We start from the raw sequence: 121,896 nt of genomic DNA on the forward strand, positions 1-121,896 counted from the left end.
GGGTCGGAAATGTCTCCTTCACTGCGTTGCAAACTTCTGACTGAAATCATAATACCCTCTGCAAGGGTATAAAAATGCCTGAATCTAATACCTTTTTTATTTATTTTGTGAGTTTTTAGGGAATGTTTACGTGTGAAAACATCAAAAGTAACAAGAAAGGAAGCTACCTTCGGCCAGCCGAAGCTTATATACCCTTGTAGATAAAAGAATGCTCACTCGGTGCAGTTCCAGGGATTCCAGATTCAGCGTTTCTATTTATTTAAATTTTGTTTTTAAGTAGTCAAGAATCAAAGCGCCTACTTCCTACAAAGTTACAATGAATTTTCTTATATTTGTTTGAATATTCCTATGGGAGCCTTAAGATATAGTGGTCCGATCCTGCTGAAACTGGGCAGTGATTAGGTGCAGAAAGTAGGCAGTGATTAGGTGCTGAAAGTAGGCAGTGATTAGGTGCTGAAAGTAGGCAGTGATTAGGTGCTGAAAGTAGGCAGTGATTAGGTGCTGAAAGTAGGCAGTGATTAGGTGCTGAAAGTAGACAGTGATTAGGTGCTGAAAGTAGGCAGTGATTAGGTGCTGAAAGTAGGCAGTAATTAAGTGCTGAAAGTAGGCAGTGATTAGGTGCTGAAAGTAAGCAGTGATTAGGTGCAGAAAGTAGGCAGTGATTAGGTGCTGAGAGTAGGCAGTGATTAGGTGCTGAAAGTAGGCAGTGATTAGGTGCTGAAAGTAGGCAGTGATTAGGTGCTGAAACTAAGCAGTCATTAGGTGCTGAAACTGGGCAGTGATTAGGTGCTGAGAGTAGGCAGTGATTAGGTGCTGAAAGTAAGCAGTGATTAAGTGCTGAAAGTAGGCAGTGATTAGGTGCTGAAAGTAGGCAGTGATTAAGTGCTGAAAGTAGGCAGTGATTAGGTGCTGAAACTAAGCAGTGATTAGGTGCAGAAAGTAGGCAGTGATTAGGTGCTGAGAGTAGGCAGTGATTAGGTGCTGAAAGTAGGCAGTGATTAGGTGCTGAAAGTAGGCAGTGATTAGGTGCTGAAACTAAGCAGTCATTAGGTGCTGAAACTGGGCAGTGATTAGGTGCTGAAAGTAGGCAGTGATTAGGTGCTGAAAGTAGGCAGTGATTAGGTGCTGAAACTAAGCAGTGATTAGGTGCTGAAAGTAGGCAGTGATTAGGTGCTGAAACTAAGCAGTGATTAGGTGCAGAAAGTAATCAGTGATTAGGTGCTGAAAGTAGGCAGTGATTAGGTGCTGAAAGTAGGCAGTGATTAGGTGCTGAAAGTAGGCAGTGATTAGGTGCTGAAACTGGGCAGTGATTAGGTGCTGAATGTAGGCAGTGATTAAGTGCTGAAAGTAGGCAGTGATTAGGTGCTGAAAGTAAGCAGTGATTAGGTGCTGAAAGTAGGCAGTGATTAGGTGCTGAAAGTAGGCAGTGATTAGGTGCTGAAAGTAAGCAGTGATTAGGTGCTGAAAGTAGGCAGTGATTAGGTGCTGAAAGTAGGCAGTGATTAGGTGCTGAAAGTAAGCAGTGATTAAGTGCTGAAAGTAGGCAGTGATTAGGTGCTGAAAGTAGGCAGTGATTAAGTGCTGAAAGTAGGCAGTGATTAGGTGCTGAAACTAAGCAGTGATTAGGTGCAGAAAGTAGGCAGTGATTAGGTGCTGAGAGTAGGCAGTGATTAGGTGCTGAAAGTAGGCAGTGATTAGGTGCTGAAAGTAGGCAGTGATTAGGTGCTGAAACTAAGCAGTCATTAGGTGCTGAAACTGGGCAGTGATTAGGTGCTGAAAGTAGGCAGTGATTAGGTGCTGAAAGTAGGCAGTGATTAGGTGCTGAAACTAAGCAGTGATTAGGTGCTGAAAGTAGGCAGTGATTAGGTGCTGAAACTAAGCAGTGATTAGGTGCAGAAAGTAATCAGTGATTAGGTGCTGAAAGTAGGCAGTGATTAGGTGCTGAAAGTAGGCAGTGATTAGGTGCTGAAAGTAGGCAGTGATTAGGTGCTGAAACTAAGCAGTCATTAGGTGCTGAAACTGGGCAGTGATTAGGTGCTGAAAGTAGGCAGTGATTAGGTGCTGAAAGTAGGCAGTGATTAGGTGCTGAAACTAAGCAGTGATTAGGTGCTGAAAGTAGGCAGTGATTAGGTGCTGAAACTAAGCAGTGATTAGGTGCTGAAACTGGGCAGTGATTAGGTGCTGAAAGTAGGCAGTGATTAGGTGCTGAAACTAAGCAGTGATTAGGTGCAGAAAGTAATCAGTGATTAGGTGCTGAAAGTAGGCAGTGATTAGGTGCTGAAAGTAGGCAGTGATTAGGTGCTGAAAGTAGGCAGTGATTAGGTGCTGAAACTAAGCAGTCATTAGGTGCTGAAACTGGGCAGTGATTAGGTGCTGAAAGTAGGCAGTGATTAGGTGCTGAAAGTAGGCAGTGATAAGGTGCTGAAACTAAGCAGTGATTAGGTGCTGAAAGTAGGCAGTGATTAGGTGCTGAAACTAAGCAGTGATTAGGTGCTGAAACTGGGCAGTGATTAGGTGCTGAAAGTAGGCAGTGATTAGGTGCTGAAACTAAGCAGTGATTAGGTGCAGAAAGTAATCAGTGATTAGGTGCTGAAAGTAGGCAGTGATTAGGTGCTGAAAGTAGGCAGTGATTAGGTGCTGAAACTAAGCAGTGATTAGGTGCTGAAAGTAGGCAGTGATTAGGTGCTGAAAGTAGGCAGTGATAAGGTGCTGAAACTAGCTTTAAAACTGAGAGACTAGTTTGCATAGAAACGGACAGACGGACAGACAGACAGACGGACAGACGGACATGACTAGATAGACTCGGCTATTGGTGCTGATCAAGAATATATATACTTTATGTGGTCGGAAACGTCTCCTTCACTGCGTTGCAAACATCTGAGTGAAATTATAATACCCTCTACAAGGGTATAAAAACTGAAACTGAAATTAAATTCCTTTAGAATTTTTCAGATGTTAATATTTAAATTTAAATTTCTGGCGCTCTGTAGTGGTTCCAATGGTTCGAATGGTTCCATTGGTTCCGCGGAACCAGCAATAACAACGCACCGGAATCGGGCACTTGGCAACACTACCACTAAAACCCTTATCGATATATCGATATCAGAACGAAATGGTCCGATAGATAACAATGTTTAGAGAATTTTGGGTAAATATGTGATGATTTTAAACGACGCACAACAAACGAGCAAGTAAACGAGTCGAGCACCAAGAGGTCAGCGCCAGGAGGCCCCCGGAGAGGTAATGCCGAGCAGTAAAGATCCAAACAAGACCACTTACAAAATATTCTTGGACTGCTGACGTTTTTGGTCTTTGCCCAGGACTTCGGTTGATAGTAATTATAGAACAATTAAAACTAACCTCGACCCCCCTGGGTTTTTCCTGGGACATTTGCAGGCCGCGCGGAAGACCACGTCAACGATCTCGCTAATAGAACCCAGAACACATAGAACACATCAACCCACCCATCTGCACACAGAATGTATTGCCTACAATGCCTGTTACCCGTGTTACTGATACCGAAACCCACGAATCCGGCTCTAATGGAAACCCACGTGATGTTCATAGTGCTCTACCTGGTTGGGTTCTTCCTGGAGCGAAAGCCCTGCACCATCTGTAGCCTGGTATTCCTCACAGCCGTATCGCTAATATGCTACAGTGGCGTCGGCAACTGCATCTTCTGGGGCAACTGCGAGGGTCATCAGTGTGAGAATGGCTAGAAGATCATCTCCCCCCAGAAAAAACCCCCATAGTCATAGTCAACGAAGAGATGAAGTGCTAATAATAATAATAACTACCTTATTGTGGAATTACGTTCGCGTTGTTACAGCTTTATAGGAGAGAAAGAAAGAAAAAAAAACAGGCGGAGAGGATCAAGGATAAGAGGATACAACTTGAGCAAATCGGTGAAATCAGTGATACAAGTGATGAGTGAGTCCGACCAGGAACAAAGATTGTGTGTTTAGATCCATTATATTATTTCCAGCTCCGTGTATATGTTTTCTTCATAATTCTTTTGGTTATGAAATGTAATTGTAATCAAGCGTGTGTTTTGTTTTTAAGGCTTAGACGAATTTAGTTTTAACGAGAGAAAGCGCTACGAAAACGTATTGTACATCACCCACCCAAAAACCCCTAATCCTTAAAGTCAAAAAGAAAACCCCCCCATCTAACCCACTCGTCAATGCAACTTACGATTAGTCATACTATATTATACACGAGGTAATTGTAAAGAAAATTAAGAGAAACCAACAAATTCACTGCGCATCCTTGCTGAGCCAAAGGAAGCCGCTGACATCGGTTGTTATTACCCTGTCTTGTGCACGTGCAAAATCTGTATATACAAGCATATAACTTACACTGATCAAAATATATATATATATTATATACATAAACTGTAAACGAGAGACAAGCACAAAAATGTAAAAACGAGGAAATGCAGAAGATGAAAGTATATACAAATAAAATTGTTCGATTTTTGCGAATTTGTATGATTTGAGCGGTATCTAAAAACGGAAATGCGTGGAGACGTAATAAAATAAAATTTAAACGATGCTAAGATTCGAAGGATGTTTTTTTTATAGGCTGGGAACCGAAGAATTTATATATGGAAAAGGCTGTACAACTTTTGTAAAATCAAGGAAAATTGGTATAGGTATCGTCGATATATATTTCCCAAGTAAAACAATGGATTTTCAGGACTATCTTTAAATTGTTTAGTTAAATATTTAAAACTCCTTTTTCCCGTATGCAAATTAAAATGAACTTTTGTTTGATTTCCAATTATCCACAATTTTATTCGCTTTAAAATGTGTGTGTGTATATAGTATATATATTTATATAAAATGTACAAATTTCTCTTTGCTGTCGTTGGTTTTGGAATTTGATTATATCAAGATCAGATCAGCTTCAGCATCGTTCTTAATTTACTAACAACTACACATGACAATTAATTAATTAAAAATACGATAATAATTTATGTACAAAAATTTCCATCGGATTTATTTGTGTGAATGTGAAAACAAAACTGTAGACAATTCAAAAAAACTGAAAGAAAAAAAACACTTGGAAAACTTTCACAATTTTCTTTTTCACAGGAGAATATTTTATGTTTCCGTGTTGATTGGAATGTTGTAAAAAAAAAGTTTTAGAAGAAAGCCGAAAGGGAATATTTAAAACTTTTTGATTTAGTTTTGGTGTTTATGTCTTTCTTTTTTTAAAGCTGCTTTAATATCAAAACAAATCGAGACGACTCGGTTACAATTCAATAGATTCTTCGGGTTTAGTTGGGGACATGATGACTCCTTCTCCTAGTTCTTCTCGTTCTATCCTCATCCTCTCGTCGAGATTCGATTCGCACAGCAGCAATCACAGGCGTGGTCTTCTTGTTACTTAAACGGAACGAGGCTGAACGACTGTAAAGGGAAAATGGATTTAATTATTCATTAATCTAAAAACATTCATTTTTTATATATTTTTTATTTCTTCCTTAATGTATTTATTGCTCATTTTAGTTTTTTTAATAACCGCAATATCTTGTCCCAAGATTAATTACATTTGTCAGCATCAATTAATGGTATATTAACTTTCAAATCTGGTTTTAAACGTAATTCAAGTTTTTAGAATATTTCTAGTCAAACAAAAAATGTGAAAAGATAAAAAATATAAATTATAATGACTTGATATCAAGACTCTAAATTGCAAAATTGATTGATAAATATTTATAGCTTTTATTAAATTATGTGATGGACATTTATTCATTTATCATTTACTATTCCGGTTCAAAGCGTAATAATATTTTCGTTAATTTCTAATTTACCCCCAAAAAAACATGTACACGTAAAATCGAGATGGCCATGTAAATTTCATATCCATATCGTTTTTACCTTGCCGCATATCAAATTAACATTGATCTTAAATAATGTAAAATTAATCTATGTTTCATATAGATTTTTGTAGAGTGTACTAAAAACATATATATCCAAAGAATAGGTACTCACAGTGAGGTCGCTGGGACTCCTCGGGGACAGCGGCTCCTCCCTCCATGGCCTGCATCATGGGCACGGGAATGCGGACGGGCTGGGCCAGACTGCGGCCATAGACCATGCGGCCGAAGGGCAGCTGCTGGGGCTGATCGGGCATGGGCGGGGTCATGGTATCACGTGGCTGCTCCGGCAGAGGCTGCAGGATCAGTCGCTGGATGCGCATCTGGGGCACCTGCTGTTCCTGCTGCTGCTCCTGTCGCTGCTCCTGGCTGACCTCCTGGTTCTGTTCCTCCTGCTGATGCTGCTCAGGCTGGACGGTCTGCTGTTGCTGCTGTCCGGTGCTTTGTGCCTCGGTGGTGGACTGCTCGCCGGAGGCGGAGACATCCTCCTCGCTGCCCTCGCTGGACTCGGCTCCCTCCTCGGCGGCCAGGCGGCGCAGCTCGTCGGTGATGCGATCCTCGGCCATGCGCTGAATGTTCTTCAGATCCTCGGCGGTGATGCCCACGCGCTGCAGGGCCATTCCGAAGGGCATGGGCTGGATCTGGATCTGGGGGGTATCACGCTGCTCCTGTCGCTGCTGCATCTCCTGTCGCTGTTGCATCTCCTGTCGCTGCTGCATCTCCTGGCGCTGCTGCAACTCACGGAAGGGAATCTGGACGGGCACATCGTCGGCCACATGGATCTCGCGGAAGGGGATCTGCTGCATGTGAATGCGCACGGTCTGGACCTTGGGCATCTGCGACTCCTCGGAGGACTCCATGCGAGGAGCCTGCATCACCTGTGGCGGCATTGGTGGGCGCATGGGCAGCTGTTGGAACGGAGGAGGCAGCTGGCGGATGATGATGGGTCCCTGCTGCTGCTGCTGATGAGGCAACTGCTGGTGCATCTGCATGGCCGGGGGCATCATTCTCTGTGGCATGTGGGTCAATGGCATCTGGTCGGGAATGCGACCGAAAGGAATCGGCACACGCTGGAAGGGAATGAACATCGGTCTCAGGGGCTCGCTATCCTCATCGGAATCCTCCTCCTCCTGCTCCCGCTGGCGCTTGGCCTCCTTCTCCTCCTTATCCTTCTCGTCGCCGCCGTCGCAGAAGATCGAGATCCGCTCGCCGGTGATGCGGGCCTTCTTGGGATCCGTGGTCAGGTTGACTCCGAACGGCAGGGCCACCGTCTTCGAGGGCGAGTCGACAATCTCCTCGGCGTGCTTGCGCTCCACCACACAGTTCATGCGAGATCTATAGGGAATGGGAAGGATTTTATAGATTTAATGTCTAAAATATAATAGGAAAAATTTAAGACCAAATCTTCTCACTCGAGAAAAAATGTTCTTGAAAACAAGGCGAAATCTCTCTCAATTTTTTTTTTTAGGTAAAGCGATCTTGATTTAGAGGTAGAAGTTATCTCGCTCTTGCTTTTCGATACCAAAATATTATATTTATATTTTTAATATATATTATATACTATTTATAATTAAATTAACTATATAACTAATCCTTACTTCTTGTTGTTGCGCAGAATAGCGGCAGCCAGGTCACTCAAGTCCAGCTCGAGTGGCATTTTGCCGGGATACTTCTGCAGCTCATCGGTCTCATCGCTGTCGGAGTAAGAGTTATCCTTGTCGGAGTGCTCCTCGGCATCCTGGGTGGCTTCAGTCTTGCGACTCTCTGGCTCCAGGTTCTGCAGTTCGGAATCATCGGCCGATCCAGCAGTTCCTCCCAGCAGGGGCTCAGCACGGGGAAGTTCCTAGAAATATGAAGAATATAGTAATTAGTATTAAACGTTATTTTGAAAATTAAATAATTTTAAGGCTAATTTTAGAATTTTTCTTGGGCTCCCTTTTCCGCTATTATAAGCTATAAAAAATCTTACATCATTTTTTAAGCAGATTAAAATTGAAGTTACAACTTTCAGTCTTAGATCATGTTATGTGATTTTAAATCCCCCAATTTCCCATCGTTTTGTATCGTTAAATTGACAAAGTTGTTTTAGTCTCTCAACTGAAACTGAGCTTCGGTCTTGAGGTTTGTTTTCGTTATTTTCTTGACTGCTTTTTGCTGGTTTTCTTGCCAGCTCTTCGTGCTGGAAACAATGAGGGGCATAGACACAGACCCCCGACCCGGTGGCAGTCATCGCAGTCAATTGCCCGGCGGAGATGTGACCCCAACCTACATACGACCGAAACACACAAAAAAGTAAAATGCCATCGGAATAAACTTGTTGTTGCTGCGGCTCGAGAAGTCTAAACAAAACAGCAGCGAAACGGCAACGAAATTACATAATCGACGACTCGAACAAATGGTTATATACCGAGTGGATCGTGGCTAAGCAAAAATTCATGCCCAGCCGCAATGGCCGCCGCAGAAATAAACAAACGAAAAATAAATTTAAATTATATGAGACTCATTAATGCCGAGCCGCGAACGAGGGGGAGTTGGGCGGAGCAAAAGCGGGATAGGGGTGATTTCGGATAATGTTTTATATATCCGGTTTGTGGATGGCTTATTTTGCAGGTCACCGTGTACTTGACAAAAGAGGTTGACATTGAAGCAAGACGAGTTCTCTTCGGATTTCCTCTAGATGCTTGAGTTATGTATTTTGTTTTAAAGATTTTTAGAATAGGAAGTTTGGATTGATAGAGCTGAAGGATATGTACTTCCCCTTCACTTTTAAAATAAAGAATTCAACAGAGAAAAAAACTGACAAAACATCAGATTGATATGTGCATATCATTTTGATATGAACATAGATTTAATCTTATCTGATTTTAAAATACTTGTTTAAAAAATTCTGTACTTGCTATTTTAAAAGAATATTTTTATGACTTTTATGAAATGATAACATGTCAAGATGATATGGTTAAATCATAAATTTGAGTTTAATCATATCGGCTTTTTATTGACAGACCCTATTTCATGTCGAAATTTTTTTCTGGATAGAGAATTAATATTTTCTCTTTTCCAACTTCTTAAATTTATATACTGCCATACAAATTTGACTACTTCCAGCTTTAAACGCAAATTAAACAAAAATTTCCACAGCTTCTCAGAAAAACCGCACGTCTTCAACTAAAACCTGTCTATATGCAAAATGGACCGAAAACTGAGTCAATCTTGAGTCATGTGCTCCCCGGCCAGGTGACACACAATCCGTAAATTTCACTTTAAAATCATATGTGTAAGAGGAAAATAGCAGAAAAAAAACTGAAATCGAAACCAAACCCAACCAGTTCAGCAAACAAGTTCGCTCAATTTGATTGTTTATTTTTCGCATTCGTAGTTGATTTTCAAGGCCAGGCGCGTCTGGAGATAAGATCTATTATAATACAATGAGAACATTTGTCTGCCCCTAATTTGTTTATTGCGAGGGACATGTGGGGAATCGACTCGAGTCGCATTAAGATGACAATTAAATGATTACAAATTGAACGCTCTGTGCAATTAAAATGACAGACAAGCGTCCGAAAGGCAGACGGTAGGCATTTAATTTGCAAAACTTTTATTTATAGCCCCCGAGTGACTGACGCACGTCAGTCGTCGTCGTCGGCGGCTGCAATTGTAATTCTAGAGGCGGCTCACGGCAATTTCTTTAGGGAAATCATCCATAAAAAAAATCCATTTGCTTAGCCGGCATAATAAGTTTTTCCTCTCCGTCGTCGTCTGTCTTCTGTCCAAGTGCCAAACGATTTTGCACAACAGCAGATAAATTATATTTACCTATATGCTGGCTGCCAGTATGTCGGTACATTACATAATCGTCAGGCCAAAAAGCATTTGTTTTGTCAAAAAGAAACAAACAAACAGAAAAAAACGAAAGACTCAAGCGCGCAACTTGCCTTAAATGGCAAACAGTCAACGGCAATGGCCAAATCCACAATGGAACTCAGGTCTTCGGTCTTTGGTCTCTCGGCTGCTGATGGCTTTTTGTTGGATGCTTGGGATGTTTGCCTGAAAGGTTGTTCAGTTTGCTTATATTTTTGGTTGGTACCAATCGGCGCCAGCCGGCAAAAGAAACCAACGAAAAAAAGACAAGGAAAAAAACCAAAAAATGACAGCAAAATTGCATTATGGCCCGGCTGTTGCAAGCGATGGCCACGTGAGAAGATCTTCATCAGCAGGAGATATTAACGCAAACGGAGGTGTATGAAATTGCATTTTGGGAGGTGGAGGATTTATTAACTGCATTTGGATTCTGGGAAAAAACCATTAAGGCGGAGAGGTCTTTAAAAGGCAGAGCATTGACTCCATTTGATATTCTTAAGAAAGTAAGAAGGTCTTATAAAAACCATATATTTTAGGAATTGTGATCTCATAATGGTTTAAAATCATATTTCGGGGATATGACAGTTAGATCTATTATATTACTTTAATAATAATTAATTAAAATATTATTAAATTGGAATCTGTTTTTTTATTATATAAATAGTATGTAATTTACTCTTAACTTTGCTGCAACAATGGTTCATTAAGCTGGCTATGCAATTATTTGTAGCTTTCACTCTTATCCATGAAATCGCAGCACAATCAAATTAATTGGGCTCATATATTCCGATAATGAGACTTTATAAAAAGGTGTATTTTTTTAGGAGGGTTTGGCTTTTTAGGTGATCGCTGATCACATAACAATTGCATTCAATTCAACAGGGGGAAGTTGCCTAGGGAAAAAATCACTTTCACGATTTTTTGGAACCATCTCTAGTTGCAGCTGCTCTTTCAGCTGATGATCTCTGGCATTTCGGATGCCCCAGCAGCAACATCAGCAACACAGCAGCAACATCAGCAACAATTGCTGCGCCCACGCCCGCTTGAGTGGATTTCGGTTGTATCTTTGTATGTGGCTTGCAACATGCTGTTTTGTTGCTGTTGTACGTACTACTGAATGCTGCTTTCACTTTGTCTGGCATTTGATTCGCAATTGTTTGCTCTCTGGTTATTATGTCGCAAGCTCCAAAAGCGAACTCCACCATTTTGGTGTCCACTTAAGCGTCAAATTATGGGAATTTCGCTTGATTGAATTTATCGTTGCATTCGCTGAGTTTTGCTCGTTCATTCGGTTTACATAAGCCATCTGCACTTCGGGTTGAATAACCTGATCAGTGATTATAAACTCTATGCATAATTTGTTTCATTTTGCACTTTCCATATCGGCTAATTGAATATTGATGACACGAATGCAAATGATTGGACCGTAAGTCATTAAATTTGAATTATGCTCTTTGCCCAGTCATCCAGTCGTCCAATCATCAATCAGCCTTTTTATATCCATAGTTTTATGGTGTGTCTATAAAGCTGTTTTTTTTTTATTTTTACGTATAATGGCCATTTGGTTACGCTTACATGCGTGAAATTTCTCAAGGAAGCAAACAATTGAACAGTTTTTTTGTTGCTGTTACATGTGAATATGCGAAATTGCTTTAGAGGTGCTTATTCAATCACTTTTGATCGAATTGGCAGTTATGTGGCAAGATTTATATATAAAGAAATGTCTAGGAAACGTTTAAGCGATATTTGCCAATAATTGTTTCAGTGATTTACAGTCACTTAAAAGTTGAGTGAAGTTCAATTAACTTTTCATTTAGAGTTGTCAATTTTTACAATTATAGAAGTATTTTCAATGTGCAATTCATAAATAAATTTAAATTATTTTTAATGTTTATATTTAAAAAGGCAAAAACATTTTTGAAATCGGTACAAAGTCATTAAACTTTCCAGTAAAAGCAGTTCTCTCCAAAGGAAATTTCTACTAATTGAGCTAAAATAAATATATCATATTTCGTGTATAAACAGACACAGTGCCTGTCTCAAGTCTGCGGTTCCATGGAACTAATAGCGCGTGCAGTCAACAACATTTCAGGGAAATTACACCGAGTCCACACGAACGGCGAATATTTTTCGGCTACCACAGATTATACCTACATTTTCCGGTAATTATATTTAATTTGGCTTAATATTCGAACTTTTTTTACTTTATTTTGGGAGTTCACTTCCAACCGTGGCGTGTGCAGCCAAACGATGCGAACCATTATTACCCAACTATATAATTTTAAGGCCCAGAGCCCGAACACGATACCGATCTGCCATAGCAGCGGATCATTGAAGCACAACGGATTGTACAGATTGGTATATCGGTTTCAATATGCGTTTTATTCGACTCACCTTGCCCACCTGCTGCAGGGTTTCGAGCATCAGCTCCTTTTCCAGCACCGAATCGAGGGCCTGAACCTGATCGCAAGAGGCCTTGGCCTGCAGATAGGACGAGGCCAGGATGAAGGATCCCAGAATGAAGGACGACACGATGATGGTGAAGGCGGTGATCTTGGCGATTTTCACCGAATTCGCCTGACGCTTGTAGGCCTAGAAAATACAGAAAATCATATTAGTTATGAGGTTTTGTCAATGCAGTTTTAAGATTTAGTTTTGTGTGTTTGCCATTTAATATTTCTACGTGCTCTTTTGTCTATGACCTCTTTGTGTGTCGGTTTTTTTTTTTTTCAGGGTCAGGTAAAAGCGCCGACCTTACTCTACAAAATACAAAATACTCTTTAACGTGGCCAAGCACGTTTTCCCCTTCAAAATGATTAAGTTGCAGAGAAGTTTGAATAAAAAGTGCTGGGTGCGAAAAGAGTTTTGTGTGTGACTTACAGTTTATTTACAAGAAACAAGAAAGAGGTTCTAAGTAGAGCTTGAAAAAAATCGATATTTTCGATTCAGTATAAATATCAAGAAATAATAAACTGTCGATATTTTTAAGCTCTAGTTCTAGAAAAGGCATGCAATTTCTTTAATACGTTGTTATCAATGGGTTTTTAAAAGTAATGATTTAAAAGTAGTACACATTTCTCTACGCGAAAGAGGTGACTCGAGCGAAGTCGTTAAAAAGCTCAACAGTCAGCTAAAAGATGCGACATGAGGTAATAAACAATAAGTGATTGTTAAAAGTTTTTGGCAAGTGTTCATAAAAATGCTTTAATCAACCAAACTGCGTCTTAGATCATCGCAAATATTTGCCTTGCCAGCAGAGTTAGTCCGTGACTAATGTGTATGTACAGAGCTTTCGGCGTAAGGTGCAAAAATTTACAAGTGGATGCAAAAAGCCGCAAGACTAGGAATAGGTATACTTTAATGTGAATTCCGCATTGGGGATCTTCGATTGCATAACAGGAAACCCACCGCAACATTGAGGAAATGGCAAGCCCAAGAGAAAACTGAAGACGAAGAGTCTCTCAAAAGTGTGGGTGCAGTCAGGTGAGGCCGCTTTTTCTCGGTTATATGTATATCTATACCTTGTTTTTTTTTCTGTTTTTTTTTTTCGAAATGTGCAATGTTTTTTGTTAACACCTTTACGTGCGTGGCTGGCGTGGCCCCAAAATGCAGTTGCGAAAGTGAGTTGTGAGTGAGCTGCGATCGGAGTGAGTGATCATCATCATCAACACCAGGCAAAGTGAAGTGGAAGTGAATGGATAGCCTGGCACTCTATTTTACTCTACTCTACTTGATGAGGTTTTAATTTTTTTTTTTGTGATGATTTTTGTGCAGACAAAAGACTTGAGCGACAAACCTGATGATTAAAGTTAAAAAATCCCATCTGTGGTTGGTTTTGAGTGTTGTTTTTGTGTGGTGGCGAGTGCGGGGGAATAGAAAAAATTTCATATTGTCAATCACGGTTTCGGGTTCGTTTTGGGATTCGGTTTTTTGCATTCACATTTTTTTTTTCAACCAACGAAAGAAAAACGATTTTTGTGGTTTTTGTTTCGAGTGTTGTGCACACACACACACATACTCATTAAGGTAAAAGTACATAAAAACAAGAGAAGACAAAACGTTAATAATACTTGAGGTAAAAAACCTAACACTTACGACTTAAAAGGTAAATACTGCACAAAAGGGAAAGCTTTGGGCCAAGGGTCGATTTGTGAAGGCTAAGACAGTGCTATTGACGTATTGACGTAACATATTGATTGATGGACTGAGTTATTAGAAAGGTCAGACTATCGCCTCTTTATATCATATCGAAGTCATTGGCTTGTATTAAAGTCATTGAAATATTTATTTTTATTCATCAAAAATCCAATGTAAACATATTTTTTATTGAGTAAATAGTAATGATGATAATTACATTTACTGATTTACTGATTTTAAAGCACTGCGTTTTATGCCTAATGGGGCTTCCTAATGGCTTGGTTTACAGTCATTAAGATCCATTAAAAGCGTTTAAAAATTCAACAAAAAACTGGTAATTATACAAATACTTTATTTTCATTTTCCATAAACAGTGAAACAAATAGGTTATTGCCTTTCTGTATATATTTTTAATCTAATCTTCGAACTTCACTTTTAATACCTTGACCAATCAGGTTTTCAATCTTTATTACTTCGCCTTAATAAAAGTGTGCACTTCAATTGAGCCTGTTAGATAACTATTTGCTTTCACTGTGCCGCTGGTAAGGCGATAATAATGGGAGGGGAAAACCCTCGCGTGAATGGTACCGCACAAATCATTTTATGGCTGATGCGGATGCTGACGGTTGAATGCCAAATGCAAAATGTACAGTGCAATTTATGCAAATTTTTTTTTTAATTTAACCCACACACAGACAAGATTACACCCAGATATCTAATAATTTTCCATATATTTATATACTTATATATATATATGGTATGGCAGGGAAAACAAGTTGAACGAGTCAAAGTACCCAGCGGTGGCGCAGTCTATATAGATATGGTGTTTGTTTAGGGTTCGCGTTATTAGCGTGTCGTGACTATAGCGTTAGAGCTCTCCGAGATTCGGATTGAGGCGGATTTCTATTTGTCCAACCATATCGGATACACAGATCCATTCACACCTTGCCGAGAAACGATCATGGGTATGGTTATGGGTATGGGTAAATCTTGTATCTTGCAGATACAAACGACTCTGGACTATCCCAGGGAAATGTCAGGCCGCAGAAAAATTGTCAAAGCCGCTCACGTTGCATGCGATTCCCTCTCGGCTGTCAGACAATAATAATTTTTAAAATTGCACATTAATAGGGGGGTTTTGCAAATTGCTTATGCATGCGATGCAGACTGATTTGGTGAAAATGCAGCTCACGTTTGCAGCTGCGTGCAGAAAAAAGTCCGCATTGCGCATACGCTCTGTGGTCCGTCAGCGGATGCAATAAGTCAAAGGGTGACCCTGGCATTTTCTAACCCACTTGGCTGCTGGCCAATCAGCGTTCAGCGGGTCAGCTAAGCAGAGAAATATAGTTGGGGTTTTTCCCTTAAAAAAAATAGACTAAAAACAAAAGATGAATACTATAAAAAAAATATAATTTTTAAACGGATGTTTTAAGGACTTTTTCTCGTAGTATTAAGTCTAGATAATATTTCATTTTAAAACAAACAAAATTTTACGAATTTTAAGAAAAATTTTAATTGTAATTTCCCTGATCATTAGATTAGTTTCGGTTCAAAACAGTAATTAGAGCTACAATTTTCCGAACAAAATGTGGAATTTGGCTGTAATTAGTTTCGCATTTGTCACACACAAAGAGAGTGGGTCTAGCTAATTCGGGGCTTCACTGTACTCACCGGTGGCGGTTCGCTGGCGGTGCTGTAGACCTCGCTAGCCGCATAGTCGGGCTTCATTTGCACGGTAGCCATCGAGACGGTATCCTTCTCGGTCATCTATAGCACTACAAAATATTGGGGAACAATCGGTTAACTCTCGGGAACTCGAAATCCGTTAAGGTATAGAAATCCAAGCAAGGATAACTGATGGCAAAAACAGTTTGTATTTCAATTTAATGGCACAGTTTTGTACACTTTCTTTCATCACTTTTCACTTGCTTTAGTTTTTTTCCAAGCGTCTTGTTTCTGTTTTTATTTTCCTTCACTTACGTAGAGGATTTTCCAAAAATTCGACCAAAAGTAAAAGGAGTTTTGTTGTACGTATTTTTGGGTTGATTTTTTTCTGCGGGTTTGTCGGTTTGAAAAAGTTGCCTGGCCAACTTTTCAGCAGGGGGGATTTTTGGCCTCTGGAAACTTTGGAATACTACGTCTTTGTTGTACGACTGCCACTCGCCGTCTGAAGCCACAAACGCGTTTCGTTTCAGATTTACCAGATTTAAAACTTTTTTCAAACCAACTGCGACTGCGGCTGCGGCAGAGCGGTCTCGTCTCTCACACACACAGACAAACCAAAACCGACAGAGACAGCTGCACGATCGACACAAAGCGAAAATACGAACGAAAAACAAAAGTTAAACTAAAATAACCCTGTAGTTCTCAAGGGGGCCGGTGGCACTTTCGGGGTAGAAAAGGGATCGACCACCCAGTGGTCCCTTAAGGGTCAATAGGTGGCGTGTGTATTTTTTACAAGAGCAAAAGAGTTATCGGAGAGGGAACACTTCTATGTGAACACTTCTATATGAGTTAAAAAAATTGTAAAATGAAATTTTTGACAACTATATAATGATTTTAATAACGAATACAACTTTATTTTGTTTATATAAAAAACAAATTTAAAAAAAGTTAAAATAATAAAATAAAAACTTAATAATGAGATAAAATAAAATAATAAATGATAGAATTTTATTTCTTTTTATATTATTTATATTTAATAATGAGCAATTTAGCTGCAGCAATATTTTTAACAATAGCGGTGGTTCAGTAGCAAAACGTTTTCTTTCCTTCCATAACAAGCGGATTTTATTGGTGCTTAGATATATAAAATAAATATATAAGTACCTAATTTTATATACATAGAACTAAACAAAAATAATATTAGCGAATGTTTTTATTGCCATCGATTATACGATATCGGTAGTCGCAATATTAATCGTAACGGATTGCCATAACTACCCAACCCCGCTACCATCACTAACCCAACGTTTGCGCCAAATTTTGTAAACATTGTATTTAATTTGTCTTATTGTACATTTAAAGTGTTATATTTTGTTGTGATCTGAAGTGTCGTCAACAGGTGAGTAACACCATGAGTTGTGCAAGTGAAATACCTAATAATGTGTGATATTTAGCCATGAACAGCAACAGGCACATTCGTCGATTTGTTAAAGAGGAGAAGGAGAAATAGTGGTGCAAAGGACTCCTACGTAAGTCTTTTTTCTTTGATATAAATATTTTAGTGAAATTTTCTTCCTTTTTAGATTAAAGCCATGAGATCGTTGTTGCTGCCAGAAGGGGGTTTAAAAAACTTGCGGAGGGTTCTCACAGATGAGTTTGTTGTGGGATTTAATGTTAGGGGCCTGTCTGGAAAAAAAAGCCGTAAACTCCTTTACACATTTCTATGGTGCACTTCACGGTAGGTTATTTTTATAACTGTATTTTTTATAATACACTTAGTTTCTTGATTCAATTTCAATCTATTTACTTAGAATGCCATCTGTCTTTAATCCTATTTCTTTCTGTCTTTTTCTGCTTTTCACTTTTAAAACATGGTTTGATGTAAAGAGGCTTGTATAACAAAATCGAAAAATATATATTTAAACCCATGCAGAGGGAATTATAATTTAGTCCAGAAGTTTGTTACGCAGTAAAGGAGACCTTTTCAAACCTATAAAGTAAATCCATTTAACCATGTCCGTCTGTCTGTCGGTTCAAGTTTCAAAAGCGAGAAATAAATCTACATTGAACTGTTGGTTATTCTTATTTTATATTTATGCTTTTCTAGTCACAATTTTATACCTGAAAGCTGCAAGGGTATTAAAACTTTGGCTTGCCGAAGTTAGTTTCTGTTCTCATTTTATTTTAAAACACTAAAATCTTATTTTTTTTTAGATATTGTTTCAGAATCTGGTAATGCAGAAATATTGATTCCCAAGGCAATTCAATTGCAAAAGAAACGATTTTTTAAAAATAAATTCAAATCAAATAATAACAACAATGAGGAACTCAACAAAAACGTGTCAGCAGAGGAATTTGTTCAATAAATATAAATTAAATAAATAGAAAAATTGTCTACTTATAATACAATAAATTAATTTAACAAAAAGTATTTTTTCTTGGGAAGTTTCATAGCATCCAGCTTTTTTGGTATTGAAAACACCAACCCCATTTCATACCCCTTTTGGCCACAAAAGGGACCGATAGGTGGTCCCATTTAATACCCCTTTTCGCCACAAAAGGGACCGATAGGTGGTCCGATAGGTGGCCCCTTTTGTGGCGAAAAGGGGTATAATATGGGACCACCTATCGGTCCCTTTTGTGGCGAAAGGTAATGCAGAACTTCGCCATATGACCACCGCCTAGGACATGCCGTGGTAAAAGTGGATAGAAATTTACATTGCGGGTGGTATGAACGGGAGTTAGTCCTAAGCCCCCGGTGTATGGCGATTTCGCTAGTTCGGGACCAGTCCCGGCGAACTACAGGGAAAAAACAAAAAAAAAAGTCAACAATAACACACTCAAGCTGGCTGGCTGGCTTACTAATACATTTGCACTTTGTTCCAGAGAGTTCGGGTACAGTAATCACTCACGAATGACGTTTCTTTGGTTGCAGTACATATTTGGCTTATGGCTTAACTTATAAAATATTACAAAATAAATAAAAAAAAAGCAAAAACTGATTTTATTTTTGATGAAATAATCAATGAAATTAGATTTTAAATTAAAAAAAAGAAATTTGTTATCATACAACCTACAAAAAGTGTAAACTTCATTTATTGGTTTCAATAAAATTCCAAATAAAAACGTCTTAATCTTGTTATATTATTATACCCTTGTAGAGGGTATTATAATTTCAGTCAGATGTTTGCAACGCAGTGAAGGAGACGTTTCCGACCACATAAAGTATATATATTCTTGATCAGCACCAATAGCCGAGTCTATCTAGCCATGTCCGTCTGTCCGTCTGTCCGTCTGTCCGTCTGTCCGTTTCTATGCGAACTAGTCTCTCAGTTTTAAAGCTATCGCGATGAAACTTTCCCGAAGGTCTTCTTTCTATTGCAGGTAGTACATATGTTGGAGCCAGCCGGATCGGACCACTATATCTTAAGGCTCCCAAACAAATATAAGAAAATTCATTGTAACTTTGTAGGAAGTAGGCGTTTTGATTCTTGACTACTTAAAAACAAAATTGAAATAAATCGAAACGCTGAATCTGGAATCCCTGGAACTGCAATGAGTGAGTATTCTTTTATCTACAAGGGTATATAAGCTTCGGCTGGCCGAAGGTAGCTTCCTTTCTTGTTTTTAAAATACTTTCCTTGTTATTTTTTAATTTAAGAACTCGTATGATCATATTACATGTTATAAAAAGTAAATAATTAGAAGCTTATTTACTTACTAAGTTTTGTTCTTATTAAAACAAGGTTCCTATATAAAATATAACTTTTTTTAAAAATACAGAGTCCAGTTAATCGTGGGAAGACTGTCTGTATAGAAGCCGAGCTCAGGTAGAGAAAAAGCTTTCGGCTGCTGTGGACTCTATAATTCAGATACACACGTGATTGTGCGTTGACGCTTAGCAATTAGCCGAATGCGAATTAAATTGAATTTAAAAATAAAATTATATTAAATGATTTAATGGCTTGTGTACACACAGAACTATTTTTAGAGCCTTTGTTATTTGACAATTGTGCCATTTTCCCCCCTTCAAACGATTCGCCAGGCATTCCCTTAATTAGACGCGGCTAGCGCATTTTAAAACCAGAACCAAGCAGAAGTTATGCCCCCATGTAGGGTATATTTAAATAGGGTATGGTGAAAAAGCTCTCGCGACACACTAAAAATTAAAGGTACTCGCACAACTCCGCCAACACAAGCACACACATAAATTAACAACCGGAGTAGAGCTCGTATAACTTGCTCCCCGACTTAAAAGTTGTTGGCTGCAGCTCAGTTGTTGTTGCACCACTTTGAGTTGCTTACGAAAAGAAACATTAAGTTTTTTGTAGTATTTCTTAGCTCATTTTTGTTGTAATTTTTCCATTGTGATTGTAGCTGTCCAAAGCATTGCACTTGCCCAAACACAGATGCAGAATACCAGGGTAGCATTCGTTGAATATACTATACCACTATTTATACTGAAAACAAAAATTCGACATGGAATACGGTCAATTTTACCTTATATCATATCAATAAAAAGCCGATATGATTTATGTTAAATTTATGATTCAAACATGTCAATATGATATTTTATCATATCATATAAAATACCAAGTTTAGTATAGATTGAACAAATAATGTAAAATAAGATAAACATAATCTTTATTCATATCAAAATTATATGAATAACTTGATCTTTAAGAAATATCAAATATACCAGCACATATAAATCTGATCATTTGTCAATTTTTTTCTGTGTAGTCATCGTTAATCTTGATTGGTCGAACAGCTGCAGCCGCCTGCTGTTTGCTTAGGATTGTCCATTATTTTAAACAATTCTGGAAATTACTTTAAATGCAAAAAAAATTGGATTGATAAGACTTCCAATGATCTGCATTGAAATAGTTCTGTTAGTCGGAGATTGCTCATACGCCATGTTGGTCGAGAACCGGTTTTTTCCTCTTCCTTCCTGCCTTTTGATTTTGTTTTGGTCTTTAACTTCTCCGCGGCTTTGTATCATGCTAGATGCTCGTTTATTATCTATTTCGGTGACCCAACACTGGACCCGCCTCAGGTATTATGTAAGCCGAAGATCTGTCTTTTCGACTCTCTTCGTTAATTGCATAATTCCTAGGGTTTATGTTTATTATTAAAATGTCACAAGCCAACGAACCAACGGACGACCCACGACATAAAAAACCGCGCTTCAAGTTGGTCAAACTCTGGGCTGAAGTGATTAGTCAATAAAGCGAAGTGGCTTTCTTTGTTTATGTTTATGCAACCCGAAAGTGGAGATGGGGCACAGCATCCCTCTAATTGCGATCATCCCACAGTTAATCCCATGGCATCTATTTACATTTTCTTTCTCTTGTTGCTACCACTTTATTAATTATTGTTTTTTGCTTTTGGGTCCCCTAATTTGCATGGCACAATGAACAACCAAATTAATTTCTCATTGCATCACTGATTGTGCGATCCAATTGCAAATGTGGTTTCGAGAGGTGAAATAAGTGGGTAACGGTTGGTTTCCAATTTTTCAGATTGCTTTCCAGCAGTCGTTCCAGAAGAATTCAGCAAAAAGCAAAACAGCATTCTAATCAGATGGAAATTCCCAGCAGAAACCTACCTTCCATAAACTGATGATCTTCCACTGTTTGCACAATCAAATGACACATACTCACTAACAAATAGAAACAAAGTTTTAGTTTTATTTACGTTCTTACCTTTTTCTAGAATGAACACTTTTTATTTCTTAATGATTATAATTCATATATTCAACAAGAATTCAAAAAATATTTTAGTAATCGTTACCATTCAGATTTTAGTTATCAATTCCTAGAAGAATTAAATGTAGAGAGCGTATAATAAATAATGTCATCTAAAAGAAAAATCTACGATTTGATTGTGCAAAACTGTAAAATATTTTAGAGCGTTTTTAAGACTCGAACGTATTCATTAAAATAAGGTGATAGATAGATTAGAACACGTAGGGCATTATAATTATAGTCCAGCCCACGAAAATTATTATTTTACTCATCAATAAGAAAATACTATTCTATACTATCGCACATAGTCATCAAAGTATAACAATACTGCTTCTAATACTTCTTAGATTATAAAAATGTCAATGAAAATAAATTGTATTAGTTAGTTACTTTTTGTTATTCCCTAATATAATTGATTAAAATAAATATAGTAGTAAACATGATTATATGGTCAGATTTTTAATGTTATGTTCTTAAAAAAACCCCTTAAAGCTATTAAATTCTTTACATATAACTTCTAGAAACATTTTAATAATATTTCACAAGAAATGTGTTTTGATCGGTGCAAAATAAACAAAATCAGATATGCGCATATATGTATACAAACATCTGTATCATTTGCTTAAGGGTTCGGGGCTGACAAGTTTTACGATCGGGGTTTTTTCGCCGACTATAAAACCCCATACTGAAGCTAAGCTAAGTGGAAAAATAAGAGAGAAAGATGCGCTTAGCTTGACTCGCAAATTGGCACCCGGCTTTGGATTTTGGCTCCGTCTCCGGCTGGAACTACTACTACTGCGACTTTATTCGGGGAGTTTAGGGGGTTTACGGGGGATGGGGATGCCGAGTGCTACGAGGTACCAATCGGCGAACTGGCACCGTCTTAGGCCTGGGAATTGTGTAAAATGAATACAGAAAAAAACGGAGAAAAAACACACATAAAACACAAACTAAAAACGAGAAAAATGAATGCAAAAAAAGCAAATTCAATGCAGGTATCGGACGGATACATGCGAGTATCTCAGAAATACAATGCGCCAGTGCCTAATAACTGAACACAAGTTGATTTTGAGTGTCTATGTGAGAAATAAAATCAAAACAAATCACAAAAAGCTCATAAATAATAGCCACACAAAAAATGAACAACGGCAGCGACAACAACAAAGGTTTTCGGTCGTTAGCGCAGTTCGCCATTTTGGCTTGGCTAAAATTAGCTAATAACGATAAAAAATGGTAAACAAGAAAACCAAAATAAACTGAAAAAGTTACGAGCATATGAAAAGCAAGAGGAAATAAAAAATTTTGATTTGGTTTTTAATGTTTTCGACTGTACAGAAAATATTACAGTTATTTTTTTAATAATCTTATACTTTTTTTATATTTTAAAGGTTATATTTCATTTTATCATTAAAACTATTCAATGTGCAAACTCAAAGTTCGTTTTCTCAACTAAAAATAAACCAAGTCTTAGAATAATACTTAGTTATTAACCCATTGAAAAATCCTATAAAATTATACACAATGTGCTTCAGATTCCACTTCATTTGCTTACAACTTTTCCCCACTTAATTAGTGATCCCAACTTCCTAGACCCGTAGCAAATATTTTTATCGCATTTGATGTGAGTTGGTCACGGGAGAGTGAACGAAGCAGTAATTACAATTGGATTTCAAATGCTTCAACGATTGCCGAGGGGATTTTACTTAATTTTTCATACGTGTACCCTGTATAAATATATATATTCTGTATACTGTGTGGCTCTCGGAGAAACTGCGTTCTAAGAATTGAGCATCTTTGCCCCGCTTTTTGTGCCTGGCATATTGGAACGAACGTGCGACCGAGCGATTAGCACCTCATCGTTAGAAACTAAGCTCATCCGGAGTTACCTGTCTGAAAAAAAACAGTCCCGCAGCCCTACGGAGGTGGGCATGCGATGAAAGCATGCCCAAATAAATTAAGCCAATTTGGACAGGAACAATAGAAGTTTTTTGTATGCCTAGCAGTCCGTAAATTGACAGAGATCTTCATTCGTGTTGTTCGTGCTTTCCTCTCTGTTTCCCTAAATATGCCAATTAGCGACGCTCACAGGTGTGTGTACCAGTGGGTATATAGAAATTTATAAATTAACATGGACATAAACGGATATTGTTATGGGTTCTGGTACCCTTACAAAGGTTATCATTAATTTTTGGCATCCAATTTAAACCTTTAGAATTTGTAAGAAAATCTGCACGAAAAATTCCAACTAATTCTTAATGATACAAGAGATCAATGTTGATATACATTGCTATAGGCTTTTTATCCCTTTTTGTAATTTAAAAAATCATTGCCTAAAATATTTTTCTTACCAAAAAAAACCTGCCTACTTTTTTGAGTTTTTTTCCGAGAGCAATTATCTTATTTTTATAAAATTTAGATAGTTCAGAAAAAAGTATAAAAAGAAAGGATTATCTAATTCTGAAACCAATAAATCTGAATTCAATAAAATCTCCTCATTACTATGATAATAACTAAGCTCTAAACTCTAAAAGAGTATATCCGCCGTCGACTATATCATTCATATCTCTCGCTCCTCAGATATCATTTTTCATTTACATTGTACTCCATTGCAATTATCACTTTTTTCGAATGCGGATTCGTAAGTTTTCTAGTTCAGCCAGAGATCGCTGCGAATGTCAATGACTCGTCATTGCTGTAAGCTTTTTGGATTGGAACTGCCGCTGGCCGGAGCATTTACCGCTCTCATTTGTCAACGCCTGCGAAACAGCCGCAAGTACAACTAAGTACATACAAAAGAGCCGCCCTCAATGCCCACGGAGCGTTGCGCTTTTAACGCTTCTCAGGTATTAATTGCCCACCAGATCACGAAAATATGTATTTGCTAGCAGAAGAAAAATTAACTACATTTGTAGCCGTACATATTTGGCTTAATGCGGCATTTAAAAATGTTAATTGAATAGAGTTACGGTAATGGAGGAAGCTGACTTGTGGGTGTGTGTTTAGGAAAGTGATTTATGAAAGTTTTGGAAGAGAAAATCAAAATAATTCTTAGTTAAATAGCTTGTACTTATCGTGTGGATTATTTGGAAATGTAAAGATAAAGAAGACTAGGCCATCAATATCATGAATCAAGTGAACCAAATCTATTGTATTACATTTATTAAAATACCTTATAATTTTAAGATTGAAAATTAAATGATTAATGCCCATAAATTAATATCATAATTAATGTAAATTATTTGAAATGCATCATCCCTTTTTAATGGATGATATTTCCTTACATTTATCTTGTTAGCCATTAAACCTTTTGTCTCACCTTCTGATCTTCAGGACAAAGCAGCCCCAAAGTACTTTGCTGTCCAAGGCTTTCGCACCCAGGTGCCAAATCCGAGAAGTCTCGTGGTCGCCAATGTATGGCCTCATGAAATCGCAAAGTCAAAGCCCTGCTTGAAGACCCGCAGTGATGGGATACAATGAGTTTTCAAGTCAAGCGTTGTTCGGGGACATCCAAGTTGATTTTTCGACGTTCTCAAACAATGGTGGCACTTTTTTGCGCCTTGTTTTTCATTGCGCATTCACTTAGCAGCTGGAGATTTTCAAAATGAGATAACACCTTACATTTTGGGGATGGGTTTTTTTGTTTTGTTAGGTATATTTTGGGCGATCTTTTGCCATCGTGCGACATGACAAAGCTGAGAAGAAAACGATGGAAAATTCGTTTAAAATGCAAGAGATTATGCCGGGCGTAATGATGGGGGTAAAAAGTGAGGAAGGTTATTGTGGGGCGCCACAAATTAATTTGCACCTTTCGCCTCTGCCGCAGCGCTGCAGCAGCGACGTCGACTTCGGCAGGCGGTGAAAGTTGCACATGCAAATCTACAAAAGAAAGAAAAACTGCGAGCGCTGTCGGCAATTAAAGGCAACTTTGTTGCACTGAGATGCAAATTTAACATAACTATTTTCCTGAAGGCGTTTAAGCAATACAAATTGTCATTTACAAATTTTTACATAATTTTTTTTGCATTGTTTTTCATTTTATTGTAATGAAAGCTTAATTTTAAAGAAACATTTTTTTAATAAAAACTAAATGATTATAAGGACTTATAGCTCTTAAGCTATTGTCCCAATTTTAAATCAAAAACATTTTTATTATAATATATTAAATTTTCTTTCAGTGAACAGTGGCAGTATAACGTGACTGAAAATAGTGCAGCATCCAGAGCAAACTCTTTTCAATTTTAGATGCATCTCAAAAGGCCAGGGGAAAACTTTTCCCGTCTTTTTTTTAATCTCCCTTAGCCGGCGGCTAGGCTATTATGACCAATGTCATAATCTCTGCAAAACAGGGAGCTTTCCACGATTCGCTTGACTTATGTGCGGATCCATTGTACATAATAAATATGTAAACATATTTAGTGACTGTATATGTGTGTTTAGCGGGCACAACGGTAATCGTAATTTGTCATTTATTTGCACTTCGCATTTGAGTGATCGCCGCTCGGCTGAGGAAGCGGAAATAAGTGCAGACTGCAGCGGGTGCATTTGGGTGTTTGATTGCATTTCACACAGTTACTGAAACTCTTCGAGCATGTAAGTCAGTTGTTAAAAAAGCATTGTGTTATATTAAACATTTTGGAGTTTGTCTTAAAAAAAATTACAGGTGCTTTGAATCCTAGATAAATGTTACGTTGAATTTTTACCATTTTTATAGTTGCAGGGCATCAATTAACTAGTTTACTAAGCCGTAATTTTAATGCTTTTCCAAAAGTTATATTAAATTTAAAAAAAGTTTTTTGAATGTTTTTTTAGTTAAAATTAAAATTTAGGGTTTGGAAAAATACATTTTCAGTGGGTGTTAAAAAGTTTAAATGGACGGCGCCAACCTACAACTCCAATACACGAACCACAATGTAAAATGCTCAGCCTTGACATAAACCAGATTTACGTAAAATTCAAAGAACATGTTATTTTAAATATAAATTTCGGGGAAAAGCAGCTACGATCCCTGGCTAAAAACTGAGTTTTATCTCGCGTTTCAAATTTGTATCGATAAGTCGCCAGAAATAACCTGGAAAAACCATGCAATGATGATGGACTGGAATTTTTGACATTTCTCTTTGGCGCCTTGTAACGGAACTTTTCCAGTGACTCCCCAACTAGCCAACCTGAAATAGCACTTTTCGCGTGGCGAGACCAAAAAATATTAAAAAGAAGGTCCCGTGGAAGATTTTAATTTGTATACCCCGATTTTAGCCCAGCAAGGAAGCACACAAATAAAATGGTGAGATTAAAATGTTCCTGGTATTTAAGTTTAAAAAGGTAAAAGAGTGGGAGGTCAAACGGAACGAAAGTGGATAAAGAAAGTTATAACCACCGTAACTCGGAACATTATTTAAATTTGTCTTTGCTCTGTTATAGCAAATAAAACTTAGGCAAATTAAATGATCTTCAATATTAAATTTGCATCGAATATTCATTTTTTTTGAACCCCTTTATAATTATATAGTAAACGAAGCCAAAAATCGTTATTTATGATGATCCTAAGTTCTAAAATAATATTGTTCAAAAACAACTAAGTGTCAAATATTAATTTAAATTTCTATTTACTTAGTATTTAGTAAAATGTATATTTTTTAAGTAAGTGAAAATATTTTGTATAATGAAAATGCAACCTAACCTAACTTTAAACTACGCCATTGTTTCGAACTCATTCCATTTTTATATATCTCCTTACAGCGCGAAGTGGTCTCCATCCAGGTTGGTCAGTGCGGCATCCAGATCGGCAATGCCTGCTGGGAACTGTACCTCCTGGAGCACGGCATCAATCTTGACGGCAGCCTGAAGACCAAGGAGGAGCTGACGGCCAGCGGGAGTAGTGCCAGTGTGGGTCACGACACCTCGGCCAATGATGCCCGGACCTTTTTCACGGAAACCGGCAACGGGAAACAGGTGCCCCGCTCGATTTTCGTCGATCTGGAACCGACGGTAATCGATGACGTAAGGAATGGCTGCATGAAGGATCTCTACCATCCGGAGCAACTGATCTCGGGCAAGGAGGATGCGGCGAATAACTATGCCCGCGGTCGTTACTCCATTGGCAAGGAGGTGATCGATAGGGTGACCTCGAGGCTGCAGAAGATCGCCGAGCAGTGCGATAGCCTGCAGGGATTCCTCATCTTTCACTCGTTGGGCGGCGGTACTGGCTCGGGATTCACCTCCCTGCTGGTGGAGCGACTATCGACCGATTATAGCAAGAAGTGCAAGCTGGACTTTGCCGTTTATCCCTCGCCCAAGGTCTCCACGGCTGTGGTCGAGCCATACAATGGCCTGCTGACCACCCACTCGACCATGGATCACTCGGACTGTGTGTTCATGGTGGACAACGAGGCCATCTACGATATATGTAATAATAGTTTGGGCGTGGACAGGCCAGCCTATAGCAATCTGAATCGTTTGATTGCCCAGATAGTGAGTTCTACAACGGCCTCTTTGCGTTTCAGTGGCTCGATGAATGTGGATCTCAACGAGTTCCAAACGAATCTGGTGCCCTTCCCCAGGATCCACTTTCCCCTGGTCGCCTATGCACCTCTGATGTCCGCCGAGAGATCGGCCCACGAACAGCATGCCATCACGACCTTGACCAATGCCTGCTTTGAGTCCTCCAATATGATGGTCAAGTGTGATCCTCGTCAGGGTAAATTCATGGCCTGCTGCATGCTTTACAGGGGCGATGTTGTGCCCAAGGATGTGAATGCAGCCGTATCGGCCATCAAGTCCAAGCGGCACATCCAGTTCGTGGACTGGTGTCCCACTGGATTCAAGATTGGCATCAATTACGAGAGGCCCGCCTATGTGCCGGGTGGCGATTTGGCCAAGACTTCGCGGGCCTGCTGCATGCTGTCCAATACGACCGCCATTTCGGTGGCCTTCTCGAATCTGTCCTACAAGTTCGATCTGATGTTCCGGAAGCGGGCCTTCGTCCATTGGTACGTGGGCGAGGGCATGGAGGAGGGCGAGTTCACGGAGGCGCGGGAGAATATCGCCGTCCTGGAGCGGGACTTCGAGGAGGTCGGTCTGGACAATGCCGAGGAGGGCGGTGATGAGGACTTTGATGAATTTTGAGAACACATAACAGTTTACAGGCCCAGTCACTCCAATATCCAATCTGTATATGTAAATAATAAAGTAACAATGCGTTTAAATTACCATGATTTTAATTGGGTACACTCAAAATAAATTTAACCCTAAATTTTAGAAAATCGCCATTAAAATTTCTTTTTTCTAAATACAAGAAAGTTATTTCTAAATCTAAGGAAATTTTTCTTAAGTCAAGAAAGTTTTCCTTAAATCCAGGAAGTTTTTCTTAAATGTAGAAAATGGTTACCATGAACTAAAATCACCCTAAAATCTAGAAAAAATGCCCTTAAAATTAGAAATTATTTTCTGAAAAATAGAAAGGCAAACGAAAATAATAAAATATATTGGCAACACCTTTTCTAAAAATGAGTGTCCTAACCCTAAAATTAAGCTAACCCTAAATAATAGAAACATTTCCTAAAAAGTAGAAAGTTTTTCTAAAAAATAGAAATAGTTGTTTTCACATGCTCTGGCACACCAAAATGTTCAATGCCAGAACTTGTCAGCTGCCGGCCAGCTGTACTCGTGGCGCAGACCGTTAAAGCACTTGGTTAGCAATCGAATCGCCGCGGGTTCGAGTCCCAGAGCAAAATTTTTTAACTTTTTTTTTAATGTTATTTTATTTTTTTTAATTTATTTTACTTTATTTTTATTTATTTTTTTACTTTTTTTTATTCCTTTTTTTATTGATGGTAAGCGGTAAACTAAAAATAATTAGGTTTATATTCAGTTATTTACTATATACTACACATAATATAAATTGCGTTAGCATAAATATATACATATGTATATACGTATGTAAATAAGTAAAACGCGAATGGTCAAAATTATGCAATTAGTATTCAAATGTGTTGTCCGCTTCACCCTTTACATACATTGCTCGGTTTGCCACAGCAAGTTTAAGTGCTACAATGGCCCAGTATGTAGGCCATTCGCTCCTCGCGCGGGAGACCCGGGTTCGATTCTCACGACGGACAAGTAAAAAATTGTAAGTTTTTTTCATGAACATAAAATATTAACTAATCATAATTTCTACATTCCCAATCTTCCGCAGTCCCGTAGTCCACATTTACAACCACATTTGGCTTTGGTTAGATAAGAAATCCAAGCGCAAATACATAATAATAAATACATAACCTTTAACATTCACAATATACAAGACACACAACGCCTGCATATGTATATAGGGAAGAGTACATAATATAAACGTATATACAAAAAAAAATCATGATTGAACATGTTTTTTTGTTTTGTTTTTAATTTCTATTTTTTAGGAAAATTTCCTACTTTTTAGAAATTTTTGCCCTTAAATTTAGTAAAATTACCCTAAAATTTAGAAATATGACGTCAAAAAAAATCAAAAATATAGAAAAATTTGACCCTAAAATTTAGGGCTAGCTTGTCTTGAAGACAAAAGTAGGGCGATTTCCTTGACTTTAGGGTTAATTTTATTTTGAGTGTACGGGGAGAGGGTTTCTTTCGTAAACTTTCATTAACAGAGCAGTAATAGGAACTTGGAAATATTTAAATGACCAAACCAGGATTCCATTGAATCATTAATGTAATATTTTAGTATTAAAACCGCTAAATGTTTTGCCACCGAACTGGCTTTAATGTGTTCTGTTACTCAGCAGGTATTCTGGAAAAAAAAACCCAAAATAATACTCCCTCCAGTTTCGCAGAATTTAAGGTTTTTCTAAAGTTGTCAATATTGCAGTTCTATTTTTGCCGCGTCCGTATTTCACTTATTTTATTATACCCGTTACTCGTAGAGTAAAAGGGTATATTGTATTCGTGCAAAAGTATGTAACAGGGAGAAGGAAGCGTTTCCGACCCCATAAAGTATATATATTCTTGATCAGGATCACTGGCCGAGTCGATCTAGCCATGTCCGTCTGTCCGTCTGTCCGTCTGTCCGTCTGTCTGTCCGTCTGTCCGTCTGTCTGTCTGTATGAACGCTGAGATCTCAGAAACTATAAAAGCTAGAAGATTGGCATTTTGCATGCAGATTTTAGGAGTTCCTACGCAGCGCAAGTTTGTTTCAAAATGGTGCCACGCCCCCTCTAACGCCCACAATCGCTTATATACGATTTTAAAAATTTTAATATTTTGGAAAAGTAAAAATGCAATTTTATTGTGTTTATTAATACCTATCGAAATGTAGAAGAAATTTTTCAAATCGGACCATTCGTTAAAAAGTTATGCGTGATCAACGTTTTCTATCTCTATCTCCATCTCCCTCGCACTCCCTTTACCTGAGTAACGGGTATCTGATAGTCGGGGCACCCGACTATAACGTTCTCTCTTGTTTTATTTCTAAGAACTGGCTGGATAGATAATCTTAATTTTTTCACCATAAATACGAGAGCGTCTGAGCTATCGAACAAAAATATAAAAAGTAAAAAATGTATATTGCGTCACTATTTTTTTTTTAAGTTTAAGTTGAAAAAATGTCGCGTCCGTCACCCTGGAAATGCCCATATTTTAAATTTTTTAAGATTGAAACGAATTCCATTATTCAATAAATAAGAAAAAGAGGAAATAAACTATTATAGATTAATAGTTAATTTCGTGAAAGAAAATTCAGAAAACTCGTTAAAACTTCCCCTAAAAATCCAATTATTCAAGAGTTATAATAAAAACACATTAGCATTAGTTTTCTGTAATATTTTTTTGTATTTTTTCTTTAGTTTTTTTTTGTTGTTGTGTTTGTTGTTTATTATTTTTTAACGCCTATTCGCTATGTTCTTTTCAATTGTATTTTTTTGTTTTACTTAATTTTACTAGATTTTATTTTGAACTTGCAAGTATTTTGCGTTTTTTTGTTTCTTCATGAACTTACAATAAGAATCATCAAAAAGTTGTTGCACAGTGTAAAATTACAATATTTTTGTTTGTGTGAGTGTATGTTTTAGGTGTATGTATGTGTTTTGTGATTTTGGGTGTACGTGTATATCTTCTACGGTGTTAATCTATAAATCTAAATTTCTCTCTAAGAGCAGGCCAATGTTTACACCAATCAACTGGGAATTATCGTTCGTGTTAACTTTTAAAATCAGAAAACGGCAAAAGTTTCTTTAAACAAAGATCCTACTATACAAGGGAAAGGCATTGCATTTGTGTACTTTTTGTTTTGTTTGTTGGTGTATATTGTTAAGTGTTATCTTTAGTTCTCTATTTAGTATAATTACATAATGACGATTTCCCATCTACTGAGTTTGCATTTGCTTTAATTACAATAGATAATCCATAAAAAATATATAACGATGATGATGGCAAAATATGTTGTTTTCAAATTGTTGTGGTTGTTGATTTGCATTACAAATTGCTGTTAAAGTTGTGTTGGCGGTAGCTTGCTAACGGTGTTCTGGTTTCTGTTGTAAACGTTTGCTGATTCAACTGCCGCTTTTCGGTTTAATATGGAACATTTGAGAAGAGATACGACACACTCTCGCCGTTGTGTGTCCGTCTGACGGCCTCGGCGAACATCATCGAGACATCAATACACTGAGGGGAAGAAAAATAGAAACCATTAGTTTGATTCGAAAAATATTAATCAACATTCTGTTTGTCATTTTCCTAGAATTTCTTCAAGACCCACCTGGATTTTCGGGCAATCCCGCATGTGTCCATCCTGTGGTATGGTATTGGTCACCACCACTGCCTCAAAACAGGCATTATTGATCCGCGAAATCGCGGGACCCGAGAAAATGCCATGCGTCAGAATGGCATACACCTGATTAAAAATCAAAATAAATTATTAAAAATTGGGAAATAAAGTAAGAAGGAAAACCAAACCCACCTTGGTGGCTCCAGCCTCCACCAACCGATCGGCGGCATGCACAATCGTGCCGCATGTGTCGGCCATATCGTCGACCAGAATGGCAATCTTGTCCTTGACATCGCCCACCAGAACCATGGAGGCCACTTCGTTGGCCTTCTTGCGCTCCTTGTGTATCAGGGCAAACTCCACATTCAGGCGATCGGCAATCGAAGTTACACTGAAAGAAGTGCAATTAAATTAATATTGTACGATAAGGAAATATAAGCTAAAAACCTACCGCTTGGCACCGCCAGCATCGGGCGACACAATGATCGAGTTCTTCCACTCGGGAATGTTCTCCTTGATCCACTTGAGTACCGCTGGCTCGGCATAGAGATTATCAACTGGTATATCGAAGAAGCCCTGGGAAAGGAGAGTTTTTAAATTAGTTAAACATAAAGTAGCCGTTGCCAGATGTCAACTGAATGTCAGGGACTAACAATCCGTAGATCGAACAATACAGTTTTGAACATATACAAAATCAAGTCTCCAAAATAAATTTAAAATAAAAGTTATATATTTCTACAAAATGTCCCAACCGCAATCCCAATCCCCTGATCAAGTTTTAAATATGGAGGAGCCGCAGGACGAACTGAAACAGTGGCTAAAGGAGCAACGCATCATCCTGGACGTGCGTACTCGTCGTGTTTTCTCCGATGTCTTGCCAGTGGCCAAGATTATCAAGCAATGCCACCCGCGTCTGGTGGATCTCCACAATTATACACCCAAGAGCAGTGTGGTGCTGAAGCTAAAGAGCTGGGAGACCTTCAACAACAAGGTTCTAAAGAAGTTGGGCATCCATGTGCCGCGATCTGGACTGGAGCAACTGGCTTCGGCCGCACCAGGAGCCATAGAGGCGCTATTCCGGGAACTGATTGCCGTGACCAAGTGTGGTAGCCCCCGGCCAAGTCCCATGCTGAATGTCTCGCCGACGCGTTCTCACAAAAGCGAGGTGGTCAAGCAGGTGTCCAATAATAGAGATTCCCTTAAACGCACCCTCAACCGTTCCCTCACCCAAGTGATCGAGCGTTCCTCCTCTGCCAATCGGCGACCCAAAGTCCACACCTTGGAAGTTGAGGTCCTTGTCAACGGACAGAACAAGAAGATGCCCAAGAAACTGGTGGAGTACGAACACTACGCAAAAGCTGTTCGAGAGAGTGCCGAAAAGTCCAGCTACATTAGTTCCATCATCCAGAAGACCGACTATCTGGAGAGTATGATCACCGTTAAGGATGAGCGCATATCCGAGCTAATGAATCAACTGGGCAAACTGTCGGTGAGCATTCTTTCAATGCAACCCTTGCTCAGCGATAACGATATCGATGACGATGCTAGGATCAGTATAAATTCCCATACCCATATTAACGACGACTCCGAGGCGTCCATGGGTCCTTGGATCTGAGAGCTGAGCTCCCGTTTGATCCTTCAATACATCAACTTTCCACGGAATCAAAAAAAAAACCGCATGTTATTGGATAATATTTTGTATTTTAATTTGCATTTTTTCTTTGGCCTTACCCCAATAAACAAAACGAAATTGTTACGTCGTTCAAAAGGAAAATTACATTTTCTTTATCGTAATCGAGGTGCGATAGGAAAAACTCATTGAAGGCTTTGCAAATATCACGATATCAAAGATAACTATAAAAAAACTTGTGGTTTTTATATGAGTTATGGATTTCTTTTTTGGCCCTTGGAATTTTATACAAATTACAGTTCTTATAGGTGGTAAATCTTTATAATGTTAATGGTAAAAATGTATGTTATTATAATTAAAGGAACTTTTTAAAAATTTGTCTTTTTAAATTTACGTTTATCCTAAGCAGACTTACCTGAATCTGTGAGGCGTGCAGATCCATGGTTATGATGTGATCGGCTCCAGCCACGGACAGCATGTTGGCCACCAATTTGGCCGAGATGGGCGCACGACTCTGTGCATTGGCCAGCGTAGAAAGAAATGCAACGAAAGGTTTCCATTAGCGCAACTAGTAGTCAGGTTGTTAGTTCAGTTCTTATGACTAGGCATTATATGAGGAGTAAACCATGGAAATCAAAATCGAACATGGACACACATACACTCAAAATAAATTTAACCCTAAATTTTAGAAAATCGCCATTAAAATTTCTTTTTTCTAAATTCAAGAAAGTTATTTCTAATTCTAAGGAAATTTTTCTTAAGTCAAGAAAGTTTTCCTTAAATCCAGGAAGTATTTCTTAAATGTAGAAAATGGTTACCATGAACTAAAATCACCCTAAAATCTAGAAAAAATGCCCTTAAAATTAGAAATAATTTTCTGAAAAATAGAAAGGCAAACGAAAATAATAAAATATTTTGGCAACACTTTTTCTAAAAATGAGTGCCCTAACCCTAAAATTAAGCTAACCATAAATAATATAAACATTTTCTAAAAAGTAGAAAGTTTTTCTAAAAAATAGAAATAGTTGTTTTCACATGCTCTGGCACACTAAAATGTTCAATGCCAGAGCTTGTCAGCTGCCGGGCGGCTGTACTTGTAGCGCAGACGGTTAAAGCGCTTGGTTAGAAATCGAATCGACCCTGGTTCGAGTCCCAGAGCAAACTATTTTTTACCTTTTTTTTTTTGTTTTTTTTTAAGTTTTTTTTTAAATTTATTTTTTTACTTTTTTTTTATTCCTTTTTTTATTGATGGCAAGCAGTAAAATAAAAATAATTAGGTTTATATTCAGCTATTTTCTATATACTACACATAATATAAATTGCGTTAGCATATGTAAATAAGTAAAACGCGAATGGTCAAAATTATGCAATTAGTATTCAAATGTGTTGTCCGCTTCACCCTTTACATATTATGCTCGGTTTGCCACAGCAAGTTTAAGTGCTACAATGGCCCAGTATGTAGGCCATTCGCTCCTCGCGCGGGAGACCCGGGTTCGATTCTCACGACGGACAAGTAAAAATTGTAAGTTTTTTTCATGAAGATAAAATATTAACTAATCATAATTTCTACATTCCCAATCTTCCGCAGTCCCGTAGTCCAAATTTACAACAACATTTGGCTTTGGTTAGATAAGAAATCCAAGCGCAAATACATAATAATAAATACATAACCTTTAACATTCACAATATACAAGACTCACAACGCCTGCATATGTATATAGGGAGGAGTACATAATATAAACGTATATTCAAAAAAAAATCATGATTGAACATGTTTTTTTGTTTTGTTTTTAATTTCTATTTTTTAGGAAAATTTCCTACTTTTTAGAAATTTTTGCCCTTAAATTTAGTAAAATTACCCTAAAATTTAGAAATATGACGTCAAAAAAAATCAAAAATATAGAAAAATGTGACCCTAAAATTTAGGGCGAGCTTGTCTTGAAGACAAAAGTAGGGCGATTTCCTTGACTTTAGGGTTAATTTTATTTTGAGTGTATGTATAGACAGAAATCAACAAAGAGGTTAACGTTCCAATAGATTGCATATGGAGGTACGTAATTCATAGACAGAAAAGAGATTCAGTTGCGACAACACAAAGGACGAATGTGATTTGGTGCAGCTCCCCGGAAATGATGAACTGAGATCGCGATAATGAGATATATAGACCCAGGTGATAGAGTGCAACGCCAGTTAGAGATAAACATTTACAGATAGGTCGGTTAATACGCAAACAAGTGCAAAGAAAATCGAAAAATTTTTGAGTTTTTTTTTTATTTTTCCTTTTTTTTTATTTGATTGGGGCTGGATTTTGGTAGTTTATTTGGATTAGAGAACAAGGCATGCAAAACATCGGTCGGATATACAAGTGTGTATAGGTTGGTTTGGGGAAAGATCATCGTCTCAAAAGAAAACAATATAGAACGCAACAAAGCAAAAGGCTTAAGACAAAAATAATCCAAAGCAAAATGTTCTTTTTTTTTTTTAGTCCCGCAGCAGCATTAAAAATATCAATGCCTGGGATACAGGAACTAACCGCACTACTCACAGTATATTGTTTGGCTGAAAACTCCTAAGCTCAACAGAATTCGAATTTTGTTTGTTTTATATTTTGGGTAATTTGATGCAATATAGAGACAAAGAGTATAAAAAGAAAAAGAAGAAAACACAAAATGTTCAGAATAGTTCAGAGTTTAAAATTAAAATTAATGTGGGTGGGGAGTCACAGTGTAACATAAGTTAAAGGTAACAAAGTCGTAATCCGTATTTCAAAAGAAGGTGTTAGTCAAGTGGGGACGGTGGGGGGATTCAATTCAAATCAGGTTGCAGTGCCAATTCAAGTACATTTTCAAATAATACTATATGTTTTCCTTCCATTTTTAGCTGATTACACCTTGAATGTCAAGAAACTCATTTACAGATTACAGAAATGAAAAATATTTGTGCATTTCGCACGCTTGACCCCCAGGGTTCATCGTCTATATGTACATAATTGTTTACCCCCCATTGCCGTTCCGATCGTCTGACGTCACAGGGGATTATCTAGCAACGGAAAAACTTAATCGAGTGGATTGAAAAACATTTTTTAAGCCCCGAAAGGAGGCTGTGTTGTCAGGGCCCGATAAGACTAGAACAAAAGTGCAAGACGACAACAATCAACACAAACAAACAGCAGTCGGAACAACACAAACAATAATATTTATTAGCAGTCCATTGTAAAAATAGATTAATAAATGTTAATTTTAAATTTCATAAATTCTTTTTTTCTTTTGGTTGCAATGAAGAGCCGCTGAAACAAAACAAACAGAGGCAACGAAAATATGTGGAAAATTTATTTGATTTTGTCACCAATTAGTGTCATTGCATTTTTACCGAATTTTTAGGGTTAGCTAAGAATTTTTTTCATTATTATTAGTTAATGAGGAGGAAACGAGGGATATAGGGAAAGGGGGACATGCAAAATAGACAAAAAGCAAAATTTTCTTTAGAGAAACGAGAAACTTGTTAAGCCAGACGCCAAAAATTTCCTTCGTGTGTTATGAGTTTCTGAGGATGAGTTTGCCATTTTGATATTCCCTTCCAGCTTTTTAGTGTTTTTTTTTCGATTAAAAGAAAATTAATAAAGAATTTCCCATTAGATATATTGAAGAACATAAAGTGTGAATTGGGTGAGCGTTTAGTGGTTGAAAAAGGTACAAGGTAAATACCCTAAATTTCCAATCGTAGTTTTTCTTGGCTAGTTTCTTGCTTTCCGCATTATCCTCACTGCCTGCCAACTTCACGGAGAAAGAGAGACAGAGTTCGATAGAGAAACGGAGAAAGAGAGAGAATAACACCGAGGCACACACACACACGCGCGAGTAGAGGGAGATAGTTGTAGGAGGGCGAGAAAGAGATAGCGAGCATGGCGTGGGAATAAATAATAATAAAAGTATTTAATCACAAACGGCAGAATAAGCAAAATATAGATATGTTTATCGCTAGTTAATTTAAACAAATTTTCCACATTTTCCAATTGCGTGCGTTTTTACATTTTTTTTTTGCATTTTTCCAGCTTAGCTTCGTTGCAAACTGTTTTTTTTTTTTTTAAGAAAATCAAAATCAACTTGATTAACAAAATGCATTAGAAACACACAGACACACACAGAAAAAGAGAAGTATATATAGGATAAATTAATCGATTATATAGCAATCAACGATCGAGCTAAACGTTGGGGGAAAACAGCTGGGGGAAAAGTTTACGCTTTTTCATTTCCACCTTTCCCCAATTAAAACAGTGTGTGGGCTTTGAGTTGGAGTTACATAGTCGGATCATCTAGAATTAATTGTTTACATTGCTTTTCTTTGCACGTAGAATCCGAAAAGGGGATCCTTTAAATAGTACCGTGGGCTTTTCGGCGGCCGGATCGTGTTGAGGCAAACCTACCTTATCTTTTTTGTCTTGGCGGGCATATGGAAAGCAAGGAATCACAGCTGTAACACGAGAGGCTGAGGCGATTTTGCACGCATTGATCATGATCAGCAGCTCCATCAAGTTATCGTTGATCTCGCCGGATCCCGACTGCACGATGTACACATCCTCGCCGCGCACCGATTCCCCAATTTCCACACTGCAAAAAACAGAGAGAGCGGGGGTCAGTTGAAAGGCAGGATGGGGGGTGCACTGTGGGAAAAGATCGGCCAGGTTTGACCAAGAAAGTTATAGTTTTGCAAACGAAGATAGCGTTAGATCACAGAACACTTGAAGGCATTGAGGGACTACTATACTTAGTACCATTCTTCAGAAATCAATTGCATCTAGAAAAATATCTCAGTGATAAACTGGTAAGCTAATTATAAGGAAAAGCCATATCATCAATTTGGTAATCATCGGATTTTAGGTGAAATCGTTTTTTTTAAATACGATTTAAAGCCACATTTGATTAGTTACAAATTTCATTTATTAAGTTATAATTAGATTTGAGCCAAACTTCATTGAGGTTTTTGTAAAAAAATTTTAACCAATCAAATGTGGCTTTAAATCATATTTAAAAAAGGGGCTGTCCATATATTACGTAATCACGTTTTTGCTGATTTTTGACCCCCTCCCCCCCTTTGTGCGCAAACCTAATCTTTAAATAAATACCCCCCCCCCCCAATGATTACGTAATCCCAATAATAAAATTTTTTTTTGTTTTAATATGTGGATTCAAACAGAGATGCAACCCAATCTTTAATATTGTTTATAAATGGAGTTTGGTATGACACATTCGGTTCGTATACGCTGAAATTATCTCCAACATACTCTTCGTCAAGCCATTCCAGGTCTTCGCATTCTTCGTGTGATTGAACCACTAAACATTCTCTTTCTCGCCGCCCAGCCACAAAAAAAAATTTTTTCTCTGCTTTCCTATCTAAGTTTGCAGATATATTTAAAGAAAAAAAGTTTTAAAAAAAATTCTTTAAATAAAAAAAAACATATAAAATGATTACGTAATCATTGTGCAAGACCCCCCCCTCCCCATGTAATCAAACATAATCATTTCAATGACCCCCTCCCCCCCCCCCTAGGTGATTACGTAATATATGGACAGCCCCAAAAACGATTTCAACTAAAATCCGATGTCTACATATAATATAAATTTCTTTCTCTATAAACCATCTTATATATTTTCCCTCCCTTAGAATTTAGGAAATTTCCATTGTTTGTCTCAAGCTCGCAAGTCCTTTGAGAAGTGTTTCAAATTCACAAGTTCTCAAAGTATCCTGTTCGCCACCCTCCCTTTAATTATTGATATTCTAAACAAGACACGCCCCTGCTTGCAACGCCACATTTGTTGACCTTTGACGACGCCCAAAAGAAACTGCAAGCCAACGCAATCTAATCGAAAAGTTCGCTAATGCTCTCGCACACACACATGGCGTATGCGCAATATTTGCACTGACAACTGACGCCGACGCCGCTTCGTTTATTATATTGTTTACATTTTGTTTTGTTTTGGTTTCGGTTTGGGTTCGGTTCGGGTTCCGAGCTCAGTTGGCAACTTGAACTATACGGTTTCGATACCCTTGATGTGGAATGGGGGACTTAATCAATGTTTTTAAAGGCGGAAATAAATTAGAAAATAAACTAGAGCATAGAAAAATAATGTAATTAGATTATTTTAGATGTTATTGTTTTCATTTAAAATTTTTAAAAATAAAACGAAACCTAAGAAATATTTAATTGTTTATTAAATTACCAAATCAACATCTTTTAAGAAAGGTTCTATAAAAAAATCTATTTAAGGAGGAAGCCGAAACTATTCTCTGTTCAAAAGTTAAATTCCATAAAGCAGCCAATTTCACTCAATAAAACCCTGGTTCAACTAATTCTCTCTTTGTTCGTTGTTTTTTTTTTTGCGTTCTCATGGTTATTTTGGCTTTTGTTTTTCCATTGAAGGTTAATTCAATTACATAGCGTTTCGAGCATCAGCCCTCAACCGACTATCGATTGAGCGACCTGTGCCAATGTGGTCGGTAATTAATTTGACCAATTTTTGGGGGCTATCTTTGTCATATACAAATTCGTGGAAGTAAACGCTTGTCGCGATTGCGTGTTTATTTTGTATCAAAAAAAGGCTTTTTTATTTGTTTTTATTGATAAAAACCTCTCAGGAGAGGTATATGCATTTCTTATCATCATTTGTTGGCGGCTAAATGCAGCGATTTCATCAACCTTGGGACGGATGCATTTTGGCATTAAATCATGCATTTTTGAACAGATTGCCGGGGCTGCAAAAACACTTTCACCGTTTTGCCGCCATGACATTGTTAGCATGCCGGGAAATCTTCGGAAAATCGAAGGGAAACCCGGGGAGGGGGTGAAGAAATAGGTGTGCTGGGCGTACGGGAGACTTGCGACTGGCAATTGGCCAAAAGCCGCCGCATTGCCAAACAGCTAGCAACAGTTCAGCAGCTGTTTCTTTGGCCGACCGTCAAATAGAACATTTCTGCTAGAATTCATTTCGTTTTCCTTTGTTTTTTACGTATTTTTATCTCTTTCCTCGTTTGCAGGTTTGTCTGCTCATGTGATAATGTAAACCGACAAATGAAAAGAAAAAAGGCGAAAAAACAGTTCAACTTCTCTAATTGAAATCACCAGTTTCACACTTTTTTGTATTTTGTTTGCTTAGTTCTCAAGTTGTTTGATCAAAACATTCTTTTCCTCTTTTAGGGTTCTGTTATTAAATGGAATTTGTAGAAACAGAAAAGTTTTTAGCTAACTATTTAGAATAAATATCATAAGTTTAAAAGTTGTTTTTGAAAATGTAGTTTAAAGTTTTATACATATGTTGGGTTTAGTTATCTTTATAAAAGTACTGTAAAAATAAAAACTGTTGCCAATTGTCTACCACCATGCTTATCTCAGTCTAGCGGAATCTAAATCGCTTTCGCTTAGTTTCAGCTGCTTTCGGTTGATTTATACATATTTACGCTCCTTATCACTTTTAACTCGGGCCCCTTTCAAAAGCTCGTTGATACCCAACGACCTCACAAGACAAACACGCAAATTCCTTATCGATCAAACTTTAGAGTCGAAAAAACGCCTAGTAATTGACATTTTCAGTGGGTGGTGTGTTGGGGGTGGCGAGTAAAAGCTTAGAATTGCGTGCGGAAAAACCTTCGAAATTGGAAATGAAAGCCCACTTTGGGGTTATTGAAAAATTATTATGAATTGCCAATGGAATTGGACGTGGCCTTTGGCAAAGGTCATTTCTGGCTCTTCTTAGTTTGCAGTCATAAAACTTTATGGCCTTCGCATTAATTACCTAATCGGTTTATGGGTCAATATAAATTATTATTATTATTGGTAATATCTGTAAATTCCAAATTGCTAAAATGAATTATTCACTTAACTCACGTGTGACCTAAAAAACTTAAAGAGCTATAATTTATTTATTCTCTTTTTCTTTGTCATGGTCTTATCATCCGTTATCAAGAAATTGTGCAAAAACAAATTTGTGTCCGAGTTAATACAAGTTTTCATTCGTTTAATTTTTCGTGATCTCATCTGAGCGCCCTTCAATTGAGTATAATCTTGACTAAAGCTTGATCTCTAGCCCAGACGCCTCAGCGACAAAAACAACAACAGAATCATTATCATCATCGTCTTTCGTTCGCTACTATCAATAAAAGCAATCTAGACAAAGTAAGAAACAAATAAAAGCAAAGGTTGACCCGTTACACCAGCCCCAACAATAACAACAACTAGTGCAAATTGGAGCAAAAAGAGCGCATTTAACTGTCAATAGGATATTCTGGCTGCTGTTCGAGAGAATACCAGAAAAAGCCAGAGAGAGAGGAAGACGGCCAACAAAAACAAGCCGACAAGTGCAAACAGAAATATTGAGACAACAACAAAAGTGGAGCAACAACCACTATGCACACGTGGGGGTCTGACGTTTAGAGAGAGTGAGAGAGAGAGAGGGCTCCTAAGAGAGCCCCAATGCACAATATGCGGGGGCGTCACTGCCGCAGTCGACGTCGACGTCGCAACGTCTGCCGACTCTTGATGTGGCGCTCTCCTTTCATTCTCACCTAAGAGAGCGTGCTCCCACTCTCAGCCCAGACAGCAAACGAAAAACGTGACAGCGTCGTGTTGTGGTTCTCTACTCGCAAGCATTTAATACCCTGCAATAGGTATGCCTGATTTTCAAAAGGGTTTACTTTGCGTAGAATATGTTTTGTGATTAGAGAAAACACCTAGAACCATTAATGAATATTTCTCGAATTTCTGTTCTTCATTGTAAATTTCTATGTAATTTAAAAAGTATCCCACTTATAGAAGTTTATTTCTTACATTATAGAACTTGTAAAGCATATAAATCCGAATTTAACAGAGTTTTTAGATAGCGAAAACTAAGAAGGGTATCCGCGCTTCGGCTATGCCTCTCCCTTTTTTCTTTCCGCTGCTTCGTACCTTGGTGTGTGTGCGAGCATAACAAAAACACACGCACACCGTCAAAGCGCGTATCATGTCAAAAAGCTTAGCGCGTATTATAACCTCTATTTTCGTTTCGGTTTCTTCCGTTGCCTCGACTCTTTCACCTTTTCACCGCCCCTAATTGTTTGCTAATGTGGCTTTTGTTTAATTTTATTAAAAACAAAAAGGAAAAGTTGATAACGAAAAACTTGGAATGGGTGGGGGAAAACCATGGGCGCCTTTATTTATTATTTGTTGTTGTTGTTGCATTAGCAGCTGACTGGCTGGTCTTGCGCGTGTGTGAGTGCGTGCGAGAGAGAGGCGGAGAGAAATAGAAGGAGAGGGAAGCAAAAAGCGTGCAAGCCGCAAGTCTAGACATACAAACATACACTTACACACAGCTGCTAATTTAATTAAAAATATAAAATGAAAATATAATAAATAAAAATTTTCGTTGGTTTTTTTCGGTTTCCCTTAGATCTTTTGAGTTTTTTAAAATTAAATTTAAATTCGGTGAAAATTGCACGCGACATTGGTCGAGCTTTGTGTGCCTGTGTTCGTGTGTGCTACTCTCACTCATACCAGCGCACCAGCACTATACACACACACACGAACGCACGGCTATAGCGACAAAGACGGTGTACAGTCCACTTGTTAAATCAATAAAAATAAAAAGAAATCAAGCCAAAGGTAGCCCACAAGATTCGGAAAAATCATCCAGTTTTGGGTAATCGAAACCCTCATTGATTTCCAAGTCCGATTGCGGCCCCGAATCGCCAGCAACCTTCAGCGAATGTCAAGGACCCGTCGAGCACATGTGTTTGAACAAACCGTTTTCGAAAACTAATTAGCACACTTGGAAACACACTTTGATTAACACTTGTTGGTCGCCCAACAGAGGCGATTCGCTCGCAGGACTCTCTACTCACCAGGTCTCCAAGTTGCTGAACTTCTTCGTGACCACCTTGCCGAGATCGATGCCCAGGCGATCGACGATCCGCTGGGCCAGGTCCGGATGCGAGGTGCCCGAAAACACTTTGATGTTCGGCATTCTGGAGTGGATTAAATTTAGACAACCAGCCTGTTTCTCCAAATTGTCTCGGATCAAACTTCTAGCGCGTACCGGATTAGCAGAACGAACTGGCATCACACAACCTGCGAGTAGAAGTTTTTATTATAAATTTTTTTCGCCAAAAGTGGGGGCAGCGACGTCGCCGCCTTATCGGTGTGCTCGCGCGAGCGTAAGAGAGAGCGCCGTTCGCTCTTTAAGAGAACAGTGGTGCGCAACTCGCTCTTTCGGGCTCTCTTTGGTTCAAAGCCACCCCAATCTCCAGACCATGTGATTTTCCTACGTGTTATTTCTTTTCTCCAGGGAACTGAAAAGCTATCGATGTCGATTTCGGTCTTTTAAAGCGGTTCGATAGGCTTTTTATAATTTAAATATTATATTAAATTTTATTTCACAAATTTAAATATTTTAAAGTTTGAGGTCAATTAGTTTTATAATTTCATTCGAAGGTATTAATTTGAAATTTTAAGGCTAGTACTCAACTCAACAAAAAGTCGTCAAAACGTCAAAAAATTTTATTTCATATGAAGTTTTTGTTTTGGACGACTTTTTGTTCGGTTGAGTACTAGGCCTTAAAAAGAAAAGTTTAGCTTAAAAATATATTTATTTTTTAATGAAAAAATTTAACACTAAATATTTTAAATAAAAATATGCAATAACCTTTTCTAAACTATTTAATTAAAACTGAAAATAAACTAAATGCAGACATTTATGTAACATGTATATGTTAATTTTAATTTTAATATATTTTTGTTTTTTATTTTAAATATTTTGGTTTTTAGGAAATTCCAGATAAGGGACCAATATATTCCTAATATGGTTGAAAATATAAAACTATTACGAATAAATATGTCTGACATTTTTGCCCTGTTTATACTTATTTTATTGGTAAAATATTTTTTTCCATCCCAGTGCAATTTATAAATTTTTAAGCATAAAAAATATGCTGGCATGCCAACAGGCGCGCGCCAAATGAAAAGCTTTTGAGACGAGCTAAACAGCTGTTCCACGGATGTCCCAACTTGGCCATGAAAATCGCACACACACTCACGGACAGCAGAAGGGAAAGAATGTGAGTTCTAGGACATAATCTACGCACCATTCTGCTCGTTCTCGTTGCATTTCTTATCGGGCATTATTCACTAATCAACTCCCGAGATCAAGGTGCTGCGACAGGTAAGCGGCGACTGAGAAGAGTGATGTTTTTTTAGTGGCCTGTTAAACAACAAGTCGCACTCACAGCTGTTTTTCCCCCAGGCTAACTGAAAAGTGCACTGTTTTAGCGACAATTGGGGATTGAGATTAGCAGCAGCAGAGCGCCGCATCTGGCGAAATTGAGCGAGCAAATGGAACTGAGCGCCGTACAACATGGCGTATGCGTCCATTACACATACGCACCGGTGCACACACACATGCAGTGAGCTAGAGCGGGAGAGAGAGCTTCAGAGAGAGGCCAAGGATGAAGATGCGCAGTGGCAGTTGATGCCACTGAAACAGCTTTCGGGATGCCACAAATACAAATACTATGCTGTGCTTTATTTCTCTTTTTTAGAATCAGCTGTTTTCAGTAGGCAATTTCCATTGAATTTTAAATACGTCATATTGCAGTTTTAGATATTTATAAGCCTATTAACTGCCACACTTGGCAAAAATTGTAGCAATTAAAAATAAAAGAAAATTATTAAAAACAGGAAAAATAATTATTTTAGCAAAAAAATCAAGATTTAAATTGTTTTATTGCCAATATAACCTGCAGGTCAGCTTATCTTTGTTCGTGATTTTGCATTATTAAATAATTATTATTACATAGAAATAAAAATAAACTATAAATATATTTTTAAGGTCAAGGGCCTTAAAAAATCTAGGATCTAAGACAATAAAAAACCTTCATATTTTCCCACTTTAAATATCAATGTTCTAAATAAATTTTTACAAAATAACCATGGATTTTTTTTCGGTGCATCCTTGCCTTGTACGGATTTCAATTAGTTCTGGAACAATTGTTGCTCTGCAAACATTTATACAATTGATAGCAGCAGGAATGTTTTGTTTTCTAGAATGCCAAACTCTCAGCACCGGGGTACAGTTTTTTCTTTTCGTTCCACGGGGGCTCGTCTTTGCTTTTCCTGCCCCTGAGATGCTATCTTGTTGTTTGTGCAACTGTACCTGGGATGCTGAACAAAAGAACGTCGCTGAAAACACTGCGATTTGTTAAATTGTTTTTGCGTGCCGAAGGCTAAATATAAACGAACTAATGCCAAATGCTGACGTACTCTTCTCCGTGTTTTATCCCTAAAAACTGACGCAAATGGCGTTGCAAGTGGGGCGTACGTACGAAAATAATGAAAGTGGGGATCGCGGGGTGGTGGGGCGGAAACCACGTGCCGAATGCGACGCACGTTTTGAGTCGAGAGGAAAACAAGGGCACGCACACATGATATCGAAAGCAGGGAATAATACAATACTCAGGACTTACTTGAAACATGTGCAGTTGAAAGGTGTCGCAAGTACTTTCAGACTATAAACTATTAATCACTATGCGATGCGGATGGTTTAGCACGTTGGTCAATTGAATAGTGACGGTTGTAGTTTTTGATTCCGCTTGCATGCAGCCGCTTCTCAGAAAATGCAAAAGCTGAATGAATCACAAAATGCTTTCGAATCGCATTTGAGCGAGGGAAGTTGAGTTTCTGGAGTTGTAGTGTGCGAGAACAAGAGATAACGAGAGGGAAGGCTAACTCCAAAAGTCGAAGCTTACACACCCTTAAAGAACAAAAAAACCGGTATAAGTACACATGTACTTGCGACTTAAAATATAAATAAATGTTTTGTAGAATTATACACTTTTTATGATCAAAGAAACCGCTTTCAAGGCCCCTACACTTTTATTAAAATTAAAATTTTTACAAATTTGTTAGCCTACCTAACCTACTTTAAAAACCATTAAAATATGGACATTCTGATTAAATTTAGACTATCATACCAATGCCACTTAATTTTCTTATACTAATGCGTTTGGGATATGTACATGGATCTTTTATAAGGTAGGAGATTCTTCTGTGTTGCATATTCTGGTCAGAATTATAGTATCCTTTGAAAGGGTATTTTAAGGAGAGCAGGAGAGTGGAAGAGCGCTGGATAGAGAGGCAGAGAGAGCCGGCATTTTTGTTAGTATCGGTCACTCGCTTTGTTTTGGGGCGAAACGAAAGAGCGGCGCAAAAAGGGGAGCATAAACACGTGTGGCCAACAGGCAAAAGCAAAAGAGGCCGAGACTCTTCCATTTGAATTTAGTCTCCAAATGTTTATTGGGTTATTTTTCTTATCCGAAAATTGTTGCTGTGTTGGTCGCAAAACTTCCCCACACGCTTTTGCTGACACGTTTTATTTTTCTCGATCGCCATTTGTGCGAAACGTGAATTTCGGTAGTAAAAGAGAATGACGAGTTGGAGGTTTTCTAAGGCGGGTAGCATACCCTATAAGTGGGTCGTCAAAGGTGCATTGAATCCCTTTTTTTTAAATCCAAGTATCTTGATTTGCTGTTAATATTTTTCAATAGTGATACAAGACTGGATAAAATTAATTTAAAATCTTTATACAAAATAAAGACTTTCTATAACACCTTATATACCCAGCTGTACCCATTATAAACCCAAGATCGTATGGCGCATAATTAATGCTTGTCTATTATTTTCGGACTGTTGCCAAGAGAGGCCTACGCCTTAGAAGAATAAACTTCTTATTTTTGTTTATAAGAAGCAAAACTAGTTTCAAATTTCCGACCGCAGACAAGGTAGGTGAGCGTAATAGAACCATATTACTGAGGTCATAAGAACTTCGATTATTATGAATTCTGTGTATTCGGTGTTCAAGATCAGAGGCGCAGTGGAAAATAACCTTAGCTCTGTGCCAATGAAAAGCTGCGGCTGATTTATGCGATGGTATAGGGGTTCTGTTCTGGGTGGCGGATTTTTGATCCAATTTTTGATCCACGATGATGTTAATAGAGCGAATCAAGATAAATCATTAAAACTAAATCTAGTTATTTTTTTTATTATGTTATTTTAGAATCCAGTTCTTTTATCTAGAAGAGCTGGGCCATGAATTCTCACGCTATGGCGGTGGAGATTCCTTTGGGTTGTGACCCAGTTTCTCAGATGCCTTTCTTAGAAGAGGATCCTTCTTGTGAAGACGGAAAACCAAATCAAGATGGAGACGGACTAAGTGCTCCACCATCAGAACCCGTGGAACCCCTTGAGAAACATCAACCATTGGTAGGATATCCCTCAGGATTCTTGCAATATCCCCCAGGACAGCAACCCATTGTCACTCAACCTAAGGACTGGAAAACTGTAATACCAAACTGTTCACGCGGACTGGAGTACCTGGCGACCATTGACCAGCTTCTGGTTAAGCAGAAGGTCGAAATTTTCGAGGCCATCACTGGTTTTGAGACCAACAACCGGTACTCCATCCAAAATGCCTTGGGACAAAAGGTGTTTTACGCGGTGGAGGACACAAACTGTTGCACTCGCAACTGCTGTCCCGAAAGACCCTTCCACATGAAGATTTTCGACAATTATCTCAAGGAAGAGGTGATTCACCTGCACCGTCCCCTGGGCTGCTCCTGTATCTGCTCTCCCTGCTGCCTGCATAGCATTGAGGTATCGGCTCCACCCGGAAACGTGATCGGTAGAATCCAGGAGGAGTGGTCCATTTGCAGACCCTGCTTCCGCATCCTCAACCAAAGTGGAGATCTAGTGCTGCGCATCGAAGGACCCTCATGTTTTTGCTCAACTTGCTGTAATGTCAACTTTAATGTGGGTTTGCTCCATACAATAATTTTTTATTATTAATTTTTTTTTTCATTTTTCATTAGGTGCTATCTCTGAATGGTGAAGAGGTCGGCAGGATAACAAAACAGTGGTCGGGACTTGGTCGTGAATTGTTCACCGATGCAGACATGTTCGGCATGACCTTTCCAATGAACATGGACGTTAACCTAAAGGCAGTTCTACTGGGCGCAACATTCCTAATCGATTTTATGTTCTTTGAAAAGCAATGTGACTGCTGTTTCAGGTTTTTCAATTGTTGCCTTGGTTGCCTTAATAATGCATAAAAAATCTGCTTGCGCGTACTTATCTAAAAGTGGATAAGACTGAAACCTCAGAAGACTGAAACCTGATTCGAAGTTTATCTGTGTCATTTGTTTACAAACCTTATTTATTGTCAAATAGGCAGGAAATTTATAAATGTATTGGAATATTATTTGTTATAAATGTATTTTTGTTATGTATAAAAATGTTAATAGAACAAACTTTTCTAATAAAATATATTCATCGAAAATAGTTATAGTAAGTAATTATGTCACGATTGTGAAAATAATAATCTTAAAACGACTTTCATATTGAATATTCGAATTCACTTAACGTTTGAAGTCGATGACGATTTTTCGCGCCGATTTACAGAACCCCTTGCGATGCGCCAATCGATAGGGGAGCTTTCAGAATTTTTGGCCATGCGGCGCGCTGGTCATACTAAAAAACAAAAAAAAATAGCACAGGCAAAATAGTCGTGCTGAGGCGCTGTAAAAAGTCATTTTTTTTTGACGAAATTGGGATATTGAGTTTGTTATTTGTTGTGTGCTGGTCGAGCTCGTTGCTTCGACTATTTCGAAAACCAAGCGAGGGGAGCGACCTTGGAGGCCACCGACCAGTCGTAATTTACGCAACGCACCACAAAATCCGCAAAATTGCACAGGGGCCAACAACAAAAACAGAGGGCGAACAGAGAAGAGGAGAGGCGGAGAAAGGAGAACGGCGAACGGAGCACACGGAGAGAACAGAGAAGAGAGCCCGAGAAACAGAAGAAACATCATGGCGAACATGGCCGTGTCGCGGATCAAGAGGGAGTTCAAGGAGGTGATGCGCAGCGAGGAGGTGAGTTTCGGGGACCAAGGACGAAGGACACTTACCCGCTCCCTCGGCATCGCCAGCTGCACCACCGCCACCCTTACCGGAGGTGCAGGGGATGGGGTCCATGTCCACGGACTTTGGTTCCATTTTTTGGCGCGCTTCTTGGTGCCGTGTTAAATTGCTAGAATATCGATATGTCGACCCAAAATGTAAACAGAATTGTATGATTTGTGTATTAATATTATTCATTCGTTGCCCCTGACAGATCGTCCAGTGTTCCATCAAAATCGAACTGGTCAACGACAGTTGGACAGAGCTGCGCGGCGAGATCGCCGGACCGCCCGACACGCCCTACGAGGGCGGTAAGTTCGTCCTGGAGATCAAGGTGCCCGAGACATATCCCTTCAATCCGCCAAAGGTAAGAATGTACTAAGGATAAAACTGGGAGATTTCTTAGAACCTTTCAAGATTTTAAGCAATATTTATAAAAATGTCTACCAAAAGTTCTACATCATTTAAGTGAGCTAATGATACTGATATTATTGATAAGGATATCTTAGAACACTTGGGGCCGTTTTCTCGTCCGCCTGTTAAATTTAAAGTAGGGTTAAAACTCTGATTTCCCATACGATTTCAAGGTTTTAAATTTAACTTTAAATTTAACAAACGCACTAGAAAACGACCCTAAAAATCCTATTTCCTTGAAAAATGGTTTGTGTGCCAAAACTTGGAGTACACAGAGAAAAAAAGACCAAAAATAATCATTCATCGGGTATTTTTTCATATCAATTTTGGTCCCATCTGTTTTCATATCAAAATCATATTTCCAATCATATGATTTTGTACTATATTGATATGAAAACATACCATTTTCTTATGGAAAAATTGATATGAAACAATATCAGTTCCATATTGTTCCGTTTTTTTCTCTGTGTAACCATTGAGAGCCATAAAATGCATCACTTTCAAAAAACGCCGAAGGTAGTTTTTAAACAACTGATTTTGTACATTTTATAGAATTTTTAGATAATTATTATAGATAAACAATAAATAACTAAGAACAAATTGAGCACTATATCATAAAATTATTAGATTAAAGTAATTACACTCCTTTGGTCATTAAAACAAACAAATTTTGTGTTTGTAGTGATTCTAACAATAATAAAATCATAGAGAAGCATTCAAAACGCCCAATGACTCAACTGGATTTTGAAAAAGATAAAAAGAAATGACTTTAATTATAATTCTTGAGTAGCTCATGACTAGGTTTTTTTTTTAAAGTTAAATCGGGAACTAAATAATCCTCGTTATTAGGTTCGTTTTATAACGCGCATCTGGCACCCGAACATTTCGTCGGTGACGGGCGCCATTTGCCTGGACATTTTAAAGGACAATTGGGCCGCGGCGATGACGCTGCGCACTGTTCTGCTGTCCCTGCAGGCGCTCCTGGCCGCTGCCGAGCCAGACGATCCCCAGGACGCTGTGGTGGCCTATCAATTCAAGGACAAGTACGACCTGTTCCTGCTGACCGCCAAGCACTGGACGAACGCATATGCCGGCGGTCCGCACACCTTTCCCGATTGTGATTCAAAGATCCAACGTCTCAAGGACATGGGCATCGACGAGCACGAGGCGCGCGCCGTGCTCTCCAAGGAGAACTGGAATCTGGAAAAGGCCACGGAGGGCCTGTTCAGTTAGCTTGCCCCAGCCACACCATCATCAGTACCATTCATGGAGGCGGCAGCACCAAGAACACCGGAAACTTCAGCATCAACCTTTCAGATCGGCAATCACGCTAAATTCTAGTACCCCAAAACACACAAAACAAAATATTTTTCGTAAATTTTTGTCCACAAAATGGCATTGCCCTGTAACTATATCAATTGTCTATTCTGTTTTCTATTTTTATGATTATCGTGCACCTTTTGCCGCTGGGTGGGTCCCCAAAAAGGTTGAACCTTTGGCCATGCCCGCGCTTCATCAAGCAGTTGCATTTATTTGCAGGCCCTTTCTTAAACAATACTGTCTTTTTCCATTTCAACCTTAATTTATACCACACAAAAAAAAAATGATTTAAAAAATTAAATGTGAAAATGAGAAGTGTATAACAAATCGAAGTCTTTGTAAATTGCGTTAAGTTAATAAATAAATAAACAAATATTAAGAAAAGCTAATGAGCAGCTATGATTTTTGATAGGCCCAGACTGAATATTGTGCAATTTTTAAGGCTCTTTCTGACGCCAAAACCTAAATAAAATCCAAATTCTTGGTAATTTACAACCCAAATTTCTGCTAATCATATAATCATATTTAAAAAATCCCTAATATGATGCAATACAATTGTTTATATATTTTTTTCTACATTTTCAATTAATTAATTTGTTCTACATATTCATAGGAATATTTATGATTTGCGCTAAACATTTGACTAGTACATTTGGTGACTAAATATTTGGTCTACGATCGTTGCTGGTGAATGCAATTAACTCTTCAAAAACGAATTTCTACTTGTGCTTTTGCTTCGACATGACGGAAACGGAGGATCCACCGGTTGTAATTGCAGATCCCAGACAGGCGTTGCTGCTCTGGGGCACTGAGAGGCCAGTGGCGTTGGTTCCTTGGATGTTGTGATGACTGTGCCGCTGCTTAAGCATCTCCTTCCACTCGGACTCGAGCCGCACATAGGAGCCACCGAGCGGTTGGGCGTTTTGGACCAAACACTGATCCGTTCCGGTCTTTTTGGTAACATAATTTGCCACTTGCTTCATGATCTTCTCCTCGAAATCTCGCTGGTGATCCTGGTTGCTGCGGGCCGACAGATCGCCGGACCAAAAACGCCCCGATACATCGGTGGGACTTGAAAAGTAAACAGTATGTATGTATTTTTTATTGATATCCTACACTCATAGAAATTTTTACCCTAAATCGCCCTAAAAAAAACAGACTTTTCGACCGTTACGATTCGTCCGTGTATTTAGCAAAATTTTTCTAAAAAATCCCTATGGAAATTTGTTTTAATAAAGGGTGATTTTTCTTAAATTGAGAAATATTTTCCTGTTTTAAGGTGATTTGCCCTAAATTTTAGGTGTATTTTTCTAAAAGTAAGGTGTAAATTTAAGGTGTATTTTTCTAAAAGTAAGGTCGAATTAACTGCCCTAAAAATTAGACAAATTAAAAAAAAATTTTAGGGCGATTTTCTAAAATGTAGAAAATTATTTTTATGAGTGTAATCATGCTTACCGCTTTCGTGATTTTTTTCCACGCGTTTTCCTGGGCGGTGGACGATGCTCCGACTCGCAACCATCGCTGCTGGAACTGTAGTCCTCATCATCGTCGTAAACGTTGCGCATGCGTGGACGCAGGCATCTGGCATCATCCTCGCTGGTGGACGTCGTCTCGGAATCGGTGCTGGTGTCCATTTGGTAGCGCGAACCGCGCATCCGACGGCTCACCCGGTGGTTGGTCACTGGAGAAAAGAGATTACGACTGAACACATCGCCCAGTAATCCAGTAACCCACCTCTTTTCAGGACACTGTCCATGCAGAGTTGCGGTAAAAGTCCTTGGCGACATCGCTGGGGAGTCAGTGAGATTCCCTGCCAGCTGGGACTGATCTCGCCGGCGGCTGCCAGTTCCTGGATCCTCAGCGGTGGCTGTTCGCACAAGGCATAGTTCTCGCCCACCAACTGGGCTATGGCCAGGATGGCACGCTCGCGATCCGTCTCCACCAGGACACTGTGCTCACGGAACTGGCAGCCCTGAAAAGTAATTTATTAATAGCAGATAACTAGGAACTGTATTTACAGTCAGTCACAAAAGTATTCGTTGCGAGGTGTTTCACAAAGAAATTGAGTTATTTTTTTTTAGGTAAGTTGCTAGTTGATTTTTATAAACGATACCTAATTTTGTCGTTTGTTTAATGCTCTTTTAGACCAAAGAAAGAAACATTAAAAAACAATTTTTTTATATTTTATTATAAAAATCTAAAAATACTTCGGAAAATTGTGAGGCCTTATTTTTGGTTTTAATCGTTTAGAACAGCAATGAAGCTACTTTTTGTAAATTTTTTTTATATTTTATATATTTGCACACACATTGCAAAAACTGATAAAATTAATAAAATAATGAATATGTTACGTTAATGTTAAAAAAAAAAACTCAATTTGTTTGCAAAACACCTCGCAACGAATACTTTTGTGACTGACTGTACATTTATACAAACATTTGGCCCCGGCAGCGTCTCGTAGCGGAAAGCCTGCTGACCGCAGCAGGAGAAGCGTCCGGCGGGTCCGGCATTGCCCACGGGACCCAGGAAGTTGGGCGTCTCCGGATGGAAGCGACACCAGTGCATCTGGTAGACCGGAAAGTGAGCCTCGCAGGTGCAGCAGTAGAGATAATGGCAGTGACCCCACAGCTTCCAGTACACCTTCCGCCAGGACTTGAGCTCCTTGAACAGCTGCACGATGTAGACATTCAGATCCCAGTTGGCATCGCGCACATGGTGGCTCATCAGTTGGCCCCAGCGATTCAGCCGTATATTGCTGGGCACACAGCTCACGTAGGATTTCATCGTGTTGGTCACGCAATTGAAGCAGCGGGAGCAGCGAAACAATCCGGACATGCTGTAGAAATGTCCCCTCAGTGCCTCGGGATCCGGTTCGCTGAGGGACTGAATCAACTTGGTCCACAGACGCGGTGTCACTCGCTCCTTCTTATCCCTCACCATCTCCAGCTCCAGATTGGTGAACATGGCCGCCAGTCGGGTGACCAGGGCATCATTCAAGCACGACAGATTCGTGGATGTGCGGACCACTTCGCTGAGATGAGCGTGACAGAAGGCCAGACACTCGAGCAGCAGGGGTTCCATCTGCAGAAAGCTGGCGGACACCAAAATGGGCACCACATTATTGCCATCCAACTGCGGCCCGCTGCTCTGTGTGGCAACTGGCAGATCCTGGCTCTGGGCACTGTGCTTGATCCACTTCATCAGCCAGTCGAAGATGAGAATGTCGCAGTGCACCGAAATGTCCATCTCCTCTAACCTTTGACCCGCTGTCACGTCCGCAAAGTAGCCCATCTTGGTCACCAGCAAATGTTGCGGGCACGTGAAGTCCTTCGAGGTGTTCTTCACCTCGTCGCAGACGTGGATCACCACCTCTGGTCTAGCGGGATAAAGCATAATTCAATTAAATTTATAATACAAATGAGGGAAATACTTGCTTTACAAATGTCTTATCTAAACTACTATAAAAGTGGACCTCTAAAAAACGGTCAGTAGAAAATTTCACCCACACAAATTGACATAAAAACCTAAAAAAATCACATTAATTACTAAAATAATATATAATATTTCTTATAAACTTTAAATTTTTTTAACTTAAAAATCCAACTAAATTATATATTTTTTACTCAGTTTAAATACTCTTTAAAATCGTTAGTGACCACTTGATAAGGTCATAATAAATTAGTATACTTAATAAATAAATACCAATAAATAAAGGATACTTACTCCTTTCTCTCCTGCCTAGCATGCTTGCTGTCCTTAACCAGCAGCAGGGATTTGCGTCTGCCGGCATTTAATCCAGCTGTCTTGGGAATCGGCTCCTTGATCATGGCCCGTACCATACTGTTGGATATCGGATCTGGGTGCAGTGCATCTCCGCCGGCATGTGCCTGCTGAAGGCAAGGAGCCGAGGGAGTAGCTGCAGGCAAAGGCCCATGGGTGTGGCCGAGCTCCATTAAAGATTTTGAGGCTCCCGAGGGAAGAGGAGCCGCCGGTGGTGGGACAGGATTCGGATTCGGAGTGGGAGTGGGCGATGTCTGGGTGAGACTCTCCTTCGGTGGCTGGAGCTGCTTGGGCTTTGTCTTGCCAGTCTGCAGCTGGGTGGGCATGGGAACCGGGCATATGAAGGACAGCACCGAATCGAGAACACCCTCATTTATGGCCGCATCCAGTTGCTCGCCCAGTTTGGGATGCAGTCCCCGATAGGTGGACTCTGGACGGGATGAGCGGCTGTGGTGGCTGTGTCCCGAACGCAGTACACTGGATTTCGCTTCCTGCAGCAAACGACTCTCGTCCGTGTGACGAATACTGGAATTCCGGGAGGGACGTCGAAGTCCGAGTAGTGAGTTGACCAGCGGATTGTCCGCCAGTTGGGCGAAATCAAACTCGTCCTTTTTGAAATTTCTCTTGGTTGCGGTGGAGGACGCACTGCCCTCCATCGGCGGCACCGGCTCCCTAGTGTGTGGTTTCCCCATATCGGCCTTCGCTATCATATCGTTCACATGACAGGACAGTTTCAAAAACTCTAGGAATTCGTTCAAACTGATTTGAAACTCGGCGCCGCCATTCCCGGAATCGATGGATTTCTGGGAGGGAGCCGTTTGCGGTTCCTCCGGCTGGCCAGCCGAGGCTCCCTCGTCGGAGCCCGATTTCTGCATCCTGACCAATGCACAAATCAATGGGAACTGGCCACTATTGATTGATTTCTACGTTACTCCTGGCAACAGTGCAGTTATGTAGAAAAAAAAGAAAAACAATGCAACTGGTGACCCCAATTGATTTTTTCAAACCATCAAATTCCAAAGTCTTATTAATTACTTGATTAAAATAAAATATTTAAGTATAAACAATAGGGTGGGTCGATTTGAGACCCCAAAAATCGTATAGGGGGAACGTAATCTTTAAAGGATTCTAAGCCATATTGGCGAACATACTTATGGTCTAAAATTTAGATTATTTACTCACGATTTTACCTGTTTGAATTTTTACGTATATTTATATTTTGAGATTGAAAACAAAGTAGAGGGTATCTGATGGTCCTGACTTCATTTTTTCCATATTTAGATGCCTGTTAACCCAAAACTTTTGTATTTCTAAATTGAACCACTATAACGGATTTTTAAAATTCGTTTTTTTCCATCTCTACCTTTTTTTTGTTTAGAAGGTTTCGGTGTTTTGCACGTGAGTTCAAACATGAAGTTCTATATATATTTTAAGACTAATACAAATTGTTAAGTCATATTTTTTTTTTAGCAGAGGTTTTTAGACAGAAAGCAAGATTGGTAAGCACCGGTGCTATAATTGTAATAATATTTTGCTGGACACTTATAAAAAATACGTAATTTTAAATTCAAAATGGGGCTGCCAATCGATTTTGTACACCACTTTCATCGTAAAATTTGGTTTTTGTCTTCGCTGTTTTTCGGTTGTGTGAAATATATATCGATATATGTGCGATAGCAGCTATGAGGATAGGATATATCGAAGAAGTGTCACTCTCTAGCGATCTTTCATTTTTCAATCGGAATCCAATTGGAGTTCTCCCTCCCGATCAGAGGAGGCCTCCACCAGCGCCGAAATGCGCGCTCCACAGCTTCCCCTTGCACTGTACTGTAGGTATTATTCATGGCCCTAGCCATGTCTTTTTCTTGGGCCATTGTAAAATAAAAAAGAAAAATATAAAAAGCAAAAGATATAAAGAAAAAAAAAATAAAAGAAAAAGTCAAATATAAAGTACAGAAAACCTCGACTATCAAAAATCTTATGTGCTCCCGAAGGAACTCCAGCTCCTCCCTATGGGCACAATAGTGGCGGGGTCATTCTCGGACTTTCTGAAAGACCCCCGCAGAAGCTCCCACCTTTCCTTGAAGTATATCACTACGGATATAAAATGAGGATGTAGCTGATGATGATAAAATATACAAAATATACTTGCCTGTTTTCCTAAAGAGCCTCGATATGCCCACCCCTGCCTGCCGCCTCTCGACTCTGGAAAACCCAGAATTGTGGTACAGGCACGGGTAGCCATGTCTTTTTCTTGGGCCATTGTAAAATAAAAAAGAAAAACATAAAAAGAAAAAGATATAAAGAAAAAAAAAATAAAAGAAAAAGTCAAATATAAAGTACAGAAAACCTCGACTATCAAAAATCTTATGTGCTCCCGAAGGAACTCCAGCTCCTCCCTATGGGCACAATAGTGGCGGGGGTCACTCTCGGACTGTCTGAAAGACCCCCGCTGAAAATGAGGATATAGCTGATGATGATAAAATATACAAAATATACTTGCCTGTTTTCCTAAAGAGCCTTGATATACCCACCCGGCCTGCCGCCTCTCGACTCTGGAAAACCCAGAGTTGTGGTACAGGCACGGGTAGCCATGTCTTGTTCTTGGGCCATTGTAAAATAAAAAAGAAAAACATAAAAAGAAAAAGATATAAAGAAAAAAAAAATAAAAGAAAAAGTCAAATATAAAGTACAGAAAACCTCGACTATCAAAAATCTTATGTGCTCCCGAAGGAACTCCAGCTCCTCCCTATGGGCACAATAGTGGCGGGGGTCACTCTCGGACTGTCTGAAAGACCCCCGCTGAAAATGAGGATATAGCTGATGATGATAAAATATACAAAATATACTTGCCTGTTTTCCTAAAGAGCCTTGATATACCCACCCGGCCTGCCGCCTCTCGACTCTGGAAAACCCAGAGTTGTGGTACAGGCACGGGTAGCCATGTCTTGTTCTTGGGCCATTGTAAAATAAAAAAGAAAAATATAAAAAGAAAAAGATATAAATAAAAATATAAAATAAAAGAAAAAGTCAAATATAAAGTACAGAAAACCTCGACTATCAAAAATCGTATATGCCCCCGAAGGAACTCTAGCTCCTCCCTATAGGCACAATAGTGGCGGGGGTCACTCTCGGACTTTCTGAAAGACCCCCGCAGAAAATGAGGATATAGCTGATGATGATAAAATATACTTTCCTGTTTTTCTAAAGAGCCTCGATATGCCCACACCTGCCTGCCGCCTCTCGACTCTGGAAAACCCAGAGTTGTGGTACAGGCATTGATGGTCCTGCACTTCTGCGATCAGCGCCAGTTGAAAACTGGAAATTGGAATGCCAGCACCCTTTCGGCTCTAGAAAACCCAGAGTTGTGGTACAAGCATGGGTTGTCCTGAACTTCTGCGATCAGCGAAGAACGAAAGAACGAAATATTAAAAATTTTAACTAACTTTTATTAATGCGGGATAAAATTAAAACAAATTTAATTAATTCCCTCTGCCCCGCCCTCAGCGTACGAAGCCACGTTCGAAAACCGGACAAAAAAAATCCTGCCTCGGCAGCCTGAAATTATATGCCGGCGGTGGCTTCACCGGGGCGGCTGGGGCCACTGTTGTGGGTTGGGTCCTATAAAATAAAATAAAAACAATAATATCAATAAATAAACAAGAAGGCCATCAAAAGCTTATATACACTTTCAGGTCACTCCTACCAAATTTATTCGGTCCCTATTTCGTAGGATCCGCCCGTTCAAAAAGGGCTGCCGCAACTAACTCCATAATTGCGTCATCGCAGCCCTTTGCCCTCCCTCCATTAGCGTCCTAACCCACGTTCGGAAACCGGACAATAATCTGAGGGAGGAGGCGGTTGGGTCACACATGAAGAGGACCTGCCTCGGCAGCCTGAAATCGTATGCCGGCGGTGGCTCCACCGGTGCGGCAGGGGCGCCCTGGTCCGCCACTGATGCGGTCTCGGCAGTGAAGTCTGGAAGTGACTTCTCACTCAGAAGTGAAATACCCAGATTTTTCCAATTTAAAGCCTAATAAATAAAATACGTGAAGTGCACAAAAAACGTAACGAAATACGTGAAATAGGAAAGCGCGCGTGGTCGATAACCGATTGATAATTGCCAGTGAGACCGTTTGCTGGCATTGCACATATCGATATTGAATACTATCGATGTTATATACATATATAAAATATACATATATCAAAACATATATATACACAAATTCATTGATTTTGTCAACGTAAAACATACAGCGGAGCAGTTAAATCTGAATGCAGTTAAATAGGCACGGCCAACTGAATTGGAAACGCTGGAGCGGCACAAGTGCGGCGGCAATGCGAACGGACTGAAGACTCTTTTTCACCTGGGCCGCTGTCCAATCAGAACGCTGCTCCCAATCAGAACTGTGGGCTGGGGGTGGGCAAAGAAATCCGGATACGGGGGGCAGTAGCGAAAAAAAAGAGGCAACACAAGCTAAGCGACCAAACGAGCGATGGCAAAATGACCAGGGATCTGAGATTGCGGATCTAGTAGCGGATACGGCCGTAAAATGCCCCGGAACACTTGCAGGCCAAGTGGATGCGCTGCTAGCCAGGATGAGGAGCCGGAGGCGAGTGCGAATAATAATAATAATAACAACAATGACAGCCAAAACACCAGCAATAACGAGGGCATCATCAAGCAGGAACTGGAGGCTGCTCCGCCGGTTTGCCACCGGAAATCGGAGCGCCGGAGAGTGGCCCGCGATATCTTCCTGGTCTTCGAGGAGCAGACCACCCGGCGGCGGGGGAAGGGGGCGCGGGGCAAGGCCACCAGGGCCAAGCAAAAGTTCGGACACCTGAAGGTGGCCAATACGCCGCGTATCAATAAGAATGTGCTGCGCGAGATCAAAACGGAACCAAAGTGCAGCGCGGAAGTTACGCCGCCGGCTGCTGCTCCAGTTATTCTACCCATTCCCGCACTGAATCCCCTCGCTGCTCCCCTGAATCCTCTCCTGCCGGAGGCGGAGGAGCAGGAGCAGCAGCAGCAGCCGGCAGCCAAATCCTTGCCGCGAGTGGCGGCCGTTAAAATGGAAACCAAAACAACAGTCACATCCTTAGCCAATGCATCCAATGTGGCGGCTCCGTCGGCGACTCCGTCTCCCAAGCGGATCAGTCCCAAGCCCAAGGCTCCAGAGGAGGTAGCTGCCACTATTCCTGCCCCTTCCGCACCAGCCACCTCGCCGACGACGCCCAGCGTCAATCCGATCTTCCTGTGGGTCAAACAGGACGACACGCGCATCGTGGAGGTGCGCTGCGAGGATTACGACAAGCGGAACAGGATACGCCTGACCAAGACGACCAATGGCTGGCGCTCCATGCCGCGCACAGATGCTTCCTCGACCAGGATAGTCAAATTCTTCCACGGCTCCGCTTCCTCCGCTCCTCTGATGAAGGTCAAGCGCGAGCAGCACCTGCAGCGACTGGAGGAGGAGGAGGATCAGGAGCAGGACCAGGAGCAGCCGCCAGAGCAGGCGGAGCAGCAGTTGCCCTCCATTGGGCAGACTCTGCTGCAGGATTGGGATGACAGTGCCACACAATTGCCCGAGGAGATTGACGAGGAGGAGGCGGAAGAGGAGGAGCAGCAGGAGGAGGAGCAACAGAATAACCACCTGACCACCGTCCTAGAGGACGTGGTGGTTCTGCCGCCTGCCCCCGAGCCCGAGACACCGCCCACGCCCTGTTTCGATGGCCTGCTGGACAGCGAGGAGACGAATGCTTCGACCAAGGCCACCAAGACCAATACGCCCACATATCAGAGCTCCACGCCGTCGCCGCTTCAAATGCAGCTGTGTCCCAAGACGGGTCTGTTTCTGCCCAAGGGCGATCTTGCCCTGGTTCAGCTGCCCGAGGAGGATGTCCTGCCGGAGGAGGAGGAGGACAAGCCACTGGAGTGCTTCGATGCGAATACCAAGAATCTGAAGGATCTGCTGGACGACGCGGATGATCTGCTGCAGAATTGCAGCAGCGATAATGGCAGCAGTGGAGCCGAACTCCTGGACTCGCTGGTCAAGCGCAGCTGCGAGGATAATCTCGTCCAGGAGCCAAGCACTGGCAACAATCCGCGAAACTCCTCATCCTCACCACCCCGCGACCAACTGAGCTCCTTCTGTGTGCCCGATCTCGACAAGGACCTGCCCAGCATTCTCCAAATGGACAACGATGCGCCCAAGTGTCTGTCTTTTAATGAGGCCGGCGAGATCGAGGGCCTCAACGGGGAGCTCTTCCTGGGCATCGAGGCCTTCGAGAAGCAACAGGAGCCCCAGCCGCCCACTCCGGCGACCGTGGAGCTGACCCAAACGCCCACGCCCACACCGACGCCAGAAAAAGAGAAGGAAAAATCAATCGGCGCCGATGAGACGCCCAAGGATCTGAGCTACAAGAAGCGCGAGGAGGTGTGTCCTCCCTCCGAGTCACGCAGTCAGTGTGCGGTGACCTCCAGTTCGGATATACTCAAGTCCCCGGAACGGGAGCTCCAGGTGCCGGCCAGTTCCATTCCCGCCGAGGTGGAGACCACCTCGGAAACGATTAAAAATCTCATTCTCGAGCAGTTCCTCAAGCTGAACAACAATCCCCAGCAGGCGGAGCCCATGGATCTGGGCAAGGCCCAGAAGCTCGAGACGGTGGTCATCGACGACGAGGACGAGGAGGAGGAGGACAACGAGTCCAGTCAGCCGCTGAAGAAGCGACCCAAGGCCGCCGCCGCCATTGTCAAAATGGACAAGGATCCGGATGCCCTGACCCAACTGAAGATGCTCATCAGCAATCCGCAGTGGAAGGTTCCCGATCCGATACTCGTGCCAAAGGATCGCCTCGGCGCGGTGCTGGCCTCTCCGGCGCGAGAGATTCCGCTGCTGCTGACCACCAGGCCGGAGTTGCGGCTTCCCGAGGCCTTTGCCTATCCGGAGATCATCCAGAATCCCAACATTCTAGTGGTGACCATGGAGCAGCTGGAGGCGATCCTAAAAACGGAATCGGAACAGGCGAAGGCCAAGGCGTCGAAAGACCCTGATCCTGTGATCGTGGTGCCCAGCAAACCCAGGAGTCCCAGTCCCAAGCAGGCGCAGCCAAAACCTGCGCTCGTTCAGCCCAATCCTCCAGCAGCTGTTCCTCCTCCTCCTTCGCCGGCGGATTCCAGTCTCTCCACGGATCTCAATGCCACCACGCTGGCGTTGCTCCAGCAGATGCTGTGGCTGCCCTACTTTGGCCAGTTGTCGCAGGAGTTCTTCAAGACCATCAAGGATCCGATGGGACTGCAGCGGAAGTTCATGAGCAATCTGCTGCCGCTGTACAACAGTCAGTTTGGACTGCAGCATCTGGACGAGCTGTACAAGCAGTGTATGAAACAGAAGCCGGCGGAGGAGCAGCCGCAGCCGCAGCCGCAGCCCAAGGTGGCTGCTCCTCCTCCGGCGGCAGCGGCAGCTCCTCCTCCTCCACCTCCTAGCCAAAGTACAGCAAGCGGATCAATTGGCTTCACCAATCCCGTCGAGCTGGCACTCATGCAGAAGCTGCTGCAGCCGCAGTTGCCGCAGTTCCTCAACTGGGAGGCAGCCAAGGAGGCATCTACCGCCGCCTCATCCGCCTCCTCACATCATCATCATCAAGAGCACAAGCGACCAAGAAGGGAAACCGAAACGGATGTTATTTCCAACTTCAGCAAATCCAAGCCAAGTGCACCTGCGACTGCCCCGGTGGTAAATGCCACGCCTCCTGCGGCTCCAGCTCCAGCTCCAGCTACCCAGGCGGAGCACAAACCCAGACTGACCATTAAATCGCTCTCGAATCTGCTGGAACCGGAGGCGAATGTGGTACCCCTGCTCAACGTGCCCTTCGACGGACTGCGAGGGCGTCCTTCCATGCACAAGGCGATGCCGGATCAGGCCAAGGGTGACGCGGGAACTGGACGCACCCTGCGCTCCAGCAAAGCCTGCGTCACCTACAATCCCCTCGAGCAGGCCAAGCAGCAGATGCACCCGGTTGCCGGAACGCAGCAACGGAAGCGGGGCAACATGCTCGCCCAGGATGTCCAGCAGCAGCAGCAGCAGCAGCAACAACAGCAGCAGCAACATCTCGCGGAGGCCGCGGCGGCAGCCGGAATGGATGCCAATTCAGCGCTCTGGCATCCGCTTTTCGGAAGGTGAGGATTTTATTATAAAAGTGATAATGAAGGAAGCGTTTCCGATACCATAAAGTAAATATATTCTTGATCAGCCATGTCCGTCTGTCCGTCTGTATGAACGCTGAGATCTCGGAAACTACAAAAGCTAGAAAGTTGGGATTTCCCACACATATTCTTGGGCTTCTTACGCATTGCAAGTTCATTTCAGCCGAGCGCCACGCCCACAATTTCCCACTAACGATTTTAAAATGGTCTGGTTCCTACACCTTTAAAGATTTCCGAAAAGTATAAATGCCATTTTTTGTGCATATTTATACCTATCGAAATGTAGAAGACATTTTTCAAATCGGACCATTCATTAAAAAGTTATGCGCAATCAAAATTGTTTATATATTTATCTCCCTTGCACTTCCTTTAGCTGAGTTACGATTATTAGATAGTCGGTACACCCACCCGACTATAGCGTTCTCTCTTGTTTATTATTATATTATGTGTAACCGGAATTATCTTCTCCTATTATATTTATAGTGACATATTCGACCCTCAATCGCTCTGTGATTCACTAGATCAAATAGTCTTCACAATTCTGTATACATAATTCGATTATTTTTAACCATGAACAATTGTTATTTAGCGTAAATAGAGCGATTGAAGCAGTTGTTCATATAGTAGATTCCCTAAGTAAATCACTGCCCTTATTAATTCCATCCCTTCTGTTGCAGCAATCCCAAACAGGGCTACAACAGCCCCTGGCAGTGGACCACGGTGACGGCTTCTGGCGAATGACAGTCAAGCCGGGCTCAAAAGGAGCCAGCACCTGCGACGGGAACAAGGACGGCCAGCTACGAGGAGCAGCAGCAGCAACAGCAGCAGGACTACAGCAACTATCATGCCTCGGCCAAGCAACAGCAACCACAACTTCCAGCAACCAACAATCAAAATCACAGCAACAATAGTAGCAATAAATTTTGTTATCCTACGGCGGCGGCCATGGAGAATATGTTCCAGAACAATCAGATGGCGGCCGCCGCCGCAGCTCGTGAATCGCTATTGAATTCTTATCTGTATCAGAAAGAAGGCGAAGCCAATTACATGTCGGAGCAGAGCTACTGGCAGCAGCAGCAGCAGCAACACCAACAGCAGCAACATCAGCAGCATCAGCAACATCAACAGCAGCAACAGCAACACCAACAGCAGCAGCAACATAAGCAACTGCAGCAACAGCAACAGTGGAGCGGCAACAATGGCAGCAACAACCAAAGGAGCAACAACTATGCCAACAACTATGCGGCGGCAGCAGCTGCCTCCATGTACATGCAACACTTCAATCCCTACATGCAACAGAAGGCGGCGCTGCTGGCGGAGAAGGCCGCCCAGGCGGCGGTCCAAAGCAGCAACGGGAGCAATAAGCACGGCCGCTTCGGCGGGGACTACGGCTAGAGTCCACGGGGTTCACGGTTCAGCCAACCGGATCCGAAACACTTGCATATTAACATAAACATATAGGCATATATAACACTTGCGTGTAATAATAACTATATATTTAGAGGCATCGTATAGGCCGTTTTACCGCCAGGAATTGGTAAAGGATAAACCATGATTTTCCTTTAATTTAATACACAGGAACAGCAACAACAACAAGGTAACCGGAAAGCAACAAACAATAATTTATAAACAACAAGCAAGGAGGAGAACAAAAGCAGAAAACAGAAAACAAAAAAACTTAAATTGAATTAGTAAAAATTTGTTATTGGTAGTTTGTTAACAAAAAAAAAAAAAAGAAAGCAAAGATGAAAAAAGGAAAAAAAACACGATAAGTAACAAAAATTAATGTAGTAGAGCGATGAGAAAGCGAAAGGCAAAAGAAAAACCTAATTATTGTATTATTGTTAACCAAAATCTATTATTATTATTATCTCAAGCTGCGTTATATTATTATTATTAACTCGTGTGTCTGTATATAGCGTTTTTATCTAGATGTATTACACTTAGTGATCCCCATCCCAAGATCCCCATCCCGACTATCCACCCCTCGCCAGGACAATCCTCGGACCCTCGACCCTTACCAAAAACCAAACGAAAACCGCAGCGCTAAAAGGCAAACAACCAATTTTGTATTCATTCCGAAATGTGTTTTCTTTTTTGTTTTTACTAGTTATTACGCTGATTATTTATGAAACACGATGGAAATGAAAATGGAAATCCCTAACATGTGCAATCTAACATTTATGTTCTAGATACAAAAACCAAACACAAGAATCACAAAACTTATTAACGCGAAAATGGCAAAGCAAAAAGCATGAACATGAAAATGAAAATGGAAAAATAAAGAGAACCCTTTTAGAGAATTTCGCTGATAAAGGCAACCGAATAGCAAATCGCAACCGACTTTTACTTTGTGCTTAGTGTTTATCTATGAAGATTATTCTGGGCGGATATAAACAGGTGCTTTTGTATAAATATAGTTATATTTGCTTTTCAAGTTCAGTGTATAATAGGCATATAAAAGTTAATTTCTGTATAAATACGCAACTTTTCACTTACAAACAACATTATGTAATATTTTCTTTTTTAACATTTAGTTAGAACCACGCTTAAAGTAAGAGTTCCTTTCTAGAGGCATTTCAAATGCGCGCGTGCGAATGTTTTTAGCTATATCTGTGTGTTTTTACTGTGGAAGTGTGTGCCCGGTGTGGTTTCTTGGTTTCTTTGTGCTCCCAGCCGATCTCCAGCGAAAGGTCAACGTTTCAATCTACTCGATTTGACGGCTGGCCTCCTGCAGACGCGCCACTACGCCCTGGTAGAATTTAATCTGTTCGGCAATGAAATTCTTCAGCGTGTGCTTCAAATGCGTGTCCCGCTCGCTCTTAAAGTGGGTCAGCTCGGCGAGAACCGTGTACGAGACCACATCCGTGCGCCGGTTGACGTCGTGCAGCTGGGGATTATTCATCTTGCCCTCGCCGGCCAGGCGCTCGCAGTCCTTCCGCTTCTGTATGGCACCCTTGTGCGTGGAGAAGATGTCCGGAAAGCAGTTGAGAACGCCCCTTTTCGAAAAAAGAATTATAGTTAGATAATGTCTTTAAATCAATTGATTTATAAACAGGGAGGGTAAATTACTACATTTTCAAAAAAGGTCAGCAAACGTGGGATAGAAGAATTTAAAATAAACTATTGGCACCTAATCGATTTTTCTTGCGAAAGTGTACGTTAAATAAAACAAAAGGCACTTGTGCATTTACCAAAGAAAAGTGGAAAATTTCTTGAAAAAAATGTTTATTGTTTGAATGTAAACAAAAACTTAATTTCTGCAATGAGTACACTCAGAAAATGAATCGCCCTGAATTTTAGAAAATCGCCTATGGATTTGCTTCACTGGCGATTTTTTTCTTTAAAATAAAAAAAATTTCTACTGGTAAAGAAAATTTTCTTTAAATTGATAAAAATTTATTAAATTCAAGAAATGTTCCAGAAATATACAAAAAAATCGCCAGTAATTTTTTTTGACTGTAGGCTAATCTAATCTGGTTTTAAAATTTGTTTTTAAAGAATAATTTTCCCCACATTTTGTAATTGTGAGTAATCCCAATTATCTTGACTGTGTATAAAAAAGCTACGAAGATTAGTCATTATAAAAACTATTAATATTACATGACAACAAAGTTTCCCAGTTATGACATATATTCATTACGATTGAATGACAGTTACAAGACCTTTTAAAAACGTAGTAACCTATCCTTTAAGACACCAACTCACCTGTAGATGTGCAGCCGGTCAGAGAGGGGGATCCAATCTTGTTTTGGCTGCTCGCCAAATGCCTGGCCAATACCAATAAAGATGCCTCCGATGCGGCCGACGCTCTCGGAGAGCGGGACCGCGTTCCGGGTGGGCGCACGCCGTTCATCGATGGCCAATGCCTTGGCCAGGTCGGAAAGTCCGTCACCGATGCGCTGGAACTCCTTTTTACTCTGCGTCATCGAGCGCTTGGCCATGTCGTTGGAAATGTTGTTCAGGTTGCGCACGGCCACATCCATGTTGTGGATGAACTGGGTGCCCAGTTCAATTTGGGCATCCACCTTCGAGTGGAGAAGATTCTTGTCCGGCGGCGAGATGGCCAGACAGTAGTTGACGCCCATGTAGGGATCCCTTTCCGCCTTGCGCTTGCCCGACTTCCAGATCTTCTCGTCTCGACAGGTGAGGAAATGGTACCAGACCTCGCATTTGGAGATCACCGGATGGCGGCACACCCAGTCGACGAACTCCTGCAGCTGCACCCGCCGATGCTCCACGAATTGCTCCTCATAGCGGCCGGAGATCTGCTTGTCCGGCAGCGGCGGCACCGGAATCAGGCAGAACTTGTCCACCAAACGCTCGTGCAGCCAGTCGAAGTGCTTGTAGCGACGCGACACCTAGCGAAAGGGAAACCCAGATTAGATATGACCAATTAATTGTGAAATGTGACACGGAAAGAGGAGCTCGGAGCTCGGAGCGGGGGGCAAGCGGATGGTGCTGAGTCATTGCCCGCGGCGGTTAGCAAGCAGAAGCAATCATCGCAGTGGCGTTGGCTACCAGTTGGTCAGAATTGCCCCGACAAAGAAGAATTTTAAGTGCTTTTACGACGCTGTGATGCCCTGCTTATTAGTATATCTCTTTGAAAACCAAAATGGGAAAACTTTGCCTTTAAAAATAGAAAAGTATAGTATGCTTGTGCTCAAAAATAGATTTTAAAAAGTAAATTTTAACTAAAATATGAACTACGGATTAAATATGATATGAAGGCTTTACAATTGTTATATAATAATCATTATTTTAAGAAAAAATAAATAAATTATTATGAAAAAATTACAAAATTATTAAAAAAAAATTTTTTGTCATGAGCCTCCTTTCAAGTAAATAATATTTCCAAAGAAATAACGAAAAGACAAACTAAACAGAGAAGTAGGCATACTGACCAATTAAATTTGAATGCACAGAAAGGTCATTTTGGGTCGATTCAGTTGGGAAAAGTTGGCCGGCAATTAGTGCGGAGTTTCAATAAACAAAGGATTGGTCTTTTCCTCTATACCAGCAACACTTTGTCTTCCCCGAAGCACATGACCCAGCCCAAATTACCCTTGGCAGAGGGTAGAGAGAACACACACAGATATTATCAAAAAAGCACACTGCACCCGTAGTTACACACTCATACGCCGCGGAGCTTTATCGTATTGTGTTGTTAATCACGGCGATATCAGCGGAGCCAACTTACGGATATGTTGTTGAAGCTAGGCGTCAGTTGGTAGGCGATGAACGTCTTCATTCCCTTGAATTTGGACTCCTTTTTGGGGCTGGCCACCACGACGGAGTAGGGCGAATGGTTCTGCGTCCACTGGTAGATGGAATCCTCCACCGGTGTAATGTAGGCCATCTCGCATTCGGGTATCTTGTCCTTGGGACTCGACAAGCCGAGTATGTACGAGTCGGAGCTCTTGGCAAACATGCCCTTTTTCACGGTCCCAGCAGCACCGCCAGTTCCTCCGGCCACCGAGGCCAGGGATTGGGTGTCATCGCTGGGGGCGATGGGTAAATGTTTGTTATCGTAGTCACTGGTGGAATGCGACAGTCCTCCGGCGCGTGCGGCCTGGCCAGCGGATTTCTGACCGCCGGGACCAATCTCCGAGTAGGTATCGTTGTCATCGCTCCAGTCGTCCTCGTCGTCCCAGTTGCTCCCATCGTCATCGGCCGTTTGATCGTAACGCGGCAGCGGAGGCGAGGCAAAGGGATCGGGAACCTGCGGCACCGACGCCGTTCCACTGGCACTCAGCTTCTGGGCCTCCGCCGCCGACATCACCTCCACGTAGGCCGCCGGGAAGAGGCCGATCTGCCCGCGGGCGTTCTTGCCCTCCCACCACCCCTCACCCACGTCGCTCCGCGTCACCGAGAGCACGTCGCCCGTGGCGATCGAGAGCTCCGAGGATCCCGGCTCCCCGCTAAAGTCGTACATTGCGCGCACGTACGAGGTCATCTTGGTACGCTCCTGCTCCTCTGTTCCTTCCGTTCCGTTTCTCTAGGCGAATTCCAATCCCGTGTCCACAGGGGCCATAAACAGACAAAAAATAACCACTCAATTTCTGAATCACCAAAAAGTGTGTGACCGTGTGGCAGATTGCGAAACTATATCGAAAATCACTTCTTTGATTTGATAAAAGTGCAGTACTGCAAAAGGGGGATTCCTCGATTAGGGGGATTAAAACTCGAAATTCGTCCGTTTCCAAAAGGCCCGGATTTGAATATGAGTGTTCACAGCCGACTATTGTTTTTGGAAATGTTTATCAATTTTTTTTTTATGAATGGGCGCTATATTAGAGGGAATTGATAAATACCGATATATTGTGGATTTTTCAATGAAATAGTATTCCATTTTATGTTATGATTTTATGAAAAACTTATTAAACCCTTAATCTTAATCAAATATAACGAAAAGAAAATTGTATCTTTTGACTAAAATCTTCCGATAAATCTTTCCACTTAAAATAGTAATAATAATAATAAATAATTGGGGTATTCCTTTAACTGTTAAATTGCAGAGCCTTTAAGTTTCGGTCGGCTGTTTATCAGTTGTTTCTTGGTACATATTTAGTTGTTATTAACTTATTAATCATTTAACACTGTCCCAATAAAAAAAATAAAATTATCAATGATGTTATTTCACTTCCGAAAAATGTGTCTACTAATCAATCCTTTTTCAAAATTAAGCATAATCAACTAAGGGTAGTTCCCTGTGTTGCTGACATTTGTTGTTGAATTTTCAACGATTCCGCAATCCAACAGTTTGTCATTTCAAATATTTTACCAGCTGCAGTCACAGGTGACTGTTAAGTCACTCAAACACTTTGAACGAATCCCCCTATTAATCGGGGCTCAGCTGGCGATGTATCGGGATGCATCGGGTATCGAGTTGGCATGAAAAATCTGGTCTTCGTGTCGTGTTGTTCATTCCTTAATTGCGCGTTGCTTTAATTTGTGGGAGCGAAATCGAAGCTCGGCGACATCGCCAGTTGTGCAATACTCGATTCCAGCGGTATCTGTAAACCCCCAACCACTTGGAAAACACTCTTTTCGGCCGCATACTTGCAGATACTTCGCTTTGTCGTTGTCGAGATTCTATTAAATTCTTAACGACCACAATGAATCGGCAGGCGAAATTCCTAGTCTTGTGCCTGTTTGTGGGGCTCTTCTCGGCTAATTTGTGCGACGAAGGTGAGTCTTTGATCAAATTAAACGGAATTGAAATCGAATTGAAAACACGGAACACTCATTTCTCAATTATGCACTCATACACCATTGCACTAGTGCATGCGTACGTGTGCGCAAACACTTTGGTGTTTGTGTGTGTGTGGGGGGTTTCTAAATGCCAATTCCTATATTGAATATCAATTCTCCGGCCATTTTCTCTTGCTCCAATTGGGGATAATACTCTCGGCGAAAGAATCATCCGAAACTTTCCAAAATCAAACCTTAAAATTTACGGAAGTCAGTTCCATTTACTTTACCGTTTTTTTCTTATTTGGCCATCTCTTGTAATAACAGAGTTTTAACCTAATTTCGATGACACATATTTTTTTCGTCACCATCATCTCAGCTTTCTTTAAAGTACAATATTTACAATATATCTGCATAAATTGTTCAAGGATTTAATATTTACAAAGATTAACTTGTCCTGACCGAATGTATTTGTTACTTGTAAACAACCACTTTATTTTTTTCATTACTTAATTTGTAAAATAAATATTTTTCACCGTTATTTCGAGAACCAATATCTTGAAATTAAGTGAATGACATTTGTTGTCCTCTTATCGTGTTTGCTGTTTTTTGGTGACACATCGGCCCACTTCTTATCTCTGTCGACTACTTACCAAGCCCAGTTCAAAATCCTATCATAACAAAGTTTTGATAAATATATATTTGTACCTACTTTTATTTATATTTCAAATTAAATATTTTCCTTATTTTTATTTGTCTGGAATTTTGACTTTTAATGAGTTTTAAAAGTGCTTTGGTAAACAAAATAATTAAACTCAAAAAATTTAGTAAAATTAATCTACAAAACTGTAGTAAAATAAAAAATAATCATCAAAAAACATTAGACACGTGTAACTAAGAATTGTCAAGTTATAGCTCAATTTCACTAATTGAAACTTAAAGATAAGGATGAATCAATCAATGTCTTCTTCCTAATAAATTAGAAAAGGTTAAGTTATCATAAGAGTTAGTAAAATATTCTATGGAATATGTCTTCAAACATAGATAACAATTTTCTTACGTATCCATTTTTAATATCCCTTTAGCGGCAGTGGCTGCGCCCAAAGAAGACACCACCACCAGCACCGCGCCGCCGGAGACCACCACCACACCTGTGACCACTCCGCCGACCACCACAACCGAGAAGACAACGACGACGACACCGGCAACCACGACTAAGCAGACCACAACTTCCTCCACTGAGAAGCCCACAACTACTACGCCGGCCAGCACCACCACCACTCCGGCCAGCACCACCACCACTCCAGCCAGCACCACCACCACTCCGGCAAGCACTACCACCAGTACCACGACCACTCCGTCTCCAAACTCCACCACAACTACTCCTCCGCCTCATACGTCGACCACGCCGGCGCCGAAGCCAGTGCCATGCGGCCACTTCGACGGATCCTCGTTCATCGGCGGCATCGTGCTGACCCTGGGCCTGCTGGCCATCGGACTGGTGGCCTACAAGTTCTACAAGGCTCGCAACGAGCGCAACTACCACACCCTTTGAGCCGCCACAGCCTTTACGTCGGCCTTCAATGCGGCAGCCGGAGCGACGGCGGCCAGCAGCAGTGCATCCGCATCCACGGATGCGGAACGCGTGCGGTTCGTCCAGCCTTCGATACCGCTGAGATCGCCGCCGACGCAGCCGCCACCACCGCCGCCCAACCAAGCGGGCGGCAGTGGGGGCGGGGCGGCGGCAGCTCCACAAAACTGCTCGCCATCGGCCCGGGATCGGCTGCTGCACACGTAATTTAAACACGCGGGGAACACAACACAATATTACCCAATATAACTGCTATCCAAAGAGATACCCGGCTCCCCAAAAAAACACAGAGAAAACAGTCAAGTAAAGTCAGTTTGAAAATTTTACGATAACCCCCAGAGCCGATTTAATGCGGACCCAGATTGTAGGAGAGCAGGCTCTAGATTCTTGAATACTTTCCTTATCAGTCACATGACCCACACACAAAAAAACAACCAATATTTAACTTTTTATGCATTGCATCCATATGTAAGGGTACGTTTTTTGCAAACATCAGTTTATCAGCAACTTGAGCGGATGTTCAACGCCTTATAGAGGAGTCCCCGAAACGAAACGAAACGAGAGGAGTAAGAACAAATAACAGCAAATATGTGAGACTGTGCTTGATAGCGAGAAAGTGAACAGAACAGAAAATGAAAAGCGGCTGGCGACGGCTTTGTTGTTTCTGGAATTCATAGAGCTACGAAAGGAAATATAAATTTTGATTATATTTACACAATTTTGAATAACTAAAATCAATTCATTCTAGAAAGTAAGAATATTTACTACCTAAACCTAAACCGAGCTATACAAAATGGAAACGCGTTTCAATTTCCTTCTCATTTAATGTGCATTTTTTTTTGTTGTTCTCATCATAAAAACCAAACGTTTGCTGCGTTTCCCCGGTCTTCGCCCCACTTATCTATCTATCTATCGATTCTCCCCGCCCCGCTCATCCCGGGGCCTGTGGTATTGCAAAAAATCAATAGAGTGACTCACGATGCACAGCAACAGGATTTACGGATTGCGGTGCACGGTTGATATGCGTTTATATGCAATATAAACAAGTATCCGCCGATGAGCAGGAAGCCCCATGTTAATGCATATACGCAAATGTTGAATATTTTGTACTAGAATTGAAACTATACATATGAATTACTTTTACCTACCCGCGCTTACTGTTGGATAAAGATAAAGATACACCTTTTAAGCTACAAATCGATCACATGAACCCGTCAAGTTTACGCAAATGAACACTCTGTGCACATGAAAATCTCATAAGTATATAAGCTAAAGTAACCAATCAATGTATATCCAGTAAATCACTCAGCCGGCTTACTAAAAATATATATATAAATATATCTATGTCTGTATATCGTGTACGATAATAAATATTTTAAAAAATTAAATATTTGTTTGGCTTTTTGTGGAAAGTTATTGAGAGTTTAATGGGTTTTCTGCCAAATATTACAAAAGAAACTCGTTTTAATTGTCAATCAAAAATGTTTAAATTTATTTAAATTATGAAACATAAACTACTTTCTATTCCGCGCTTAGTTTCTTTAGTTTCTTAGGCGTCTTAAGATTAATGGATTTTTCCTTGGGCGTTTTTCTCTTCAGGTTTTCTTTCGGTTTCTGCTGAATGCTTGGTGCTAGTTTCTTGCTTTTGGGGGCTTCCCCTTTTTCCGCCTTCTCGCTATCTTCTGACTTGGACTTCGGGCTTTTCTTGTTGGGGGATTTCCCATTCTCCGCCTTTCGCTTGAACTTATCTTTTGGTCTCCGCTTTTTCTGAGTGTTGAAGCGCAGTATCAGTGGCGTGCCCGCCAGACTGAGTTTTTGCTTGATGACCTTGCGTGCATCGTGGGTAGTTGGCAGGGTGACTGTGGCCGCACTGGAGTCGCGGAATTTGCCCTTGCCCGGCCGTATTTGAATGTCCACCGCCTCCTGGAACAACTGGCGCACCTGGGCCACCGAACTGGTCTTGGGCAGATTGGTGATGACCACGGACGAGGTGAAGTTGCCCTTGGTCAGCACCTTCTTGGTGGCGCGCTTCATCAGCGACTTGGTGCGCTTGTTCTCCACGGATGTCTGCTTGCGGCTCACCAGATCGTTGACGAAATCATCGGAATCGGTCTTGGGCAGGGACACAAATATACCCTTGTACTCCTTGTCCTTTTCGATGGACGCCTTGATGTCCTCGAATGCTTGATCGCGATCCTCCTGGGACTTGAAGTCCACCAGGCAGAAACGGGCGTGCTTCTGGCGAGGCTTCGTGGACTTCAAAACCAGCGGATGCAGGGCCTTTACCTTGGCATTGAATTCATCCAAATCCAAAGGGAGTTTCTGGGGAAAACGCACGTACAGCCGGGTGCCCTTCAGTTGCTCGTACTTGGTGTGGATCTTCTGGTCGATGATCTCTGCCCGACTTTTGGGCTCGGGCTTGACATCCTCGTCCTCGTCATCATCCTCATCGGATTCGGTGGCACTGGCGGCCAGATCCAGTTCGGATTCATCGGAATCCTCCTCCTCTTCCGAGCCCTCCGCCTGCAGCTCCTCGTCGTCGGATGCCTCGGAGTCTCCTGACTGCAGTTCCTCCTCCTCGGATGCGCTTTCCACCTGCTTTTTCTTCATGTTTTATCGGGAAATTAAAGTGTTTTCTTTTTTAAACGCACGTGTAATAGAGGTGGAGGAAGAACGATGAAAACATCGATTTTTATATAAATCGAACATCGATATTTATTAACTCTAGCTAGAATCAATGATGGGCACTGCTGCTAAAAAATCTAGCTAAAACAAATGTTTAAAAATATGTGTGGATTTAACAAAAAATTAACTGAAATGCCAAAAACTATAAATAAATAATTATTTTTTCTCCTTAAAGTAATGTAAATTTACTTAATTAAATACCTTTACATTCAATTTTTATTTAAAAGCCAAATATGGCTACAATTTGCAGCATCACTAATAGGTTGATTTTTATTTACCTTTATTTTAAGCCGCAACATGGCAATGGAAAATCCTTATTTTTGGAATGATTTTGAATTAAAACAACCTCCCTTGGTGACCCTGCAAGTAGAGGACACGGGCTTTGGTAAGTAGCAACAATACGCAATCGAATATATCAATATTTAAATGGTTTCCCATTCCGAAATAGCCAAAAATGTGTTCGTGGTCATCAACAGGTTCCTGCAACAGTTGTCCGAACCGGATTGCAAGGAATTCGAGGAGACGGCGGCGTTGATTGGACGCCTGATGGCGCGCAGGAAGAACTCCTTTCGAAATATGCCAGGATTCCGTGCTGTTTGCAAGCTAAATGCCGCGCTGTGCCGTCTGCTCCGCTTGGACTTGGCCAGGGATCTGCAGCAGTTTCGCGGCGCTCTGCCGGATGTGTGCGACGACCAACTGGGCGGAGCCATGCCCACGCGCAGTAGCTTCGAGTTTATTTTGGTGCGAGTCCTTGGGTTCTATCATCTCCACGAGCGGATCAGGGAATGCTGCCTCTCGGCGGCCACTTACTTTACCAAAGTCCTGCGCAACAACTTCTTCATGGACTTTACCACCCTGCTGATCGCCGCCATTGGGAAGATCTATAAACTAAGTTCCCTGCAGGCGGGCAAAAGTGCCACTCTATACAATAAGCTGCGTCCACAGGTGGCCAACTTTCCGCTGGTGGAAAGGCACAAGTTCCTGGCGGAAAGTCAAGAGCTTCCTGGCCAATTAGAGATTATTAAGAGCACAAAAACTGAAACCAAGGCAGCCAACACACCTGATTTAATGATGAAAGCCAAAAAGGTGGTCACCAAAGTGGAAAAGGCCAAGCTGGAGGCCAAATCCGATGTGGGCACTGTTATAGCCAGGAAGGAAGCACCCAAAATCCAATTCAATGAAGAGATTCTAGCCACTGTTGCGGATGCACAGCAGTTCATTGCCCGCGAATCGAAGGCCAGAAAGCAGAATCCTCCTCCAGACAGTTGTTTAACCAGGAAAATACCCAAGCACGAGTGGCTGGCCGCGCAGACGCTGTTCCAGCGCAAGTTGTCGAAGGAACCCGCAAAGGCATTGAGCATATTTCGTAAGTTTATTGTTAGTAAAATAAAGTAACTTCACACGAGTCAACTTGACATTAAATTATACACAGGTTACCATGCCATCAGCCAGCTGCAGACTTTTAAGAGCCACAATTCTTCTTTGTGGATGAGGATTCTTTGTCTAAAAGATATACAAAACTATAATAACTTTATCATTTTCTTAAATTTCATACTCTACCTTGACAAACTTCTTAAAGTTCTTACGCCCGCTGTACTTGCTCACAGAATCCCCAAGAGAAGCATCTACTTCATCCGCTTGGGAACGATTCACTATAGTTAGGTTGCACATGCGCACCTGTATGCTGTCCTTCATGGCGGCCAGCCACTTCTCCTCGTCGGGATCTGCCTTAATAGAGGCTTCCAGCTTAACTTCCGCATCAGTCTCGGATTTGATATCATCGTGTAGCCTGCTACACGACAACCAGCCACTGATGTCAACTTTCTTTCGCTCCTTTCGCTGCACTACTACATATTTGGATTTATTCTTTTGACCCACTTCGGGCAGAAACGGTTCGGTCAGCACGGAATCCTGGTCAATAGCATCGCTTGGCCTTTCGGAGTTGAAGTTAAACAAGCCATCGGTGGAGTCCTCATTGTTTTTATCCTCCTGCTGCTGCTTCTTCTTTTTCTTTTTGCTGTCCGCAAAGTTAAAGAGATTTTCGCAATCATCGCTATCGCTTTCGTTTAGCAGTTCCAGGCGCAAACGTTTGCGGGGGTGCGTCTGCGATTGGGAATTTAATTCGGAAGGTATTGATGTGGGCGGTGCCTGTGATTTCTCCAGAAAGTTGATCACACTGATTCTGGCCGTTGACTTTGGCTTAGCAGCAGTATCCGCTGCCTTCTGGGGAGTTTTCCGGAATTGAAAGAGTCCCTCATCATCGTCGTCGTCATCTAAAGCTACAGATAAAACAGGTCGCTTTGGTGGTTGGTTTGTAATATTCGTAGCCACTGCTTTTGCATTGAGACGAGGTGAAATCCTGGTGACACCTAAGGATTCTGTCTTCTTTTTTGGCTCCTGAGAATTTTCGTTCTCCTCATCCGAAGAGTCCACACAATAGACTCGTTTGCCCCTCGCAGGCAAGTTTTTATTTGGTGGAGGTAGAGATTTCTCTTCACAGACAGCCTTGCTCAGTCTGGTCATCTGTTGTTTTGGAGCAGTCTTTGCAGTTTCCTCGTCATCAGACGAGTCCAGCAGTATGTCATTTTTGGCTTTACTGTTTAGTTCCTCGGCGATCGCGGGTCTGGTTCGCTTGGATGGAGGATTAGCTGGTGGCTTTACAGGTTCCTCGTCCTCCGACGAGTCCTGCAATATGTCATTCTTCGCTTTTATGTTTAGCTTTTCAGAAAGCACTGATTTGGCTCGCTTCGATGCAGTTGCTTCCTTCTCCTCATCCGAGGAGTCGACTGTAATGGCATGACTTCGCTTTCCCAAAGAAGGTGCCTCCTTCTCCATTTCGCATGCATCCGACTCGGGAACCACCAGTTCCGAAATGGCTGAGCCACTGGATTGTGGAGCACTGCGTTCCGTGTTGGGCACAATGATCGAGGAGTTGAAGGCCATCGAGGAGGTTACAGACTCCGTGCTGGGCAATGAATCGCCTATGATGATCTTGTGCGCCGGGTTGCAGAACTCTTTGGTGGAGCAATGTATCAAGGCCATGCCAATCTCGTACTCCTGGATAATGCGTCGTCCACCCTGCTCCAAGATATCTAAAGAAAGGGTATTTTTTACCTGATTCTAGAGACTGTTTCATTAATTCCTAACTAGAGCCCTGCGTGAATCTTTCAATTGTTGTTTTATCATATTATCAATTTAATGTTAAGCAAGTTGAATGTTTTTCTAATTCATTTAGAATTGAATTAATTAATAAATACTTTTTATGAATTTTTTGAATTTGCCAGATTTTTTTGTGCTTTCTTTTGAGAACAAAAATGGAAAATTTTTTATCAAATCAATGTTAACTGCTTAGTAAATAAAATTCAGGCAGATTTAATCACAAAATTAAGGGACTTTCTTCTATAAAAAATTCATTCAAATCTATTAAACTCAAAATTTAAATTCGTTCAATTCTATTAAACTAAAAATTCTAATTAATTCATTCATTGAATCCATTCATGCAGGGCTCTATTCCTAACCTACCTTGTATACTATTGATCGATTCGGTGGCCTGAGACTGAGTTGAAGGCACATACTGTATGACTATCACATCGCTTTTTGTTAGGAATGTTTTGCGCACCCCCGAATTGATGTCCTTGCAGGCTGCGCCAGCTTTTTGCACCACAGATCCGTACATTTCAAAGTGTTTTCGATTCATAAAGACAAACGTTTTGCCGGCAAAGAGACGAGTTCTTTCGGGTCGCCAGGTGACATCCATGTTGGTGGGCTGGTAATCCTCTGGCTGGGGCCATCCCTCCTTGACATGGATGCTCTGGGCCGCCTGGAGCAACTTCCTCCAATAGCCGAAGGTCACAATGGGTTTGTTTTCGAGCATAGCGTGCAGTAGCTTTACCGTCACCGAGGCTTCGTTCATGGTGAGATGGGAGCAATTATCGGTCCAGTTTGGGCTCACAGTTCCGCCCATGGGTTGGAGGATCTCGGCGAGTTCCTGGATCTCGGGACGCGTCAAGGCGGAGACAGTGGTGACCAAGTTCAGGCGGTTCACCTGCCAAATGCTCGAGTTTGCTCCAAATCGCACCCGCGTTCCAACAGCCACCGGCGTCATTACTTTGGCCGCGACTTTCCGGGGCTTCTGCGAGTTTTTGGGGAAAGTGAAGGTGCCATATCGGGAACCAAGGTCCTCTATTTGCAGGCAGTCATCCTGCAAATCGTCCGGCAGGTGAATTTTCACATGATTACGACTTATACTTAGATCCTGGGCAACTATCAAATCGGTGGCCAGGCGACCGACGGTGTAAACCTTTTTGGCGGGCAACAAAACGAACTTTTCCTCATCTGCGGGTAGGATTTAAAATGTTATTAAACCATAAATCTTGCTTTTTGAGCCAATTAACTTGCCATTCGTCAGAACAAACATAATTTCAAAACAAACACAAAAGGACAACAATAATTTCACAAATCCAAGTTATGCAGAGTGACCGTAGGTTATCGCACAGGTCAAAAATAACTATTCAACCGATGAGATGTGAACAAAGGTTTAAAATTTATTCAAATATTTATTTTTAAAAGGGCGAAAAATATTTTTATATTTTTATCTTTCTTAATAAAAATGTTAGTTAATGCCTTTTATAGGGAACCCCCTAATAATTACTAAAGTGGAATATCCCAATCGTAAAAACTATCCATGCACTGAATATAGTCCTTCCCTCCGAATGGCAAATCCAAGTTATGCAGAGTGATATGATATGATATAATGGAATGGCTATGGAACAGGTAAAAAATCACTATAAATCTCTATATAAAACAACCGATGACATGTGAGCTTATAAGCTTATTTTTTAAAAAAACGAAAAAGAATAAAAATCTTTCTTAACAAATACAATTTTTGGGGAACCCCCTAATAATTACTAAAGTAGAATACCCCAATTGTAAAACTATCGTCAAGTGACAAACTATCGATGCACAGAACAAGACGTTCCCTTCGAATGGCAAACCTAACAAGAAGAAGCATTTGCAGCCGGTTTGTTTTTGTGTCGTTTTTCCATATATCCATTAAAAACTGACTAATCCGGATATTTCACCGATAAATGTGAGTTCAGACACCTGCAGCAATGGCTCACCTGACCGGCACCCGCGTGAGCACCTTCAACGAGAGCTTCCTGAACGAGAATGAGCACGATTCGAATGCGGTGCTCATGGAATTGGACAAGGGACTGCGGAGCGCCAAGCAGGGAATCCAATGCGAGGCGATCGTCCGCTTCCCGCGGCTCTTCGAGAAGTATCCTTTCCCGATCCTGATAAACTCGTCATTCATCAAGCTGGCCGAGTTCTTTGTCAGCGGCTCGAATCTCCTGCGTTTCTGGGTGCTCCGCGTCTGCCAGCAGAGCGAGAATCACCTGGACAAGATTCTGAATATCGACAACTTTGTGCGGCGCATTTTTATGGTGATGCACTCCAACGATCCGGTGGCGCGGGCCCTGCTTCTGCGCACCCTGGGCGCCGTTTCGCGTGTGATCCCCGAGAAGCAACAGGTGCATCATGCCATCCGGCGTGCCTTGGATAGCCACGATACCGTCGAGGTGGAGGCGGCCATCTACGCCAGCAGCTGCTTCGCCGCGCAGTCCAGTTCGTTTGCCATCAGCATGTGCGCCAAGATCTCGGACATGATTGAATCGCTGCAGGTGCCGGTGCCGATGAAGCTGCTCCTGATTCCCGTCCTGCGGCACATGCATCACGAGGCCACCACAGCGGCGCTCGTTAGCAGGCTGTGCATGGATCTGCTGCCCAAATATCCGGCGCAGAGCTTTGTAGTGGCCATCATAGACACCCTCACGCAGTTGTCCTCCCGCACGCTGGTTGGAGTGCCTGGTCAGCTGGACGTCCTGCTGGATTTCATGCAGGATCTTAGGACACCCGTGAGGATTCAAGTGCTGCGTTCGTTTAACGAATTGGCGGGCAGGCAGAGTGTTCATGCCTGGCCCAAACCGGTGATTGGATCACTCATTGGCCGCTTCGAGCTGTGTGCTAACTCCCAGGAGCAGTTCCTCTTCCTCTCCATCCTGCTGAAGCTCAGCGAGTGCCCTCTGACCTGCCAGCAGCTGCTGCGCGACCATCGCGTGGCTCTGCTCCGCCTGTGCATCCAGTGCATCAGCAAGCTGGACGACTACACCACCGCCACTCAAGCGATGGCAGTGCTCTCTGTGCTAGTCGCTTTCGGTCTGAAAAAGCAGGCCAGCGGTGAGCAGGTGGAGGACATTCTGCACATGGTCAATCTTCACATGGAGGGATTGCTTCTCTGCACGGCCAAGCGGGCGGAGTGCACGCGGGATTTGCGTAGGGTGCTGACGTACGGCATTAGGATCACCCAGGCGAACGCGGAGTTCGGAACCTCCTTCATCGAAATCGTGACCAATACGCTGGGCGATAAGGTGGCCTATCCGCCGGCCAATGCGGAGCTGATGTGCGAGGCACTGGTTGGCCTCTGCGAGCACTTCCAGTTGCGCAAGTACGCCTTCTCCACCGCCGAGGAATTAATAGGCGATGATAGCGCCATGGAAACTGATGAACCGCAAACAAACAAGGTAATTTTTGGTTTAAAATTTAAAAGCATCACTTATGGCGTTTAATGAAATTAAATTAAAAAACGCGAATTCTTTAGAAGATGATGACTTTGTCAATTGAACTCGTTTAAAAGCAACACTTATGGCGTTTAATGAAATTAAATAAAAAACCGCGAATTCTTCAGAGTATGATGGCCGTGCCTATGGTACTCATATAACAGCTACTGTAACTTCAATCGCTTCATTATTCGCATACCATTTTTATAGATCATAAGAAAAGTGTTGGATTTTATGGTCCAATCCGCGACAAATTTGTTGCATCCAGTAGATAAGCTTCCATTGCTAAATTTTAATGCGATTGGATGCAAGCCAAAGACACGGGAGCACATAGAGTTTTATTTGTGAGTTTTATGAATAAAAATCCCAAATAACAATTATTTGGGGTTTGAAAAAATAAATATCTCATGTAACAATTATTTGGGATTTAAAAAAATAAAAATCTCAAATAACGATTACTTTTGATTTTTATCATAAAAATGCTGAAATAAAAGTTTATTTAATTTTTAAAAAATGGAGGAAAAAACATATACATATATGTATGTAGCTCAATTCCTTCTTAGTGATTTTTATTTTTCAAAAACGATTGTTTTCTGTGCCTGGTTTAAATTCTATTATTATTATCTAATGCTAAGTTATAGTAAAAAAACTATAAACTAACAGTGGTTTTATTTTAAAGCTATAGCAGCAAAAGGCCTTAAGCTCGCTTATTGTAGTTTAGTAGTTGTAATTATTATTTTTATTATATTTTACAGATTTTTATTTATATCTTATATAGTATGTTGCAATTTTTAAGGGACTGTATATAATATATTAACTTACACTTCTGAATTCCAGGTAAATCCCATGCTGGCCCGCCTGCCGCTCATCCTGCACAAGCTAAACACCATAATCGACCAGGAGAGCTGCGATCAGCAGTTGCGCACCGTGGAGATCTTGAGTGCCTTGGTGCTGCAGACCACCATGGGCTGCTATCTGCCGCAGAAGGTAGTGCAGTGCTTTGAAAAGTGCCTGGGCAGGCTCAATTGCTGGACTCTCTACAGGATTGCACGCACTGCCAGTCGCTATGGTCACCACTATGTAGCTGCTCACATCTACACGAAGGTCTCGCAGATAGTCATCAGCGATCATATGCACTATTTCCTCGTGGCTCTGTCGCAGATCTCGCAGGCGGAGTGTATACTCAACTACGGCTTGGAGTACTCGTACATGCGGGATAATTATGCACCTAAAGCGGCGCCGGAACCTCTGATGCCGCTGATGAAGCGTCTGGAAATGGCCAGCAATCTCTACCAGCAGGCTTTAGCTAGCCTACGAGCCTGCTCATCGCCGCAGCATCCGTGCACCTTTCAATTGGAGTATCTGAAGATCAGGGCACAATTCCTGCAGACCCTTCATCTCGCGGTGACGGTGAAAAATGCCCAGGTGATTGTGCCACCTCCTGCGATAGCTGGCAGTTTGGCCCAGAACTCAAGGGATTACCTGCAGAAGTTTGGCCATGTCACCAATCAGCTGCGCAAGTTGGTAAAGGCTTTAAAGTCCTGCGAGGAAACCTATGCCAGACTCTACAAGTCGTCCTTTGATGCCGATCATGTGACTCTGGAGTTCCTGGAGGTGGCTGAATTCCAGTGTGCTCTCTTCGCACACATCATCGAATCGATTTGCTATGCCACTCCGCCGGAACCACCTGTATTCCTAACCACTGGCGATCATCCGGAGACGCGCTACTTTGCCGCCAGTTGCCAGCGCATGGAGCAGATGCAAAAGAACCTGCCGCAGGAGTCGGCCAACGCCAAGACGATTAGCAACCGACATCTGGATGTTATTATTGCACAGATTGAGATAATAACGAAAACTCCGCTGTGTCTGCCGCGCTACTTCTTCCAGATTCTGCAGTCCACGCAGATCAAGCTGTCGGTGAGTCCGCAGCCCAGGAGTGCCACCGAACCGGTGAACGTGCAGTCGGGCAGTAATCTGGTGATCAAGGTCGAGGGTGTCCTGCAGCATTTCAGCAAGCAGCAGAAGCATTTCCGTCGCGTGGAGTCCGTGCAGCTGAGTCTCACCTCGCAGTTGATCACGCCGCCACCGCGATCCTCGCAAGACCCGCCCAAAACGGGAGCCAACGACACTGTGACCCTGAACCAGATTGTGAAGCCGCAGCGCGACTTCCTCTCCGGCAGCTTCCTGCTGCCCATCTCGAGTGGCGGTCACTTTCAGGTGACGCTGGAAACCTTTGTGGTGGACGAGAATGGGATAACCTGGTGCACGGGACCCAAATCATCGATGGTTGTGCGAGTGCTGGAGGATCCAAGCAAACAGGGAGCACCAGCGCCGAGTACTTCTCAAGCGGTGGGACAGACAAGGAGGTTTTAGGTCTTAAGATTGAGTATTTTCTGAGATATTCTTGTAAATTAAACATTTCTTCTACAATCTGTAAAAAGAACTTCTGTTTTTCCAACTTGTCGGATGGCTAACGATCCTTATCAATAAGGAAGTTTTGCTAAATTACTCTAAATTATTAATTTTCTTTTATTTTTTATTTATTTTATTTTATTTTTATAAAGCAAACTTAAAGTTAAAACTATAAGCTAACTAAGATTAAGAGCTCTAGCAACTAAGGCCTTCAGCTCGTCTGAGGTGTCGAATTAGATACATTTTTATTTTTATAATTGTGAACTTAGATTTTGAGCTTAATTAAGGCTTTTTCAAGGTAAAATTTTCTTTTAAAAATAACGTTTATTTGGCCATAAATTAAATTAATATATGAGGTTTGTGTATCTGCTATATCAGGTTGCTGTATCCACTATGTCAGCAAAGACACCCTCCTGGCTTTTCAGCCATTTACAAAATATTTGCGGTATATTTAATCGACCATCCCTGCGGTCACACTGCATGATTTGTTTTTATTAATTTTTGGCGAATAAATTGGGACAAATGAGGCATCATTGCGGGCGATGCGAATTGTGACCAGCGGGCAGCAGCAGCGGCATGCGACACCGACAACAGCGGAGCAGCAGCACCTGGCCAGCGTTGTAAGGGATTCCCCTTGATAGGCGACGGCATCCGCTTGAGAGCGAGACCCAAAAAGCAGCGGATCACCCGCAGTCGAGCAAGTGGTTCCTCCTCAACCACCCTCCCCTCTGCTCCCCTCTCCACTGCTCCACCTCAATGTAAATTTTAATTGAAGCCAATTGAGCGCGCACACCCGAAAACATAAAAAACACGCACCAAAACGAAACCCTCGAGCGGAGGAGGCTCCGTTGGACAAGATTCCGCACTTAACCTGTTCAGGCGACGGTGGTGGCGGTGGTGGTGCAATAAATGGACATAATTGCTCTAATTGGACAGAGCAGCAGTGGGATCGGAGCACCACCAATAGGATGGCACAATTCACACTGTGAGTATATATGTACATATATCTTTTTGGTTATCAGTCGGCTGCATGGATTTCCTGCCCCTGTCAATGGAAGCTTTTGTTTATCTATTGACGCCGCTTGGCGGTATTATGCAAGGGAAATCGCTGCTTGGGTTTCAGTTGGGGGGGTAACTAATATATTTACGGGCCTTACAGCTACAACAACAAACACAGTGGGCCGCCCAGCAGCGACAGTCGCGTGGACTGCGAACACGTACCACTGTGCTCCATTAACGACGTGCAGCTAAGGTTCCTGGTGCCCGACGATCTGACGGAGGTGAGTAGATCTATACCCCAGTTGATAAATGATAATCTCCCTTTGATATAATCCCAAACAGGTGCGGCAGCTGTGCCAAGAATGGTTCCCCATCGACTATCCACTATCATGGTATGAGGATATTACCTCAAGCACGCGCTTCTTTGCGCTGGCAGCTGTATATAATCTGGCCATAATTGGTTTAATCGTTGCCGAAATCAAACCCTATCGAAATGTGAACAAGGAGGTAATAGCCAATATGAGTGATAGTGATGAGTTGTACACCAGGCTGAGCGGTTTTCCCATGCAGGACAAGGGCATCCTGCCGGACTCGATGGGTCGTTCCGCCGATGTTGGCTACATTCTGTCGCTGGGCGTCCATCGTTCGCATCGACGCAATGGCATCGGATCGCTGCTGCTGGACGCGCTAATGAACCACCTGACAACGGCCGAGCGGCACTCGGTGAAGGCGATCTTCCTGCACACGCTGACCACCAACCAGCCTGCCATATTTTTCTACGAGAAGAGAAGGTATATCCCTTTGCGTGTCCTGGGCGTATTAATTGAGTTTCCCCTTTCTGTTTCCCCCTTTAGATTCACGCTACACTCATTCCTGCCCTACTACTACAATATACGGGGCAAGGGCAAGGACGGATTCACCTATGTGAACTACATAAACGGCGGCCATCCACCCTGGACACTATTATATCCTTTTTCCAAATGCCTCTACTTTCTGGCCAGTCTTGCTTTTCTCTTTATGATTTCGCTGTACTTTTGGTTGCCCTCTTAACTCTCTGCCGCACAGATCACATCAAGCACTACGCCTCCAAGGTGCGACACACCAGCAGCCTGTGCGCCTGGGTGGCCAATCGAGTGCAGCTGGTGGTGCGGTGGTTCTACCACAAGCTGCTCACCCGCTTCAACTTCATCGAGTAGATCGAGATCCTTCCGAGGCGCAAGCACCACGATTATGTCATCCCGTCGAGCATAAACAAACATTTATATGTACACTGGCACCCACTCACCATACAGACACACCTTCATTATAAATGTTAGGCAACACCTCAGCAGAATCATTACGTTTTTATACAGAAGAGGAGAGAAAGATCTAGCAAAGAACAACGTCAAAGGTATAAGTTGAAAGTTGTAACATAATTCGATAAGTGTATTATTACGTTTTAAAAGATATCTATCTGTTCACCGCTGTAAATAGTCTTACGATGTTTTGTTTGAACTGCTGTAACCGAGTGATTTGGAATATTCCCCCTTTCTGTTTTCTGTATGTTTTTCCTACCTTTTAAGTTCCACGCACAAGAAAGTCATTTAGTTTAGCGACAACCAACAACAAAGATGCTCATGCTTTAATGCTTAATTTATGAAAACTGCACGTAAATAGCTTTGAACCGAGAAACGAATTAATGTTATATGGCAAAAAAAACCAGTTGAATACCCAAAAGCAGCCTCTAAAAAGGATAACCATTTGAAATCAAACTCTGTTCGCTGTTTCTATAGTATTTTGTAAAAGTATTTTAATGCATATTGTTTCGCAGCTAATTCTGATTACTTTAGGCACAATTTATCTAGCAAATTGTAATATTTTTTTAAATAAAAACTTGTAAAGTTACGACGAGGTTTTTTTTTTATTTTAATCCTAAGATTACGGCTTTAAATTTGGCTGTCACGAAGGATTTTTATTTATTCCACTTATAGATAATATACCTTTATCAATTTAATCTTAAAATTTAAAGTTTTAAAACTGTAATTTATTTGCGAAATAGTGAGAACTGCCAAACACTCGATTATTTAAAATTACGATCTTTAAGGTTAAGTTCAAAACAAAAATTGTTTAAGACACAGAAAGTTAAAGATTAAAATAAAAGTTATAAACCAACATAGTCCGCTTATTTAACTAGTTCCATATTTTTAAGAAATTCAAAAGTAGAGCGCTTTGCCAGTGTTGTAAAACAGTGCTGCACAGTGCAAAGCTAACAGCTGATCTGGCAACGCTCGCCTGACCTGTCACTATTGTGAACTAGCAATTTCGGTGCAATTTAGTAGCATAAATTCGTCGCAACTGCCTGGAAAATGTTCTCGAGAGCCGCTCTTCTAACAGGTAAACCCCCAAAAACCGTGCAAAAAAATGGCCAGCTAATCCCTGGGCCCTAAACTGACCGGGGGCAAGTGAAAATGCGCCCGCAAATGACCGTGAAAAATGTTACGGCATTGCAAAGTCGTCGGACATCGTGGTTTATGTAATCACCCAACTTTGGTGTATACGTCAAAAAGAGCATAATTTTCGCAAATCAATAAGAGTGGCGAAGGTAAAACTAATTGGAATGTGCATTTGCAGCCCAGCGCCCCTTGACCGTGGCCGCCACCCGGTCGGCCGCCGCTGCCGCCGCCCCCGGCGGAGCCATCGAGCGCCGCCAGCGCCCCGAGCATCCCGGCAAGGTCCGCCTGGGATTCCTGCCCGAGGAGTGGTTCCAGTTCTTCTACAACAAGACTGGCGTCACCGGGCCCTACACCTTCGGCGTGGGCCTGATCACCTACCTCTGCTCCAAGGAGATCTACGTCATGGAGCACGAGTACTACAGCGGCCTGTCCCTCGGCATCATGGCCGTCATCGCCGTCAAGAAGCTCGGCCCGGTCATCGCCAAGTGGGCTGATGGCGAGATCGATGTGAGTATAAAGAGAATACCCTATATGAAGATGATTCCTGAACGAAGAAAAGTCTGATATTCCTAGAAAAACTTTAGTTAAAACATTAGAACTTGCAATTTTCTACATCTTTCTAATAGTTTCAAAAAAGGCTACCTTTAAAAAAGGTTTTTAATGACAAGTCTATAAAGAGAATACCCTATATGAAGATGATTCCTGAATGATGAAAAGTCTGATATCCCTAGAAAAATTTTAGTTAAAACATTAGAACTCTCATTTTTCTACATCTTTCCAATAGTTTTAAAAGGCTACATTTAAAAAAGGTTTTTAATGATATGTCTATAGAGAGAATACCCTATATTAAGATGATTCCTGAATGAAGAAAAGTCTGATATCCCTAGAAAAACTTTAGTTACAACATTAGAACTTTCATTTAGCTACATCTTTCTAATAGTTTCAAAAAAGGCTACATTTAAAAAAGGTTTTTAATAACATTTAAAAATCGTTGCAATTACCATTCTTCACTGTACAACTTGAAAAAAGAATTTCTCGTGGTTAAAGAGCTTAAAAATTCTTTTAAATTAAAGAAAGTTATAATCTTAAGGTCTCGAGTTCTTCTTACAAGCTCACAAAAAATCAAAAGCTTCCGAATAACCACAATCCAAATCCCCGAAATTTTGTTAGAATTAAAATATATTTTAAATTATATATTAAATTAGTTCAAGTCAGTACTAACCACTTAAAAGGGGAATTCACGCTTTTATCGCTTACCTATTCCCTTATTTTTGGACTAGTAAATTATATTTTTATATTACCCAACAATACCATAAGCCCTCTTTAACATGCCCCCTTAACCTCCATCAGAAACCAACTCTAATCACTTCCTATTTCCATCACAGAAAATCGAATCCGAGTGGAAGGAGGGCCGCGAGGCTGAGCTGAAGGTCTTGTCCGACGCCATCGAGGCCGAGAAGAAGGAGCAGTGGCGCGCCGACGGCGCCCTGCTGCTGATGGAGGCCAAGAAGGAGAACATTGCCTTGCAGCTGGAGGCCGCCTTCCGTGAGCGCGCCATGAATGTCTACTCGGAGGTGAAGCGCCGCCTCGACTACCAGGTGGAGTGCCGCCATGTCGAGCGTCGTCTCAGCCAGAAGCACATGGTCAACTGGATCACCAGCAACGTGCTGTCCAGCATCTCGCCCCAGCAGGAGAAGGAGACCCTCAACAAGTGCATCGCCGATCTGAGCGCTCTGGCCCTGCGCGTCAAGTCTGCCTAAACGATTCGAGTTTTAGTTGTTTAATTGTAAATTAAAACCCATTCGAGACGCTGGAACCATGAATATGCCCGCAAGATGATAAATCGATCCAATATATCTTCAAAATGTCCGTGTCTGAAAATATCTTTTTTGTGTGCAATATTGCGTTATATTTAAAGTGTTGTGTTTAAACTTAAGACTGCTTTTTGTGGATCACTTTGAAGTAATTTAGGGTTTCTGGTGTAGCAGATCGTAAGGCTAAAATGGTGAAATCATAAGAAAGCTGGTATCTTTTAGGCACCTTTATTTTTATTTAGGCAATAGATTAGTTACAAATCAGTCTTGTGCTGCACTTGCATCGTCTTCAAAGGCATCCGCCTCCACCTGCTCTCCCTGGAAATCGCCGAGAATTCCGAGGCGACGTACAGCTTGCAAATTTTGGATACAGTAATCCACATTGGTCACTATGCAAAGGGGTCGTTCGCCCTTGTAGTAACCTGTATTGTCGCGCAGATAGACAACATCTCTGGTGGCCAACCAGTGTTGCAGCTTCACGAAGCAAGGACACTGCCAGGGATTACCTTCGATGGCCACGCGTTTCAGGTTGGGAAAGCTCACGTTAACCTTGGACAGAAAGGTGAGGCGATTGTTGTCCACCAGGATTTCCTGCACGCTACTTAGGCTTTCCAGCACATCCAGATTGATCTCCTCCAGCAGATTGTGACCCAAATGCAGCTTCTGCAGGCGTCGCATGGGCGCAAACATCCGCACATCTAAGGACTTTATTTCGTTGTGACCCAGCCTTAGGTATTCCAAAAATGGCAGCGACGAGAAGGCCAACGGATGCAGCTGCTTTATATGATTGCCATTCAAGTTGAGCCTGCGCATGCGTGGCAAAGTGTTGCTTCCGAAGATCTGCTCCTCGAGGAACTCTAGGTTATTGTAGGACAGATCCAGAGTGTCCAGGTTCAGCAGGGCAGCAAAGGTACTCGTCCTGATTTCTAGGATGGCATTGTACTGCAAGTACAGCTTTCGCAGCGAGCCCAAGCCCACAAAGTGACCGGGACTAAGGCTGGCTATGCTATTCCTGGACACATCGAGCATTTGTAGTCTTGCCAGCACCCGGAATTGGTTGTCGAACAGCAGGCGGATGCGATTCCCTGAAAGATCTAGTTGCTGCAGGTGCAGCACAAAGTTCTGGACCGCTCCAAAAACATTGGGACGCAGTGCATCGAGTGCGTTCCGTGAGAGGTTGAGTATTCGCAGCTGGGAGAGCGGCTGAAAGGTTTCCTGGCCAATGGAGTTCAACCTGTTCCCGCTGAGCTGCAGTTCCAACAGACCGTGGAGTCCTCGAAAGGCGTTCACGTCCAACTGAAAAATAGATTTTCTTTTAGTTGGTCGGTTTTCTGCAATCATGTAAATTCAGTTTGTTTTTTTCTTTAATAAAAATGTTGCATCTGTAATTTCTATTTTAAAATCCCACGCTGTATTTTGAATTTATAGTTTCTCTTTATTTCCCCCAGATTAAATATCATAAAAAATTGTTTACAAAATGATTTTTCAAGTGTGAGATAAGACGTTTGCAAATATTTTGATCAGCTTTAAAATTAGAAACCATTTTCTCATTCTCTCTAATATTTTACTACTGTCATGTACACCCAAAAAAAAATCGATATAAAGCTTAGATCGATTTTACATTATTTAAGATCAAGAAGAAAAGAGTATTTCATGTAAAAACGATGAGTTTTGCATGTCTGAAATATACATGGCCATATCGATTTTACGGGAAAATGCTTGTTTTTTGTGTGTAAAGCTTTCCAATTCTAAATTCTAGCTTCAATAGATAAACATGAAATATTCAAATGTCATTTTACAACCCGGCAAAAAGGTATAGATCACCATGACCAATTTAACATCGGAAATGTAAACCTCACTAAGCACACAGTAACTATTGAAGTTCGATGTGGTTAACTGAAATCAAAATAAAGCTGAGCTGATCAATAGATTCCGGCTGATCCCACACAAAGTGAACATTAAAATGTTGAATTTAGAATTAATTTTTTTGAGATTGCTGATAAACTTACCTGTGCCAGTTGGTTGTTATTTAAAATCAACTCCTGCAACTGAGGACAGACCCCAAAAGTGGCATTTACCAAGCGATTGTGGCCCAGTTCCAGGCGATTGAGCAGCGGCATGTGGGGCAGATCGCACTGCCTCAAGGCATTGTGCGAAAAGTTCGCATAAATCAACTTCCTCAGATTGCCAAAAAAGTCCCGGTCCAGAAGCTCCATTTGATTGTGACTAAAATCGAGCCGCTGAAGCGCTGACTCAACCGCAAAGTGGCTTCCCTTTATGTCAGCAAGACCACAGCCACTGAGGTTCAGGTACCGCAGATTGGGCAGAATGGAAAAGCCGCTAGTATGAAGGTTTATTGGGGCTGCTGCTGTCAAATCCAATTCCACTAAGTTGGCCAAGTGATCTGCATTCTCGCCTGAAGAGATTTACATTTCAAAATCGTAGGGTTTTAGAAAAAATTTAAAAATAAAAACTTTTTTGTGGATAGGGATTTGAACTCTATTTATATTTAACCTACTCGTCCGTAAAATCGATATGGCCATGTAAATTTCAGGTCATGCAAAAAAAAGTAAGGTAAAATTTACCTACGTTTCATATCGATTATTTTTTGGGTGTGGGATTTCAGAACAAATTGGTTTTTGAATACCCAATTTACTTTAATTTTTTACTTGGGTGGGTGTTTTATACCCCATATTTTAAATTTTTTTTAGACCTTACCTGACCCCACCTCCAGTTCCGTTTGGACATTCCGTATAGAGAGCGTGTGCCAGTTTTCCGCTCCCAAATCCACTAGATCCTGCAGGGAAGCGATCTCATTGCACTGGTAATTCCGCCATCCAAGGGGCTCGCAGAGATCGGCGCCGCTCACATGGGGAAATCCCCCATAGAAGAGCCACAGAAAAAGCGGCAGAACCCAATTGGCAGTCAGCAACATTCCTGCTCCAGAGTTCGGCCTCAACTGAGGATCCGCGAACAACCACCGAATGCAAATGAAAATGCAAATCCAGTTTGCACAGAGGGGGGCGAACGGGGGCCCCTTAGAATGCCAAGCCGGTTTGGGGCGTCATCAATGGGATCTTGACCAGGGGCCGGCCACTCAACAGCTGTGAAATGCCTCCAAATCAAACACACACTTGTTTATCTTTCTCTATTGATAGGTACTTTCTATAACTCTTTAATAGTGGTTTACATACAGTATACGTTATATAATATCGGTTAATTACTTGACGCGCGATTATTGTGCTCTTGGAGAAAAAATATTATGTTCTGCTGCTATAGATACCTCATTCAGCAAGAGTGGTCTAGACATTTATCATAGCTCATATTATACAAATTACAGGAAAAATATTAAACCGAGAAAAACTCACTAACTTAGACTAAAACTTAGGAGAAAAAACGAGTAACAATCAAAAATTATCTAGAATCTATTTTAGATTATACATGTTTAAAGAGTATAAACCATCGAACGCACTTATTTTCGTTTTGTGCTTATGGATATTTTACTTGGAGGCTCTTAAAAATGCTCAGATTGGCGGATATTGAATATCTGGCTAACAAATTGTTATTCGGAAGCCAAAACTAAGCCAGAAAAATACTATTAAATTTAGTTTAACATTATATTGAAGCAATGGATATACATACATATATGGAGATATTTAAAGTTCATTCCTTACAAGCGAATATTTTACTAAACTGCTTTTCAAGAGCTCTTGGCTAAGATGCAAATATATATGTATCGCTTAAATTAATTAAGATCTTGTACTAGGTCTATTTTCACATCAATGGATTCTGTGTGTTTAGAGCGTTTTTCCCAGAAGACTTGCGACGGCAAATAAGATGGTTCTGCTAACTGAAAACTGGTATCTAAATCAGACTATAGTTACGGTTGGGTTTGTCATCTTGTTGCTGTTGTACAACGGCTGATAATGGGCACTCGATCCGTTCTTAACACTCTGACAGCCATTGGGATATCGCATTTTGACCACGTTTGGATTTTGGGCTAGCGAAGATGTCGACGAGGAGGAGGACGATGACGAGGATAGCGATCCGGTTGAAGATTTATTTTGCAGGGGCAGTGCCTCCCCGATCAGCGTTATCCTTACGGGCTTGTAGGCGTTGCCATTGGGCAAAGTCGGGGTGGTTTCCCATCCAATGGAGGAGCGTCTTGGGGTGTCGGGAAAAGCAGCCGCCAGCTGCTGATTATAGTTGGTCAGCGTGGTGGAAATAATGGTGTGCCGGCGGGTCTGGCTGAGAGCTGGACAGGATTTCTCCTGCTGCTGATGCTGCTGTTTCTCGTTGTGGCTGCTCTGGTGGTGGCGGATTATCGTGGTGGCTGCCAGCGTGGAGTCGTGCACGTGGAGCGTCGGAAAGTGCGTGGTATAACTGGTATATTCGGGCTTACTTCTGCGAACAGAGAAACGAGGATTAGCGGGATGTTCCGGGAAAATGTATTTATTTCTATAAAGAAACCATTAGCTTTGTCCATGCCATATAAGATTACAATTTTATAGAGAAGATGGGAAGGGATATCAAGTTTAGTTTTAACTAAACAAATATTTATAATTTTATATTGGCCAAATATGGAAAATTTCTTTTATAATTTAATTTCAATTTCCTGATAATTAACATAAGCTGAAAACGCTTTCGGAACTTTCAAGTTTTCTTAATAGAATTATAATAAGGATTCAAGCTGCATAAATATCTAAAAAAAATCCCCAAGTATGAATGGGTACTTATTCCCCGTAATAAATGTTTTTGTCACCCAATAAGAATGTTCTACAATTCATGACTCATCTGAATCATCAAGGTTTTACTTTACTTTCGACCCATCCCATCTTCTCGACGTGTTCTGGGTTATTTTTGTTAGTTTGCATTACCTTGGGACTCTATTTAATTGCCGCATGCAATTAAAACGTTTCACAAACAGTGTTAAATTTTCAGTGACAAATTAGTAACGTTCTTAGAGCTAAAGTTCGTAACTTGGATATCTTAGATATCTATTATTAAAGCTTATGCACATATCATTTTAAGTATGGTTATAGGTTGGTAAATGCTTTCGGGAACTATGTTTCTCAAGTGCAAGAGTTACAATTATCCATACAGTTATAGCTTAGGTGTAGTATACATATAAGATTGATGGCACAGAGCACAATGATGGCTAGGATGAAATCACAAAATAGTACCTGTTGCTCCCCAAATTGTAGTCTAAATAGCGGATTGTTAAAGATAAGAGAGGTGTTTGTGTGTGAGTTCGTGTTTTTATTCCATGGGAGCATTTTAGAGGCGGGTGTGGAAGAAAGAAATTTAGATGGGTTAATCGGGGCGAGATCTGGTCTATTGTTAGTCGGATCAAAAAATGCAAATTCCACCTCCTGTTGCTGCTGCCGAAGAGCTGAGGCTGCAGATTTTAGCTTTCAGCTGTAGCTACTGCAGAATCGGCCCTAATTAGACTGCTCCAATTGCAATTTGCTGCCATTAACGTCAAGAGCCGGCAAAAAGTGGCCAACTGATTTGCATGCCAGCGGAGCGTGAAGCCAGCTGAAACCGATTCCAGCAGCAACAGCCACCAGCAACTTGCAACACCAACTGGCCAGCAGCAACTACACACAAAAAATCAAATTATATTGAACCAGTACAAAGAAAAAGTGACATGAAAATGAACATTGAAAAATCTATTCTAATTAAAATTAAAAGAAAATTATTTACCAAACAATTGTGGAGAGTTTTTCTGTTAAAAAAAGTTCATTTATGTTTGAGAGCCCTTTTTATTTTCCCTTTAAAAATGAGTTTCCATATTAACTAATTAATTCCAATGTTAGTAATATCTTTTTTCCCCAGTGTATAATCACTAACAAGCAGCAACAGGCGGCATCGTTTTGTATTAGTTTTGTTAGTTTGCGGCCGCACAGCTGCGGTTGATGAAAAGCCCCCGAAATTACAAGTATTACACAAAATTACCGAAACACAAAACAAAAATGCAGAAAAAATACAGATAAATAATGCAGTAAAGTATAGTAAAGTATATGGCCGAAATTGAAACAAACATGAAAGTTTGCCTACCTGGACAAACCCTCCGCACCAATGGCAAGTGGTCGTGTCTGTGAAAGTGGAATCGGAATTGAAATAGTCGATAGCTTTCGGTTAGTCAATGTTGTGCAAACACATATGATCGGCCAGAGATATATACACATGGCCCGGAGGCCCAACTTACCCGCTCCGTTTGGGTGGCCATGCTGATGAGCTCCTTGCCCGGATCCCCGCCGGTTCCATTCGAAGCCTTCTGCCGCTTCTCGGCCTCCAATTGCTCGATGAGATCACGCTGCAGGCGGATGGTGCGATCACGATCGTCCACTTGACCCTGGATGGCGAGGGGGATTGGAGAAGGGGATAGGGGGAGGTGAGACCAGAGATCAGTAAATGTCAGCTCACTCTTGTGGAGCGAGCCATGAAAGGTCACTAGTGGTTATATCTAAGCCAGAGAGTGTGAAAATCATATCTATATAGGTAAAACGCTATCTTGGCTTAGTTTTTGCTTTTTAAGACAGTCATGCTTTGATTACTTTATATTAGTGCTTCGTTTTTTGATTTACGAAATTAAGAAGCCAATTCGGTTTCCTCAATCAAAGCATATTTTTTACACAACAGCTAAAGATGAATATAACTCTTCAAACTATGTTATATGTAGGAAAATTTATGTAAAAAAAAATTTATAATCAAATGAGCAGATCAAAAATTTTAAATAATTCAAAAATAAGAAAATTCGAAAATTTCGAAAATTTTTGAACGAAAAATATAGTTTTGTTGTAAGGCTAAAGATTTATTTCTGCCCTTTTGATTCATAGTAAACTTTCTTTATCGGATTATAGGGTTCTTGTATGATCTGTGTTCTATGGCAAGTCAAAGTGCAAAATGAACTCTTGATATATTACATATCAACACATGTATTTATATAAAATGTACGTATGTGTTGTTTTCAAAAATAAATTTACAATAAGCGTAGGTATAGTATTTTCTTCATGATTGGATATGTTACATGCTACATGGAGTTAGATTCCATGTATCTAATAAACATTAAAGAACAACAGCGAGAGTAAGAATGCGATAGAAAAGTCTTGTCCTGCTCCGAATCGTTCGGTTTGTGAGACCCAGTTTTAGTGTTCTCCCGGCTTACGAGCAAACGAAATGCAAAAAACGTGCAAATACCTGAAGGTAAACCACCTGTCTACGTAGATCCGATAGCTCCTGGAGCGGGTCCTCCGTCGTGGACGATGTGAGGCTGGCCAGATCGATGTCGTTCAGCTGCTTGCTGTCCAATCCGCAGGCGGCGAACAGCTGGACGTTGTCGTTCTCGAAAGGATTGAGCGTTTCCGTCTGCGGATAGGTAATAAAAAACCAGTAGGTTACTTGCCATTCATCGCTACTCCTACAGAAAATGCCTGGGGGCACAAATAAATAAGTTCGAACGCAAGACGGCGACGTACCCGCTTTAAATCAAAATCTGGCTCCTAGGAGTTGTGCAAGTGAATGGTGAGTGTGAGTGATGGGTGTGCCATGGAAATGTAAGGAAAGAAAAGCGCAGTTGAAAGGAAAAATTATGACTGTACTTAAAATAGTAATTTCGGCTTAAATAAAAATTTTTTTTGTTTAAGCAGAAATATCAATTTACGGAAGCCATTCAAAAAAACAATAAATAAATTTTCAATACATAAAGCAGACTTTAAACGGTTATTAAATATTAAATAAAATATCATCATAAAAAATGTTTATCAATTTTATTTATATTTTATAAATATCTCTAAATTTTTAGTAATAATGCAAGTTAACAAAAAAGAAAACAAATTACAAAATAAGGCTTCAAAAGACGATATAAATTTTTTAATAGAACATTAAATAATTACATTTAATAGTTATTTGCGGGTATAACTTTAAAAAGTAATGTAATTTCATTAAAAGTAAGAATTTAATACATTTTATATAAACCCTACACCCATATTATGTATAACCCCTATATTTAGACACCACTTACCTCCTGGAGAATTCGCCGCAGTCGCAGCAGCTGCTTCTTGAACTGCAGCACATCCTGGATCATGGCATTGCGGAAGGACTTGTCATACAACATCAGATCGTCCGACGAGCTGTGCAGCTCGCCCCCGCACCTATGGCCGGTTGCTCCGGATGCACTTGCTCCTGCTCCTCCTCCTCCTCCGCCTCCAGCTCCTCCGCCCAATCCCAGTCCCAGGTGCTGCTGCTGCAGGTGACGCTGGCGGGGCAAACTGGCCGTGGAGCCGGACGATGTCCTTGAGTTGGCCGTGCTTCTCTTCCGGGCAGCAGCGGCCGCCGAAGCTCCGCCGCTGTGCGAGGACCTCAAGCTATTGTCCGAATCGTTGCCGGTGAGCTGTTGGTCCTGGAGACGCGAGCGGTTCAGCAATCTGGTGGCACGGGCGGGCAACTGGGCGCTGGAAAAGAAAGCATTTGTATTATTAATTAAATTAAGGTTCATCGCTCAACTAAGAGAAATTAATTTATAATTAGTTAGGAATATCCAAGAGTGCCTGTGATATGTTTCGTTGGCCTGCGGCGCACTGCTGGCCATAAAGGTCGCATAGTGGTAGTGGATATGCCGCTGTTTGATGGTCATCGGTGAGCTGGTTCGCTGCTGGCTCCCCAGGAATCTATTCTCCGACGTCTTCAAGTCGGTCCGGACTCTTCGCACTCCGCTGGGCGAGGATTTGCTGGCGGATTTGCTAGCCTCCGACATTGTCCAAGCTGACAAATCGAATTTCTTTGGGTCGCTGCTTGGTCCCTAATGCTCCATGTTGTTGCTCTGCGACAATGACACAATCGCGTCATGCGCAGACCACCAACAGCTGTGTGGAGACTTTGTAGAAAAATGGTGTGCGACCCCAAGTACACTTAACCAAATTGTGTTGTTGTTAAAAAAAATATATAACATTTTTTTAAATGGTAAAATATGGGTTTTTAAGTTTCCTAATTTCTCAGTTATATATTGGAAAATAGATTTAAAATAAAAAGTTACTTAAGTATCACATCCTACTAATCTATTTAATAATAGTAGAAAAACGTATATATTATAAACCCATTAGGAATAAATAAATGTTTATTCGGATCTAATTTGAAAACCTGTCTTTACGAAATTTGTAATACCAATATTGTGAATGCAAAAAATTGTTAAATTACAATATTTTATTTTCGTAATATTTTCTTCCTAAGCTATTAAAATATGCATAGTTTAATTTGCCAAGTGTAACCTCCATCGTAGGGGTGAGTTCTGCAATTATTTAGCCAGTTTCAATTAACGCGGTCGAAATGAAAGTGAAATGCCATTGATTAGGGCTGGCCAAAGGAGCTCCGACCGGCAGTTGTCAATGGGCAATTAAGATGGGCGGTGGGGTCAGGTGGCGCGGGACAGGTAACCTGCACGACATGAATGCTGGAAATAAATCCACAGACGCGGCTGCCTTTCAGCTGGATGGTGAAAGTCAACTGTTGCGTGTTGCAGTCACCCAAATGCAAGGGGAACTGTATATAGGGGGAGGAGGGCTCTCTTACACATGCGCGGTGCTCAAAATTGTACGCCATAATTTAAACAAACTGTTGAAAAACGTATTAAAAGCAAACAAAAGAAAAAATCATTCAAAAGTAGTTAGCTCATTCGATTATTCACGGTTGTAACCAAAGGTTAATGCCTAATGGATCTTGGGTCCACTATAATACCCGCAATTATGGCGATATTTCGGTTAGTGGATCCATTACGACAAAGAAAATTAATTCGAGCATCTCAACGGGCATCTCTGTGAGACTTTCCTCCGGCAAGCCTAATTATCCGAGTTCAGATGGTTAAGTTCCAAGAGTAATTGGCCCCAGGGAACTGGCACAGCGGCAATTTGAATATTTGAATCTGCGAACTTTGTTTATGGCCGCATTAAGATGATCGCGAATTGCACGAAATGGACTGTGAACAATTTTCAGCTCATCTGGAGCGGCGATGAAAGTACGAAAATATCTTTTATTGTTCCAGCGTCCCCTTCTATTTTCACCGTTAGCTGGGCTTGTCGGCGGTATAAAGGTTCTCAGCACTCTTTCATTTTAATTAATAATAAATTCCCTACTGCGATGGTTTTGATTGCAACTGGTAGGAATGATCGGTCAGGATGATAAAAATTGATTTATATGTTAAGTAATTTAGGTAATTTTTATTTATGTTCCCATTTGGATGGTTTGGTTTATAAGAAACGTGTCTTAAAATGTTTTTTTTATGAAATATTTATAGAAATGAATCATTAAAGTAATTTTTATGGTTTCCTATTAATTTTTTAGGTATAATTAATTTAAGCAATACTGGATAATTTCTAATTAAAAAGATTTGCAAAACAAGCAAACCGAAGCCAAAAGTTCAAATGGATTCACTCGAGTGTTTCCAAACAAAAAGCAATTAAATTGTACATTATGTCCAAACCATAAAACACAAAATACACTTTCCCAAATCCCATACACAACCACTGAGCTAGCAAAATTCCACATGTTTGTGAGTTTCGCACGCCAACTTTATGCGGTTTTTGTACTATGAATATGAATGCAGAAATCGGGCCCGAAGAGATCCACCGAAATCAAAACAATACGAGTACTTTGCACAACTCAATTCAGCGAAACTCAGCAGGCGGCAGTGCCGGATATTTCGTACTCCGAACCGAAAACAAACCGATTGTCAGACGACAAAATGCCTGTCATTGCAACAAGTGCAGCAAATGGATGTATATGAATGTGTATATAAGGCGATATCAGTAGCGTAGGAGAAAAGGGGGAAATTTAACAATATTTATAACATTATTCCCATAAATTTCTCTGAGATATTTAATGTATATAAATAGATCTTGGTCGATATTAAGTTTAACATAGAATCTTTGGAAACTAGGCTTACAGGAAAATTTATTACTTTTATAGGGCTTTTTATGTAATTTTATAAATTTTAATTTCGATATATATATCATTACATTTTTCTTTTTTATATCTTATACGTTTATATTGTTTATGCATATTTGTAATATTACTTTTTTTTAACCCAGAAACCAAATAAGTTTTTTATCTTATAGTCTTTTAACCCTGCTAAATATGTGTAAATGTCAAAGAAACCCAAATATTTACCACGAATTTTGGAAATAAGATCTTGATAAGACGGTAAAAGCATTTCGTATACGAGTTTATTATGTTACGTGATGAGCGTTTAAGCACATAATTTTTATTTCTGATTATAAGGTTTTCCACAAAGTGGGCACAGAGCCCCTGAAGTTTGCCCCATGGCTACGCACCTGCTTTTCAGCTACCTTTCTACACATTTAGTACAAATGTGCCTCATTTGTGACTCCACACGCGCCACTGCCAACGGCAACTGTCGCTAACTTGGCTCACTTGGTTAGCTGCAACAGTTAGCAGTCAACATCCAACAATGACAAGTAATCACAATCATATGGCGATCCACGGAGTAGAGGCGTTGACATGCACTACTCGAACTTCACTTCCCAACGGTACTTATCAATTTGTGCGGCAAAGCGTCATTTGTCATAGAGTCGGAGACCTTTTGGGGCATATATATATAGATATGATGGCAGTACCTATCCATCTGTGCATATAGGAAGGGGAAGTGGAAATGGAAAGGCAGCTTCATTAGAGGCACCGGGAAGGGGGTGCGAGCTGCAGGCCACGCAAGTAATGGTAATGGCCATAAAAAATAAAGAAATAAGCAACATTCTCACACGGCCGCCTCTGATGAGAATCCGGTGTGTATCTCGCATGCGCAGAGTTCTCAGTTCTACACGCAGAGAAAAACTAGATTTTAGGGGAGCTATTAAAATTTCAGTTCAAATTGTAGTCTAAATATAATAAACCTAATGTTTAAACAGTTTCTGATGTTCAAAACAAAAATGTTTAATCTTAAGGCTCAGAATTTCTAATATTTTAAAATAAAATATTATTTACACTCCCTTATTCCTATTCTTTATAAAATATCTGATACCAAGAACAATTTAGAATTTGATCATTTTTTCTTCCCACAAATATGTGCATTATAAGAATAGATTTTTTAAAGTGTGTGAGCCGAGGATGATGATCAACGATGGTTAAGATGGGGATATGCCCAGAGACAGTGTTTGGGGCTGGGGAATTCGGAGTTGGGGAGCACTTTCGAGGCAGACAGGTAGATAGGATGGAAGGTAGCAGCAGAGGCAGCAGCAGCAGTTATCTGTATCTGTATTTGCACTCGATGGTATGTTGGTAGTTTGTGTGGCAAACATTCTGTTGAATTATGCATGGCGATGGAGATGGGAACCCGTACTCGTATCCGTAACCAAAACCTGAACGCGTCGCAAATGCAACTGAACTTGAAGTGGCTGAAAAGCCATAAAAGGGGGGCACCTCGACCCCCGATGCCCCCCGTCAGTCGTCTTTCGCCCCTTTCTTTATGTGCCTGATATCTGTAATTGTTACGTTTATGGCATCAAATTCCAAAAGATTTTCCAAACGTTGCCTGCATTTGCATGTGACACACTTTCCGTCCATTGTGATGGGCCTACCCCTCCCTTTCTTTCTTTTGGTTTTTTGTTGCTGTTGTTTTTGCCCCCGGTTACATATCGAATTACGCAAAGCTAAGAGCGGAAATCATCACCCACTTTGGCTACCACTTGGCTAAGGTTTCTGGGCTTTCGGTAGCTTCTGTCTGCCTTTGTTAGCCCTGCCGACAATTCGTTTCGTAAATACTACTTAAATGTACTACAGTTCTAAGCTACAATAGGAATTCAGTAATTCAATATAAATGGTTGAATTATTTATAAAAATCGATTAATTTCCTAATGATCCATTAAAGAAACAATAGGTGTTTAAGATACATTTGTTTAAATTTTTCTTATTAGGCAAGGCACTCAGCTGATTTTTTGTTTCGTAAATAAAATCTATCTAAATATCACATTAAATGCTATAGTTAATTTTCTATAAAAGTTATAGTTTTTGAGTATTCCAGTTATAGAAGTCCCACCGTACTTCTTCCACTCACTTGATTCTGCGGGTCTAGGCCAAGTGCGAAATGTATCCCAGGCAAAACGCTCTTTTCATTGACACTTGTGCCCGCGGCTTTTGTCTTTTGTTATGAACGCTGGTCGTTCGATGGCGTCGGCGTTGGACCGCCTATATGTGGCTGTATCTGTATCTGAATCTGAAGCTTTGGATGGGTAGGCAGTATCTGTATCTGTGGCGTGGAAGAGGCACCAGTGCGTATCACTGGAGGCGACGACTGCCTGCGGTCACTGGCTCTTGTTTTGGTGTTTTTTTGGGTATTTTTTTTTGCCTCGGTTATTAACAACGCAATTTTATTAGACTACGCAATAAATCCCACGCGCTTTTCGAAACAACGACTCTTGCACAATTTACCAATCTACAATTGCCTTTATTGGCAGTGCTCTTTAAACCGATATTGCTGATGGAATGATATTGGATTACGAATATAATTTATTATTTCGCATGGCTAACCGCACACAGCACTCATAAACCGAACCGCACGCTTTGAGATCTTGTTTAATACTGGAGCCGAAATCGAAGTTGTAGCCACCGCTTAAGTGGTGATGGAGTGGTATGATATGGTAATGGAACAGTACAGTGGGTTGGTTTAGAAGGTTTTAGTGATAAATTAAATAATGGTGAAATGGGAAGTGCTTAAGAATGATTATATAATAGCCCATTATGATTAAACTTTGAAAAATAAAATAATAAATTCCAATCGACTTAGGGCCGGTTTCTCGAGTCCCTGTCAAAGTCCCTGATAGCTATCTGTTCGAAAAACTTAAATACCAGATAAACTGTTCGTAAAAGCAAATCCGCTTTCTCGACTGCTTTAATTTATCTGAACGAGAAACAATTGCAGACTGCTGTTAACGCACAGAATTGTGCTGTATAGCGCAAAAAATGGCATGCTTCGATTATTTCATCAGCTGTTTGGGTATAATTCAAAGGAAAAGTCAGCTGTGATTTCGTTTCTTCTTCATAGTTGGCTTTGGGAAATCAGCTGTCATTCTATCGAGCCGAAAACGCTTAACAGGGACTCCGAGTCCCTGTCAAAGTTAGCTCTCACATTTATGCTCGAGAAAGCCAAAATGCCTTAGCAGGGACTTTATATGTTCGAGAAATGTTAGCCGGCACTCGAGAAACCGGCCCTTAGTTTTTTATTTACTGTTCAAGATTAAACTACATTTAATCTATTTCAAAGTTAGATTATTCCTAAAAATCTTGGAAAAAACTGACTCAATAAATGAATTTTATTTAGCGAACATAATAATTATAAGATAAATATTAAAACAAGAACCCTTCTCCTACTTGTATATTCCAAAATTTATTTGCAAACTCTTTAAAAAGCCCACTGTAATTGGTTGCTGTTGTTACCAATGTTTCGCTTTTCCAACGTTCCCGCCAGCAACAGCAACAGCAACATCAGCAGCAGCAGCAGCAACACCGCTTACACGAGCAACACGAACGGCAGGCAGTGGTAAGAATGTTGCTGGTGGGTCGAAAGAGATGGTCGTGTGGGTCTGGGCCGTTTTTGTGTGTGGCACAGCCGTTAGACGATGCTGGCTGGCTGGCTGAAAGAATGGAAGAAAGCCAGATCTCTTGGTGGCGGGGCAGACAAGAGCAATAGCCATAATATTTATGCACCCGGAATGCCGAGATGGGGATCACAATGCGGCTTTTGTTGCATCCGCGTGAGCGGGTTAACAGAGAGGCAATAATAACTCGCATTGAGTGGGCTTATTCAGCACTTTCTGAGGGAGGCGAGGGGGGACCTGGCCATTATTATATCTTTATGACTCATACTCATTCACTGGCCAAGCGGGCAAGCCAGTCAGTCTCAAGGTTAATCCACAAGTGCGGTTTTGCATGTGACTGGTGGGCTTTTGAAGTATCTGCAGCTGGCTGCTTGCAGATTGGCCTTCTAATCTTACCTGGAGTCGAAAAATAAAAGAAGAAAAAACGAAAAGGAAAGCCAATGTCCCGACGCAGGCGCATCTATTGGATCCATCGAGTGACAGGTTAAACCGCAACAGCACATTTAGCCATGGCCAGCGGCATTTTGCAGTTATTTGGCTGTTGGCTGCGAAACAGGTTCACATATATTCACCAGTCTTTATGTAGAGGCAGACAATTGATTTTTCCTAGCAATAAAGTTTTTCCTAACTTTTGGTTACAGCCAGAAACGACTCCATCGATGTTGATGTCGTGCCGTTGCCGGTTGTTGTTGCTGTTGCTGTTGCTAGTGTTGCTGTTGCTGGTGTTGCCTATGCTGTTGCCGTTGTGACTGTTGCTAGTTCGTTGCCATGACAAAAGAATGCGGCACTCGCCATCAAGTCTCCGGCCAAAGTCAAAATGTTATCTTAACTACGACCACGATTTGGCCAAGAAGCCAAGACCCAGTCTGGAGCTCCCATAGATAGAGACGGGATGGCCACACAGAGAATAAAAACGTGCAAATAATATGGAGTGGAATTCTTGAAAATAACTGAGTATAAAATATTTCCGTTAAACTGATCTTAGGAAAAAATAGAAAAGTTCTAAAAAGGCATATTTAATAACATACAAAAAATATTATTCTCATTAAACTAACCTAACCTTAACCTGAGGTTTAATATTTGGTTCAGATTGTTCCAAGTTATTGAACAAATTTTTTAAAAATCGGTAACGATTTCTAAATAACCCATAATTATCTTGATTTTTTCAGGAGTGTAAATTTAAATGGTTCAAATACAGAAGTTGAACTGTTGGATAACTCGTAAATTTAGTCTTACTTTTATTAGAATGCTAGGAAATGCTGATCGTAGGCTTAAAGGAATGCAATACGGATATAGTAATATTTTTTCCTGTGCTTAAGAAAAAGAGAGGTGGTGGTGGGAGGCATAGACAATTGGAAATGCCAAGTGCCGTTGCCGTTGGTCGCGTCTTTGGCTTTGGCTTCGCCCAGAATGCACAAGGCCCACACAGAGTTGTTGTTGGCTGCAGCATTTTGGGCCATAAACATGCCCCAATGGCTCTCCCCTTCTCTTTCTGGTAGCCGGCGCTAAAACACGGCAATTGGGACCGACAACGGGAACTGCAATGGGAATGTCGGATGGATGGTTGGATGGATGGAGACGCCAACGGGTTCGCCAATGGACTAAAAGTAACCTTTGGCAAACACAGACCAAACCTGTAAGTTCCAACCTGTCCCTGTGCTTCGCCGTCCTGTCCTGTCCCACTGATGTCTGTCTAATTTTGGGCTAATTTCAATTTCCATTTCCATTTACCCTTAAAATAAAAGTGGGCAGGGCGGCGGCGGTGAAGGGAAATGGGGAAGGGCGTGCCAAAGCTGTGAGCTGGCCGAAGTAAATTGCATTTGATTAACCCCAGAGCGCCCTTTTGGCAAACAAGAAAGCAAGCAAACAAGCAAACACGTGAGATTTGGCTGGCTGTTTGTTTTGGTAGCTAAATCAATTGATGAATATTCCTGGATAAGCTTGGCAATTTAAATTAACCCTAAAGTGTCCGTGTTTTTTATTGAAAGCATTTAGTCAGGGATATGATCCATATAAAACACATTATTTCCATAATTTATAGATGTTTTTCCAATAGATTTTATGATTATACCATAAAAAAGTTTCTAATGGTTTTTATTTTATTTTTGTTTATATCAATAATATTTTTATTTTAAATATTTTTTAAAATTGAATTGTACTGAGCTAAGTCATTACTTCCTCCTTATCAAATTTTAAAACATACATAAATATTGCTTTATGGCTTTATTTTATTTTATTCATTGCTGCCTTTCTGGGGCTAAATTGAGTAATCTTCTACCGGCCGGCGGAAATTTGTCTAGCAGCCAAAGAGAGAGGAAGGCTGCGCTAAAAAGAGGGAGAGGCTGCTGATTGATTTGCAGCACCTCAAGTGGAATTGGGTTGCAGGGGAGCAGGGGGAAAACTGCCGGGAAAATGCACTTAATAATATTCCAACAGTCGCTGGCCGACTGCCAAGTGCAACTGCTAATAAAACCAAATCAAAGGCGATTCAAAGAGCCACCGCCATCGATGCCACATTTCTGACCCGATGCATCCAATTCAATTAGCTTTGGTTGGGTGAGGGGAATCGAAATTATTCCGAAAGCCAGAGATCGCTTTTAAGAGATACAATTTAAGGGCGTGAAACCATATTTCGAGTGGTTGAGTTGCCGAGTTACGTGAGTCCAGGCAGTTAGATAGCATGAACTTTTGACCTATTTAAACAACCCTATAATTAATTTCTAAGTAATCAATCTTACTACGATTGTCTAACTCCCAAATTCCACATTGTATTTAAATATCTGGAATTTGTTATCTTTCGAACCTTTTATAAAACCTTCTAGTAGGTACTTTAAATTAATAAAATTACTTTAAAACTCACCTTATTCTCTCCCTTGGTCCTCCGCGCTGCCTCCTTCCTCGCAATAAAGTATTCAGCTCCTTCATCACATCGCTGCCCCGGCGTTCCAGTTCCGAAAGAAGTTCCGCCTCGGTCTCCGCCTGCATGGTATCAATGTCCTGACCTCCACGGCCAATCTTGTGAAGATCCGAGCCACTGCGACTGCGTCCCGTGGCATTTGCCATGTGATCAATGGAGTCCACACTGCTGTTCATATCGAAATCCATCATCAGGTCATCGGAGCAAATGGATTCACATGGGGATAGAGTATCCAAAGATTCAGCTCGATCCATCACTGCCTTTCGCACCGCCGCCGGAGTCCTCAGGCTCAATTCGATGGCCTGCTGGAGAGCTGTTCGCGCCTTCGACTGACTCTTCAGGGATCGCAGCGAACCCGTTTGGGTGTGGGTCAGGGTTTCCATCAAAGTTGGCGTATCCGTGGCCACCTCATGGGCTTCACTGTTGCACAGCAAAGCCGGCTGATCGGCGATCTCATCATCTATGAGATTTCCACAATCCGAACCCAGGGAAAGCGAATGGGAGGCATGAGTGGGTGTGCCGGGGGAAATGGGACTGCGGCTGCCGATGGGATCCAGATCGAGTTCGAGTACAGGGGAAATATCATCGATATCTATATCATCGATGTCCTTCTGCTGACGCTCCTCGTTGAGCTTGTGCTTCTGCAGTTTGCCACCCGCCTCCTCGGAATCCTCGGTGCTGCTAACCAAACTATCTGTGGGCGAGGTCTCATCGTCCAACAGAAGGCAACTGCTGCTGGCCAAAGCCAACTCGGCGAATTTGGATTCATTGAGAGCATTGTTAAAGGAGCGAGGACGCGCCTCCCGATTGTCCACCAGGTGAAGGTTGAGCAGGGTGGCCTCCTGACCCACATTGGGTGGAGTTTCCGTCATCGAAGCTGGAGGGGATTGGAAATTCTTTAAAAATAAAACCAGGTAAAGAAAGTAAACAACTTACATATTGTGCTAAACTGCATGTCCGTGTTGATCAGACTGATCTCGTCCAGACCCAGCGACATGTCCTCCTCCTTGTCATTGTCCCTGGGATTCTCCGGAGCCTGGGTATCGCTACTGATGCTCATGCTCATGCTGCTGCAATCCTGGGCAGCCAGGGATTCTCCTGCCTGCAGACGCCAAGTGGAGGACTGACTCTGATGCTTGGCACTCTTCTCGGAGGTGGACGAGTCCAAATAGAGCTTCTCCTCGTCCACACTTTCGCTCTCATCGGAGCCACTTGTCTTGGGTTTATCTGGTTCCTGATCCTGCCGATCCTGATGATCCTGGGTTGCCGGGGCCTCAGCCTGACGTCGCTCGTAACTCTCGCGACTCAACACGGTATTGGATCGTACCAAGCCCAGTAAGGGAAGTGGAATACTCTGACTCCCGTCAGTGGGCAACTTTGGAAGTGCCAGTGGTTCCACAAAGGAGTTCGACTCGCTGGACGGCGGATCATCGGCATCGCGCACCTCGAATGTGTGCCGTCCGCTCATCACCATCTTGAGGTTCCTGGGCCTGCTGCGACTCCTCTTCGAACCCACCGAGCTGCCCGAGCTGCTGTCCAAGGCCATGTCCATGCTGGCTATCCCCGAATCCGCGCTGATTTCCCTGCTTCCAGAGAATCCTCGACGCGTCGAGTTATTCGTCAGCTGCTTCACGCTCTTCTGGTCGAGATGCCGCGACGACTGCGGCTGGACATGCACGGAGGTCAGGGGATGCTGACGGGAACTCGTGGTGGAGATGTCCTTGGCCCGGGCTCCTGTCGAGTGGGCGGGCACCGGCGATTGCACACTGCTGCTGGGCGTGGTCGGTGTGGTGGCTGTCAAACTGATGGCCACCGGGTACTCAGGCCTGGGCAGGCTCACCGTCTGTAGGGTAAACTTGGCATAACTGGCTGGAGTGGGTCGCGGAGTGGGGCGAACTCTGGGAAAGATTAAGAAAATGTTTCAATATTAATATTAATAATGGTAAATATAAACAATTCTGGCGAAGTTTTCTGTTATTTGTATGATTTTAATTATTGTTTTTTTGTTCAATATTTAAATATATTTTTCTACACAAAAAAGAGGAAATATAAATTATCTAACAATATTTATCAGTAAAGCTGATGTAATATCTTATATATCATATTTAAATCATTAACAATAAAATGGTCCTTCAGGATCTTTCTTGATCTTAATTGATTACAATTTCTTTTTATTGAACTTGAACTTCATATTGTTAGAATAAGTAGAATAATTATTGAGATAATTTTGTAAGTTAATTTGGTTTATTTTTATAGACTCTTCTAAAAAGTATTAAATTTATCAATTATCTTTGAGTATATTTTATTGTTCTTATATTCCCTTTCATATTACTATTTATATTAAAACTCAGAATTATTCACATGACATTGGCATGCATGCTGGCCAGGTTGTTGTAGTTATAGCGGGGCTGCATCGCTCTCGATCCCGACCCAGATCCGGCTCCCGAAACCGCACCCGATCCCGACGTTTCGTCTGCAATCTCGCCGAAGAACTGACGCCGCTGGTACTCGATGGTGGTGTTCTGGTTCAGGTTGAACGTCAGCGTTTTGGGCTGGGCTATTTTGGGCTCCCCATCGCCGGATCGACCGGCGTGTGCGCTCTTGGAGCGACGTTTCACTGCGGGAAAATCGAAGGAAGGAAGTTTTTTATTGGAGTCCGAAATGGGGAAGCTCTGGTTTATTTGCGGCATCGACACTCACAATTGCTCACCAATACCGGACCATTTCCCGCTCCCCGATTGTTATTGTTGTTGTTGTTGTTCTGTGCATTGGCCGTCGAATCCGATTCGGATTCTTCGCTGGGCCCAGTTAGGCCCGCAGAAGCGGGGCGTGGCACCGCCCCACGATAGCCGAAACGTCCACCGGCCGCACCTGCCCCCAAATTGCCAGTCTTCTGGGCAGCGGCGGCGCCTACTTTCTCAAAGTGAACGGGAGCAGCTGTCCGGGAAGAGAATAAAGGAAAAGAATGATGTGTTGGCATGTCAACTCATTGTTAAATGGGCCGAATTGTCGCCAAATTAAAAAGCAATAACACTTGGTCGGCTATTGCCAATTTACAGGGGATATAAGCTCACAGTACTACCTTTTTTAAGTCGAAATAGGGACTGTGCCTGTTTTAAAATATAAGAGTACTTAAAAATATGAAAAGAAATGTATTAAGCTTTTATTCAAATTTTAAAATTATTTTTTTGGAAAATTTATAAAACTTTTTCTAAAAAAAATACTTGCTTATTTACCTGACTTTTTTTTAATTAATTCTTTAGTAATTTCTTTTTTAAAACAAATATTTCAATATTTTCTTTCTCTGATTTCCCCCAATATAAATATAAAATAAACTAAACAAATATAACTATTTTTATTACCTCCCCCGAAAACTCCATTAACTCCAACCAACTCACCTGCATTCCCGTTGTCGTCCTTTGTGTCTGTGCGAGTTGCGCTTTTGTCTCCGCCTTCCAGGAGTTTCTTGAACTTCTTGGGCGTCCCATTGAGCTTTTTGCGGAAGCCAAAGGACATGGCGGTGCCCTTGGTGTGCACCGTCTGATTCTGATCCATCGCCTCTGAGGGATTGCCATTACTATTTCCGTTGCCATTGTGGTGCCGTCGACTTGACTTGCTGCCCTGCTTCTTGCTCTCCGCCTGTCCCTAAGCGGGTGAAAGGGGTAAAACGAGGAGAAAGGGGTGAAAAGCGATTAGGATGAAAGCGAAACACATTTGCGAATCGGGTCAGCACAGATGAGAGGCGCACGGAAACAAAGGAGCCTCGAGGACTTCCCCAACAAGAGACAAAATACAATAGAATACATGGCTATTAGCTAACTACATGAGTCACTCGGTTCTACGAACAATAACTATTTGCGAGATACTTTTGAGGGAATCATGATAACTATCAATATGGGAAACCAAAACATTTCTCTTCATGAAAAATAAATTCATTCCACAATGAGTAAATGATAAAATTTACTTTCTATGATAACTATAAAATTTTTCTATATTTTTTATGCGAGAGAGCAAATCGAACAAAGCAGGATGTATTTAATGTATTCCGTTCTAAACGACAAAGCTCTCTAATATTTTTTTTTTAAATAAACGAATGTATCTCCAAGTAGTAGGTACCATGATGACTGCCTCGACTTCCGCGTCGGTTGCTGCGTCCTCCTCGACTGCTAGTTTCCGAAGGTCCTGCTCTAGGAGCGCTTCCTTATCATCGATATCGATGTTCGGCTCTTTGTGTATTATTTGCTGCTCCTGATCGGAATTTTCCGCGCTCGGCTCGGCGACCCCCTCGTTTAGCTGCTGCTGCTGCTGTGATGCGAATTTTCCTAGTGAGACGACGACGGGGTTGTCGCATTCATCCATTTTGCAGGTCGTCGGCAGAGGAGCTCGCTTTTCCGGCGAGCCTCCGTCCGTTTGCTGTCCCCCCGGGAAGTCGTCTTGATCCTGGCGTAGAAAAAGTCCGCTTTGGGTTGCAGTACGGCTATGTTCATGACACGGCCGAAGCGAAAGGCGCACAAATTACGCCATTTATAATTGCACTTGAGCCGCACACACAGATACAGATACACAGCGAGTACCTGCCAGTACACCCACACGGGGGTCCTTGAAAATCCTAACGGCTTGCTGGAAAAATCTTTTGCAGATTGCTCGCACTTTTCACGCCTCACGTTATGCAAACGTTTTTCGCACTGTTCTCCCACTTTCCTATTTCGAAATTGTCTTATTGTTTTTGTTCTTTTCCTATTTGTTGTTAGTTTTTTTTATAGTTTTACTGAGTTTTTTCTGCTGCGGCAGAGTGGCGACGATTTTTCACTTGTGAAAGCACGGCAAACGGAAAATTGAATGGCGAGCTGAAAATTCTCACGGAGCAAATGGGTTTCCCTGCCTTCTTGTGGTGGGTCTGGTCGTTATACTCTCTTTTGCTTGACCACAGGGGGAGAAATTGGAAAATAGACGGAGAGAGTTCCCAGTGTTCGCTCATGCGCAGAGCGGGCAAAACAAGTGGCTGTTCGGAGATAATGGTTTAAAATCGGGGGTGGCTTAGTGTGGCGCCATCTAGCGGCTGGGCTGGCACTTAGCAGGGAAACGAACCAAGACAAGTGGAAAATGACTTGTGTATTTTTTAAAGTAGCAGCTTTTATTATTACGTTGTAAAATAAATTACCTAAGATTCGGGTAATAATGTTTTCTAATACTCGCAAAAAAAATTCAATGGGGATATAGGTTTCCTAAGTACTACTTCAAAAAAATTAAGAGTTGCCTGAGTGATAGAATTTGACGGTAATAGCAGTGTATTGCTTTTGGTGTAATAAATCAAAGGGAACACAAAACTTCTGATTTTTAAATAGAAATACAAAATTAAGGCTTAGTTGTGCAATTAATATCAAAACTATCTTCATTTGCTTTCAAACTTTAAAACGTAAAAATTGCCAAATTTTAATAAATTAAGGGTTTTGAACATTTAAAAGGAGTGTGAGGTTGATTTTCCTTTCTTTCATGCTCAGTGATTCATGTAAAATTCAGATGTAATAAGCCCTCTGAGACATTATCCAAGTAAAATAAAATTTGGTTAAGGTCAATTGCCGTGGGGGGAGGGGAGGGATAAAATGCCTCGGTTAAGTATGAAAGATGATATGTGGGTTGGGAGCCGTTTTCGACAACCCCCCTCGCCCCTTCACCATCTGGGATGTTTATGTAAAATTACCTTGTAATAAGCCTTGCGAGAAAAGGAATATGAATATGTAAGCCCAAACTTTTAATGGAAAGGCAAGGTAAGTGATTCTGGAAAGTGAGTGAGGGTATTGGGTTATTTAGCCAAAATTTCTATATTCTTCATGTTTATCTTGTCTGAAACTAGCAGGAAAAAAATAAGTAAAAAAAGATGGATAACTAGTATGTTGTAACTTTAGATCAATTTTAAAGTATCCTTCCCTACGCTACATATATTTTGAATACGTCCAGCTTTAGTTCACTTTCTTTTTAGAAACAATGAACATCGAGGTTGACAATAGTCTGGCGAATGAATAGATTGTTGACCCACAATCTCTGACACCACATTTTCGCCAGACTCAACTTTCCAGCCGCAGAGTTCGCAACTTATTGATAGTGCTTCGCCAGAAGCCTCAAGTGAGTTGTAAACATTTATCAATATTACTCACCGCCAGCCAGCCGTTGTTCTCGACTGGTAATTGAGGTTCTGGCCTGATTCTGGCCTGATTCAGGATGTTGCCGGAGGAGGACGCCTGCTCCTCGGCGCTTTCGATGGCCTGCAGCAGTTCGTGCAGTAGGAATTCCTGGCAAGTGGAGTACGCCGATCCGCTCAGTGGTTCCGCTGGGGCAGCATCATTGTAAAGGGACTCGATGTGCAACACGGCCTGCTCCGGTTGCTTCCGCCGGCTTATGGTGTAATAAAAGGGTTCCTCCTGCTCCTGCTGGCTGGCTGCTATGTATTCATTACTCGCTGTCAGCTGTTGCCAGATTTTGTGCGCCTGGGCGAGATCTTCGTGGGACAGTGCGATTGTCAATACAGATTGATGATGCTCCGCGGCTGGGGACGCGAATTGGTGGAGCGGAGGCGTCTGCCGGGAGACACACTTGCCCATGGCATCTTACAACAGCAACCGGAGTTTTGTGGCAACACGTCTTTCTTCTCCTTTCGAGACTGCAAAGAATAAACAAAATATTACAAAAATGCGTCAGCTATTTGGGGTTCCTCAAAAGCCACCGAAATAGCTTCTGTCATTTCCTTATCAAACTGACATTTGAATAATGAACAACAATAGGTCTTATTTAATAGGGTAAAAAAATTTAAATTGGCAGCCCAATCGAAAGAAACAAAAACCTTTCATTTTGTGCTACAACATTTTAAAATCGAATATTATTTTATAACTTTAAAATTTTAGATAAATTAAAAAAAACATGGTGGGGATATGTTAGCTTTCAGAAGAATTTAAAAAAATATATAAGAAAATAAAAATAGTTGTTATTTCCCATGTACGAATACATTCATCAGAAGATTCAAATGAGTAGGTTGGTCATAAGATCCTCCCCGCACGGCATATTGATATGCTGGGAGCTCGTCTGGCTTGCGGTTGGCGTGCAGGTAATGATACACCTGTCCCGCCAAACCACCAAACACCCCCCAAACTGCCCCACCACCAAAACCCCAACCCCTTGGTCGAGTCCATTGCCATTGCATTATGCCGCGCTGCACGTTTTTTATTAAATTTTATTAGAGTGCCGCACATGCACAACACGGACGGGTGGAAGTAGAAGCGGACCGACCTCGGCTCCGGATCCGGATCCAAACTTCTTTCATACCTCCGATTGCAATGTGCCAACGAGGGGGAAAAACAACAGAGGGACGGCTAACAGAGAGAAAAGGCATATATATTCACGCAAATGCAAGCAGCCTTTGGGAGAGCCGAAGACCTGCATCCCAGCCGGGTTTTTCCCCCTGGTTATCCTCATGCTCATCCTCATCGTGGAGCTACTGCTACGTAGCTTTATGGCGCATTTGCCGCATAACAAAATTTACACCCACCGGGAGCCGTCGACGCGTCGGTGCACTCAATGGGGCTGCCCTTTGTGCCGGTGGTCCTTCGCGCCGGATCAAGCCATATCCACTAGGTCGGAGGTTTCGTCGCCACTCGATAACAGAATTTGTTCAATAATGAATTTAAGCAGGAAATGCATTTTGCCAAAGCCATCTGAGTGACAGGGCTTATTCGGTAGGTACACCCAGAAAACAAAATGGACTAAAAAGGGGCCTAATTACCTAAAATTTTAGGAAACATGGCCAGAAAAATGCGCCAAGGCCATGCATTACCTTAAATGTTGTCCATGTGGACTATATTTTTTAACGCAGTTTTGAATTTATTTCTGGTAATCGTTACCTAAAAAAATGGCTAGTGGACTAGATTTTTAGGTCAAAATTACCTAAATATTAGGTATTTTCAAAAAAAATTAACATTTTTACTATTGATAGTAACATATTTGTTTATTTTAATTGCTTATATTGTTTTATTCGGATAAGTAAACATTTTACCTTTCTGAAAAAACAATCATGTTATTTTGTCCTCGGTGGGAATCGATCCCCGGTCTTCTGCGCCAGAGTCCAATATGCTAGCCTCTGGTCTACGGAACTACTTAAAGGCCCTGCGGCAAAACCAAAGCCTGCTTCTAGGGGCACAGGCGAATTCTATTTTTAGAATAGGGCACTATTACCTTAAAAGTAGGAAAATAGTCCACGTTGGTATTGAGTTTATATATTGAAACTTTTCCATCACTAGCTTTAAGATAAGTCTAATACAAATTTTTAATAATAAACTTAAAAAACCGAATAAATTGTTTATTAATATTAAGGACCAATATTTGTATTAAATTGTGAGTAATAATCGACTTCAAACTATTCCTAAATTTTAGGTCTTATGGACCAATTTTAAGGTTACGATGGCCTATAAAAATCTCTTTAGCTTTACCTAAAAAGTAGGAACATAGTCCACATGCTAATATTTTAAGGTAACCCATTACCTTAATCTGAAATTTTAGTCTATGAAAATTTTTTAGGTCATACATTACCTAAAAAATAGTCCCACATTTCTCTGGGTGTAAATATATTTTAAGTGCGGATTGACTTCAAGTAGTTGTTGAAGGAATGCATAGGAAAAACAATCAGCTTTATTAAGTATCCTGATACTTGTTATTGACGTTTATTGCGTAATTGGTTTACTTGTCAAAATATACATAAACAAAAGTATTAACATTTTACTGAAGATTTTAGGTAAATTAAAGTATGTCAAATAAAATAAATATTTTTTCAACGCTTTTAAAATCAAATAAATAAATATGTTTACTTTATTAATTTAATGGAAAGAAAAAATAATAATGCATACTTCAATGTTTCATTTTAGTTTTAGCTTTATTCTTCATACATTTTCATTTGAGTTTAATATATCTTCCAGGACTTTTTGTTCAACAGATTTTTTAATGTATGCTTTATAAACACCACTAATTTATTATCTTACGCGTGAAAGGCAGTTTGAAATTCCTAAAACTCTTTTCCCCTTTCATCCAACAGAGTATTCCATCTGCTGACTTTACGAACATTTTCAGTCGATCCGGCTGTGTTTATGCCTGCTTATGTCGTTTGGCTTACTTACATTTGCCGCGGCTTTGTGCTGCATAAATTTTCAGTGCCACGCCCCCATGAAGCAACACCGGCCCCTGTTAACCCAACCGCCCATCGCCCACCCCCTGAAAGCTACGTGGCTCTTTTGTGCTAACTGCTAACTTTTATTTGCTGCCTTTTCACATAATGAGGCAATTTTGCAGTTTGTTTTGTGCGAGTTTTCACTTGTTACTCTTCCATTTAATAAGCCAAAGGCAGCGGCACAGGCAAAGGAAAAGGCAGGTGCCGCAAAGCTTGTAACTCGCAGTTTTGGTTTTGGTCCTAATGCAACATTTTGTATGCGCGCGGGATAAATCCCGTGCAGATCCCCGATATTGGTCGCATATGCAAATGGCTGCAGCGCAGGTAATTATGCGCATAAATAGCTCCGATTGTTGGCCAAGAGACTGCAGATGCAGCGAGAGACCTCAAGTAATGCCCAAGATTGGTCAAATGGGTGGAGCACTTGTTTTGTGGTGGGGGGTTTCCCTTTTGGGTCGCTAGCATATCCTGCGGATGCCCCATCGGTTTCCCCCGGACGGCGTGGCTCATGCATAAGCATAACCATTGCCCATTTCGAATCGATGTGGCATGCAACAGCTGCTCGCTTACAACACTTCGGATTGCCATGGTCCATGCATTTTAATTGTGTAATCCCGCAGAAAAAATACGGAGTGGAATGCGTGCACCCAAAGAAAAGGGATCTTAAAATACTCATTGTGGATTAAAAAAGTTTAGTTAATTCTTATAAACAACATTTTTAAAGTAGGAAATTGTGTTATAAAAAAAATATACTTAAGTTTACAACAAAAAGTTTTTCTAAGACTTACAAAAAATACCAAAATTAAAAAGAATAAAGAAAGACCAATTAATACAATATACTTTGACGAGCTTTAAATTTGTATTTTGACTACATCGAATTTTTTTAAAAAACGATATCTTACTCTTAGAAAAAATAAACTGAAGAAAAATACATAGCAATAGAAAAAAAATTACAAATTTGTTTTTAGCGTATGTAAAAAGCTAAAGCTATTCAATAAATTCTACGAAATAGAACAGTTTCCATTTATTATCCCTTTTTCTTTGTGGGTTTTAAAGCCCTATTTTTTGGCATAGTGTTTGGGGAATTGGAATGGCATGCCATCACATGCGTCGCAAATAGGGGCAAAAGGGACTTCGGGGGATAGAACCCATCCAGTAAGTTGCGCTGTCGGGGCAAAGTTTTGTGCCATGATTAAAACGAAACCTCACCAAAGTTGCCACCGCTGACAATTTTAATGCAAACAAAAACTTCCTTTTCTCCTCCTTGGAACGCTGACAGCGGCAAGCGAGAAGAAGGCCAACTTATTTTAGCATGCAACGTTTTTTGCCAACCGCCATCGGCCTCCCCCTTTTTCCACGCCATTAATGCAAATTGACGCGGATACAAGTCGCTACAGGTGCCAGATCCGTTCAGGTTGTTTTCGTTTTTGGCCTGGTTATCTGGGTTCAGGCTCGGGAAAACTTCTGGCAATTCGCGCGGACATTTGCGGCTTTTCTGCCGCCGAAAGCAATTGCATTTTGGTAATTGAACAAGTCAACGCTTAATTACAACGCACTACAGTAAAACACCATAACTGTCTGCGGCATTGAGTGAAAATCCAGCCGGCATTTTCCATTCAGCGAAAGCGAAATAATTTCCATTTGAAATGCGCAAAAATGAGCATTTGTATTCTTTTCCGTCTGAATTTCGACCCTTTTTTGCACCCCGCTGTTGTTTTCGCCTGTTTTTGTTTGAAGCGTTTTAATTGACGGCTCATTTTGTCTTGCTGCACACAGTTCATTGGGAATCAGGGGCGGAATTGCGAAGGAAGAACCCAACTGGGCGAATACGCAATTTGGAAAAATGTAGAAAAAATTTTAATTTATTTTATAACTATTTATTGGACTTCTGTGATTTTTCTTAAATTAGTTTCGATTTAAATTCTCTTAAAATGGTTTCCAAAAGTATGCTTAAAATATTCATTTCAGTCTTGAAGATTTTCTCTCCTCCTCTTAAACTAATTTCTTAATTTTATATGGCAACCAAAAAAGTAAAAAAAAGTTCTGACTGCGCCCCTCTTTTCGGTAGCGAAACAATTCAGCAATTTATCGATTAAGCGCTGCGAACGGACAAAAAAACGCAGTGAAAATGACTTAAAGCAATTCCATGGGACAGTGGATTGTTAAAAACTGATCTATATGCTTGGTTATTGAGCAAGTTTGGCTGTGGCTGTCGATGGCTCAAAGCCTTCAGCGGAAAAATGTATGGCCAAAACCAAACCAAACACAGCCGAATGGAAGGGGGAGCGATGGTGGCCCAAACAGATAGCGGCAGTAGACACTTGATAGGTTTTTTGCGAGGCCCCCTTTCGACCCGCTCCCCATACACTATTGGCCATAAATCAATTTTTCAAAAATGACACTGGGAAATGGAAAAAGTAAGCTCAAAGCTGGGCGAATATTGAAAGCGTCCGCTTGCCTCGATATAAACCGATACTCTCCTATGAATTGTCAAACGTACAAAATATATGCATGCATGCATACATCTATATAACTCATACATATATATATGTATGTTCATATATATTAATAAAAAATGTATGTTTGGTCCTAGCATTTTTTGGGCATCCTAGAAGCTCTGGTATTTTTTATGCTATCGCCCGTCGGTTTTTCGTTTTTTCTGGCTTTGCAAATCTTTGCAGCTGGCGTTGAAAGTTTGTCATCATAAATTTTAATATTATTTTGCGAAGCGAATGCAACAGGAGTTGGAGCAAAGGAAGCGTTTTGCGATGCGAAACTTGCCAAAGAAGCTGAATCCATAGTTCGGCAAGTGGGGAAATGAGCACATTAATAGGAAAGGGGCACCCATTCCCCTGGGGAATTTTCCAAAACTCGGTGCAGCACACGCGGCGTATGCGCAATGCAGCAGCAGCAGCAGCAGCTTCGGATTCAAAAAAATTGAGGGGAGAAAGGAGAAAGGGACGCTAGGCAACATATGGGCGGCTGAGCGGCTGGCCGGAAGCCCATATTCCCCAGCATGTGTGAACCGAATGTTGATGAGTGCCATAGAGTGAATGCATATGAATGAATTACATCCCCAGCACTTTTCCCCCGATTTTTTGGTCCCCGCTTCTAGAACGATTTTGGCCTTTGAAAGCGGCTGAATGAGGCCGCCTGGCTTTGGCGGCATGAATTGCATGCAAAAGATTGTTTTGCATAGATGAGTGAAATCACCGGGTGCATTTATTGAACCTCTGTGTACCTGGTGACAGCACACGAAATTGACATTGATTGGTCCTGGATCCTGAGTCCTGAGCCCCAAAGGACTAATGACAAAGAATCAAGAGGAGCTCAATTATTCCAGTTTTCTCAGTGCGCTTGACTTCCTTGGATTGATGCAATCAGCTTTTCAGTTGTTAGATTGCTTTTGAGGAAAAAATATTTCGGTTTTTATAATGGCAAATTTAATATGGAGAAATAGAAATAGTCAATTGCTGTGATATTTTATTTTTATTTTATTGAAAGTTTTTTGAAGTATTAAAGCTCTAATCAAATTCTTAATTTTATTTAAATAAACGTGCATGACAGAAATACTTATACCCAACTAACTCTAATCAGTTACCCATCATTAAGTATTATTGCATAATGTTTCTTAGCAGCAAATAGCTGAAAGGCCTCACGTTTAAATTAATTAAATTCTCTGCACATTCGAAAATTGCCTGCAAGTATAGTAATTATTAGATCGGCTCTAATATGCATATGATTTTATGCTCTTAGATTTCGGACTGATTACCAACATTGGCTGGCTACTGGAATTTGCTTAATATTCACCGAAAATTATTCGAGCAAATTTGAGGCAGTCGCCTGCAGGCGGAATAAAGACTTTTGGAGTCAAGCGATACGTGAACCGAATGCGAAAGGCCAAAGGTTTAAGCCTTTAAGTGATGTGGCAAGGTCGCAGGAGCGGGCGGAGATTTCGGGTGGGATTATGAAGTGTGGAGGCAGATAAGTCCGACTGGAACTTCTCCTTGGGCTTATTTGCATGCTGTGATTAAGTGCCGGGTCATAAATGCAGTCTGGCAGAGGGCATTTCGGCTCGCTTCCAAGGCAACCATAATGCTTGCCACTTAATTATTACTTAGTCTTTATTAACATGGCTCACAGCTTTTACTGGCCTCTCGCTCCCGATTAAAGCCATCAGCGGAGCGTGCAGTTTGGATTCCATTTCGGCGGCGGGGGGCCCAAAATGGGCTTTATTTCGAGGCCCGGTAATTGCAAATTGTTGCCGTCGTCTTCGCCTGCGTTTGTTTGTCAATTTGCGTACTTAAAAAATTCTTTTATATAAACAAAGAGCGACGAAGACGACGACGCACTCACAACTCGTTGTCAGTGTAACGAGCCATATGTGTTGTGCACATAATAATTACGCAATTGGCAGGAGTTCCCCCCATCTCCCCTTCTCCCATTTTGGCCTGGCTGAGTTCGTCTTTCGCCCGAGTCGAGTGTGTCATCAAATTAGTTTTAATTATATATTATATTCGTTTTGCACACATTTCGGCATTAGCAGGAAGCACGAGCAGCAGTGGGTCTCCAGTGCGTATGGTTGATATTTGCCATGGCAATCGATTTGTATGCCCGGCAGCACTCCGCCAGTTGTTCTTGTTTAAATAATTTCACCCGCTCATTGGCTTTGGGCACAGGCCCTAGAGCCACCAACAAATGGGGGGATTTGTATGTGGGGTTCTCCCAACCTGTACCAGATATCTAATATGCATGGCATTCAGGGAAACGAAAGTAAGCGCGTCAAGTGAATAGTGACTGCACGGTGAAAAATAGTAACCTAATGAGTCACTAGAACGTTACTTCGTGAAATCAGTATAGCTATTTTTAAAAATTTACCTCAAATTATATAATATTTTGGGCGTTTCTAGCAGACACATAATTATATTTGGACGAAATTAAAAATTTTAAAGCAATTTATTATAGGTGGTATAAATAAAAATATTTAATATTTAATCTATTATCTTATATTAATTCTTAATAAAATGTAAATTGTCTGTTTTTCTTCAAAATCCGTTTTAGAGCTAGTATTTTTAAAAAAAATCTTTTTTCCTTTTAAGGCTAGTACTCAACCCAACAAAAAGTCGTCTAAAACAAAAAACTTCATATGAAATAATAAATTTAAAATGAATCCATTTTCGTTAGAGGTATTTTAATGATAAACAGACCATAGATTTTAAATTTTCCCTTAGTGTACCATTGTAACTGCGACATCGACACTCTTGCGGCTGTTGCTTTGGTTTCGCCGCGAGTTTTTGGGTTAGTTAGGGTTTCAGTTACAGCCACAGATTTGTCTCGGCATGCAAATTCCCATTTTTCACCATCAGACCCACCTTTGGCTTATCTTATCGCTGTGCACATAAGTGAGTACGTTTGTAGATTTGTGCCCGTGTTGAGGGTAATTAAATTGAAATTCTCAAGTGCTCGTTGTATTTTTCGAGGCACTTGATTTGACACTTTAGCACAGCGAATTTTAGTTCACTTCCACCAGCTGCTTTTCTTTATTACTTCACAGCGCGACCTTGAATTAGGCGATCAGTATTTTTTTTTGCCATAACTACACTTCCAGTCAAGAGAGTCGCGTCATATTTGCTGTTATTATTAATAGTCAAAAGCGTCAAAAGCAACTGACTGCGGACTACGCATGAGACTCGAGACCCGAGCAACCAAGAATCTACAAAGCTGCGATCGGAGCGTTAGAAAAGCTCGCTCTTTATACCATCTAGCTGGGCTTTTGGCCAGGGGATTTCAGGTAGTAAGAGAAGCAAAGAGAATATGAAGTGATTCACAGCTGATAGGGGACTTTGTTTATGAGTGTCAAAATGCGTGCAGTATGTTTAGCAATTTACAGTGCCTTTAAGGAATTACCAACGCAGAAAATAATAAATAAATAATAATAATATAAATAATACCAATAAAAATAAATAATTAAGTTATTTATTACTTAATTAATTTACCAAAAAAAAAAACTAGCATATTCTTTTCTTTCTAATTAATAAAATCGAGTTGTTAAGACAACAACCT

The 121,896-nt window shown here is 41.2% G+C and overlaps 20 protein-coding genes and 2 long non-coding RNA genes across 46 annotated transcripts; 14 read left to right on the forward strand and 8 right to left on the reverse strand.

Annotated features, from left to right (window-relative positions):
* Positions 1-3,092: 3,092 nt before the first annotated feature.
* On the forward strand, positions 3,093-5,147 carry bc10 (BLCAP apoptosis inducing factor bc10). The gene is made up of 2 exons (XM_017152612.3): positions 3,093-3,240; positions 3,397-5,147. Exon 2 carries the CDS (start codon positions 3,480-3,482, stop codon positions 3,717-3,719), a length of 240 nt encoding a protein of 79 aa, XP_017008101.1. The 5' UTR covers positions 3,093-3,240; positions 3,397-3,479; the 3' UTR covers positions 3,720-5,147.
* On the reverse strand, positions 4,975-16,060 carry Msr-110. 2 transcript variants are annotated; one of them, XM_017152594.3, is made up of 7 exons: positions 15,860-16,060; positions 15,551-15,654; positions 13,539-13,565; positions 12,137-12,334; positions 7,483-7,727; positions 6,000-7,219; positions 4,975-5,414 (listed from the first exon to the last, which is right to left on the reverse strand). In XM_017152594.3, the coding sequence occupies exons 2-7, from the start codon at positions 15,644-15,646 to the stop codon at positions 5,392-5,394; spliced, it is 1,809 nt and encodes a 602-aa protein (XP_017008083.3). In that variant the 5' UTR covers positions 15,647-15,654; positions 15,860-16,060; the 3' UTR covers positions 4,975-5,391. The 2 variants fall into 2 exon arrangements, with proteins under 2 accessions (XP_017008083.3, XP_070071764.1); XM_070215663.1 differs by lacking the exon at positions 13,539-13,565 and having other exon boundaries at positions 15,860-16,059.
* Positions 16,061-16,506: 446 nt separating this feature from the next.
* LOC138913138 (uncharacterized) lies at positions 16,507-17,948 on the forward strand. Of its 2 annotated transcripts, XR_011418752.1 has the most exons (4): positions 16,507-16,943; positions 16,999-17,073; positions 17,128-17,282; positions 17,759-17,948. It is a non-coding gene; the product is annotated as an uncharacterized lncRNA (long non-coding RNA). The 2 variants fall into 2 exon arrangements; XR_011418753.1 differs by lacking the exon at positions 17,128-17,282 and having other exon boundaries at positions 16,614-16,943.
* Positions 17,949-23,917: 5,969 nt separating this feature from the next.
* Positions 23,918-25,702, forward strand: LOC138913035 (uncharacterized). The gene is made up of 2 exons (XR_011418609.1): positions 23,918-24,134; positions 25,467-25,702. It is a non-coding gene; the product is annotated as an uncharacterized lncRNA (long non-coding RNA).
* A 710-nt stretch (positions 25,703-26,412) lies between these two features.
* alphaTub67C (alpha-Tubulin at 67C) lies at positions 26,413-28,493 on the forward strand. The gene is made up of 2 exons (XM_017152607.3): positions 26,413-26,572; positions 27,028-28,493. The coding sequence occupies exons 1-2, from the start codon at positions 26,570-26,572 to the stop codon at positions 28,411-28,413; spliced, it is 1,389 nt and encodes a 462-aa protein (XP_017008096.1). The 5' UTR covers positions 26,413-26,569; the 3' UTR covers positions 28,414-28,493.
* Positions 28,494-31,080: 2,587 nt separating this feature from the next.
* Positions 31,081-49,805, reverse strand: Prps (phosphoribosyl pyrophosphate synthetase). Of its 5 annotated transcripts, none has more exons than XM_070215140.1 (9): positions 49,650-49,805; positions 43,539-43,764; positions 38,092-38,275; positions 37,373-37,441; positions 34,084-34,182; positions 32,490-32,614; positions 32,231-32,429; positions 32,030-32,164; positions 31,081-31,935 (listed from the first exon to the last, which is right to left on the reverse strand). In XM_070215140.1, exons 1-9 carry the CDS (start codon positions 49,735-49,737, stop codon positions 31,843-31,845), a joined length of 1,218 nt encoding a protein of 405 aa, XP_070071241.1. In that variant the 5' UTR covers positions 49,738-49,805; the 3' UTR covers positions 31,081-31,842. The 5 variants fall into 5 exon arrangements, with proteins under 5 accessions (XP_070071241.1, XP_017008056.1, XP_017008053.1 ...); XM_017152567.3 differs by lacking the exon at positions 49,650-49,805 and adding an exon at positions 46,155-46,311; XM_017152564.3 differs by lacking the exon at positions 49,650-49,805 and adding an exon at positions 44,778-44,902.
* Positions 32,671-33,812, forward strand: LOC108064842 (uncharacterized). Its single transcript, XM_017152571.3, has one exon. The coding sequence runs from the start codon at positions 32,781-32,783 to the stop codon at positions 33,651-33,653; it is 873 nt and encodes a 290-aa protein (XP_017008060.3). The 5' UTR covers positions 32,671-32,780; the 3' UTR covers positions 33,654-33,812.
* On the forward strand, positions 47,159-48,892 carry LOC108064841 (phospholipid scramblase 2-like). 6 transcript variants are annotated; one of them, XM_070215146.1, is made up of 3 exons: positions 47,159-47,468; positions 47,764-48,478; positions 48,555-48,711. In XM_070215146.1, the coding sequence occupies exons 1-3, from the start codon at positions 47,352-47,354 to the stop codon at positions 48,572-48,574; spliced, it is 852 nt and encodes a 283-aa protein (XP_070071247.1). In that variant the 5' UTR covers positions 47,159-47,351; the 3' UTR covers positions 48,575-48,711. The 6 variants fall into 6 exon arrangements, with proteins under 6 accessions (XP_070071247.1, XP_070071246.1, XP_017008058.3 ...); XM_070215145.1 differs by having other exon boundaries at positions 47,163-47,472; positions 47,764-48,495; positions 48,555-48,892; XM_017152569.3 differs by having other exon boundaries at positions 47,163-47,472; positions 47,767-48,495; positions 48,555-48,892.
* Ubc4 (ubiquitin conjugating enzyme 4) lies at positions 49,221-51,764 on the forward strand. The gene is made up of 3 exons (XM_017152572.3): positions 49,221-49,614; positions 49,856-50,008; positions 50,905-51,764. The coding sequence occupies exons 1-3, from the start codon at positions 49,552-49,554 to the stop codon at positions 51,286-51,288; spliced, it is 600 nt and encodes a 199-aa protein (XP_017008061.1). The 5' UTR covers positions 49,221-49,551; the 3' UTR covers positions 51,289-51,764.
* A 151-nt stretch (positions 51,765-51,915) lies between these two features.
* Positions 51,916-56,030, reverse strand: LOC108064838 (SANT and BTB domain regulator of class switch recombination). The gene is made up of 5 exons (XM_017152563.3): positions 55,099-56,030; positions 53,812-54,751; positions 53,110-53,347; positions 52,831-53,056; positions 51,916-52,446 (listed from the first exon to the last, which is right to left on the reverse strand). Exons 1-5 carry the CDS (start codon positions 56,028-56,030, stop codon positions 52,095-52,097), a joined length of 2,688 nt encoding a protein of 895 aa, XP_017008052.3. The 3' UTR covers positions 51,916-52,094.
* Positions 56,031-58,835: 2,805 nt separating this feature from the next.
* On the forward strand, positions 58,836-65,694 carry LOC108064854 (nascent polypeptide-associated complex subunit alpha, muscle-specific form). Its single transcript, XM_017152597.3, has 2 exons — positions 58,836-63,334; positions 64,039-65,694. Exons 1-2 carry the CDS (start codon positions 59,709-59,711, stop codon positions 64,100-64,102), a joined length of 3,690 nt encoding a protein of 1,229 aa, XP_017008086.3. The 5' UTR covers positions 58,836-59,708; the 3' UTR covers positions 64,103-65,694.
* Positions 64,307-64,756, forward strand: LOC138912881 (uncharacterized). The gene has a single exon (XM_070214490.1). The coding sequence runs from the start codon at positions 64,307-64,309 to the stop codon at positions 64,754-64,756; it is 450 nt and encodes a 149-aa protein (XP_070070591.1).
* Positions 65,695-65,765: 71 nt separating the features above from the next.
* Positions 65,766-69,517, reverse strand: SH3PX1 (sorting nexin 33-like protein SH3PX1). The gene is made up of 3 exons (XM_017152600.3): positions 68,562-69,517; positions 67,070-67,722; positions 65,766-66,360 (listed from the first exon to the last, which is right to left on the reverse strand). The coding sequence occupies exons 1-3, from the start codon at positions 69,315-69,317 to the stop codon at positions 66,069-66,071; spliced, it is 1,701 nt and encodes a 566-aa protein (XP_017008089.1). The 5' UTR covers positions 69,318-69,517; the 3' UTR covers positions 65,766-66,068.
* Positions 69,518-70,219: 702 nt separating this feature from the next.
* On the forward strand, positions 70,220-73,534 carry vsg (visgun). The gene is given in 2 exon segments (XM_017152599.3): positions 70,220-70,552; positions 71,641-73,534. Coding segments are annotated over 2 exon segments (786 nt in total). The 5' UTR covers positions 70,220-70,479; the 3' UTR covers positions 72,354-73,534.
* Positions 73,535-73,608: 74 nt separating this feature from the next.
* LOC108064855 (nucleolin) lies at positions 73,609-74,831 on the reverse strand. Its single transcript, XM_017152598.3, has one exon. The coding sequence runs from the start codon at positions 74,754-74,756 to the stop codon at positions 73,668-73,670; it is 1,089 nt and encodes a 362-aa protein (XP_017008087.3). The 5' UTR covers positions 74,757-74,831; the 3' UTR covers positions 73,609-73,667.
* A 269-nt stretch (positions 74,832-75,100) lies between these two features.
* Positions 75,101-76,236, forward strand: LOC108064862 (uncharacterized). Its single transcript, XM_017152603.3, has 2 exons — positions 75,101-75,216; positions 75,280-76,236. Exons 1-2 carry the CDS (start codon positions 75,129-75,131, stop codon positions 76,224-76,226), a joined length of 1,035 nt encoding a protein of 344 aa, XP_017008092.3. The 5' UTR covers positions 75,101-75,128; the 3' UTR covers positions 76,227-76,236.
* Positions 76,190-79,344, reverse strand: nbs (nibrin). Its single transcript, XM_017152602.3, has 4 exons — positions 79,230-79,344; positions 78,354-79,166; positions 76,392-77,923; positions 76,190-76,334 (listed from the first exon to the last, which is right to left on the reverse strand). Exons 1-4 carry the CDS (start codon positions 79,246-79,248, stop codon positions 76,254-76,256), a joined length of 2,445 nt encoding a protein of 814 aa, XP_017008091.3. The 5' UTR covers positions 79,249-79,344; the 3' UTR covers positions 76,190-76,253.
* A 469-nt stretch (positions 79,345-79,813) lies between these two features.
* On the forward strand, positions 79,814-83,862 carry defl (Integrator complex subunit 7). The gene is made up of 2 exons (XM_017152601.3): positions 79,814-81,412; positions 82,286-83,862. Exons 1-2 carry the CDS (start codon positions 79,943-79,945, stop codon positions 83,819-83,821), a joined length of 3,006 nt encoding a protein of 1,001 aa, XP_017008090.3. The 5' UTR covers positions 79,814-79,942; the 3' UTR covers positions 83,822-83,862.
* Positions 83,863-84,318: 456 nt separating this feature from the next.
* On the forward strand, positions 84,319-86,743 carry Naa60 (N-alpha-acetyltransferase 60). Of its 2 annotated transcripts, XM_017152609.3 has the most exons (6): positions 84,321-84,845; positions 85,020-85,140; positions 85,202-85,366; positions 85,430-85,650; positions 85,714-85,824; positions 85,923-86,743. In XM_017152609.3, exons 1-6 carry the CDS (start codon positions 84,829-84,831, stop codon positions 86,053-86,055), a joined length of 768 nt encoding a protein of 255 aa, XP_017008098.1. In that variant the 5' UTR covers positions 84,321-84,828; the 3' UTR covers positions 86,056-86,743. The 2 variants fall into 2 exon arrangements, with proteins under 2 accessions (XP_017008097.1, XP_017008098.1); XM_017152608.3 differs by having other exon boundaries at positions 84,319-84,845; positions 85,202-85,650.
* Positions 86,744-87,097: 354 nt separating this feature from the next.
* ATPsynB (ATP synthase subunit b, mitochondrial) lies at positions 87,098-89,172 on the forward strand. The gene is made up of 3 exons (XM_017152605.3): positions 87,098-87,232; positions 87,470-87,798; positions 88,677-89,172. Exons 1-3 carry the CDS (start codon positions 87,205-87,207, stop codon positions 89,049-89,051), a joined length of 732 nt encoding a protein of 243 aa, XP_017008094.1. The 5' UTR covers positions 87,098-87,204; the 3' UTR covers positions 89,052-89,172.
* A 167-nt stretch (positions 89,173-89,339) lies between these two features.
* Positions 89,340-92,143, reverse strand: LOC108064863 (insulin-like growth factor-binding protein complex acid labile subunit). Its single transcript, XM_017152604.3, has 3 exons — positions 91,824-92,143; positions 91,115-91,521; positions 89,340-90,401 (listed from the first exon to the last, which is right to left on the reverse strand). Exons 1-3 carry the CDS (start codon positions 92,038-92,040, stop codon positions 89,367-89,369), a joined length of 1,659 nt encoding a protein of 552 aa, XP_017008093.2. The 5' UTR covers positions 92,041-92,143; the 3' UTR covers positions 89,340-89,366.
* Positions 92,144-92,239: 96 nt separating this feature from the next.
* LOC108064844 (serine-rich adhesin for platelets) lies at positions 92,240-121,510 on the reverse strand. Of its 13 annotated transcripts, none has more exons than XM_070216025.1 (14): positions 121,206-121,509; positions 112,781-113,283; positions 110,024-110,270; positions 109,326-109,562; positions 108,987-109,242; positions 107,562-108,523; positions 106,569-107,502; positions 97,132-97,561; positions 96,587-96,610; positions 96,309-96,476; positions 95,317-95,463; positions 95,166-95,203; positions 94,289-94,310; positions 93,398-93,509 (listed from the first exon to the last, which is right to left on the reverse strand). In XM_070216025.1, exons 2-14 carry the CDS (start codon positions 113,222-113,224, stop codon positions 93,504-93,506), a joined length of 3,915 nt encoding a protein of 1,304 aa, XP_070072126.1. In that variant the 5' UTR covers positions 113,225-113,283; positions 121,206-121,509; the 3' UTR covers positions 93,398-93,503. The 13 variants fall into 13 exon arrangements, with proteins under 13 accessions (XP_070072122.1, XP_070072121.1, XP_070072120.1 ...); XM_070216026.1 differs by having other exon boundaries at positions 93,489-93,506; positions 121,206-121,510; XM_070216021.1 differs by lacking the exon at positions 94,289-94,310 and having other exon boundaries at positions 92,240-93,509; positions 96,324-96,476.
* Positions 121,511-121,896: the final 386 nt, after the last annotated feature.

Source organism: Drosophila takahashii, chromosome 3L (genome assembly GCF_030179915.1).
Source record: "Drosophila takahashii strain IR98-3 E-12201 chromosome 3L, DtakHiC1v2, whole genome shotgun sequence".
NCBI lineage: Eukaryota > Metazoa > Arthropoda > Insecta > Diptera > Drosophilidae > Drosophila > Drosophila takahashii.

Bases quoted from the DNA above. Each gene is read 5' to 3' on its own strand.
- SH3PX1 (XM_017152600.3), bottom strand. From the start codon at position 69,317: ATGACCTCGTACGTGCGCGCAATGTACGACTTTAGCGGGGAGCCGGGA. The intron at 67,723-68,561 runs GTAAGTTGGCTC...CCCTTTCGCTAG, and splicing joins CTAGCTTCAACAACATATCC to GTGTCGCGTCGCTACAAGCA. The intron at 66,361-67,069 runs GTGAGTTGGTGT...TTTTTCGAAAAG, and splicing joins GACCGGCTGCACATCTACAG to GGGCGTTCTCAACTGCTTTC.
- LOC108064862 (XM_017152603.3), top strand. From the start codon at position 75,129: ATGGCAATGGAAAATCCTTATTTTTGGAATGATTTTGAATTAAAACAA. The intron at 75,217-75,279 runs GTAAGTAGCAAC...ATTCCGAAATAG, and splicing joins AGTAGAGGACACGGGCTTTG to CCAAAAATGTGTTCGTGGTC.
- nbs (XM_017152602.3), bottom strand. The intron at 77,924-78,353 runs GTAGGTTAGGAA...CCCTTTCTTTAG, and splicing joins ATCGATCAATAGTATACAAG to ATATCTTGGAGCAGGGTGGA. The intron at 76,335-76,391 runs GTAGAGTATGAA...TATATCTTTTAG, and splicing joins ACTTTAAGAAGTTTGTCAAG to ACAAAGAATCCTCATCCACA.
- Prps (XM_070215140.1), bottom strand. From the start codon at position 49,737: ATGGAACCAAAGTCCGTGGACATGGACCCCATCCCCTGCACCTCCGGT. The intron at 38,276-43,538 runs GTGAGTAGAGAG...TGTTTTTTGCAG, and splicing joins TTCAGCAACTTGGAGACCTG to TGTGGAAATTGGGGAATCGG. The intron at 32,615-34,083 runs GTAAGTCTGCTT...CTCCTTTCCCAG, and splicing joins TGCACGCCTCACAGATTCAG to GGCTTCTTCGATATACCAGT.
- bc10 (XM_017152612.3), top strand. From the start codon at position 3,480: ATGTATTGCCTACAATGCCTGTTACCCGTGTTACTGATACCGAAACCC.
- Msr-110 (XM_017152594.3), bottom strand. From the start codon at position 15,646: ATGACCGAGAAGGATACCGTCTCGATGGCTACCGTGCAAATGAAGCCC. The intron at 12,335-13,538 runs GTTTGTCGCTCA...TGTATTTTCTAG, and splicing joins TTTTTAACTTTAATCATCAG to GCCTACAAGCGTCAGGCGAA. The intron at 5,415-5,999 runs GTGAGTACCTAT...TTCCCTTTACAG, and splicing joins GGAGTCCCAGCGACCTCACT to TCGTTCAGCCTCGTTCCGTT.
- LOC108064863 (XM_017152604.3), bottom strand. From the start codon at position 92,040: ATGTTGCTGACTGCCAATTGGGTTCTGCCGCTTTTTCTGTGGCTCTTC. The intron at 91,522-91,823 runs GTAAGGTCTAAA...AAATCTCTTCAG, and splicing joins GGAACTGGAGGTGGGGTCAG to GCGAGAATGCAGATCACTTG. The intron at 90,402-91,114 runs GTAAGTTTATCA...TCTATTTTTCAG, and splicing joins ATAACAACCAACTGGCACAG to TTGGACGTGAACGCCTTTCG.
- LOC108064844 (XM_070216019.1), bottom strand. From the start codon at position 113,224: ATGGGCAAGTGTGTCTCCCGGCAGACGCCTCCGCTCCACCAATTCGCG. The intron at 109,563-110,023 runs GTGAGTTGGTTG...CTTCCCGGACAG, and splicing joins GGACGACAACGGGAATGCAG to CTGCTCCCGTTCACTTTGAG. The intron at 95,464-96,308 runs GTATTTGCACGT...CTCGCCATCCAG, and splicing joins GACAGGTGGTTTACCTTCAG to GGTCAAGTGGACGATCGTGA.
- Naa60 (XM_017152608.3), top strand. The intron at 85,141-85,201 runs GTGAGTAGATCT...AATCCCAAACAG, and splicing joins TGCCCGACGATCTGACGGAG to GTGCGGCAGCTGTGCCAAGA. The intron at 85,651-85,713 runs GTATATCCCTTT...TTCCCCCTTTAG, and splicing joins TTTTTCTACGAGAAGAGAAG to ATTCACGCTACACTCATTCC.
- ATPsynB (XM_017152605.3), top strand. From the start codon at position 87,205: ATGTTCTCGAGAGCCGCTCTTCTAACAG. The intron at 87,233-87,469 runs GTAAACCCCCAA...GTGCATTTGCAG, and splicing joins GAGAGCCGCTCTTCTAACAG to CCCAGCGCCCCTTGACCGTG. The intron at 87,799-88,676 runs GTGAGTATAAAG...TTTCCATCACAG, and splicing joins GGGCTGATGGCGAGATCGAT to AAAATCGAATCCGAGTGGAA.
- defl (XM_017152601.3), top strand. From the start codon at position 79,943: ATGGCTCACCTGACCGGCACCCGCGTGAGCACCTTCAACGAGAGCTTC. The intron at 81,413-82,285 runs GTAATTTTTGGT...TCTGAATTCCAG, and splicing joins ATGAACCGCAAACAAACAAG to GTAAATCCCATGCTGGCCCG.
- LOC108064855 (XM_017152598.3), bottom strand. From the start codon at position 74,756: ATGAAGAAAAAGCAGGTGGAAAGCGCATCCGAGGAGGAGGAACTGCAG.
- LOC108064854 (XM_017152597.3), top strand. From the start codon at position 59,709: ATGCCCCGGAACACTTGCAGGCCAAGTGGATGCGCTGCTAGCCAGGAT. The intron at 63,335-64,038 runs GTGAGGATTTTA...CTTCTGTTGCAG, and splicing joins TGGCATCCGCTTTTCGGAAG to CAATCCCAAACAGGGCTACA.
- Ubc4 (XM_017152572.3), top strand. From the start codon at position 49,552: ATGGCGAACATGGCCGTGTCGCGGATCAAGAGGGAGTTCAAGGAGGTG. The intron at 49,615-49,855 runs GTGAGTTTCGGG...TGCCCCTGACAG, and splicing joins AGGTGATGCGCAGCGAGGAG to ATCGTCCAGTGTTCCATCAA. The intron at 50,009-50,904 runs GTAAGAATGTAC...CCTCGTTATTAG, and splicing joins ATCCCTTCAATCCGCCAAAG to GTTCGTTTTATAACGCGCAT.
- LOC108064838 (XM_017152563.3), bottom strand. From the start codon at position 56,030: ATGCAGAAATCGGGCTCCGACGAGGGAGCCTCGGCTGGCCAGCCGGAG. The intron at 54,752-55,098 runs GTAAGTATCCTT...TTATCCCGCTAG, and splicing joins GCTAGGCAGGAGAGAAAGGA to ACCAGAGGTGGTGATCCACG. The intron at 53,348-53,811 runs GTTTGTATAAAT...ATTACTTTTCAG, and splicing joins AGACGCTGCCGGGGCCAAAT to GGCTGCCAGTTCCGTGAGCA.
- LOC108064842 (XM_017152571.3), top strand. From the start codon at position 32,781: ATGTCCCAACCGCAATCCCAATCCCCTGATCAAGTTTTAAATATGGAG.
- LOC138912881 (XM_070214490.1), top strand. From the start codon at position 64,307: ATGGAGAATATGTTCCAGAACAATCAGATGGCGGCCGCCGCCGCAGCT.
- LOC108064841 (XM_070215142.1), top strand. From the start codon at position 47,352: ATGCTTGTCTATTATTTTCGGACTGTTGCCAAGAGAGGCCTACGCCTT. The intron at 47,469-47,763 runs GTAGGTGAGCGT...TCTTTTATCTAG, and splicing joins AATTTCCGACCGCAGACAAG to AAGAGCTGGGCCATGAATTC. The intron at 48,496-48,554 runs GTGGGTTTGCTC...ATTTTTCATTAG, and splicing joins GCTGTAATGTCAACTTTAAT to GTGCTATCTCTGAATGGTGA.